The 144179-nt window shown below is 40.9% G+C and overlaps 4 protein-coding genes across 7 annotated transcripts; 1 reads left to right on the top strand and 3 right to left on the bottom strand.

Moving 5' to 3' along the window:
- Positions 1-24454: 24454 nt before the first annotated feature.
- Positions 24455-69107, bottom strand: SLC25A17 (solute carrier family 25 member 17). Of its 2 annotated transcripts, none has more exons than XM_045835079.1 (9): positions 68921-69107; positions 50369-50429; positions 48077-48143; positions 46574-46725; positions 35735-35851; positions 34645-34790; positions 34212-34307; positions 31360-31442; positions 24455-26475 (listed from the first exon to the last, which is right to left on the bottom strand). In XM_045835079.1, exons 1-9 carry the CDS (start codon positions 68972-68974, stop codon positions 26328-26330), a joined length of 924 nt encoding a protein of 307 aa, XP_045691035.1. In that variant the 5' UTR covers positions 68975-69107; the 3' UTR covers positions 24455-26327. The 2 variants fall into 2 exon arrangements, with proteins under 2 accessions (XP_045691035.1, XP_045691036.1); XM_045835080.1 differs by lacking the exon at positions 24455-26475 and adding an exon at positions 31019-31207.
- Positions 69108-73205: 4098 nt separating this feature from the next.
- Positions 73206-100127, bottom strand: ST13 (ST13 Hsp70 interacting protein). Of its 2 annotated transcripts, none has more exons than XM_045834868.1 (12): positions 99973-100127; positions 93620-93674; positions 91710-91785; positions 89886-89956; positions 87750-87816; positions 86109-86193; positions 85859-85969; positions 82325-82427; positions 81022-81138; positions 78981-79029; positions 76539-76651; positions 73206-75425 (listed from the first exon to the last, which is right to left on the bottom strand). In XM_045834868.1, exons 2-12 carry the CDS (start codon positions 93671-93673, stop codon positions 75297-75299), a joined length of 975 nt encoding a protein of 324 aa, XP_045690824.1. In that variant the 5' UTR covers position 93674; positions 99973-100127; the 3' UTR covers positions 73206-75296. The 2 variants fall into 2 exon arrangements, with proteins under 2 accessions (XP_045690824.1, XP_045690823.1); XM_045834867.1 differs by lacking the exon at positions 99973-100127 and adding an exon at positions 99688-99939.
- A 205-nt stretch (positions 100128-100332) lies between these two features.
- On the top strand, positions 100333-140939 carry XPNPEP3 (X-prolyl aminopeptidase 3). 2 transcript variants are annotated; one of them, XM_045835011.1, is made up of 11 exons: positions 100452-100474; positions 106839-106955; positions 108117-108264; positions 118333-118740; positions 120517-120719; positions 126325-126387; positions 127214-127327; positions 128998-129083; positions 131580-131760; positions 132813-132933; positions 137945-140939. In XM_045835011.1, the coding sequence occupies exons 4-11, from the start codon at positions 118389-118391 to the stop codon at positions 138109-138111; spliced, it is 1287 nt and encodes a 428-aa protein (XP_045690967.1). In that variant the 5' UTR covers positions 100452-100474; positions 106839-106955; positions 108117-108264; positions 118333-118388; the 3' UTR covers positions 138112-140939. The 2 variants fall into 2 exon arrangements, with proteins under 2 accessions (XP_045690966.1, XP_045690967.1); XM_045835010.1 differs by lacking the exon at positions 108117-108264 and having other exon boundaries at positions 100333-100474.
- DNAJB7 (DnaJ heat shock protein family (Hsp40) member B7) lies at positions 104036-104920 on the bottom strand. The gene is given in 9 exon segments (XM_045834747.1): positions 104036-104123; positions 104125-104233; positions 104236-104333; positions 104335-104387; positions 104390-104499; positions 104502-104542; positions 104544-104652; positions 104655-104794; positions 104796-104920. Coding segments are annotated over 9 exon segments (873 nt in total).
- Positions 140940-144179: the final 3240 nt, after the last annotated feature.

Raw genomic sequence — 144179 nt, 5'->3', positions numbered from 1 at the left:
ACACACGTATCACACGCATCACACACATCACAGGCACCCTGAAGGGGTGGTTTCATTCGGGCCTGCCTGGCTGATGTACAGATTGACAACAGGAGAGCTCTGGTGTGACCTGTTCAAAACACAGATAAAATTTTGCTGAGTCTCTATACACCTCCCCCCAGCCGTCCTGGCTCAAAAATTACGATGAGATTCACCAGTAATCGATGCAGAGTTCGAGGGATCAACGTAGAGCTCTAGCGACTCCAGGGGAGCCTGCTCTCTCTCTCCCCACCTTCTGACTCGGCTGCTCACTGCGCAAGCTCTAAATGTCTTCGCTGGAGAACTTCCCCCTTCAATGTCGTGCTCTGATGGACGTAAAAGAATGAAAGCCACCCCACCCCACCTTCAGAGAGTAACACCTCTATTAGCCCCACGCACCATAGCAGGAGTGAGCACGGAGAGGAGCCTGACTTCCAGTTTGGGCTGGCCACCAACCAGCAGTACCCAGGTAATCAGAGGCAAAGGCATGGGTGGGAGAGGAGGGGCTAAGGCAGGAGTCCTGCAGGATGAGCAGAGAGAGGGAGCTCAGAGAGCATCTTAAAAAAATTATTGATTGACTTTTACAGAGAGAGGAAGGGAGGGATGGGGGAGGGAAGGGGGGAAAGAGAGTAAGAGAGGGAGGGAGAGAAACATTGATTTGTTATTCATTTATTTATGCATCTATTGGTTGATTTTTGTATGTACCCTGACGGGGAATCAAACCCACAACCTTGGAATATCGGGATGATGCTCTAATCAACTGAGATGCACAGTCAGGGCCCTCGCAGAGCGTCTGGAGGGGTGTGCGAACTGCCGGCACTGTGAGGGAGGGGCAGGGGACGGTGCCAGCATCTCGTGGTTCGTCTGTGGTCAGCCCGTCCTTACTTGTGTTGTCGGGGAGACGAGAGCAGAAACCGGCCGGCTCCTGAGCGTGAAGGCAGCAGATAAAGTAGGCAAAATGGGATGAATAAGCAGGGACAAAGGGCCCAGCCAGCTCTGAAGAAGCCCCACAGTGGGACTCTGTAGGGTTCCAAAATCAGCCTCCCCAAGGGAATGTCCTGAGCCGTGGCCAGAAGCACGTCGCCTCTCCCAGTCTGCCACTGCGCCCCATCGTGCGGCTGCCACTAAAGGAAGGGTGTCAGCCCTCCACTGTGCCCTTGATGGCAGAACCAAGGAAGGCCTCATCTTGTGCGGTTCTACTTTTGAGGCGTAAGGATGGGGAAGGAGGAGGGCATCACGTCATTTCAGAGAGCCGACCATGTGCTCCCAGCACCCACCCCTGCCCCCCGACCCTCATGACTTAAGAAAACCTGCACTCATTAACTGCAAACTGTTTTCTTTTCAAGGTATTTTGACTTTTAGTCTAACTTCTGTTTAAATAAGGAGTCAAAGGCGGAGGAAGTCAAGGCTGAGTTGTTCTTGGCGCACTGACCATCAAACAATGAGGAGCTCTGCCAGCACCACCATTTTCCCCCTACGTCCCTTACTCCTCCAGAATCACAGCAGGGAGAAAGAGACCTTGACTGACTAACTCCTAGTTACTTTTTTCCTGCCTCCGGTGCTCCATCTCCTCCCACCGTTCCGTGAACACACACAGTGCAGACACAAGCAGCCCGAGCAGGGCCAGCGGGCGGAACGGCCAAGCTTGCTTTTACTACCACACCCCACACTGCTTGCTTCCCGAGGCAGGCCTGGCCCCAGCTGCTGCAGGTGCTGGCTGCTGATGCTCATACCTGTGCCCTGCTCAGAAGGCTTGCTCTTGGCAGAGGAGATGCCTGGGATGTTGTGGCCACGTCCCAGCCCCCTGCCTTTTAGGGAACGTGGCCTCTGTGGGGCGTGATCTGCTCCAGATCCCCCCATGGAGTTAGGCGGAGGCTGGACTTCTCCCCAGCATCTCCCCTGGGCCGTTTCTCTTGAGAGCTCTCCCTCAATAAATCCTGAGCACAAGGACCAGTCTCAGGTTCTGCTTCTCTGGGCCGACTCTGCTTCTCTGGGCCGACTCTCTCGTCTGCTTCCTCTTTATAAGGTCATGGGTTTAAGCCCTGGCTGGCGTAGCTCCGTGGATTGAGCGTGGGCTGCAAACCAAAGTGTCGCAGGTTTGATTCCCAGTCAGGGCACATGCCTGGGTTGCAAGCCATGACCCCCAGCAACCGAACATTGATATTTCTCTCTCTCTCTCTTTCTCCCTCCCTTCCCTCTCTAAAGATAAATAAATAAAATCTTTAAAAAAAATCATGGGTTTAAAGGGTCCCTCAGGCACGGGCTCGGGCCTCCACTTTTTGGCTGTCAACTCCACCTTGGAAGCCCCCCCGGCTGCAATGCCCCTTCTCCAGTGTGGCGACCATCTGACATGTGCACGGGACGGGTCTGGAAAGGGCACATGTGTGTGGACGCCAGTGATCTGAGCATCCTGCCTGCAGGGTAACGTCCATGGGACAACCATGCCCCCGTCTGCATTAGGGTCCCCGGGCTGCCGTTAACAAAGTACCACAAACTACGTGGCTTAAGACAATAAAAACTTGTTGCCTTATAGTTCTGGAGTCTAGAAGCAGATAGGGCAGGCTCCCTCTGAAACCTGTAGGGAAGCATCATTTTTTTCCTCACCCAGTTTCTGGTGTTTGCTGGCAATCCTAGACAATTGCTGCCTCCAATCTCTGCCTCCATTGTCACGTGGCCACCGTCTCCTGGGTCTCCTCTTCTTATGACACTAGTCATATTTGATTAAGGGGCCAACCCTATTCCAACAGGACCTCATCTTAACAACATCTGCAATAAACCAATTTCCAAGTATGGCCATATTCAGGACTGTTGGGGGCCTAGGACTTCGACATATCGTTTTTGCAGGGACACAATTCAACCCGTTCCAACTTTGCCACTGGTTAGCTGTGGGATGCCGCGAATCAGGTGGTGTCTCTCTGCTTCAGCTGTAGGGCTAAGAAAGCAGAGTGGTACACCTAGAGAGAAGAACGAATTGGGGGGTGTTTGTCCATTTTCTACCCAGATGCCTGGTATGTGGAGGTGGCTGCCCCACAAAAGACGCTGCTCCCCTCAGCGGGACTCTCTTGGGTACAAAAGGCTATTGTTACAGCCCCTGTCCTCCCCACCCTACCCCACCAAACAGCCTCCGCTAGGAGAGCTTAGATCTGCCCTGGAGATCTATTTTGCATCATTGAAAGATTACTGGAGCTTTTCAGGAAGTTAGACCTCAGGGCCCATTATTTAAGTGCCACTGTCAGTGACTGCTTGATGAGCAATAGGAGCGCTAAGAATATATCGGGTGGGGCAGGCTGGGTGAGTCAAACATGCACAAAAGGCTCAACACGCAGCCCTTTCAGGTCTCACAATGAGTCTGCATTATGCGCAAATCAGTCTTCCGAGGAAATTTCCCATTGCGTGGACAGAGCTGTCTCCTGTCTCAGCCTCCTGCTGCTGCGGTCCCCTTCCCTCCGGGCTCAGACAAAGGGCTGAGTGTTCAGCACTTCCCTGGATCGACGCCGTGACAGGTCCTTTTGCTGACAAATCCTGGCATGTGTCTGCCTTATTCAGGGCAGCACAACATCAACCTGAAAGTGGCGGCTGTTTGCAGAATAATCAGTTCTCTTCCTGATCTAAGTCTCCAAGCCTGCTGCCTTGACTCCCTTCAGTCTATGATTTGTGTACGCGTTTCAATAGGCTGTCTCCACCCCGCCCCTACCCACAGTTCACCAAACAAATGCAATGAAAAGACCAGCTTGAACCTTAGATTCTCTTGCCCTTTTTTTTTTTTTTTACCTTGCAAAAGCTTCTTATTAGTCACCAGTGCTTCTCAGATTTTAAGGTGCAAACGAATTAATTAGGATCTTATTCAATGCAAATTAAGATTCTGGTGGTCTGGGCGAGGCCTCAGATTCCGCTTTCCTAATGAACCCCTGTGTGATGCCAAAGCTGCTAGTCCACAGACCACACTTGGGACAGTGACACTTCCCCGTCCCCTGTCCACGAAGCCCACAGGTGTGTCAGGGACGTGACAGGTAATGCGACTAAGGTTTGCTCTGGGTGCTGGAGGAGGAGCCGCGGGGACAGAGCCCCTCTCTGCTGGGGGAGTTAGTGGACACCTCCTAGGAACTGTGAGCCAGGCTCAGGGGCCACCTGACCTGTGCCCCTGGGAGGACGGCTCTGGGAGTGGCCTGCTGTGCGGAGAACAGAAAGGAAGGGCCAAACTGAAGGCGGAGAGGCCGTGAGGAGGCTTGCAATAATCAGAACAAGACGTGGTAATGTCTGAGGCAGGACAGAGGTGGCTGGGTTGGAGAGGAGGGGAAGAGCACAGTGGGCTCTAGCAGTCTGTATATGGCTCTGTCTAGCGCCAATCCCCCACTCCCATATCCCAGGATGGGAAAGGGAAGGGCAGAGACTACCCTTGACCTCCTAGTGTGTCATACACACTACCCGGTCCACCGTAGGGCTCAGTGTATGTTTGCTGAGTGAATAAATAAATGACTATCTCTGTCCCACGTCACAGTGTACTGCTCTAGTGGCCACAGTGTTTTCACCCACAGATGTGGTGTCCCCCTCCCGTAGCTAGGGCTGGGTAATTACCTGATTTCTTTCTTCTTTGCAGTTGTTTTCCTAAGGTGTAAGTAGGGAAGCTCCTTCTGGACACATGGCCTTTCTTTAGCTTGCCAGGATCCCTCATTAGAGCCCAGCCTGCTTTCACAGCCTGTTCTGTTTTTCTGAGACAACACTCTTGCAACTGTGATGAATTTCAGCAAAGTCCTGCTTTGATTTAGAAGACGCCGTGTCCCCGAAGGAGTGAGTCTAATCTCATCCCATTAAGGAATGCTTTCACTAGTTCAAACGCTCACAGGGAAACTGGGCCTGTCTGTTCTAGGGTTGCTCCCCACCCCGGGGGAACGGCATGCCGCTGAGAGGAGCTGGCGCAGGCAGGGGAACGCTGTGAGTGAGGCTTGATTTCTTGGTCCCTCTCTCTTTCTAACTCAGTGCTGGCCGGCACTGGGTCAGGGGTCGTGTTGTCTTTTCTGTATCACCCAAGAGGGAGGCCGTGAGAAACAAAGTCACACTGCAGTGACAGACAAGGGAGGTTATGACAGCATCTTACAAAAGTGGTACTGGGGGGAGGGGGATGAGGGGACTAAATGGCAAAGGAAAAAAATACAATAAAGATTTAATCAAAAGAAAAGAAAAAGAGGTACTGTCATTTTGCAAAACCTAACAGATAAACAGAGCCAGGCAATTATCCTCAATGGCTGCTGACATCACAAAAAGAGAGACAGTCAAGCCTGAGAGAAGAACAGCACCACAAGTTTCACATAAACATCAAATCTGACTGTGATCGGGCCTCTATGTCCATGTAGCATTTTGCAGAAGATACAGGGGACAGAGGAACCCTTTCCAGTGCCATCACAGGGACACAATCAGCACAATCCGTGCTCTGGGAAACGCTATGGGACTAAGGAGCCTGTTTCTGAAATATCAGATGAGAGAGAATTAGACATAGCAACCTATCTCAATGTGTGGGTCTTACTGATTCTGATTTGAATAATTTTTAAACACTGGAGACAATAATGATGGAAACTGAACACTGACTAAATATTTGATATTAAGGAATGAATATTCATTGAGGGAGGTGAAGACAGTATTGTGGTTATTTTTCTAAAAAGAACCATTTTCTCTTAGACAAATAGCCTTAAATATTTGCAGATGAAACAATATGAGGCCTGAGATTTGCTTCACACTAATCAGGTGAGGGGGGGATGCCCACATCCAGTTGATCAGGAAGTCTTGTAGGTTTTACCTTTGAAGCTATTATTCAAGTTTATCTTTTCATTTCTCCTCGAGGCATCCTCTACCTGGGTTACTTGCTTCTAACCTCAAACCCCTAAGCCCCTCCTTTCTGAGCAACGACAGCATCTATCGAAAAGGACCGTGTCATTCTTCTCCTTAGGCCTCCCAGCAGTTCCCCACTGTCCACAGGATGAAGCCAGGCTACTTGCACAAGCCTCTCTGTCATGTGCTTGTCTGCCCCTCAGCCTCATCTCTCGCCGCTTGCTGTCCTACACACTACACAGATAACCCTGAGCTGCCTGTGCTTTCCACATACACCGAATCTTCCCCCAGCACCGTCCCCTTTCGCCTTGCTGGCTCCTGCCTTCTCCTCCTTCTCTTCAAGATTCAGTGTAGGCAGGTGTTACCTCCTTCAGGAACCATTCTCTTCTCCTCCCTCTTACGCTCACGTCCTACCCCAGGCTGGCTGGGGTACTCATCCTGTGTACATCTCTGTACTTTACCTTACTACATGATATTATAATTGTTTGTCTTTGTCTCTTCCTACATTCTTTGGACTGTGAACTCCTTGAGGTTAGGGGCAATGTCTTATTCATCTCTTATTCCCAGTACCTGTGTGGAGCTGGGTGCACAGGAGGCACTCAGTAACAGTCTGGGACAGGACAACACTTAGCACAGGTGAAGCAGCTTCTGAGGGCTGAACCTGAGACATTAACAAGAACAGCCGATGGGGGATGTCTTCCTGGCATCCTTCAAAATCCACAGGCTGCCACCACCCATGACCAAGCGCACAGCCTGCCCTGCGTCACTGGGACCAGGAGGCTCCAGGACTTGGTAACAGGAGGTTTAGTAAAAGGAGCAAGAAGGCGCTTCTCTTATCATTAGTTGAGGAAACAAACCATCTATGAGAGTTTGAGGATTTCCTTAAGCAGGTATCACTAAGTAACAAATGCAGTTTACAATCTATTTTGCTTTATGAACCCTTTTCCTTAACCTATCTCCCTGCTTCTACCCCTGCCCCCACATTCTGTTTTCCATGTTGGAACGAGAATGACTCTTTTCCATGTCAATCAGATCCTGAAAACATACAGGGTCTGGCACAGATAATGCCCCCTTTTGATGATAAAATCAAGCATGTAATCCTGTAACAAAACAGTATCACACTCAAGTACCCCCCATGACATTTTAGGTGCAATGTTCAAACTGCTGTCCATCTCCTGCGAGATATTCACATACCCGACCAACCACACTCAGGTAGGTGTTACTTTTGCCAGATCCCGTATTTATTACTTATGCCATCATAGAATCGAGACACAGAGTAAAGTCATTATAAATATATTTCACCATTTCACCGATGTTCTTTTGATATATAAAAAGTGGGGTAATTCAGAAGACCAAGTGTCAGTCTCACCTATTCCAACTGCCTCTCTGCTGGGTGACCTTGGACAGGAAACTTGGCCTCTCTGAGCATTACTTTCCTCAATGCTAAAATGAAGCTCTAATTTTGATAACCTTTTAGAGTGCTTCCAAGTCTAAAAATCTAAAGAGTTGATGGCTTTGATTAAAGTCCCACCCTTCCAGAGTACTAATTTGTGTGCTCCCAGTATGACTTTCCGTGTGGCGTGCAGCCGGCAACGCCGTGCCGGACAAGCACGGCCACGATCCAACGCAGGCTCTGAGGAAACAGGTTTGGGGGAGGTCAGAGCACCGGGAAGGCCTTCCAGAGAAGGTGACCTTTGAACTGAACTGGGATGGCAAGATGAAGACTTATTCAAATGGAAAAGATATGGAAGAATACCCCCCCCCACCTCCATGGGAGCAGCAGGTGCCAGAAGAAGGGGGTGGTGCGTGGAGCACACGCCTGGCAGGCTGGACCGTGGCTGGGCGCTCCCACAGAGCTCCGCCGCGTCCCTGGCCAGACCCTTCACTTGCGCCACGCCTGTCCTCCCCACGGAGTCAGGAGCACACAGGGGCACGTCCCGTTTATTTCCTACGCCCGGCACTTGGCACGTCGTCAGCAGAGACTTAATAGATGTTGATCAAACAACACTGGATTCAAGTGTGGGTTCACCCCGAACCCTGCCAGCCATCTGGCAGATCCTTGCAGTTTACAAGGACCTACCGGGCTTGTGAGAGGGAAAGGAACCCCAACTGCTCCCTCTTTATTGTGGAGAAACAGTGTATGTTCCACTGTTGGTGAAAGAGTAATACTAGTGAAGGACAGAGCCTGAAATCAGTTTTTGCAAATATTGGGATGTTATCAACGGGTTCACACTCATCTAAAAGCCGTTCGTTCCATGAATGTTTTTTGAACAAGTGAATAACCAAATCCCAGGCCCCGCTAGGTATGGTTCTGTGCTCAGTGGATCATTTTGGCGCAGGCGTATCAAAATGCGCAGCTCTCTGTGGACTACCTTCTTCAGGCTTACATCTAATGCAGCACAAGGACAAAAGACCCAGCTCTCGGTAATCCCACGATGTCCCCTGGGGATTTACATCCACAGCGAAGAAGAGAGAAATCAACAAAGTATGCACCACTGCTGCCTTAGGTTTCGGTTACTATAGCTACAAGACTGTCTCTCAGGGGGCACACCACACCGCACAGTGGGCTCCCTCAAAAGGCCAGGATGATCAAATGAGATACGGATCTCTGCCTAAGCAGAGATGTTTGCCCTTGGAACTTTTAATTAACGAAGTGACATTCAACAGTGGGAATGTGACAGAACAAGATATGATAAAATAATGGGTGTGCTTCCTGCAGACGGACATAAACAGGCTAGCCCAGGAGAGGAGCTGGGAGGAAACCCCAAGCTGGACCCTGTTCATTGTGACGACACATCTTCAGCTATTGGTCACGGCCTGCTTCCACAAGGGAGACGTGCTGGAGAATGAAAAAACAAAACCCCTTTCAGGTGGGGAGTCAGAGCAACAAGTTTACGTTAGTCCATCTCCTCAGAATGACATATCCATATGGTGCCTTTTAATTTCCACTACACTTTCTTGCATATGCTTCTTGAATTTAATCTACTCCTCTAACTTCCTTCCGAGGCTGCTGTGTACAATACCTATTCCCATTTAAAGAACAGAAAACCGAACTTCAGAGATATTGGGTGATTTGCCAAAAACCACCCACACGTGAAAGAACTAAAGCAGCAACTAGAACTTGAACCCAGGCCTCCCGGGCCTGTATCCAATGAGCTTGCTCCTGCACACAGTGGTGATTGGAAAAAAAAAACAACTCATTAGCCCGTCCGAATCCTTGTGAAAGCAACTTGGATGAAGTGATTTTCTAGAAGTAAACACCCTGGCAGGGATCCCAGAGCCCACAGAGAGGGCCATAGAAGAGGCTTTTGCAGACTGTTTATCACAGAACCCTAGGAAAGCTCTATGGCGCATTTAGCAACAGGAATCAGGCTTTTGACATTTTTGAGGAAAAAAATATGCTGTTTGTGAGAGGCTCCCCCAACCCTGAGTCTATTTCCCTTCCTTTGGAATTCAATTAAACTCTAATATTCATACTGAGGCAGCACATTTGTCCGTAAGTAAAATAAAGGAGCTTGTCTAAAGGCACACAGACTGTGAGCCGCAGTAGAGGCAGACCAGAGAAAAACATTACAGCCCCCGACCTCACTGCAGGACCTCTGTCCAGAGCAAAGAAAAATAGCCAACACTTGTAACACACAGGATCCGCCAGGCACTGTTCTCTTTACTTTACAAATATTAACCCATTGAATCTTCCCCACAATCCTACGAGTAAGGAATTATTATCCCCTCGACTCTGTGGATTTTCTAATCCTCAGTTTACCTGAGGTCACATAGCCAAGTCCAGGTCTGAACCATGAGCCAGAGTCTGAGATGCCTTTGACTCTTCTTCCTGAGGGGAGCGGTGTGCAGGAAGACTTCTGGGTTCTCTCCCCACCCCTCACTGGCTCCTAATATGTGAGGACTGGAGGTCCCCAGCACTCGTTGGGCTACATTGACAGTGGGACCAGTAAAAATTGTGTTTCCTAAATCATTTCATAACATGGGAAACTGTTAGTCTGATATAGAGTGACAAAAATAGGATGCAACTATGCCCATTACACTACGATTTAAACCTCTAATTATGTACCTCTCAATCCTAGCTTTGATACACACACAGGTGCGCAAATAAATGAGAAATACGTGAAATATTAACAATGATTGTTTGGGGTGGCAGAACTCAGGGTGATGTTTTTTTCATCCATTTATGCAACTGGCCCAAGTTTCCTTCCCGAGGAAATCTGTATAATGAAGGCATGGAATGTTAAACCACGTCACGATTAGAAGTAATTCTGGCAAAACCAGCCTGGGAATAAGGAGAGTGAACTAGAACAAAAAAAAGTCAAGTTCAGGTTGCTGTAACAGGATTGGTTCTGGAAGGTGGCATCAGAGCGGGGTGGGCCGGCTTGGGAAGAAAGCATCACGGGGGTCGCACGCAACCCTGCTGTCATCCAGTGGAGGGCACGTTTACCACGGTGGGTGGCGCCGCCAGGTGTCGTGTTGACCACAACCCTGCGTGAACCGGGGAACACCACCAGTCTTCTATTTTGTTCAGCGCTAAATGTGCTGAGAGGGGGTGGTTTCACGCAAGTCACTGACAGAGCGTATCTGTGGCTCTCCCGGCCAAATCCAAGTTTTCCTACTCCATTCTGCCCGTTTGGCTGGAGCCAGAGGGAAGGGAAGAGGAAGGACGAAGTCAGAGTCTATGCTGAGCTACTGATCCAGTTCTGCCAGTAACGCCTCCTGACAGAGCTCAGAGGTCGTCCGGCTATACCTCTGGCAACTCATGCTATTTCTTTTCCAGATAAGCTCCTCGTTCACTGCAGAGGCAGGCTGAAGCTCAGGCGCATCATCCGTATAACTCAGTGTCATCCTGAACCCAAACCAAGAGCCTCTGTGTTGGAATATGCAGTGAAACACAGGATATAGCCTCTGTTCTCATGGAACTTGCAATGTAGCTGCACTGAAATATTTACACATGAAGAAATAACAACATAGGAAGATTTATAGATACTAATTTTAAGTACATTAAAGTAAACAATCTTGTACTGCTGATTATCTTCCAAAATAAACTGCAAGCTTCCTGGGGCTAGGAGAGCTTTGCATTTCTTCATGCATCCTGTGGGTTCTATTCAATGCCTTGAACAGAGCAATGTTCTACATTGATACATGTTTTTGACTGCAAATGACATCACTCCTAAAACTATGATCCTGTTGCCTACTTAGCCAGCAGATGACTCTCTCCTAAGGGAGGTAAAGTGCTTCCTCTCTGAAGATGATACCATCAAGATGACGTAACTTTTAACCTGGTTACTAAGGACTATGGGAGAAAATTAGACTTTCACCACTCTGGAAAACAAGAATTAAACTCAGGAGAGACCTGGTTGAAGTTAGAAGAGCAGTGCATTCCATGAGACTCTTCTAACCTAAAGTTTCAGGATTTCTTTTCCTTAGGAAGGGATATTTTTTTTAAAATGTGCCTTGAAATCCCTCAATAAAAAAAGGCTGGATGGACCTGGTTGGTGTAGCTCAGTGAATTGAATGTGGGTCTGGGAACCAAAAGGTCGCAGGTTCGACTCCCCATCAGGGCACATGTGTGGGTTGTGGGCCAGGTCCCTAGTAGGAGGCATGTAAGAGGCAACCACACATCAATGTTTCTCTTCCTCCTTCCCCCTCTCTCTAAAAATAGACAAATAAAATCTTCTGAAAAAAGGCTAGATGAATATTATCTAAGAAACAAGGGATCAAAAACATTGGATGACTATGTATACAATAAACCAATTTAAATTCGTAGAAAGGCGTTGTTAGGTTATATACCAAGCTGTTGGTGGGTGGAGGGCAGGTAAAAGGTGTCTATTTGTATTGTTTGAAGCCTGTACAACCAGAGAGTATGTATTCATGTGTCCCTTTTGCCAATAAGGAAAGGGATAGGGAAAGAGGGGAAGGGGAGGATGGAGAGGAGGGGAAGAGGCCACCGCCACCTGTGAGGAATTTGGGAAATGTGTTACTATTTGCCTGGGTACATAGCCACCATTCAACGATACAGGGGTTCTGTTACTAACGAAAAAGAAGAAATGGCATTAGCAATTTCTAAGCAACTGAGCAGTCTTTTTGCTTCTGGGAAGCAAAAGCACACGCCGAGAAACAGAGTCACACACAGATGGTGTAGCTGGAAGGTCAGGTGACACAAAGGACCAAAGCTTAAAGAGGCAGGGAGGGGCTAGATGATAAAGGGCTTCGGGTTCATCACCCGAGCCAGCAAGTCCCTTGCACCTGCTGACCTGTCACTTTAGACCTAAGCCCAAGAGACTCTGAGTCTACAGGCCTCTGATAAGGCTTGGGGTATGACAAACCAACAAACAAAACACCCCAGGTGAATCGGATTTAGAGATTGGCTTGCTCTAGTCCAGCCATTCTCAACTGGATGGTTTCTACCCTTCAGGGGACATGAGGCTACGTATAGCTACATTTCTCATGTCACTGGGGGTGTGTACTACCAACACATAGTGGGGTAGAAAGAAGCCAGAGGGACTGTGAAACACTATACAATGCACAGGACAGTCTCCTCACAAGCAAGAATTATCCAGCCCAAAGCAACAGCGCTGAGGCTGAGACACCCTGCTCCAGGCAAGATACGAGGAGCCCTGGAAGATATTTAAACGGTGAAGTAATATTTGTGTCAATACTGACTAGGAATGGGCATGAGGTGAAGGGGATTAGAACACTCCTTTAAAAATAATTTGTGATACAGTAATAGCTCACGCACACCTGACAGAGGCTCGTTTAGAACGGATCTGAGAACCTAGGGAACAAGAGGCATTTAAGTAGCCAAAAAAAGATATTGGGTAATCCAGGTACTTTATTCACTGAAGAATTTCTTCTTCAGTTTATTTATTCATACTTTACATAAAATTCTAAATGCATTGGCTTTCTGGCAGCCTGGTCCTCAGCAAACTAGAAGTTGCCTATTAGGAGACAAATGTTCTCAGAGGCAGGCATATTAAGGTCAGAAAAAGTGCCAATTAATAAACTCAGGACAGGACAAACTGTATTTGTTAAAAAGCAGACACAGAAATGCAAAACACACAGCAGTTTAGAGTGATTCTTTGAAAGGTCAACCCAGCTAACGATCTCTCCCAAAGGCATCACCACATTGTTACTCAGCACAGTAACATACCATGATTATGTCCAAGTTTCTTTCTTTTATGATTTTACTTATTTATTTTTAGAGAGGTAGGGGAGGGAATGAGAAAGAGGAGAGAAACATCGCTGTACGAGAAAAACATCTATCGGCTGCCTCTCATATGCACCCTGACTGGTGACGGAACCTGCAACCTAGGCGTGTACCCTGACTGGGAATCAAACCAGCAACCCCCAGGATGCTTTGCAGGATGACACCCAACTAACTGAATCACACACTGGCCAGGGCAATTACGTCCAATGTTTGTAGTTCAATCATTTAAAGCAATGACTGAACTACATGTATTCTATTATGCTTCAAGAGGTCAGGGATGGTTAGCATTTGAGAAATCTGTACAAATAGTTAAAGCAATAAATGAAAACATTCTAGTGCATAAGGAAGTAGCATTGTAAAAACAATGCCAGAAAAAGTGTTGTTAGCGTATTACCAAAAACTCCTAAGAATGGCTAAAAGTGCTGAGTACAGAGTAGATGCTCAGTCCAAGCTATGTGACTGGTCGAGAGCAAAGAAACAACGGAGGGAATCCACAAAAACCCACAGCCAGCACCATACTAGTGGTGAGAGGCTGGACGCTTTCTTCTCAGGATCAAGAACAGGACACGGATACGAGCTCTCACCACTCCTACTCCACATTGTACTGGAAGTCCCAGCCAGGGCTGGGACTCAGGCAAGAAGAAGAAATAAAAGACATTCAGATTGGACAGGAAGAAGCAAAAAAGTTGTCTATGCTTAGACGACATAATCTTGTATGGAGAAAATTCTAAGGAATCCACTAAGAGTATTAGAACTAATAAGTTCACCAAGGTTGCAGGATACAAAGTCAACAGACAAGAGTTAGTTGTATTTCTACTTACTTGTGATGACAATCCAAAAATGAAATTAAGAAAACAATTCCACTTATAATAGCATCAAAAAGATAAAAAATACGTAGGAATACATTTAACAAAAAATTACAAAAATGAATCTCTTAAACTATAAAAAGGCCCTGGCTGGTGTGGCTCAGTTGGTTGGGTGTCATAGTGCAAAGTGAAAGGTCACCAATTTGATTCCCGGGCAAGGCACATGCCTGGGCTGCAGGTTCTGTCCCGGGCTGCGGGTGAGCAAGAGGCAGCTGATTGATGCTTCTCTTGCTCATCGATGTTTCTCTCCCTCCTTTTGTCTCTTCCTCCCCTCTCTCTAAAAATAAATTGAATCTTAAAAAAAAAACCTATAAAACATTGCTGAATATCAAAGAAGATATAAATAAATGGAAAAGATATTTTATGTTCATGGATACAAAAAGTTAATATTGTTAAGATAGCAGTAGTTACCAAACTGATCTAAAGATTCAATCTGGTCAATGGGATCCCTTTCAAAATCCCAGCTAGCTCCTTTGTATGAATTGACAAGCTGATGGAAGCAGCTTTTTAAAAAAAATTCAAAAGAAGTTTTTAAGGGACCCCAGATAACCATAACAATTACTATCTGTCTCTATTCCAATGCAAGTCTCATGAGAGCAGAGACCTCATCTGTCTTGTTCAAAACGTACCCTTATTGCTTAGCCAAGCCACTGGCACATGGCAGATGCTCACAAATTGTCACCTTCTTGGTTAGCAGACTATCTTTGGTACAAGGCAACAGGACTTATTAAGCACTATTATTTAGTCTCACTGTTAGGTACTGGAGACACAAAGATGAAACCTGCACTCCAGGAGCAGGAGTGACAGGTGAACAAATAATAACAGCATAATGAGGTAAAGGTGATGATACCAGCATTTTTGTTTCAATCATACACTATTTTTTTGCTAATAAGCTCCTAAGTTTATGAATTTATTTCTCAGTTTCCTCCTGCTCAGACACATCCCACCCTTTATTTCAGCTCAGAGTAAAGTGGGAGTACATGTCCCATATTGTATTCGATGTGGTGAAATTACTAAGGCACTAAATCTTAGGAAAGCCATGTCTTACTTTTCGTCAAAATACATATTATCTTAGCAATTGCAATTCTAGGTACTGTGGGTTAGAGAAATCTAAATTCATCATTTTATTCCACCTCACTCTCTCTCTATACTAATTGGACAAATATTTATAAGAATATTCATAACAATGCCTGGGACATAGTAATGGTGACGAGAATTCAGAGATCTTAATCTACTAAGGGAGGGAGGTAAGTAAACAGAGAAATAAAACTTAATGCAGGAGGCACTCAATAGTGCTGTACTAAGGGTATTATGTTCCAAAACTAAAGAAACAAAATGCACACCCAGACCCTTATGTTAGGAACATCCTCACCCCAGCTTCACACTTAAGCGATGACCTCATTCTTTTTAACGTGGGAACGACATGGGAACTCATAGACTTGAAAGAGGTAAAATTCTTACTACCTATGTCATCAAGTAGTAAAAAAAATCCATAAAAAAAAACTGCCTGCATACTAAATCTACCTTCCATTTTTCGAAGAGAGAGAGAGAAACGGTGGTAAGTTTTTAAACTTATTTTCTAAGTTGCTTATTAAACTAAAGAATCAAAATCACCAAATGACTATAGTAAATCTATTTCTAACCTTGGGTCCTTTGGCATATTATGTCACTCAAGTCCTCCCTTGAGAGAAACAGGCTCACTTTCTCTAGGAAGACAGCACGATGTTGTGGGGGAAGGGTAGGATTTGGTCCTAAGACCTGTGAGTCCTACTCTGTTACTGGCAGTGTAACTGCCAATGTGCCATTTAACTTTTCTGAACCTGTCTTCGCACCTAGAAAATGGAGACATTATTTGCCCAACTCACCTTAGAGGTATGTGAGTACCAAGTAAGGTAATAGGTGCTAGATTGTTTTATAAACTATAGAGCAATACAGAAAGGTTATTTATTACTCATACCTGTACACCAGTGCTTAGAAAGTGCTTGGTATGAATGTGCTCAACAAATACTTGTAAAATAAATTAATATCTCAATTGTTCCTGGAGCACAGATCAATGAGAGCACTGGTTGGCTACCATTTAGAAACCTCAATAAGATGCGGAAAGATTTACCTGGTTACATCAAAACCACTTGTTTGGTAAGGATTTGAACTGAGTTTTAAATTTGTGGGGTTGTCAAAATGCGTTCTACCTCTTCTGCCTCCTGCTCTGTCTCGTAATCATTCTTCTATTGGCACTTCCACCAGGTAGTAAACATAAATGAAGGAATTATTCAACTGTGGATCAGTCAATTTTGCCTTTTTAAAAAAATATATTTTATTTATTTATTTTTAGAGCGAGGGGAAGGAAAGGAGAAAGAAAGGGAGAGAAACATCAATGTGTGGTTGCCTCCTGCTCACCCCCACCTGGGGGCCTGACCTGGCCCGCAACCCAGGCATGTGCCCTGACTGGGAATAGAACCGATGACCCTTTGGCTCACAGGCCAGCACTCAATCCACTGAGCCACAGCAGCCAGGGATATCAGTAGCAATAAAGACCAGTGGAGAGATGGATGCTGCTGGCCAAGAATTGTGTTCTTTTGTTTCTTTGACTTTAATTTCTATCGATAGTGAGAGCTATTGGCTTTAGTATCTGGCTGGGAGAAGATTATAAATTATGGGTAGCAAATTAAAAGTCTAGGCATATGCTTGATGAAAGGAAAAGTAAAAATACAATTGCAGCAAAATACTACTTACTCCATTCTTTGCTTTTATAGACAAAGAGGGTGCTTTGAGGCAGCGGTCCACCCAATTCAAGCCATAGTTCCTATTCAGATTGCTCACTGAGTCTAAGAATCCTTCTTTTTTTTTTGGTTTAACTGGGAAAAAACTTCACTAAGCATCTCTAACAGTGGTGATTTATAATGAAGATGATATAGGAGGCCAAGTGCAATGCCCTCTGGTGGCGTAATGGTTTCTCCGCCTGCAATTGCAAACAAAACAAAACAAACCAACAACCATTTCCTATGAAATAGGGGCTTACTTATAAATGAAAAAGTCGGCAAAGATAAATTATGAAAGTCTTGATTCTTATAACCATCATAATCATAAAGGATTTCTACGGGGACACTGGCCCAAAGGAACCCCATGTTCATGGAGAGTCGAAAAATGATTAAAAGCAAGTCTCTGCCCTCTAGGAAGCAGGATACAGATTTGGAACCAAAGCTCAAAAGGGAAAATGCAAATGGTACATGGGCTTTGGAGCCTCTGTAGGAGAATTAAATAATATAGCATCCAGTATGGCAACAAGTACACAGTAGGTGCTCAATAAATGGTAGCCTTTATTATTATATTTTAGTATGTAACATTTATTGATCTTAGCTACCTATTGGAAGATATATAATTTTCAGCTCTAAATTCCTATAACATTTACTTTTTAAACACTTACTTTTGATATGCCTCATTTAACTCTAGTTCGTAGGATGGTTGTGAGAATGAAATAAAAAAGCACAGAAAGCCAGCCCCTGGCAAATAACAATGCTTCCTCCCTATCACACTGAGAATGGAATTTCTCTGGCCAACATAGATGTGAAGAAAGAAATAAAGTGTTTATGTAGTCCAAAGTGACAATGAACATAAATGCACAGAATGACATTTTAATTTATTGTTGATTTTTATTTTTAAAAAATTTTTATTTATTGACCTTAAAGAGAGTGGGGAGAAGGGCGAGGGAGAAAGAGAGAGAGAGAAAGAGAAATATCAATTTGTTGTTCCACTCATTTCCAAAATTCACTTGTTGATTCTTGTATGTGCCCTGACCAGGGATCAAACCTGCAACCTTCGGGGATCAAGATGACGCTCTAACTAACTGAGCTACCCAGCCAAGGCACATTTTATTTTATTTTTAAAAATATTTTATTTATTTATTTATTTTAGAGAGGGAAGGGAGGGAGAAAGAGAGAGAGAAACATCAATGTGCGGTTGCTGGGGGCCGTGGCCTGGCCACCCAGGTATGTGCCCTGACTGGGAATTGAACCTGCGATGCTTTGGTTTGCAGCCTGCGCTCAATCCACTGAGCTACGCCAGCCAGGGGTACATTTTAATTTAATAACAGTCACAGCAAATCATAACACCCAGTAACTGGATTCCAGGAAGTTTTTCTTAAAGAAATAATCAGAAAAATATAAAAAGATGTATATATTAAGGATTTTATTATCACATTTACAAAAGCAAAAAATTGGAGACATCCTAAAAGTCCGTCAATAGGAGTCTAAATAATGATACGCTCACACAATGCAATTTTATGGAGCAACTAAAATTCTGAGATATTTATTGACATTAAATTATATTTGAGATGAAAATTTACAAAATTAGGCATAGGTTGATCTTTTAAAAAACCCTATCTATAAATATATGTGTATGTAATATGTGTTTATATACATTTAAACATGTCTAAAAACAGATACACTGAAATATTAGCAGTGATTTCTAAGCAGCAGACATATAGGCATATATTTATAAAAATATATAGGAATATATCTTTATTTTCTTCATTCCTTTCTATATTTTCTTAAGTTTTTATAATGACTACATATTATAGGAAAAAACGAAAGCTGTAAGAAAAATTTTAAATAAAAATAAAAATATACAGCTATCTAAAAGCAGTACAAATGAGTGAAAGATTACGAAATAGAAGATCAGGAGGTCTAAATTCCTGTTTCCGACTCCCAGTCCTTTTCTGTAGGACCTGAGCCAGATCTGTGTCTCAATTTCCCCACCTATATGGTATAAGTTACTAAAATAAACCTCATAATAAAGGATAAAATGAGAATAAATGCTTCAGAAAGTCTGTAAACGTCATACGTATAAACTAACTGCAAATTAATAAAAGAGGACAGGACTTTCTCAATTTTTAAATTGCCCCTTACGTTTCCACTGCTTTTATAATTTAAAATCAACTTTTTAAATTTATTGATTTTAGAGAGGAAGGGAGAGAGAGAGAAAAAAAGAAGCATCACTTTGTTTTTCCACTTATTTATGCATTCATTGGTTGATTCTTGTATGTGCCCTGACCTGGGATCCAACCTGCAAACCTTGGTGTATCAGGATGATGCTTGAACCAACTGGGATACCTGGCCGGGGCATTTTATAATTTTTTAAAATATATTTTTGGAAGATTTTACTTATTTACCTTTAGAAAGAGGAGAAGGAAGGGAGAAAGAAAGGGAGAACACCAACATGCAAGAGAAATATCCACTGGCTACCTCTTGCAGGCCCCCAATAGGGGACCTGGTCTGCAACCCAGGCATGTACCCTGGCTGGGAATTGAACTGGTAACCCCTCAGTTCGCAGGCTGGTGCTCAGTCTACTGAGCCACACCAGATAGGGCTATAATTTTTACATAGATGACAAATGCATGATAAAGTACTCAGGGTTTTACCCTCAGCTAGGCTCTGAACTGTTTCCAGGTAAACATTTTCACACTGATCAAATAAGGTTAAAGTCCAGACCCTCACAGTCACAGCAATTCACAGTTCACCTAAACTACTCTTGCTGGCTTATCTTCAGAGGTAGAACTAAATGATTCATGTTATGTCTAATTGTCAAAATATGTTTAAAATTGTATTTTAAATTAATACAGCACAGGGAATATAGAGGGTGGGGCAAAAATAGGTTTACAGTTGTTTGTATGGAAAACAATACAATAATTAATAGATAATGGAGTGAACTGTTTCGTGCACTCACAACAATAAACCTACTTTTGCCCACCCTGTAGCTTCTCTCTTTGGACCGGAACCTAACTGTAGACAACTGTTAAGGAGGACAGCCGTCTGGATCACCTCCTCTCCCCTGCTGCATGCAGGCAAGCTCTTGATGCTCTTTCCCCTCCCCCATTCCAACATGTGCTCTACTCAGGGAATTCAAACCAATGTACAAATAAGAAAGTATTATTCTCTTTCTTCTTTGCAAATGCTATTTATTTCCTCTGCCAAAAAGGTCCTCTACCCACTACTTGGTGTGTTCCTAATTCAAATGTGGCTTTCCGATCGCACAGACCAAACAGCATTGGGTCGGCCTCCCCGTGCTCCCTAAAGCAACTCCTAAACATTCACAGTAAATTTCTCCTCAGAATTCATCAGTGATAGAATTCCAAACTGTTTTTTGTCTCACTCCCATGCTGAACACTGAGCTATGTAAGAGCAGAGACTAAGTATTATTCTTTTGGATAACCCCAGCAGTTGGCATAGTGGTAGGTACTGAAAATTGATTTCTTGAATGAATGAATGAATAAATGAATGAATGAATAAAATAGAATATTATTCCTAGAATAGAAATTTGCAGTTGTATGTAGTCCTCCATACAACACCCACATATAGGGAATCACCTATTTGGCTGCCCATCTACTCTGCCAATGGATTCCCCAGAAACTAAAGCAAAACAAGAATGATGTACAATTCAAAAAATTAGATAAGCAATACCACTGAGGTAGATAATTTTAGTGACTCCAATTAAAGTAAAAAAAAAAAAAGAATAATCTTTAAAGGCTAAAAAAGCCAAATAACTACCAAAATAAAATATACTTCAAAGAAATGAGAATTAATCTTAAAAAAAAAAGTGAAAAACTGATCATCACCAAGAAAACACCAGAGTTCAAGAATTCTAAAAACATGTAAAGTCTTAATTAACAGATCGATTTGACTGGAGAAAGGTCAACACTGTCTTAAGCCAAAAACACTGATGCAACAACTGTCTATAATGAGTGAGACACTCGTCACTTGACTCACCTCCTGCCCTGGAAGAACTTGGCATCTAGGGGAAGACAGATATCGGAGGGACTACTGCAATTCAAACTACAACGTAGTGGGTGCAATGACAGACATGGCACAAACTATTTGAAGAGTGGACAGGTCTCTAGGATTGGGGGGCGGTGGGAGGGAAGTGAAGTTCCAGAAAGGTTCCCAGGAAAAGTTGACGCCTATTATCAACAGGGCAGGAGTTCACCAGGAATAGCAGGAAGAGAGTCCCGATACACCAGAGAGCATAAAAAAGACACTGAGGCAAGGAACAGCATGGATTCCAGGAGCCACCTTGGATACAGAGGCCACAGGCTTCCCTTGAGCCTTGTGGCACTCACACTGGGGTACAGATAACTCATTACAGAAAGAATCACTCATCTTCAACCATATGCCCCTCTAGGCTGTAAATGGGAACCTACACACTGGCTTAGAAGGCTTACTTTTGAGGGCATCTGAGGGATGAAGAAAATTTTGGAGTCAGCCTAAATTTTAAATCCTGACCCCCATTAGGTATATGACGATAGATAAGCTACTCTTTACGCCTCAACCAGCTCCTCTGTTAATGGGAATGAAAGTCATGTATTCAGTTATTAACAGGACATCAAGAGGTGTGTGAACTAGTTGTGCCTGGTGTTTAGCAGGCACTCTATGCATGCAAGTGCCATTACCCATTCTCATGATTAGTTCCACACAGGGTTTTCCTTTCCTTTTTATGTCGTTACAGATTGGACCTCATCTGCTGGGTTCCACGGGGCACCGGTCCACGTACCTACCACACATTTTTTGAGCTTGTTTTCTTTAAGTCCTGCGCCCTAGCAGGACTCATCAGTGACATTGGACAAGGTACTGGTGCTTTGTCCATCCCTCCCCGATCCTCATATTCACCTAATTTCCTGTTTATTTTCTGTCTTTAAATAGTAACCTTCTTTCTTTTCTTCTCTCACCCAGCCCGTGATGTCCCACTGAACATACTTTTCAGGGGCTACCGGTATACCCCACAAAGATCAGCCCTAACCCAAAGCCCTTTCATTTCTATGGTGGTAAAAACCCTATAGAGTCACGGTCGGCTGTATTTATTACATACGCAAATAGCCTACGACCGAGTCTTCGTATGTACGTGGTATTCTGGTGACAACACTGCCGAGTAAGTAACTCACCTGCCCAGAGGGAGGGCTCTCCTTCGATATCTGGCGTTTGGCTCCATGAAGTCACTATTCTTCAGCTTTTCCAGAGCCAAGATGAGACACTAGCTCTGCCGATGACTTTCTGCTATTGAACCAGTCACATTTCCTGATTAACTGATAAATGTCGAGGGACTTAATATGAATACTGAATTTGGCTTCTTTTTTTTCAAAATCCTACCTGAAGATATGCTCATTGATTTCAGAGAGAGGGGGAGGAGGAGAGAGAGAGAAACACTGATTTGAGAGAGAAACACCAAGCAGTAGCAACCCACCCCCTACACATACCCCAATCAGGGACTGAACCTGCAACCCAGGCATGCATCCTGACTGGGACAACACTCAGCCAACTGAGCCACAGTGGCCAGGCCTGACTTCTCTCTCTCTTCTTAAAAAATTTTTTTTAGCCCTGGCTGGCGTAGCTCAGTGGATTGAGCGCGGACTGGGAACCAACGTGTACCAGGTTCGATTCCCAGCCAGGGTACATGCCTGGGTTGCAGGCCATAACCCCCAGCAACTGCACATTGATGTTTCTCTCTCTCTCTCTATCTCCCTCCCTTCCCTCTCTAAAAATAAAGACATAAAATCTTAAAAAAATTTTTTTTTTGATTTATTGATTTGAGAGAGAGACAGAAACATCAATTTGTTATTCCACTCATTGAGGTACTCATCGGCTGATTCTTATATGTGTCCTGACTGGGGACTAAACCCACAACCTTGGCATATTGGGACGATACTCTAACTTACTGAGCTTCCCAGCCAGGGCTGGCTTCTCTTTTGAGGAGATACACCGAAAGGCAATCAGAAAGGTTCACAATTAAAAAAATGAAAAGAGAAAATGCTGCCCCAAAGTAAAACCTAGTTGATTTTCTTGGTTCAAACAGTATTATCTGATGGGCATTTTAGTGATAGGTGTTAACTAGACTTATTGTGGTGATCGTTCTGCAATATGTAAATATTAAATCATTATGTTGTATACTTGAAACTAATATATATCAGTTATATCTCAATAAAGAAAAACAGCATTTACTAAATCCATATGCCACATACTGTGCCACATGCACAGATACACACACATATATATACATATATCCTCATATGTCCAATAGAAATGACCGCCTCACAAGGCTGTTCTGAGAATAGAGATTTACATACATAACGGCATTGCTATTGGACAGGTGAGGACATAGACTCAGAAAGGTAAAGAAGTGACTTGTCTGTGGCTCTGGTGCTATTAAGTGATAGAATGAAAATCTGATCTCAGGTCTGGCTCAAAATGCAGACTGTGTTCCACTGAACCATGCCTACCTAAATAGCCACATCCCTCATCCGTAATATGATAACAGTCGCTGCTTATTGGTCTAGCTCTTCTCATTTGGCAAGCACTGTACTAAACAATTTGGGTGTATGATGTTATTTAATCCTCATAATCACACTGTGAGGTAGTTTCATCAAGATTTCCATTTCACAGTTGAGGAAACTGAGTTTTATACAAGTTCAGTAACTGCTTTGTTCCCACAGCTGGTAAGGAACAGGACCAGAGCAGAACCTAGGTCTAATAGCAGAACCCACTCTTTTACTCACGACATTCGACTGTAGGAAACTCACTCTAGTCCTGGTTCCAACCAGGCAAGTCATTTGATGGTTCTATCTCAATTTGCTTGTTAATTAAATGGGGTTATTGTTGCTTGTCCCTACCTATTTCACAGAGATATTGGGATTACAAATGAAAATGTGTGTAAGCTTTTAAGAAGGAAAATTGCTGTATAAATCTAGACACTGTCACAAGTTTCACTCAGATCTTCCCTCTTCCATGATCATAAAGGGATTTAACTGACATCATTAGCTCTCAAACATCCTCTGGAGTGGGTAGTATTATTATCTCCACTTATCAAAAGCTGAAGCACAAGGAGATGATGTAATTTGCTAGTCAGTGGCAGAGCTGAGAATAAAACCCAAAGATTCTAACTCCCACTGCTTATGCTCTTATGGTAAACCCTGTTTCTGTGTTTCAAATGTCACTGTAAAATTGACATGGGTTAAAATATTAGTGTCCACTTCAAAACACAGATTAAATACTTACAGAAATTAAATTTCCTAGTACAGCAACATTAATATAATCTCTAAGGGTCTTAATCCCCACATTCTAGAGGAACTGTATAAGGAATCAAAAAGAAAAATTTCAATTTCCCAACTGTTTAGTCTTCTCAAATAACTTATTAATCAAAGACTATAAAACTGGGAGAGTCATTATCTAGTTTCAATGAGTGAGTCTATTCACTTCCACAGGGAACACAAAACCTCAACATTAAATTGTTCCCTCACAAAATCAGAACAAAGTATCAAATACATTTTCACATCATAAACACTTAATATTATATAATTTGACTTGGAAATTATTCTAACATACCAGTCCACAATACCCTGAGCTCAAAATTCAAGTTCCAAAGCAAACTGTGTAATTAAAACAAAACCAAAAGTACTCATGGCAGCTTTATGACCATTCTTCTCCCGTATAAAAATCAAAATCAGTCTTGTGCTTCCCACCCAAGCCCCACCACAGACACTCACAAAACTTAAAAGCAGTAATGGGCCAATTCTGCCTACCATCCTGTCTTAAATAGGGAAGCAGTATTCAGTCTAGTCCCCGGATTATTAGCTCTTCCTAACTCCTGTTTTCTGGAACAAAACAATGATCTTTCAATTACCACCAGTTTGATAATCATATATTTTGAAATTATCACAGTGGCCAGAGAGAAAATAAGAGGAAGAAATTTCTACTCTCCAACAGAACTAAGTACCAGAGGCCACAGACATGTTATCATTGCTCTCTGGCTCTGACTGCATTGTATTTATAAATTAAAAACCTGTCATTTTGTTACAGGGACAAAACACAATTCACAGGAGCCTAAAAAGCTGTTCCACTAATGTCAAGAGTTTGCTTCTTGAGTGGCTTCAGATGTCTAAATTCACTCCTAGCTACACAGTACAAGTCCTACTACCTGTGCTGTAAAGAAAAGTAAAGGATGACATAGGACTCTAGTTTTTTTCAGAGGTTGCTTTAATACATTAGTCCATCTTTCCTTTGAGAAAAATCTTTGTCTTGATTTCTATAATTGAAAACAATTTTATTTTCTGTTGGGTCAGGTGCACTAAGGTCTCTCAAACTTTATTTTATTTTTAAAGATTTTATTTATTTATTTTTAGAGAGGGGGAAGAGAAGGAGGGAGAGAAACATCAATGTGTGGTTGCCTCTTGCCCACCCCCTACTGGGGGCATGAATTGGCTTGCAACCCAGGCATGTGCCCTGACTGGGAATCAAACAGGTGACCCTTTGGTTCGCAGGCTGGTGCTCAAACTTTTATCATGTAGATCTTGTTAAAATGCAGAATATAATTCAAAAGGTCTGGGACTGCATGTCCAACCAACTCTCAGGTGATGTCTATGCTACTGCTTGATGCACCACACTCTTGAGTAGCAGGACTCTAAGAAATGTTTCCAAATAGAAATAACCTTAATCAGATGTTCACTGAAAAAAATAAAAAAACAAAAACAAACAAACAAAAAAACCAGCTTCCTCCAACAGTTTGCAAAGGGAGATAATATTCCAGAGCCTAAACAAGATATTTGCTTCCTTCCCCTTTTTTTGTGATTTTTACCAGCTAGTTGAAAACCCAATGTAACAGCTTAAAAAAAGGGCATGTCCTTGGTGCTGACAATTTATTGGGGCTTATATGGCTGAACATAAAACTTCAAGCCTTTTGTTATAAAAGAGTTGACTCAAAATAAATATTTTAAAATTGTCATATACTAATGAATAAGTAATGTTTACAAAGAGCTTATAAGAGAATCACGTGGGATTAATAATTTTCACTTCTCTCCCCAAATAAATAGCTCATATACTAAAGAAGACACGTTTCTTTAAGCAGGGGGAAAAAAGCCCAACAAAAATAAAACCATGCTCCCCTGGCATAGTCATAATATTATTTTTGGTGAGGAAAATACCAAGATTAAGACATAAAAGGTATATGGGGAGAATTTCATAGTATTAAATTTGTCCTAGAACCTGGGGCAGGGTTCAGGGAAAGAGAACAGCTGGTAAACTTAAGAAAGATTTTTAACAGGAAAAAGATTGCACGTGACAGCAACAGTCCTTTCTCCTTGTGGAAAACCAACCTCCCCCGCACTTACAATTTTAGGTTGTCAGTAATGCTTTCTCTTCAGATGACCATTAGCCCAACCCCCCCAGAGAATTCAACCAACCATCATAAAAATTAAGTTGGTCAACAGGTTCAGCGGGCTGTACTCCATGTTACCCTTAAATGCTTTTGAAGCCAGTGAGGGTGAACATTCACGGTGGAAAGAGCAAGAGTAAAAAAAGAAATCACTTCTCTTCTCACGGAAGGAAGCTCCCATCCTGAGCACCTTTCCTCACTCTGTAGGGGAAGGTGTCTCAGTGCTTGTGTGCACTCTTCAGCCCCATAACCGTGAAGGTCGCAGCTGTCAGCTTCTCGTACACAAGGAACATGAGAGCAGCAGTGAGGACTGTCTGCAGCAGTTTGGCTTCAAGGCCTTTGTAGAGTCCCATCATTCCAAACCGCCTAAAAGGAAAGAAGTTTGAAAAACATTAAAGGCTTTCTTTATAAAAGTCAACTCCTGCACCAAAGAAACAGGCCACTGCTCTAACTGGTGTGGCTCAGTGGGTTGAGCTCAGGCTCTGAACCAAAAGGGTCGCTGGTTCAATTCCCAGTCAGGGCACGTGCCTGGGTTTCAGGCTGGGTCCCCAGTTGGGGGCACGCAAGAGGCAACCAGTGGATTTTTTCCCCCTCTCCTCTTGCTCACTGATGTTTCTTTCCCTCTCCCCACTCTTCCTCTCTCTAAAAATAAATAAATAAAATCTTAAAAAAAAAAAGAAAAAGGCCACTTTGACAGCTACTTCATAAAGGCGTATCCTTCAGAATCAAAACAAGCAATGGAAGTTTTAGATGTTAACAGACTTCTGTTGTCAAAGTACTTATTATCTTTAATGGTATTTGAAGACTGATTAAAGTTTAGTATCCATGAGCCACCAATCCTTTGTCTTTAAAATAACCATTAATTAGTGGAATGCTGACACTATCCCAGATAGGATGGAGATCATAAAACCATCTTAATGACAAGATCTCAGATCTAACTAAGAACTTTTAGATCTTTAACACTCTGCGAACTCAGTTACTTCACCATAACAGTCCTTAAATGGTAAGAAAGCTGCAAACTGGTTTGGGTCACTTTAGCCTCAACAGAACTAGGCAAAGTGACAGAAATGAAAGCTACCCCATTTTCAGGCTTCCCATACATTCGATCTTCTAAGCCAGTGGTTCTCAAACTCAGCATACATCAGAATCACCTGAAGGGCTTGTTAAGCCACAGATTATTGGGTCACATCCCCAGAGTTTCTGATTTACTAAGCCTGGGATGGGACTCAAGAATTTGCATTTCTACTAAGTTCCCAGGTGGAGATCACCCCTTTGGTACCAATCCTCCAACCACAGAGAAGAACGCTTGGAGCCAGCAGTTCGGAGTAAATGTTTCTCCACAGCTATTTGTTGAGAGCGAGCTCGTCTCATATGCCAGCTCACCTGCACCTCCAGGGCTATACTCAGCACGAACACGGATAGTACAGCTAATCAAGTGCTCCGTGCGCAAGCTATTCTGTATTTTATGTATCTGCTATGTGTGAAAACCTATTATTTGGGACAAATCATGTGATAAATAGGAATGAAGAGCCTTGACCCATATATTTCTAGTTCATTAATTAACATGAATTATGTTGCCCTCAGAAAAGTCTGCTCCAGTGTTTCTCAACATGAGGTCTGCTGTGGAAAAGAGAAAAGATATATATTGGTCTCTGTTTCTGGTTCCTGGCACAGAGCTCCCCAAACCCTTGTAATTACTTGAGCAGTAAGAACACTAGGAGCATCTCTTGTTCTACTGGTTGGTCTCTGACCACAGTTCCTGACAGAGCTCCTAAATCCCTTGGAATATCCTGGGTAACTGCAGTGTCTTTTATTGTAATGAGGTGACCCCTGGGTGGGCAACTCGATGGTGGGGGGTGGTCATCAAAAGGACCAAGCTTGGAATTTTCAGCCCCACCCCATCCTCCAGAGAGGGGAGAGAGCCAGACAGGGAGGTGATGGATCTGCCCACACGATGAAGCCTCCGTAAAAGCCAGCAGTACGCAGTTTGAAGAGCCCCCAGGTAGGTGAACACATCCGTGCACCAGAAGGTTAATGCACCCCAACTCCAAGGGCACAGAAGCTCCTGTGCTCAGGACCCTCCCAGGCCTCACCCTATGCACCTCTTCATCTGGCTGTTCATCTGTATTATCATGTACTTTAATAAACACACGTGTTTCCTTGAGATCTGTGAGACACTCTAGCAAAGAATCAAATCTCAAGGGAGAAGGGTCTTAGGAACCTCCAGTATATGGCCAAGTGAGACAGAAGTTTATGGATAATCCAGGGACCTATGACATGCAACAGGTATCTGAAGTCTGGTGGGACTGAAGTTGTGCCAGCCTTCGAATCAAAGGGTCGCTGGTTCGATTCCTGGTCAGGGCACATGCCTGGGTTGCAGGCCATGTTCCCCAATGTGAGGCGCACAAGAGGCAGCCACACATTGATATTTCTTTCCCTCTCTTCTTCCCTCCCTTCCCCATCTAAAAAAAAATAAAATCTTTTAAAAAATTAAATTTTAAAAATTCAGTTTCTCAGGTGTACTTTCCATATTTCAAGTGCTCAATAGCCACATGTGGTTAGTGGCAACCCTACTGGACAGCAAAGGTGTTTCCATCATTGTAGATGGAATGCTCTTCATTCACCCAACAGTTCTTGAGTGCACACTGAGCCTCTGAGGTCGAATATCTTTCTCTGCTTCCATCTCTCTGGTGTTGGGCAAGTCACCTTCTTTCTCCAACCCTGTTTCCTAATCTGCAACAATGGAAATATAGTCCCCTTCCACACATAAAAGACTGAGGGAGAACCAAACAAGACAAAAGATGTAAAAACATACTAGATTTGAAAACTGTATAATGCTACAGATTTCTAGTTAACACTACCTCCTTGAAGTTCTTGTTAACTACATTGTTTTTAACTCCCACAATGCTGGTAAAGATAGAATTTGTTATCACTTCTTAAGATAAATTTGGCTATGTTTATCAAAATTTGATATGTTCAAACTCTCTGTTTTAAAAAAATTTTTATTTATTTATTTTTAGAGAGAGAGGAAGGGTGGGAGAAAAAAAGGCAGAGAAACATTAATGTGTGGTTGCCTCTCACATGCTCCCACTGGGGACCTGGCCAGCAACCCAGGCATGTGCCCTGAATGGGAATTGAACCAGTGACCCTTTTGGTTCACAGCCCGCAGTCAATCCATTGAGCTACACCAGCCAGGGCTGTTCAAACTCTTTAACCAGGTAATTCCACTTTAAGGAATTTTCTCTACAATTACAATCACTCAGGTGTAGAAAGCTAAATGTATGAGCAATTCGTTCAGCAATGTTTGTAAAGGTAAAAACCTGGAAAAAAACTATCCATCAATAAGTGTATTGGTCAATAAATTATGGTATATAACAGAAAACTAATCACTATAAAAAGTTAGATACTTAAAAAAATAAGATAATTTATAGATACTTATATTCAGGGTTGTTTGTGATACTAAGTTTATATAAAGGCAAGTTGCAAAGCAGTATTACCATAGGATCCCATTTACATAAAAATGAATACCCAAGATATAGGTCTTATATAATTTTCTGGAAATACAAAGGGGGACCCACCAAAACATTGGAATTATCTTCTGGAGGGCAGGCCCCTCATAATACAGGCTTCCCCCATTAGTTGAGTGTTCTAGGAACCCATCTGTATCAGTGCACTAGCTGACATTGTTGTGAGAGGCTGCATTCAGCTTCAGTGAATTATTCTTTTTAAGACTCTTTCGATGCGTTTGCCCATTTCATGATGGGTGACTTACGACTGCACCTGACCACACCAATGTGCAGCAGCTTTTGACCAAAAAATACCCCAGCATGACCCCTGTGCCCCACCCTCCTTATTCACCCAATCTCGCCCTGAGCAACTTTGTTTTGTTTCCCTAGATGAAAAAAGTTCTTAAAGGGAAATCTTTTGACAATGTGGAGGGGGTGAAACAAAAAACGGCAGAAGCACTAACAGGTATCAAAATCAGCGAGTTCAAAAACTGTTTTGAGCAGTGGGAAAAACATCTCGATAGGTGTACTGCACAAGTGAGGAGTATTTTGAAGGTGACAGAAGGTTAAACATATAAGAATAAATACACAATTAAAAAAAAATAAATTCCGTTTTTTGGGGGGGTCCTCCCTAGTATATATCTTACATACTCAACTGTCAACAGTGACTGCCTCTTGGAAAAGAGAGAGGCAAGAGAGAAAAAGAGTAAATAAACATGTATTTATAGCTTTATTGAAGTTTACATGATTTCTTTTTTCTTTTTTTTTAAAGATTTTATTTATTTATTTTTAGAGAGGGAAGGGAGGGAGATAGGGAGATAGATAGATAGATAGAGAGAGAGAGAGAGAGAGAGAGAGAAACATCAATGTGCGGTTGCTGGGGGTTATGGTCTGCAACCCAGGCATGTGCCCTGACTGGGAATCGAACCTGGGACACTTTGGTTCCCAGCCCGCGCTCAATCCACTGAGCTACACCAGCCAGGGTGAAGTTTACATGATTTCAATCTGATGAGTTTTGACCGAGGTACACACTCACAAAATCACCACCACATTCAGGACAGTGGCTACCTCCGTCCCCTCCAGAACAGCCTCCAGAACAGCCTCACATCCCTCTGCGACCGTTCCCCCCTCTCCTCTCTCGGCCCCAGGTGAACACCGATGTGCTTTCTGTCACTGCAGATATTTGCATTTTCTCAGTTTGATATGCCCGTATTTTGCCTGATATAACATGCACTCTTTTGCCCAAATTTTTGAGGGAAAAATAAGGATCCCATATATGTATAATAATTCTGCATATAAATGTGCACAAAAACGTCGGTGTGCATTATACACGGCAAATGTGGTAAGTAGAATCATGCCGTATGAATTCTTTTATGACTGACTTTCACTTGGCATCACTTTTTTGAGATTCATCTGTGTTGTTGCATGAATCAATCATTTTTTCTTTTTTTATTTCTAAGTAGTATTCCATTATACAGAGATACCACAACTCATGTATCTGTTCACCTGATGATGAACACTTGAGATGTTTCCAGTTGCCGACTTACGCACAGAGCTGCTATTAACAAGTGCTGTCACACTGCACCAAGCCCCTAAAATGAGAAATGTCTGAGCGCAGCATCCAAGGGAGAGGTTTCCAGGCCGCACCCATCAAGCCAGGGCGCGAGTGAGACAGCGCCAACCGCCCCTGAGGGGGGGGGGGCTGCTGAAAGAGGACAGGGCGTGAAACCCCCACAAAGCTCACCTTACTCGCTGGTGAAGAAGATAGAGAACATTGCGAAGGCTCCCCAGTGTTCTGTTTTCTGGGTTGAGTCTGTGACGTCCAAACTGGGGAGGGAGAAGAAAGAAAGACTGCTCAGTACTGCTTTCTTTGCCTCAGTTTCTACCTGTAGAGGAAATTCCGTTGGGAGTGGTATCTTACGTCATACACCAATCAAAATATCCAACAGGTATGTAGATTTCATTGATCCTCTATTTTTCACTGAAATAGATGAACTATTTGTATGATATAAATGAAAATACGAAATATGTTTCAATGAAGTGAGCATGAGAATTTTGACTTTACAGAAAATTATGAGGAAAATTCTACCTCAAAAGAAAAAGAAAGATGCTCACGAAGATCTATAGATACTGCCGGTACGGCTTAACTTCCAGTCTTCTAAGAAGTTCTGATAAACATTATACTAATTAATTAGAACCATTACCGTCCAAGCTGTTCACATTATATATTTACATTATAAAAGTGTCAAAATAATTATCTGAATGCTACTGAATTCCCTTGTATTAAGTACTAGTTTTTATTTATTTTTTTAAAGATGTTATTTATTTATTTTTAGAGAGAGGGGAAGGGAGGGGGAGAGGGGGAAAGAGAGGGAGGGAAACATTGATGTACAAGAGGTACATCGACAGGTTGCCTCTTATATGCCCCCAACTGGGGACCTGGCTTGCAACCCAGGCATGTCCCCTGACTGAGAATTGAACTGGTGACCTTTTGGTTCTCAGGCTAGCACTCAATCCACTGAGCCACGCCAGCCAGGGCTTAAGTACCAATTTTTAAATAGTACGTTAGAAAAATACTTTGAACAGAAAGTAGTAATTTTTTGAACTGAAATACTCTCACTGCTACCCTCATTTTATTCCTCAGTAAGTCCTTTCGATTCTTTTCCCCAAAACAGATCATGACTCTTTCCCTGTCTCACCTCTGCTCTCCACTGCTACCACTTCAGTCCAGGCCACCATCACCTCTCACCTGTGTTCCTGAAACAGCCTCCTACCTGACTGTCCCCCCTTTCCCTTAGCCTCTGACCAATACATCACCATAGCCACACTAATCTTCTAGAATTGTACTGAGCTGCCCAAAAAGCTCATTTGGTTTTTTGCTGTAAGATAGCTCTAATAGAAGCTTAGTTGTCTTTAACATCATTTGAAACAATTTTGTTGACTGTATTGTGACAGCTGTCATATCAGTGTGCATTTAAAAAAACACATCAAAATCGGTGAATGTTTGTGTAGACATTTTAATACTGAAGATGGAAGAAAATACACATTTTCAGCATATTTATTTATTTTTAACTGTTACTCAAGTACAGATTTCTGTCTTTTGCTTTTCCCCACATATTATGCTTTATTATTTCAATAAAGATAAAAGCACAACAGAAATGCAAAAAAAGATTTGTGCAGTGTATGGAGAAGGTGCTGTGACTGATCGAATGTGTTAAAAATGGTTTTCAGTTTTGTGCTGGAGATTTCTCACTAAATGATAGTCCCTGGTTGGGGAGACCAGGTGAAGTTGATAGAGATCAAATCGAGACATTAATTGAGAACAATCAACATTCTACCACACAGGAGACACACAAATATGCAAATCAATAAAGCTACCTGTGAAAATGAAAAATGTGTCTTTTATTTTATGGAAAAAAGCACAGACTTTTTGGCCAACCCAATAAATCAATCACATTACTCCCCAGTGTCAAACCCTTCAAAGGCTTCCCACAAACGGAAGATAAACTCTAGACCTTCCCTGCTACTTTTCCAACCTCATCCTGAGCCACACTCCAGCCAGAGTGGTCTCCTTTTGGTACTTAGCATTCACCAGGCTCTTAGCACATCATGTTCCCTCTACCTAGAATGCTGTTTGCATAGCTGGGTCCTTATCATCATGTAATTTTTTTTCTTCAATTAAAAAAAATTATGTATTGAATTTTAGAGATAGAGAAAGGAAGGGGGAGGGAGAGAGGGAAGGAGGAGCGGGGGAGAGAAAGAAACAGTAATTTGTGGTTGACCTTGCATGTGCCCCGACTAGAGATCAAACCCACAACCTTGGGGCATCTAGATGATGCTCTAAACAACTGAGCTACTCGGCCAGGGCTTCCCTGTAAGTCTTGATTTACATATGCCTCCTCTGAGGAGCCCATCCCCAATCATCCCAGGTATCTAAGAAGAGCCCCACCATGCCCCTTTCCACTAAGGCACAGAAAGCTGCTTACTTTCTTTGTAGCTCTCTTCTCAATTTGTAATTACCTATTTATTTTGCTTATTTACCCATTAATTCTCTCCTCAATTACCTCCATAAAGGCAGGGATTATGAGTATTTTATTTAACATATGTACCTAATTTTTCACACAGAGTGGGCACTTAATAAACATTTCAATAAATAACTTAATAAGTAATCCAGAAATCTAAAAGTGTTCCAAAATAACAAAGCAAAATCATTAATTGCTCTTGAATAAACTAAGGGAATCAACCTCAGGTTTTGTAAAGGATAATCTGCCCTAGGGTACCAAGGAAATCAATCTGAATGAGAAGGAGCAAACTTACACTTTTCTGAGTCTTTTAAGAACGTTTTGCCACAAATTGGGTTTTCTGAGACACTAAAAACTGCAAATGTAAACTTCCTTCCAAACCAAACAGGAAACCAACTGATAGCCAGCCTGGTTAGCAGAATATAACATAAACAAACAAAAAAAAAAGAATGAGGAATGCTCTGGCCTACCAACTGACTACTCTATTGCTTTACTAATATTAACACTGCTTTAGAGAAACCACGCATTTTAGAATGTCATTCGACTAAATGCAGGAAAAACCCCCGGCACTCACCCTTAGAATGGACTGTACCGTCTGCAAGGGATAGGTGACTGTGGTGGCAATTGCTTTGGCTACTGCACCAATGATGAACACATCCAAAGAAGAAAGCTGGAAAGCAAAGAAAGACAAACCATGTCATTCCAAACAACAAGAACAAGAGATTACTATTTGCTGCTTTCAAAATCAGGGACTACCTTCACCCTGGCTGGTGTGGCTCAGTGGATTGAGCGCTGGCCTGCAAACCGAAAGGTTGCTGGTTCGATTCCCAGTCAGGGCACAGGCCTGTGTGGCAGGCCAGGTCCCCAGTGGGGGGCGTGTGAGAGACAACTGCTTCTCTCTCACATGACAACGTTTCTCGCCCCCTCTTTGTCCCTCCCTTCACTTCTCTCTAAAAATAAACAAATAAAATCTTTTAATAAAAACATTTTAAAAAATCAGGGATTACCTTTGTTCGTTTCTTTAAAAGCTGCCGTTTTAAGCCTTCATAGAACATGAACTGGATGGCAGGATTGAAGACCAACAGCAAGGAGGGAAACGTGCCGTTCCATAAAGACAAGAACCCTTCATCTCGAATGATCTGGTGAAAAGCATCTAAGCAAGAAATCAAGGATATGTGACGACAGTCCCTTGACTAGAGAAGACAAGGCGAATTCTGTTCAAATGTATCCGGAATAGAAACCACACGGTTTCCTATCTTGTAATGATATTTTAGGGGCAAGTTCATCAGTTAACTACTTTTTAATAATTATCAGACACTGATAGTCACCAAGTTATTGAGAGACAACTTCAATCATAGGGAACTCCTTCGGAAAGTCTGGGGTCAGAATGTCAAGTTTTCCTAAGTAATTACAGCACCACTGCGCACTCTGTATTATAGAAACTTGTGAACTGACAGCCCGTGTGTCCCACAACAAAGGCCAGTGAAACAAAAAGTACCAGAGTTACTTGGAGTCTGTTCTATCAGACTGGCTTATAAGAAAACCACTGTTCTCATCACGAACATGGGAAAGAAGCAGCTGGCAGTGTGATCCTATTAAAAAGCAGAAGCTCATAGATACCAGACATTAATCTGGTTTCTTTATCCAAAGATAACACTAGAAAGAAAGTACAGTATATTATTCTTCAGCTATATCACCCTTCCCACCCACACTCACGGTAGCAGTTACGTCTCTACCCCTTGTCTTTGGGCTTAGCCATGTGCTATGCTTTGGACAAGAGGATGTTATCAGACAAGTTGCAAACAGGGGCTTGAAATATGTTTGCATGACTGGGTGTGTCTCTTGTGCATCACCATCAGTAAGAAAAGAATATGCTCAAGCTGGTCCCAGAAAGATGACGAGACACATGGAGCCGAGACTCCCAGGCTGAGAACGGCCTAGATGAGCCAAATCCCTATCAATCCGCAGACACTTGAGCTAAAGAAATGCTTACTATGAGATTTGAGGTTATCTTTATACAGCCTTATCTTACCAATAAATTCCAGATACAAAGAATAAAGAAAACCCTTAAACAGAAACTCACCAAGAAACACTTACCAATAATACCTTTATAGTTGGTTGGTACAATGTCTTCATTCCTAAACTTTGCCCCTTGCAGCTTCAGTCTGGTATTTACCACCCAGAGTGGCGTTGTCAGCAACACATTCACCACTCCTTTAAAAAGAAAGAGGGAGAGACAAAGGAAAAGCAAAATGTAACCTTTTAAGCTTTGTTGTCTGTATAAAAGCTACAATCCCATGTTCCACTTATACTTCTGCCCAGACCTACTAGGAGACCTAAGGTAAGGTGTCTCTTTGGACCAGGGAACAACACAAGCCACTATTGTTAGAAGCAATTCGGAAGCCTTGCTGATAGTAGAATGCCTAGCAGTAGTATCTTTCCACATGAGAAGAGTAGTAAGTTTCCTCATTTGTATAACAGGAGGTGATCTATTATATAGCATCCAAAGTAGCAATTCTGATAAAGTTTTAAATACAATTTTTCAAAAACACCTTTAAGAGATGTGGCTTACTGATCACATGCTAAGTCCATGGCAACATCAGATGAAACATACAATTTACAACTATCCTGTAAGGAGCTCACATGGTTTTAAGTGAGTATGGGCCTGGCATAATGGGTGACAAGTGGGAGAAAGTGGTGACATTGGAAAGTGCTTCCACAGGGACTAGACTAGAGGACTGTAGAAGAGTTCCTTGTCACTTAAGGAATTAGGACAGGCAGGCAGCAAGCAGCAGTTATGAACTGTCACAAAACACCTGAAACAGCTTTACAAGCATCATGATCCTTACAAGCTTAAGGATGGGGATCTCGGCCCCCCAAGGTTGACTCAGAGTGGAACAAAATGAGCCAGGTGCTTCTTTTTTGAAAACACATGTTCCCAATTTAACACCATCTTGGGATACTAACACATTCCTCATCAGTCCTGAAAGGATTAAAACAAACAAACCAGAGAGAGTTGTAACAAAGTACCTGACACATAGTATATACTTTATAAATATTTGTTAAATAAATACTGAACACATGAACCAATGAACAAACTCAGTCAACAACCATACATGGAGTTATCTGGTGCTAACCGCGCTGTGAAGAACCAAGAGGTGCAGTCCTAAGGAAGAGAAATCTCTTTTACTAAAAGTCATTGAAACACAACGTGAGAAAGACTGTTTTGATTTAAGGAATCTCAAAATACACCATGCAAAAAACACAGCCTAACCAAGAACAAGATTGTGCAACAGCCAAGAGATTAAAATTGTTTTCATTTGTTGCATACAGTTGCAAAAGTACAATGTTTTGCTACCTCTCTCTTAGGAGGATTATGAGGATACATTTCTCAAAATAAAAGGCATTATTAAGTAATTTTATGAGTGTGCCTGTCATATTTTTATAGTCACATAACACCAAGGAGTCATCTTTAGCTATGACTCAATATATTCATACATTGTCACTTGAGGCACTGACCAGAATCTGAGTAAGTCTTACTGAGAGATTCTCGCTGGTCTCATTTTTAAAAAGCACTAGTGCCCAAGAAGCCAAGGCAGAATAGCAATACACGCCCATCTGCCCGGACTTTGTAGTGCATTCCTATTCAGTGCAAGGCACACATCACTTAACAGAAAAATCAACAGCCAGAAAAACCAGACTAAAAAGTGCTACTGAGTAGACTACCTTAAAAAAAAAAAAAAGATGACAACAGGAGAGCTCAGAGCCAGAGATCACAAGCATCAATGGATACTGTAGACAGAGACAGGGTACATACCTTTCTAAACAAATGAAACAAATTGCCCATTAAATAAATTCTTTAGAAATCAAAATTTCCTTCATGTTCGATTCAAGAAGTAGGTACACACAAAACATGTCAGGTAATGCAGCCAAGATTAAGATTTCACCGTTATATAAAATTCTGCTTTCATATCCCCTTTATTGACTGAGCTGAAAGATTGAGAGGATACTATGCACAATCTGAAGTACAAAAATGCACTACATCATTTCAAGAGAATATAGAGTCCTTGTAAGAACATTTTGTATTTCAAAGCTTTTTATCTGAGAAGTTCAAGTACTCTGTTTGTCACCTGAGCCAAAACAGATACAGATTTTTTAAACACTATAACTTTATGAGTTCTGGGAAAAGACACTCAAAATACTTGAGGATCCAAAACTTTGCTAGAAACTTACAACCTTTGTTATCAAGCAAAGGACAGCATTTCGTTTTGGAAAAACAACTATAAATGGTCATGATGAGCGATTCCAAGTCTTACTAACTGAATGATAAGACTGAAGGATAAAAAATGTTACTTGCTTATTTATGAGGCTATGTAGAAAATTATTTTTCTAATTCCAGGATGCGGCTATTACTTCAGCTCTAAGATGGGAATACTAATACTTTACCTACTTAATGACAGGAGATTGATTTCCTTACAATTTGAATGATTCTATTTATTTTTTAGAAAAAAAATCATTTCTGGGAAAACAGAACCAAAATTAAGAGATGAAGAACAGTAACTGAACCCACTCACTAAAATTATTCACTGATTCAAGGAATAATTGGAACACAGCTATCTACTTCTGAAATCTTCAAAACAAATAGTTTTATTAGCAGCGAATCTTCCTTGGTAAGGAGAGAAAACAAAAATGAAGTATGTTAACTGGCTGTGTGCTTCTGGGAAATGTACGCAATAACCACTGATATAAGAAAGTGGCAGATGAAGGCCACAAATCTAACCATCTGTCTCCCTACGAAAGAATGCAACTAGATACAAAAAAGGAACACATCTGCCTTACCAGAATTAACACTGGAGGACAGGAAATGAATATGAACTGTCAAAACAATGATAACATCATTGTCATTCAAAAAGTTATTTGTAAAAATCCCAGTTTAATAAAAATGGTATTTTCTTCATTTAAGTTATCTGCAAGGTTCTTTTCCCAAATTCTTCCCCAGGGTATCAAGCCATATGGGCTTACTTCTGTGAAAATAAATAATTAAAATAAATTTCTAAGTTTCAAGTAGAATTTGAAAACAGAGGGGTGGGCAAAAGTAGGTTTACAGTTGTTACATGGAAAAAGACATGCAGTTATAATACTATAAGAATAAACACTGCTCTGTGGACTCACAACTGCAAACCTACTTTTGCCCACCCCTGTACTGTTCCTAGTTTTCCCGGGAAATAATGAAACTCATTTCTATAGTGACTATAATACACTGATAGGGCTCACAGCAGGAAGGAAAAAAGCTATTCTATTATTGTAAGAAGGCATAGGTATTAAGATACAAAAACGTATTATAAGAAGTTTAAAACTCATAAAAGTTCCAAGGAAATGCCTACCTTCAGAAATTCATTTGACCAAGGGTCTCAACTGTGACACTACTGACATTCTGGTCTAGACAATTCTTTATTTGGGGGTGTATGGGGGGACTAGTGCTGTTGCGTAGGATGGTTAGCAGCACCCTTGCCCTCTGCCCACTAGGTGTCAGCAGCACCCCCCAGTTGTGACAACCGGAGGTGTCTCCAGAGATTTGCCAAACGTTCCCTGTGGGCCAAATCAGCCTCCGTTGAGAACCACTGTCCTAATTCAATCACCAGGTGATTTATTCACTTTATTTTTGAAAGTTTCAAAAGACAGAAATTCACTCTCACCCCAATAATCTGTTTTTATAAGAGCTTAGAAATTTTATTTTTATTGATATTAAACCTATCTTCTTAAACAACTGGAAACATATATGAAATTAGCTAGGAAATTATCTTTACCTGAGGTATGAATTAGCAATTCTGAAATAACTGTGTGTGTATTGTGATCCTGGCCCAAATCCTTTAGGTAGCATAGATCAAGTACAGCCAAGTCCCTTCCCACAAGTCCTCCGTTCACGGTCTGCTCATCAAATATATATTGTATGTCTAGTACGTGATCAACCCTGTTCTAGGTGCTGACAACACAGCAGTTAATAAAAATAAAGTCCCTGTTCTCATGAGACTTACATTCTAATGGTATAATAAGACAAGATAAATAAGTAAAATATGTAGAATGTTAAGAGGACAGGCTTAAGAAGAAAAAAAATTTTTAAAGATTTTACTTATTTACTTTTAAAGAGAGGGAGAGGGAGAGAGAAAGGGAGGGAGAGAAACATCGATGTGACAAAGAAACCTCAGTCAGCTGCTTCTCACGCACGCCCTGACTGGGAACGAACCTGCAGCCCAGGCATGCGTCCTGACCGGGAACCGAACGGGTGGCCTTTCACTTTGCAGGATGACACCTAACCAACTGAGCCACGCCAGTCAAGGCTTAAGGAGAAAATTTAAGTACATTATTGGGCTGTCTATTTCAGAAATTATGTCCACTTAGGGGAAAGACGTTAGAGGAGGTGAGGGAGTGAACCAGGGAGTTACCAGGCAGAGGAAGCAGCAGGTACGTGGCCCCGAGGCTGAAGCATGCCAGGGGTGTTCAGGGAGCAGAGGCCAGTGTGGCTGCAGGGGCGTGAGGGGAGAGAACACGAGGAGGGCCGGGTCATACAGCGCTTTATAGGACAAGGTAAGGACTCTGGCTTTTATAGGCTGAGCAAGACGGGAAGCAACTGGAAGGCTTTGAACAGAGAAATAACATGCTCTTGCTTATGTTTTAACACAGTCACATCGGCTGTTGTGTGGAATACAGACTGAAGGGGACAAAAGAGTCAGCAGGGCATCAGTTGGGAGGCTCTGAAGATAATCCAGTCAACAGTTTATTGTGGTTTGGACTAAGGTCATAGTGGAGACAAGTGGCTGAGGTGAATACCATATGAAGAAAGAGGCAACAGGATTTGCTCATAGATTGGAAGCGGGGTTAGAGAGAGAGATGAAAAATTCAAGATTTTTCTTTTTTTCATTTTAATCATTGTTCAAATACAGTTTTCTCCTTTTTACTCCCAATCCAGTCCCCCCTCCCACCCGAGATTTTTCTTAGGGCAATGATAAGACTAGAGTTGCCACTTAGGAAAATGTAGATGATGAGAGAAGCAGTCCTTTAAATTTAATTCATTCATTCAACAATTAATCAGTACCTTCCCTGTACTGGGCACTGTGTTAAAACACTGAGGATGGCCCTGGCTGGCGTAGCTCAGTGGATTGAGCGCGGGCTGCGAACCAAAGTGTCGCAGGTTCGATTCCCAGTCAGGGCACATGCCTGGGTTGCAGGCCATGACCCCCAGCAACCGCACATTGATGTTTCTCTCTCTCTCCCTTTCTCCCTCCCTTCTCTCTCTAAAAATAAATAAATAAATAAAAATATTAAAAAAAAACACTGAGGATGTAGAGATAACAAAAATGTAGTATCTGCCTTGAAGGGGTTCACTGTCTAGTAAAATATAAAGACACGATGCAGACTATTATCACACGGTACAGTAAGCACTGAGACAGAGGTATACACTACGGTGGTGCACAAAGGATGGGCAGCTAACCCAGAATGAAACCTGAGGGTGGTGAAGAAGCCTTCAGAGAAGGCTTTCTGAGAAGTAGCTTCATTGAGAATAAAAGGATGAGTAAACAGGAGTTAATACAACGAAAAAGGCAGGAAGACTGTATCAGACAGACAATGAAGTATACTGTACAAAAAGAATGTTTCAGACAGGTAACAGCAGCGAGAGAGGAATGGAGTTACTAAACAGTTTGGCGTGAAGATGGGAATGGCTAGAGAGGCAAACCATATCACAGCAGATCTTACATGTTAGGCCCTTATCCCAGGTATGGTGGGGGCCTCGTACATTGAGGGTGCCATGTCTTTCTTTGCTCTGTATGCAAGCGACAGGCATTGAGGGTTTTGAAGCTGGGGACAACACAATCAGACCTGGGCTTCAGAAAGGCAGTTCTTAACCATCTCTCTGACAAGTCATGTAACGGAGGATGCTCAGAGCTGGCAAAAGACGCATCAGCTCTCCCTGCACGCCAAGCATGACTCCACCCTTCTTCTCAAGTACTCAAGAAAACATTTCAGAATCTAAGTAAATTAGAGTAACAGTATTACAATGGGATCTCCTTTAACCAGCTCTACATAATGGACTCCCCAGAGAAACCAGTGTTTCTCTTTTCCTTTATCAGATACTGACAGACATCCACAGCACGGCCAGTCTCTGGTACGCCCATGCTCGCCTACTTCCCTCTCACTGGGCTGTGTGCTTACCAACTGTGAACTACGCCTCTTTTCAAACCTGCTTATGTCAGTTGTGTCGGTTACTGTAGGCAAAACATGACAGGTATAGGTTATGTAAGAAAAAAAAAAGCAAAAACTCCCATCAGTGAACCAATATGCCTTGGCAATACATTTAAAAAATTGAAATAATATATTCATACACCTTAAGTTAAAATACCTGAGGTCAGTAGGCTATTTACAATATTCTCCACATCAAGTGACTTTTTAAAACTGACTGCCCCACTATACCGATCTAGTTGTGTTAGGTATGGAGGAATCTACTGTAATCATAAATTGTGAAAGAATTAGGAAATAAGCAGAGCACAGTGAGAGAGAATAACAGGGGGTGGGGTTTACTTTGTAGATAAGAGGATGCCAGATAGAGCAAATGAACAGCTTTCAACAATCAAAAAGGAAAAGATTTCGTCATATACTTCATGAATTACTAGTTTTACCAGAAGTTGTGAGTTAGTACTGGACAGTCAATCATAACCTTTTAAATGTCAATACATATAAACTACAGTAATCTAAAATGCATTAAAATCAAGATAAAAAAAACTTGGTCTCAAGTATAAAAATCAGACTAGATTGCCATTTGTTGCAATTATGTAAAACAGATTCCCTCTGTACAGGATCTATTCTGATATTTTTTTCTGATATTTTTTGAGATATGTGAACATATCTCAAACTTGAGTTCTTTGAGTTCTGACACTGTTTGAGAACTAGTGAGAAGACTTCTGGTCAAGATGGAGGCACAAGTAGACAGACACACTTTGCCTCCTCGCACAACCGCAGAGAGAATTACAACTAGTGAGGAGGACCTAAGAGACAAGGAAATCAGAACAGGAATAGTCCAGATAAGAGATGACACCTGATTTGGGGAAATGGCTATGTGTACGGAGAAGAAATGGATTCTGAAGATACTTGGAAGACAGACTGATGGTTCTTAATGATCAAGTGCATGTGGAGGGTGAGACAGCACCCTCGGGGATAACTCCCAGATTCTACCCTGACCCACTTACCAACAACTATCTGTTCATTTTCTCAGATAATGAAACCTTGTTATACTCTGTGTGAAAGTGAGTCTGGTAGGGGGTGAAGGTGGTTGAAGTACACACATCCAGTTGTAAAATAAATAAGCAATGGAGATATATAGTATATAACATAATTACTATAGTTAATAATACCTTACTGTATATTTGAAAGTTGCTGAAGGAATAGATTTGATAGTTCTCTCCAAAAGGAAAAAAAACTTCTAATTATGAGTGGTGATGATGTTAACTAAAAACTTACTGTGGTGATCATTTCTCAATGTATACACATATTGAACCATAATCCTGTATGCCTGAAACTAATGTTACAATTATATTTCAGTTTTAAAAAAGCTGGCCCAAGTGTAAGTTAATTAGATCAAAATCAACCTAAGACTAAAATGAGAATATTAAGCAGGAGAAAAGCTCAGAGGCCGGACCAAAAAGCAGCAGTAGTCTCACACAGCTCTGCAGGAGAACTAGGGGCCCATGACTACTCCTGGCCTGGTAACTGCTTTTCAACCAAATAATTTTGATTTCAAGTGGACATTTATATTATTCAATTTTGTGGATCCCAAATTAGTAATTTTCCAAAGAATATATGAAAAATTATTTCACAAATACTAACACTAAACATGCAACATTCAAATCAGTTACAGACTAAAATGGATAAACACAAAAAACAAAGGAAGTAGATATACTTTCTTCCCACCTTTTAAATTAAAATCCTGACTAATCCAACAAATATTCTGTTCATTCAGAAAACATTTACTGAGCATGCTAGGAATTGTTCTTACTGGGAATATAGCAAGGGATACAGACACACTCCATTAAGCAGGTACTATCTGTAAAAAATCTTTTTTTTTTTAATTTTAATCATTGTTCAAGTACAGTTTTCTCCCTTTTACTCCCATTCCAGCCCACCACCCAACCCTCCCCACTTCCCTCCCATTACCACGCTCCCCCTAGTTTTTGTCCATGTGTCCTTTAAATTTGTTCCTGTAAACCCTTCCCATTCTCCCCTGAAATTCCCTCTTCTCTCCCCTCTGGGCACTGTCAGTCTGTCCTCTATTTCATTGTCTTTGGTTATATTTTGCTTGTTTCTTTGTTTTGTTGTTTAGGTTCCTGTTAAAGGTGAGATCATATGGTATTTGTCTTTCACTGCCTGGCTTGTTTCGCTTAGCATAATTTATCTGTAAAAAATCTTACATATATGTGCATATATAATTGTCATATATCTCATATATAATATATATAAGGTACCATCTCTGCATTTTATATATTTCTTTGATGTATCACATATAAATGGAGCTCGAATTCCACTAAGCAGAGACAGATAGTAAATAAATACTCATAATACCAGGCTAATGACTACCTAGCACTTCTGGAGTCTCAGATGACAAGGATCCAACGCCTTCTAAAATCTGGCTCCTACTCACCTCTACAACCTTATTGCTCGTGTTCCTACACTCATTAACTAAGTCAGAGAACTCAGTGTTCCAAACATAGTCCCGGATTTTCTCAATCCCCTGTCATTCCCTTCACCAGGAAACTGTCAGCACTCATCCGTAAACGTTACCCATCCTAGCAAAGCTCAGCGGAAGAGCCACTGCTTTCGGTGGGCAGCTATCCCGCCACCCCAGCCGAAAGTGACCTCTGTTCTTGCTATGAACCCTTTCAAGCATTAACAACTATCATGACACAAACTACACTGGGCTGTGCACTAAATACCTCTGTCGTATTTGGCTACAGGCCTTCATACTCGGGGTGGAATTCATGGGTGTGCAACCTGTCCAATGTTTTGGTGTCAGCTGTCTTGAAAAGCTTAATACATTGTGCACAAGGAGTTCCCCACATCATTTTTGTACTGGACCCTGTAAATTAAGTAGCCAGTCCCATTCGTGTTAAACACCTCATGTGAACCCCTCAAAGAAAAAAAATCATGGAAAAGCAGGGAATTTATTGTAATCTCTCTCTTTTTTTAGAATAAAGACCTTAATTTCCATAAACTCTGGGTAGAGGCTGCTAAACAGGGACTAATGATCTTTATCCCTGGATCGAGAAGGTAAAAATAAGCCAAGTCAGCGCAGAAATAAATCTTTGTGCATATGGTCAAAGGATCTTCCACAAGGGTGCCAAGGGCTTCCACAATGGGGAAAGGACAGCATTATCACTGAATGGTGTGAGGAAGACACAAAAGAATGAAGTTGGATCCTTTTATTATACCACATACAAAAACGGACTCTAAGTAGATTAAAACCTAAAAAGACCTAAAACCGTAAAACACCTAGTAGAAAACACAGAAAAAAAGTTTTCGTAACATTAGACATTAGACTAAGCAATGATTTCTAGGGCATGACACCATAAGCACAGGCAAAAAAGCAAGAATTAGACAAATTGGACAAACTTAAAATTCAAATTAAAAACTTTTCAGCACCGAAGGACATGATCATCAGAGTGCAAGGCAGTCTATAGGATGGGAGAAAATATTTGCAAATCATGTATCTGACAAGGGTCTAATATCCAAAATATATAAAGAATGCCTACAGCACAATAAGAAAATCATATAACTCGCATTACACAAGGCCAACAAGCAAATGCAAAGACCCTCAACATCGCTAATTGTCAGAGAAATGCACATCAAAACCACAGTCAAGTGTCATCTTATATTCATTAGGATGGCTACTATCAAAAAAAACAACAACAACAGAAAATAGCCTTGTCTGGTGTGGCTCAGTTGATTGGAGCATTGTCCCATAGACCAAAAGGTCACAGGTTCAATTCCCCATCAGGGAAAATACCATGTTGTGTGGGTTTGACCCCTAGTTGGGGCGCATACTTGAAGGCAACCAATGGATGCTTCCCTCTCACATCGATCAATGTCTCTAAAAAATCAATGAAAAAACGTGCTGGCGAGGATGTGGAGAAACTGGAACCCCTGTGCACTGCTGGTGGGATTATAAAATGCCACAACCGCTGTGGAAAACAGACTAGTGATTCCCCACAAAATTTAAAAAAGAGCTACCACATGATGCAGCAATCTCACTTTTGGGTATATATCCACAAGAATCGAAAACAGGGACTCAGAGAGATATGTGCACCATCCGTGTCCATATCAACAACTATTCACAGCAGCCAACAGGAAGAAATAGCCTGAATGGCCATCAATAGATGAATGGATGTTTAAGTGGCATATACATACAATGAAATATTATTCAGCCTTAAAAAGAAAGGGAATCTTGTTAAATCCTACAAAATGAATGAACCTTGACAATATTATGCTGAGTGAAATCAGCCAGTCACAAAAACACAAATACTGTATGATGCCATTTACATGAAGCATCTAAAGTAGTCAAATTCATAGAAACAGAAAGTACAATGGTGGTTACCAGGGGTTAAAGGGAGGGGGGAAAGGAAGTTGTTATTTAATGGGTCTAGTGTTTAACTTTTATAAGATGACAATGTTCTGGCGATCTGTTTCACACCAAAGTGCACAAACTTACTACTCAAGTATACACTTAAAAATTGTTAAGATAGTAAATTTTATGTTATGTGCTTTTAACACGCACATATAAGTCAAAAACTATGTTCTTTGTAGCATAACTTTGTGCTAAAATAACCTCTTAGAAGATATATAAACAAGATAAATGTTAAAATATAAAAATATTTACTCAGAAAACTTTGTTACCTGCAACAAATCCAATTACCAGATCTTTTCCAGTAGTAGAATGTTGACCTTTGACCCAGACTGCTTTGAGGCTATTAAAAGTGTAGAAATAGACAAAATTGGAGCAGCAGAGACTGGAGATAACTGGAAACCACCCTCGATATGGGGCCAAGCTAGAGGAAAAAACATAATAAGCAAAGTAAAGATGCTGGACAAAAGCCACCAGAAATGGGCAAAGTCCCAGGAAAGGGTGAACGTCATTCACATCTTCTCCAAGTTCACTCCCGGACTACAATAGACTCCACACTGTACATACTCTTACATTCTGAGGGATGTCCAAGCCAAGAAATCTTTTCTAGTGCTAATGACAACAAAAAAACAATACACATTCAATAGCTGATTTACTGCTTTCCTTTAGTAAATTACTACGTAAAATTAAAGACAATTTCCTCATGGTTATTGGTAAATATATCATAATTCACACAGGGCAAGGACATTTAAAATGAAGTAAATATAGAAAATAAGTGCAAAAAAAATGATGGGGCATATTATAAGGACACAGGAACCAGACTAAGAGGTTCCCACTGGCCAAACCTAGAGTAATTTTAGCACTAAAATAATGAAGTATAGTAATTGATTATAAATCACTGGTAAAACAGAAATTTCTGAATCTACACTGATATTAAGTACTATTTCTCCTCATTGACTGCTTATATTACAACAAAAGAAAAATAAAATTTTTCAGTGGCTAACTCAAATTTCAAAAAATCATGATTAATCAGTGAAGGGCAGGTGGACAATAGGTGACTCCAGAAATGATATCCTGCAAAGGACACATCACCTGTGCATTATTCTGGACCAGAATGCATAGGCTCAGTCTAATTATGAAGAAATATGAGGAAAACTTAACATGAGAAGCATTTTATTTTTTAAAAAGCGGAAGGACTGACTACACCCTTTGAAAATGTCAGTGTCACAGAGGTAAAGGGCTTTGATGTACGGTATAAAACTTATTCTCAAATACTTCAGAAAAAATTGTGTGTGGTGTGTATATAATAAAGAGAGAAGGGGAGGGAGAGAGGAAGGAAAGAAGAACGGCAAAACAAATGAAAAAGTGTTAACAATAGCTGAATCTGGGTAACGCACATACTGGTATTCATTGTACTCTTTTTTGTTTTGCAGTTTTTTTATAAATTTGAAATTATTTACAAATAAAGAGTTAAAAGAAAGTAAAAGAAGTACATAATCTGAATGCATGGGACAGGAGTGAACTAAGTAACTGTTACCTTCTTTGCCTTACCACACATAAAACAAAATTTTGGTTTCACGGAAGGCTTGACAATAAAGAACCAAAGTAACAAACTACACAATCTGAAGGAAATGGAAATAACTAAGTACTCACGAGTCAGGCAATTGCAAGCCCACAGCACTCTAAGGCTAGGAGAGTGGGCAGAAAGGGGTGTAGGCCTGTGACCCTCCTGTGGAGCTTCTCTGTCTAACAAAGACAAAAGCAGTGGTACTCACAGGCCTTCTTCTTTAACGATCTCCAGAAGCACCATGTGTGTAGTTTTGGACTTTCTTTTCTCATCAACTACAACACAAAAGAGTATCAGTTATTCATGAACCATCGCATTTTATTTCAATACCTAATATCCAAAGTAAAAATGTGACCAGCGAAATTTCTTTGATATTTTATTTATGTGTTCATTTATTATTTTTAGAGAGAGGTGAGATCGGTTGCCTCTCACACACCCCAACTGGGAACCTGGCCCATTACTCAGGCATGTGCCCTGACTGGGAATCGAAGCCGCAACCTTTTGGTTCGCAGTTCAGCGCTCAATCCACTGAGGCACATCAGCCAGGGCTATTTATTTATTTTTAAGAGAGAGGGGAAGGGAGAGGAAAAGAGAGGGAGAAAAACATTGATATGAGAGAGAAACATCAATTGGTTGCCTCTGCTTACATGCCCCATCCAGGGATCAAACCCACATATACCCTGACCAGGAATCAAATCGGCAACCTTTTGCCTTGTGGAAAGATGCCCAACTACCTGAGCTACACCAGTCAGGGCGTGGAATTTATTTCTCATATTCATAAGGCTCTCTTGTTTTCCCCCCCAAAGTTATATACTCTCATTTTTATCTTAACATCTTACAGTGCAGAGAGGAAATAAACTATCATCTCTTTCAGAGAAGAGGCTGCAGACACAAAAGCTGTGAAGGACACATAGTTGGCAGCAAAGTCAGGATGAAAACTCAAGTTGCTAAAGTTTTAGCCTTGTATTCTATTTCCTAATTTAAAAATATAAAAGGTCTCAAAAGGATGAGAATTCTGCTTTTCTTGGCATTCTTACTGAAAATAAAACCTATCTCAATTAACTTCAAATTTCATACCTACATTTGAAGAATATTTTAAAAGCATAAGAATGTGGAAATGAACCAATTTCTTAAGAATTAAACTGGTACCTATATGGCTTGTAGGGTGTCAAAATTCATGATGCCTATATAGAAGGAAATCCATCAATATCTATCAAGCACATTTACCCTTTGATCCAGCAATCCCACTTCTGGGAATTTATCCCACAGAACTTATAGAAATAAAGTAGCACATGAACAAGTCTATACTACAAGAGAGAAGAAACAACCCAAGAATCTCCAATGGGGGCGCCGTGTGCATTCATACCATGGAACACTCTACAGCTAGAAGGAAGGATGGAGAGGCTCTCAGTGCACTGATTTAGAAGGCTTCCCAAACAGGATGTCAAGTGAAAAATGCAAGGTTATGGAACAGTGTGAAGAGAATGTTTTTGTTAAGAGAGAAAAGGATATATATTCTTATTTGCTTGTTACTCCATAAAGAAACTCTGCAAAGCCATTTGAGAAACTAGTAAGGACATTATCTGCAGGGAAGAGAGAAAGGAAAAAGGGACAGACTGGAGTGGGCTGTTTCACTGTACTGTATATTTAAAAAATCTATTTTGTTTTTTGAGTGGAGTCATATGAAATTATTACCTGTCTTAAAACTCTAAAATTAATTTAAAATACTAGTTAAGAGGGTTTTAACACAGCAATTAATTTATTCAAAGCTCATCTTACTCTTACCTCTTTTTTTTTTTAAACTTCTTAAAATTTATTTTTAGACAGAGGGGAATGGAGGGAGAAATAGAGGGAGAGAAACATCAGTGTGTGGTCCCCTACTGGCGACCTGGCCTGCAACCCAGGCATGTGCCCTGACTGGGAATGGAACCGGCAACCCTTTGGTCCGAAAGAGAGTGCTCAATCCACTGAGCTACACCAGCCAAGGCTTACTCTTACCTCTTCATGTACATTTTGGCATAGGCTTATTATTTCAAGTTGAAAAATACTGACAAAAAAAACAAGCAGGAGTTAGAGTTATACAGTCCTACAAAGCAAAAGAGGCAAACTCGGACTACACACCCTAGATGAGCAAACACGGTGGGCATTTAGCTCCACTATGTGTCCTATTCTCTCTTCTCAATGGAGAAAATCTACCTCCAGCAAAAACTGTCCACTGTACCTTTAAAAAGTTATATTATCTATTAAGATTGTAAAGATTCAAAACTGTTCATGTAAGCCCACTCAAGTTATCTCAGAATAGAAAAAGGCTAAGGCTATGACTCATCCATGAACGCCTCTCTGTTAATTAGGAAATAGGAACGATAACGAGTATTTAAAGTCAGTGAAAATGGACAACAGAACTCTAATGAAACAAGTATCCTTATGTTAGTTTGGAACTTCCTGGAGAAATATGTTTGCTTCCTGACACCAAGTGAACAGAAAGATAAAAGATACTCACCTTGGAGCCGAAGCCGAGCTGTATCCAAAGGAAAGAACACTGTCATTGCTGTCATGCTGCCCTGCAAAGTTTGAAAAGCCGTTAGCCATTACGCTTCACAAGACAATGAGCCACAACTTTCTGTAAATGAACAAAAGTTCATTATTAATGATGGGTCCAATCATGTTTTCAGTGAATACACACAAATATTTTAACCTATTGGGATTATTATCCTTTAAATCTCTATAGTTATGTACTTAAACAGAAGTATTAAATTTTCTAGGAGAAATATCTTTCTTTCTCTCTGATATTTAAAAAAAAAAAAATAGTCCTGGCTGGTGTGGCTCAGTGGATTGAGTGCCAGCCTACAAACTGAAAGGTCAATGGTTCGATTCCCAGTCAGAGCAAATGCTTGGGTTGTGGGCCAGGTCCCCAGTTGGAGGCATGTGAGAGGCAACTGATCTATGTATGTCTCACACAGATGTTTCTCTCCCAATCTTCCCTCTCTCTAAAAATAAATAATATATATATATATATTTTTTTTTAAAAAGTAGTGGGTCCCTAGAAATGAGAACCTTAGGGTTTTGCAACCTAGGACACACATCAAGGATAGCAGATGAATAGATTTTTAACCTTTCACAGGTCAGTTGCTGCTCCTATGCTCTGAAACCAAAATATCCAGTGATCAGATATATCTGTTCTCCATGCTTAATCAAGATATTCACCACAAAGTATAAGAAGTGTAAGTATCACATTGTTCTTTATAATGGTTTTGTTTGCCATGCTTTAAATAAAGCAGGGACATTCTGTTTGCTAAAAATTCTATTACTCATCCAAGGCAGCGCAATGACAAAAATGATCAAGGAAGAACATGTCACAAGCTCCTACATTCTAACTATTCCTTCTTCCAGCACTATCTACTTCTTTTGCTGGCAGAATGCCTGCTTTTCCTTGTTTCTCTCTCTTGATATATGCACCACTGACATTTCTGATCTTTTCTGGTGTCCTGTGTCTGCTTTTATTTTGTGTAGTTTTTCTTTTCTGTATTATTATCCACTATTTTCTGTGGGTAAAAAGGACTAGTGTTACCAACCCACAACCAGTCCTTCCAGTCACAAGATCCTACACATAAAAACCACAAGCACACAGTCGGGGATGAAATTATACACATGAAATCCTTCATGGGTTTATGGTTCTCAACCCAGATGCAGGCCCACTGGTGGTATATAATCTCAGGGAGAAGATCAAGTTTTAGACTACTGATCCAACTATAGTTATGCACAATTTTTTAAATCATGACAACGACTGGACACTAGGTCAACTTTATAGATACAAACAAAAAATTGCTAGATCTCTTATCTATTTAAATAGGTCAGCCAGCATGATGGGGAGAACACTGTATTATCCTATTAGTATTTTTCAAAACTCAGGTGAAATGTTTCCACGCCCTGCCCATTAGGTTACAAATGGCAGATAGTTCATTCCTCTATGTTCCCCTAGCACTCGTTTATGACTCACACAGCACTTACCTTCCAGTGAATATTACAGTAGGATCTAACTTTTCCACCAGATAGTAAGAACATTATATCTCTTCAATGTAACAGATTCTTAATAAATGTTTATTAAAGTCAGTCTACTTACAGTTATTTATGCTTTGATGGCTCCAACATAAGTGTTCTTTTCTAGCAAGGACTAGATAATACTTAATGTCTCAAGAAACACTGGACTCACAAAGGTTTATCATTTATAAATCTAAGCTTTTGGCACCCTTGCTCAATTTATAGGCGATTTCCAAGAAAAAATGGAATTGGAAAGCTAGAGAACGCTGATTAAGGTTACTAAAGCTGCAGCATTTATTTCCTAGTTCATGGTACTACATCTCTGCTTCAGCTATTGTGTAGACAGGGCCTCTCCAGGCAGAAAAGTCCTGCCTGGGAACTACTTTTTCAAACAAGTGGGCTACCTCCATCTCTCTTCCCTGCCAGCTTTAAACAGATACCTGAAAGTTTCTAACTTAGAAGCCCCTGCCTATCTACCTCAAATTCTTAAAGCGATATACAGTACACCTTATACCAAGATACAGAGAACAGTCAGCCCAAAAAGGTCAATGGTCTGTTACCTCCTCAAGGACTAGCATAAAAGATTCACACCATTAAAACTAAGCAATACTTTAAAAATTTACTAGCATTATTAGAAAGACTACATCAAGATAGTGAATTGAAAATCCACCACCGCCTCCTCCCCATTCCATCACTAATGATGAAAAAGACATACTAAAAAGTGTTATGCAGAAAAACAAAAAGGGGTCTGGTTGGTGGAGCAGAAATTTAAAGAACGGCAGAGTGAGGCTGTTCTGAAAGAGGAAATCATAGGCCCAAATGCACAGAAGGTGTGGCAGGGGGCAGAACAACGCCCCTCGGAAACGTGGCATGTCCTACTCCCCAGCAACTGTGAACGCGGTACATGGCACAGCAGGCGGCTAATCCCCAACCTTAAGATAAAGAGATTATTATTGTATGTCTATAGTAATTGAAAACTAAAAAAAAGAGATCATTCTGGATGATCTGAGAAGGCCCAGAGTACTCACAAGGGTCCTTAAATGTAAAAGAGGGAGGTGAAAAAGCAGGTGGGAATGAGGCAACATCAGGATTCACCCATCGCTGCCGGACTACGGGGTCACTAGGCACGCAATGTGGGTGGCCTCCAGAAGCTCTGAAAGGCAAGCAAACAGATCCTCCCCTGGAGCCTCCAGAAGGAATATAACGCTGCTGGCACCTTGATTTTAGCTCAGTGAGACTTGCATCAGACTTCTGACCTACAGATACTAAATGTGTGTTGTTTTAAGCCACTCAATCTGTGGTAATTTGTTACAGCACCAACAGAAAAGGCTAATACAAGATTACTGTAAGAGGTGGAGGCAAGCATTGGAAAGCAGAAGGAAGCTCTGGGGTGAATTTCTTTTCTTTTTATCCTCACCGGAGGATATTTTTCCATTGCTTCTAGAGAGAAACATCGATGTGAGAGAGGACCATCAACTGGTTGTCTCCATACAGGCCCCAACGGCAGACCAAACCCGCAACCTACATGGGGCGAATTTCTGCTTGACTAGCTGGGTATGACAACCATAGACAGGTAATGCCAGTCCTAGCCAGTAATCGTGAATGTGGGAACCTGGACTTGGCTAAGGTAAGTAAAAACACTGGTCGGAACAGGAGACTCCGCATCCAGAAAGCTAACCACTGCCACACCTTGCCAGAAGCCCCTGTCACCTTCTTACTGCAATCCCTGGCAAGGGGGAGGGGGTGTGGAGTGGCATTAGAAGTGGAGATCTTAACAGTTTTACCCTATTTAAGATACACACACATACACTTATTCTAGGCTTTGTTAGAAAACCTAAGCTTAAATAGGAGAGTTAAAATTTTAAGGGTGAAATGGGGGCTTCCATTACTAACAATATGGTAATCTAAACAATGTGCTGCAAAATATCTACAACTGTTAAATAAAATATTGAAAATGTACATAATAAAATATAACAAACACCACTTAAATGTTTAGCTTAACTCATGGGAAAGAAAGGGAAAGCCACTGGGGCCTAAGCAAGTAGAAACTGACAGGCTCTTGGGCTCTGGTTGCGCGAGGATCTAGGTAGAGGTAGACACACTGTGCCTCCTCGCACAACCAAGATAGGGACAATTTAGAAACAGAATAACAACCAGAACTGACAGAAAATTGAACTATATGGAAGTCGGACAACCAAGGAGTTCAAGTAGACACGTTCATCCAGACTGCAGGAGGGGCGAAGTTGGGCAACTGGGCACGGGTCTTGGCACAAAGAGCGTTGGGACTGGGCACATAAGGCACTGGGGGCATGCAAGACTGCATTGTGCAGACCCCAGCCGAGGGGTGGCAACCAGCAGACCCAGCCAGGTGGCAATTGTGAAGCAAGGCACTGCGCGCAACCCAGGATCCCAGCGCTGGGAAATAGAGCCTTGGGGCACTCATTGAAAACACCTGTGGGGGTTAAGGCGCAGGGAGAGACTCCCAGCCTGACAGGAGAGAGGTTGTTGGAAAGTCCATGGGGTGCACAAGCCCACCCACACAGAAATTGGCACCAGAGGGGCCCAGGGAGAAGTGGCAAAAGGGACTGAGGTCCAACGGAGAAAGGAGTAAGCACCATTGTTCCCTCTCAGACCCCACCCCCACATACAGCGTCACAACCCAGCAACTGGGATACCCCACTCTGGTGAACACCTAAGGCTCCACCCCTCATATGTAACAGGTGCGACCAGACCAAAGGGGGGGGGAAGATGGCTCAAACAGAAGAACAAATGAAAGCCCCAGAACCGGTACTTTTAAGCGACCGAAAGATAGCCAACCTATTAGATGCACAGTTCAAAGCACTGGTGATCAGGATGCTCACAGAATTGGTTGATTTTGGTAGAAAATTAGATGAAAAAATTAAGGCTACAATAAGTGAAATGAAGAAAAATGCATAGGGAACCAACAGTGATGGAATGAAAGCGGGGTCTCACATCAGTGGAGTGGACCAGAAGGAAAAAAGAAACAACCAAACAGAAAAGAATGAAGAAATAAGAATTCAAAAAAATGAGGAGAGGCTTAGGAATCTCCAGGACATCTTTAAACAATCCAACATCCGAATTATAGGGGTACCAGAAGGAGAAGAGGAAGAGCAACAAGTGGAAAAGTTATATGAACAAATAATAAAGGAGAACTTCCCCAATCTGGCAAAGGAAATAGACTTCTAGGAACTCCAGGAAGCTCAGAGTCCCAAAGAACTTGGACCCAAGGAGGGACACACCAAGGCAGGTCATAATTACATTAGCCAAGGTAAAAATGAAGGAGAGAATCCTAGAAGCAGCAAGAGATAAGGAGAGAGTTACCTACAAAGGAGTTCCCATCAGACTGTCAGCTGATTTCTCAAAAGAGACCTTACAGGGAAGAAGGGGCTGGAAAGAAGTATTCCAAGTCATGAAAGGCAAGGACCTACATCCAAGATTGCTCTATCCAGCAAAGCTTTCATTTAGAATGGAAGGGCAGATCAAGTGCTTCTCAGATAAGGTCAAGTTAAAGGAGTTCACCAAGCCCTTATTCTGTGAAATGTTAAAGGGACTTATCTAAGAAAAAGAAGATAAAAAACAAGTATAGTAAAATGACAGCAAACTCACAATTATTAACAACCACACCTAAAACAAACACCCCCCCCAGAAATAGGCAAACAACTAGAACAGGAACAGAACCACAGAGATGGAGATCACATGGAGGGTTAGCAACAGGGGAGTGGGAGGAGGAGAGAAAGGGAAAAGGTAAAGAGAATAAGTAGCATAGATGGTAGGTAGAAAATAGACAGGGGGAGGGCAGGAATAGTATGGGAAATGTAGAAGCTAAAGAACTATGACACATGGACATGAACTAAAGGGGGGGAATGTGGGTGGGAGAGGGTGTGCAGGGTGGGGGAGGGTGAAGGGGGGAATAGGACAACTGTAATAGCATAATCAATAAAATATATTAAAAAACAGTAAAAAAATTAATGATAAAGAAAAACTAGTAAAAAAAGTTACTAATATGGGGCTTATTTTATGTGTCAAATATTTCTTTCATGGACTAGTCTGAAAACCCAGCAAAGCCTGACAGCATACTCCCTGAACTTGTTAATGAATAGTGTGACTATGTGTACCTACAAGTAAACTTAATAGCCACCAGAAAATGTATCCCAAATGCTGAAGGTATATTCAAAGCATAACTATTTTGTACAATGGCGACTTGCTATATCAGTCTCCTTGTCAAGCAAACACTGATGACTTTTCATAAGTAGCTTGTTACTGGAAGGAAAATATTTATTATATATGAGAGCATGTGAGTCTTATGTTAAGCTATATAAGTACATGATTCTTCAGAATTTGAATTAAATTCCCCTTTTCATAAATGTTTTTCACTCTTCAGACTCTATGTTCACTTTCATAAAATTAAAAGGTACAAAATACCAAGAAGATATAACAACAGTGTACAATACAGCTGTGCCACAGAGGCATAAAAACAAGTCCATTGTTTTGAGTCCCACAGAATTCTAATCATCTGAGTGGGAGTTCTACTGCTGACAATAATTAAAATTTAAAAGGATCCATTTCCAAAGGAAAATCTCCTTCTATTTCACCAAGACAAACATTTTTAGACATTATATTTTACCACCCTGCTCTGGCATTTAACCATTTGGTGTTGGAAAAGTGTATTAACTCCTACACTGCATTGGTACCTGGAGCTGGAAAAGCCTTTAGAGATCACCTGGCAGTGGAGTCCCTTTGCCTGAGAACCGAGGAGTCTGGGCCAGGGAAGTTAAGGTCTGCCTGACGCTGGAGTGGCAGAGCCTGAGTTAAAATTAAGATCCCTCAGGCTTCTGTTCAGTGGTCTACCTCAGTTCTCAATCAAGGCATAAATGACTTTTAACCTTCACTGCTTTCTCCCACTTATAAAAGTGCACACGACACAAACACAAATACACAAATCTGGAAAAATCCAACAATAAATACTTAACAGTGATTATACCAGGAGGAAAAAAATTAAGTGTGGCTTCCATTTCCCTCATTATGCAGCTCTAATTTTTTTGTAACAATAAGAATGTGTTAGTTTTAGTTTGAAGTGGAGAAAAAGCAAGTATTTTTTTTTTAAAAGACATCTGAATACTAGAGAATAATATAGCCCAGGGATTCTCAAAGTATGGTCTGGAGATCCTTGAAAGTCCCCGAACCCTTTCCAGGAGTCTGCAGAATCAAAACTATTTTCATAAAAACGCTATGGCATTATTTGCCTTTTTCTTTCTCGTTTTCTCAGTGTGTAGTCAAGTTTTCCAGAGGCTACATGACATGTAATATTCTAAGAATGAATACAGAAGCAGATAAAAGGATCCAGCTATCTTCTATTATGTCAAACATTAGAGGGGTTTACAAAAATATAAAACAATGCCACTCTTCTATTTTTTGGAAAATAACAGTTAAAATGTTACATGTTAATATGTAATGGGTTTAATATTTTTAATGACTATCTTAATGATTTCTTGGTTTTAATTTCTAATTCAATAAATATTGAGTTATAATCACAAAAACAAAGCTGTTCAGAGTCCACAATAATTTTTAAGAGATCCTGATAGCAAAAGGTTTGAGAACTGCTATTATAAACATGTCATTAAATATGAAAAATAGTACATTATTAACACTATTTTACACATCACTTCTAATACCCCTTTCAGCTGATAATACCAGTGTGACACACACTGTTGAAAACATCACACCACCTTTGGGTTGGCAAATGTCCTCTCCTGGAAACTCTTTAAAAGTAACTCCCTAAAGAATAAGTATAGCCTATAATTGACACTTTAGAGAGAATCATTAGAGGCATTTTTTTTAAATAACAAGGATACTACATAGCTGATAAAGACCATCTAGCCCAGGGTGGTGTGGCTCAGTGGACTGGGCGCCAGCCTGCAAACTAAAAGGTCACTGGTTCAATTCCTGATCAAAGCACATGGCTGGGTTGTGGGCCAGCTCCCCAGTTGGGGGCATGTGAGAGGCAACGAATCGATGTTTCTCTCCCTCTCTCTCACACTTCCCCTACCTCTGAAAATAAATTTAAAAAAGAACAAATAATAGGATGCTAAAAGGGCAGGCAAGTGCAAGTCTGAAAGTGAACTGAACATCATGGAAATTCAGAAGCTGGTATCATCAGAATACAGAGTGTAAAATCAAAAATGGAATGAAAGCCTCTAGGGGTAAGCAGGGGTCAAGTCAAAGGCTTCTGCTAAGTATATTAAGGAGCATTCTAGTGACCAATTTGAACAGATTCGGGAAGAAGAGAAACTTCAAGGACCACAGGTTTCCAGCTTAAAGAACCAGGATAACAGTGTTGTCATTAATTGAGCTGGTAAACGCTGCTGGGGGAGCAATTTTGGGGCAAGAGATACTGAATTTGGGTTTGAATTAGCTAAAGTTTAAGTGTCTCAAAGACTTCTATTTGAATATGTCCAGGAGGTGGCCAGATATCCACCGGAGTCTGGAGTTCCAGAGATTCTAGGGTAAATATTCAGATTTGAAAGTCATTAGAATGCAGCACATTTCCTTTCCTTTAAGACAAGAATGATTCCACCATGATGTCACAGATTCTATTTGTTAGGGATGGTGGGGTGATTATTTTACTAAAAATGTGTGAATGTATATTGTTTTCTTCATTTCCATAGTCAAATTTTCATTCTCAACAATTATGAACACACATTACATGCCAGGGTATTTTGTGTTTATATTTTTTATTTCATGAATCTCTTCTCTTTACTACCTTCCATTTTTCCCTTCTTTGGGTTTATTTTGATATTCTTATCTAACTTCTTGAGATGGTTGCTTAACTCATTACTTTTTTTTTTAAAGCTCGTTCTTTTTTTTAAGATTTTGTTTATTTATTTTTAGAGAGGGAAGGGAGGGAGATAGAGAGAGAGAGAGAAACATCAATGTGCGGTTGCTGGGGGTCATGGCCTGCAACCCAGGCATGTACCCTGACTGGGAATCGAACCTGCGACACTTTGGTTCACAGCCCGCGCTCAATCCACTGAGCTACGCCAGCCAGGTCTAACTCATTACTTTTAAGTCTGTCTTATTTTCCAAATTTGATTAAAGGCAACTCATTTTCCTTTAGGTATTTTAGCTGTATCTGAAAAGTTTTTCTTTTCTTTACAACTCAGTAGTTTTTAATATATACACAAGTTGTGTGGCTATCACAACTTAATTCCAGAACATTTTTATTACCCTAAAAGGAAACCAATACCCATTAGTAGTCACTCTCCAATCTCTCCTCCTCCCACACTCTGGGAAACACATTTATTTTCTATTTTGCCTACTCTGAACATTTCATATAAATGAAATCAAATACATGAAATTTTGTGACTGGCTTCTTTCAAGGCTCACCCCTATTGTAGAATCATAACTTCATTCTATATTATGGTTGAAAAAATATTCTGCCCTAACAGGTGTGGCTCAGTTGGTTGGGCATCGCCCCACAAAGAGAAAGGTCCCCAGTTCAATTCCCAGTCAGGGCACATGCCTGGGTTGCAGGTTCAGGCCCCAGTTGGAGTGCATGAGCGACAACCAATGGATGTTTCTCTCCCTCTCTTCCCCTCTCTCTACAAATAAACAAAATCTTTTAAAAATATTCTATTGTATGGATACATCACATTTTGTTTATCCATTCATCAATTGAAGGACAAGTTGTTTCCACTTTTTGGCTTTGTGAATAACGCTGCTATGAATATCTGTATCAAAGTTTGAGTATGGATGTTTTCAGTTCTCTCACAGTGTAACTGCTGAGTTATATTGGTAGCATTTTGAAGAAGAACCAAACTGTTTTCCACAGTGGCTGCACAATTCTATATTCTCCTGAGAAAATATGAGGGTCCCAATTTCTCCACATCCTTACAATACCTATTATCTGTTCTTTTGCTTATAGCCATCCCAGTGGGCGTGAAGTGCTACTTCACTGCAATTTTGATTTGATTTCCCTTCATGACTCATGTTGTCAGGCATCTTTTCATGTATTTATTGGCTACTTGTATACAGTCATTGAATGTATATTCAAAACCTTTGTTCAGTTTTTAATTGAGTTATTTGCCTTTCTATTACTGAGGCTGTGAACATTCTTTATATATTCTGAACACTAGGCTTTATCAGATATTTAATTTATAAATATTTTCTTCCATTCTGTTGTCTTCACTTTCTTGAAAGTGTCTTTGAAGTACAAAGTTTTTCATTCAGAAGAAGTGCATTTACATATTTTTATTTTACTACTTGTGTTTTTGGTGTCGTATCTAAGAAACCATTTCCGGCTCTGACTGGTGTGGCTCATTTAGTAAGGCGTCATACGGCAAAGCTCAAGGTCACCAGTCTGATTCCCGGTCAGGTCACATGCCTGGGTTGCAGGTTCAATCCCCAGTCAGGGAGTGTATGAGAGGCAACCAATTCATATTTCTCTCTCACATCAATGTTTTCCTGTTTCTCCCTCCCCCTCTCTCTAAAAAATAAATAAATAAAATCTTGAAAATAATAACAAGAAAAAACATTGCCTAACCCAAGGTCCTGGGAGCACATAAGTCCTGGCCAGCTGGCTCAGCTGGTTAGAGCATCATCTCCTTCGCTAAAAGGTTGTGCATTTGATCCTGGGTCAGGGCACATCCCTAGGTTGAAGGTTTGATCCCTGGTCGAGAGCTTATGGGAGACAACCAATTGATGTTTCTCTCTCACATCAGTATTTCTCTCTCTTCTTCTCTTTCTAAAAATCAATAAAAACATATTCTTGGGTGAAGATTAAAAAACGATTGTGGTAGAAAACTCCCTTTTATGATAGTTGCTGTTGACTATGTTTTTTATTCACAACGCCTTACTTCTCTGTGAGTTGTTAGTTGGATTGAGTTGCTCATTTCCCTTAAAATTTTCTTTCTGGGCATTCCTTTAGACCTCATAATGATAGCTACTGCTGGAATGGATACCTGCCAGGCACTCTGGGGCTTCACCGCCTGCACTCTAAGTTAAATTGCTGGCTTTAAGTTTTCAAATCCTGCAAGTAGTGGGAATTTGGGTACAACCTCGTGGTTTAAAAATCTCAGTGATGATCCCCCCAACTCCCCATTTAGTGCAAAACTTGGAAATAGCTCATTTTTATGGGTAGAATTAAGATTATTTCCTATTTATTTTTATAGCATATTCTTCTGGAATTCCAGGTTTATTGGGTGATCCCCTACTAGTTGTCTTATCTTGGACAGACTGGGCTGTTTCTCACTTTCCCTGTATCCCTGGAAGCTACAATTCTAAAGTTCATGTTTACCTGGTTAAGCAATTTCTGCAGGGCAAAAGCTGCTCTCCTTGCCCCTGGGTCCTGTCTTTGCTCATTCTCTAGTCTGAGAGTTTATTATAAAGGGAAATTTTCAAGAGGTTTGATTAGCTCCTTAATTAGAAACAGAAGTCACATTATAAGTATTTTACAATGTAAACATTAAAATATTAATTATTAAATTATTTAAAGTATTAAAAATTTGAGAATGTATTTATCCATTACTGTTTTTTATTGCATGATAAACCTGTATAAAGGCAAGTTGGTAACATATCATATTTTGAATCTATTACCCCATAACATTTAACACTACTCTTCTGTATTCCTTATATATTTAATTATATTTCTAACCTAATCCCCTGCTTCCCAAAAGTTTATAAAATTTAACAGAGTTACAAATACTAAACAAAAGCAATTCAAAACAAACATAAAACAGCATCCATTTTACATTTAGAAAAATGACAAAATCAGGGAAGAGAAAATCCCCAGAAATCTGTTCACAGGGGTATCTGTTCACAGGTATCTGATTAAGAGACACACCAAAGGTGCCCTGTCTGGGTGGCTCAGTTGGTTGGAGCATTGTCGTGTACACGAAAAGTTGCAGGGTCAATCCCTGGTTGAGGCACGTACAGGAGGCAGCCTATCAATCAATGCCTGTCTGTCTCTCTCTCTTAAATCAGTAAGGATATCCTCAGGAGAAGATTAAAATAAATTTTTTTAAACACACAAAGGGACATTCAGGGAGTTATCCAAGTAACCTTGAAAGCTTCCTGTCCTGGCTGGTGTGGCTCAATGGATTGAATGACAGCCTGCAAACCAAAGGGTCACCAGTTTGATTCCCAGTCATGGCACATGCCTAGGTTGAGAGCCCCAATAGGGAGCATGCAAGAGGCAACCACACATTGACGTTCCTCTCCCTCCCTTCCCCTCTCTAAAAATAAATTAAAACCTAAAAAAAAAAAAAAGCTTCCAACCAGACAGATCAAAACACAAATACAAACACTGCTCTAGCAAAATACATCTGATTTAAGAGTAAGGCCTTGAATCAGTTTGAGTCGTGGCTAGAAAGACGAAAAAGGGATATCTGCCAGAAGAACTGTAACAGGGAGAATTAATATTCTTTGCTGATTTACTAAATGGGGAATAAGAGAGACAAGAGTCACAAGAATAAAGATACCACTGACAGAAATAGGAAAATCAAGGCCCTGCCCGGACAGCTAAGTTGGTTAGAGCATTGTCCCGATACAACAGGGTTGCAGGTTTAATCCCTGGTCAGGGCACATACAAGAACCAACCAGTGACTACCGTATTTCTTTGGACTATAAGATGCCCCCCTACCCATTTGGGAGGGAATGGGGGATGTGTCTTATAGTCCGAATGTAGCTTACCTGGCTCACTGGGGGGGCGGGGGGAGGCAGTAGAGTGGGGTCACAGGTTAGTAAATATTTTACCACATTTTTTGCTTCAAAAATTTTTTTCCTATTTTCTTCCTCTAAAACCTAGGTGCACTTTATAGTCCTAAAAATACAGTACATAAGTAAATAGAACAATAAATCGGTGTTGTTCTCTTTCTCTCTAAAAAACCAATAAACAAAAATTTTAAAAAATGAGTGTTAAGTACTTAATACCACAGACAGTCAGAATGCAACAGTGAGGTAAGCCTGGTCAACACCTGGTCCCCTAAACATGTGCAATACAATGGGAATAATAGACAGACACATAAATAGTTTTTAAGTACAAATAATGGTGTTTGGGTTAGCCTACCAACCACGTCACCAAATTCGACCTTCTCCAAAATGCATATTCACCCTCGAGCATGAAAAAGTTAAAAAAAAAACACCAAAAAACAAAAAACACAAAAACCTGTGCCAGTTCGTGTCAATTTCTGAGAGGAGTCCAAAACTGTCTGAGTCACAGAATCACCACTGAAATCAGTGGACAGCATCTCCTGATGGAGTACATGGCATTACTGGACAGAAGAATTATTTTTAAAAGAAAGAAAAACAATTAAAATAAATTTTTAGTGGTAGATCTTAAGCTAATGAAATTCCAAGATTGAAAGTCATTTATTGTGGTTTTCATATTCAAAAATGTTATCCACCTAACCGGAGTTACTGTAAGTCTTTCCCCTGATACAATAATCAAGCTAACTCTCATACCTCTACAGAGACAGATACATGAGTTAAACAAAAGGCCTAATGGATCAACATCAACACATCAAGTGTCTAATGGAAAGAGCATGGGCTTTGGACTAAAACAAACCAAGCGTCAGGTCCCAGCTGTAACACATATTGTATAATAAGTAACTGGAAATCTCCATGTCTCAATTTCCTCATTTTTAATTTTGGGATCAACACCTAACTGTTGATATTGCTGTGAGGAGTGAGAAATAACTTATGGAAAGCACCTAGCATTGTACCAAGCACACAGTTGCCATTCAACAAATGTTGGTTTCCTGTATATCCTTTCTAAAGCATCTTTTAGCAATAGAACTCAATATTAACTGGGGCCCTAAAATTAGTAATGGTTACTTAAGTTCCTTCCAAAAGAGTAACTGTTATTTAGTCAAACATAAAGAATAACTGCTCTTTCAGAAAGAGCTTCAAGAAAGTAGGAGGGTCATCAGTGTAACCTTCTATAAAGAAGTTGACTCAAGTAAGAATGAAAAATGTGTCGAGTTGGTAGACTAAGCCATTAGGAAGTCAGTAATGGCTTCTAATGAGCAGTTCCAGTGGTCAGAGTAGAATCTGGAAGAGAGGTAGTAAGTACAGAATATTCTTTAAATAAACTTAACATGAAGGGAAGGGGAATAAGCAGCAGCTAAGAAAGACAGTTTCCAGAACATATTGGTATGGTTTTATGACAAGACAAGTTGAGTGTGTTTGAGGGTGAAAAGGAAGCTAATACTGGAGAAAGATTAAAGTTACAGGAAAGAGGTAAAAATTAATGGAGATGGGGTGATAGAGTAGGATCCAGATCAAAGGTAGCAGAGATGTATACATCTCCATTTTTCTGAGACAAGCAGAATGTAGGAAAATATGCATACATATAATTGTAGTTGATTGTATAATCAGAAAAAACAGAAAAGTGAGAAAGCTCATCTCATGTAGCCTGTATTTTATCTAGAAAGTAAAAGGTGAGCTGTGCTATAAGTGAAGGGAGTGGGTAGAGTTGGCCAGATGAGATGTGAGAAAACTTCAATTCCACTGGATTTCTAAAACTGGGTACAAGTGCTGTGTTTGCAAGAATATATCTGAAAAAAGAAATGAACAGTATGGCCTAATTATACTATTTCAGGCACTGTGCTAGGTGTTCTACAAGTGTTAGCACATTTACTTCTCAGGAGAACCCAGTAAATGAAGTGTTACTGTCCCTGTTTTATAAAAAGTTAGAAAAATAATTACAATAAAGACTGCAATACTAGACTTAGCATAGTGAACAATACAATAAACAGATAATATATTATAATACAACATACAGATAATATATTATAAAATTGTACACTCGAAATCTATATAACTATTAACCAATGTAACCCCAATACAAAAAATAAATAAATAAAGGCTAAAAAAAAAAGACTGCATAAAACCCTTAAGATTGATTTTTGAAGTTTTGTTAGTGGTATGATATAGTAGATATCTAATCTCTTGGGCCATACAGCACCATTCCCTTTTCCTAAGTGTGCGCTGATTACTTTACTTCTTCCCACTGCATACAAACTTGTAGGGTGGTAAATCCAGGTGCCCGCCCTCCGCCTCTTACAGTCAAGGGGTGAACACCTGACCATGAACATAGCTGAGAGGTGCTCTCCCTAGACTTTGAATCTTGACTAATAAAATCTCTTTTACTAATGAAATCTACAATTAAATCTACCTTTCAAAGCTAATCTAATGAGAACCCGAAATTTATAATTATAAATCTAATTATATTCAAATTTTGAGGATTGTTTACATATGAGACCATTAATATATAGTAGTTATCAATTAGAAATATACCATTACCCTAAACAACACAATTCTGGTTTTCAAACACTTGAGATTATCTGCAATTATCCCACGGTGTGCCACAAGACTCAAAATCATTCATTTCTTTATTTTAATTTTTAAAATGTGTGTGTATCCGTAATACCACACTTGATCTGAGTGAATATAGAACTTGGAAAGAAGTGAAAAAGCAAACATGAAACTTTGCCTCAAAAAGGTTGTAAGTCAACATCTTAAACAATGATCCAACAATCCTTTGGGGAGAAGCAGCAACTACTCCAGGCAGCCTTGGAGTTTATACCAAAGTCACATAGTTGGGGAGGGGCACAGCCGAGATTCCAACCCAGGCTGCCTGGCCCAAGTGCTCTTAACCACTACACTAAACTGACTCTCCATCAACTCAAAGCTCCAGTTGAACATCATGCTCAGGACATTTAAGTAACATGAGCTATCACCACAATAATATACCATTAAAAGCAATGCCACCCTGACTGGTGGATTGAGTGCTGACCTGTAAATCAAAGGGTCTCTGGTTCGATTCCCTGTCAGGGCACATGCCTGAGTTGCAGGCCAGGTCCCCAGCTGGTGTGAGAGGCAACCAGTCGATGTCTCTCTCACACACTGACATTTCTCGCTCCCCCATCCCTTTCCCTCTCTCTAAAAAAAAAAAAAAAAAGAAAAAGAAAATAAAGGCATGCCAATTTTCTTATAAAATATACTGATATGTTTTATGGTGAAATTTTTTCCTTTTGGTAGCAACCAGAAAAAACAGGGCACATGTTGTGTGATTTAACCTTACTTAATACAGAGGTTTGCAAAAAGAGTTGAGAACCGTTCTAGAGCACAACAGCTAAAAAAAAATAAGACACAATTCGAATTCTCACTCAGATTATGTGCTAGAAACAGTACTGCCCCAAGGGGAAGGAAGAGAAAAAAATTATTCTTACCAGTCTATCTATCGGACACTCTAACAGAGCTTATAGGAGAAGAAAAACCATAACAATTTGGGGTGCATAATTTTAAGCAGAACTTTTAACAAGAGAAAAATAGGCCATAAAAAGAGGAAAAAATGGAAATGTCTTTGTTGGTTAGATAGAAATAGATCCTCTCTCTCCACAGTCACTCTCTATAGCAAGGGTCAGAAAACTATGGCCTAAGGGCCAAGTCTAATCCACTGCCTGGTTCCGTAAATATGATTTTATTGGAACACAGCTCTGCCCATTTATTTACCTGTTGTCAGGGGCTGCTCTCACACTATCATGGCAATGATGAGCAGCTGCACTACAGAGTTCATACAAAGTCTGAAATATTTACCACCTGCCTCTCTACAGAAAGGTTGCCAACCATTCTTTTGTTTCTTTTATAACACTTAACACTTTCTAAAATTATTTTATTTTGTTTATCAACTACTGTCTGACTTCCCCATTGGAATGCAAACTTCATGAAGAAAAACACCTTGTTCTCCCCGCTACCTTTAGCACCTAGAACTGTGCATGGCACAAAGAAAGCACTCAATAAAAGTGTTCAATAAACGGCATTTATTGAAAGATAAAAGGACAGCAAGTATTTCTCAATTTCTCTTGGATGTACTCCAACTATTCATCCTACCATTCCATCAAAATTGGTCTTCTCATGTAACCATTGGATTTTTCTTGTTGATACACATGTTGATAAATTCAATGGTTAAGTCTTAGTCCTCGTCTTATTTGACCCATCAGTGGTCTATATTCTTCTCCATGTGACTTCCTGACCACCACATTCTCTTAGTTTTCCTACTACCCTACCAGCCTCTCTTTAGTTTCCTTTGCTGGTGCTATCTCATTTTCCTAACCTCTTAATGTTGGTGCTCTGGGGCTCAGTCTCCGAGATTTTTCTCTCAGGTCACACTCATTTTCTTAGTGAACTCAAGTCTCATCACTCCACTTAGGCATTTAAAATGTAAGTAGTCCAGCCCCGACTGGTGTGGCTCAGTGGACTGCATGTCAGCCTGTGAACCAAAGGGTCACTGGCTCAATTCCCAGTCAAGGCACATGCCTGGGTTGCAGGTTAGGTGCCCAACTGGGGGCATGTGAAAGGCAACTGCACATTGACGTTTCTCTCCCCCTCTTTCTCCCTCCCTCTAAAAGTAAGCAAATATTTAAATTGTAACTAGTCCAAAACCAAACTCATTGCCGTCCCAAACCTTCCCTGTCACAACCTTCACCCCCTCAGTAAAAGGGAACGTCGTCATCCTTCCAGTTGCTGAAGGCAAAAACTACTGGGAGTCAACCACCCCTCGTTCTGGCACACCCTATATCCACACCATCAAACTCTGGTGGCTCTCTCTTACAAACATATTCCAAGTTGACGATCACTTTTCACAGCCTCCACTGTTACCATCCTGGTCCGAGCCATCATCCTCTGTTGCCTGAGATGATATAATAGCTCCCGACAGCGTCCCTGCTTCCACCCTTGCAGCCAGAGTGATCGAGTTTAAAACACAACCCATCAATTATGTTTAAAAACTGTAAATCGGCAAGTTGCTGCATGCTCTAAACCTCCAATGGCTAGCTAGCTCTCTTTCCTCCTCGGAGAGTTCGAGTCTCCCACGGTTTGGTCCCCTGCAACCTGTCTGCCTCTTTGTTCCCTCCCCTTCAGGAACACGGGCCTCCACGCCATCCTACAGCGTGTCAAGCAAGCTGCCAACTCAGTGTCTTAACACTGGCAGAAAGCCTCTTTTGGCTTAATGAACAAACCGAGACTGCCATGAACGACTGTGTCAACTAATTCGCCTAACAACCCTGCAAGGTAAGCATCACGAACTCCAGTTTACAAACTGGGAAAGTGGAGTTTACAGGCCACCTGTCTGCCAAACAGTGGAGCTGGGGTTCAGGCCTGACCAGTCTTCACAGAACACGGGCTGTCCGTGAGTTTGGGAGGCTAAAAGGGGAGGGGTCCGTGATGCTCCTCTGGAGCGACACCGACTCCAGCCACTACAGGTGCACGCTGACAGCTCGAGGGGACGAGAAAGGGCGGCCAGAGAAACGGGATGAGGACCAGAAGAGGAAGTTCCCCAAGTCAAGAGGGGGAAGTTTCCAGGAAAAGGGATGGGTGTCAAATGGACGTGGGACATCCACAAGCCCAAGAGCCCAGCACACACCTCCTAGTAAATCGTACCTGTAGTAGACGGCAACTCTGACCCTGACTTTTTAAAAAAATGTATTTCCTACCAATAACACGGGCCAAAGATAAGCCTATTAGGTAGGCACTTCCACAGGCCCACAGCAACTGGGTGACAGTACGTTGCAGTGAAGCATCTGACACCTAAGTTTTCCCCTGACCCAGGCAAGACGAAGTGTGTGCGTGCGGCGGGCGTGGGGTAAGAGGAAGAGTGGCCTTTAACTTTCAGAAGCCCCCCCACGCCGCCCCCAGCAATCATCTTCTGCCCGACTCCCTGTGGGTACGGGGGCCGCCACTGTCTCCATCCCAGATCGTCTCGAGGAGCCCCGAGCGGCAGCCGGGGGCGGAGAAGGAGTGTCGGCCCTTACTCCCAATTTTTCCAGCAACTTCTAAGCCCTCTTCCTTTCCGCCCCACAGTCACGACAGGACACCCTATACCCTGACCCTCACGTTCTGCCTCTCATCCCCATCCCCTGCCTAGACCTATCCCAAAAAGCGACCCCTGAGAAACCCCACACCCCGCAGCGGTCCGGGCGTGAAGACCCCGCCTCACCACGGCCCCGGCAACAGCGTGGACCAAGCTTTCGTAGGACAGCACGGAAGTCATTGCTGCGGTTCCCCTGACAATCAGCTACACTCTTCCCGCAGGACCCGCGGGCAGACCAGTGGGAAGAGCCAGAATCCTAGGCGAAGCGTCACGAGTTCCACCCCGTCAGGGCCGCCTCCTCCCGAGCAACCACTTCCGGGTCGTAGGGTGCCCAGTCTCCCAGGCCGACGCTACCCGGGCGGGAAGGCAAAAGGGCGGGCCTGGAAACACCCCCTTGGCTCCGATTGGCTCCCGGGGCGGGGCGGGACGTGCGCGGGGCGGGGCGGGGCAGCGAGGCGCGGAGCGACGCGGCAGCCTCCTGGGTTTCCCAAACCCGCCAGTGGTGCTTCATAGGCACTCCCAGAACAGTAGGCGCTTCAGAAAGCCTAGATGCCCGCCTTTCTCTCCACCTCCCTCCATAATACAAACGGATGAGTGTCCAAGTGGGGGACCCACTTCCCTGTTTCTCTGGGACTTGGCCGGCATTTTCTCTTACTAGAACTGTTTAATTGATTTTCGAGAGACAGTTTAAAGAAACATTTCTGCATTCATTGGTTAGTTCTTGTATGTGCTCTGACCAAGGATGGCACCTGCGAAGGTGGCGCATCTGGTGATGCTCTAACAAACTGAGCTATAGGTTTAGGGATCTCAATCAAGTTCCATTTTGGACAAAAGGAAATAAAATGTACGTTGGTCAGGGTTCCCCCCTCTAAAAAACCCTGAGGTGTGGTGGGAAGAGAACTTAAGCTTCAAGAAGTGAAAATAAATTAGACACAGGTGGGGACATTTTTTTTTAAAGATTTCACTTATTTCTTTTTAGAGAGGGAGGGGAGGGAGAGAATCATCAACGTGCGGTTGCCGGGGGCCGTGGCCTGCAAACCAGGCATGCACCCTGACTGGGAATCGAACCTGCGATGCTTTGGTTCACAGCCCACACCCAATCCTGAGCTACGCCAGCCAGGGTTGGAAACATTCTTTAACCTCTAGGTTTCCTACTCTGTGAAATGAGTGTTAATACAGTGCTAAACAACTTGATTTGCTGTGAGGATTACAAAGGTTAATTTATGTAGCTACGCTTTACAAAATACTTAACATTTTCCCCACTCACGTTACAAAGTGAAGAACCAACCTACACGGAATTGGAGAAAGCATTTCTAACACTAAGTTATATGGTGAGACACAATGTTTCAGACTCCCATTTCACTTCTTCACCGGGGTACCTTTCATAGTTTTGTAATGCCGTCCCTGATCACTGAACGCTTACTACAATGCCAGGGTCAGTACTTCATGCCCCCTATCACATTTGCTCCTCAGGAGAAGGCCTTAATTTACCTGGTCAGGTTTTCACAAAATTTTCAGAAAATATTTTGCCATTAGTTAAGATCTCTTTCCACTTAAGCTCCCCTTCATTTAGGGTGGTACTACAGTGACAGTGACCACAAGCTAAGTGAAAGATTAGTTGGGAAAACAAGTAGTTGGATTTAGTGGTATCTACGTGTATGGTCAAGTTACTGATAGGCACCCCTGTTGGAAGAGTGGCTTCCAGGAATAATCCCAGCACTCCCTTGGGTCAGGACACTGAGGCACAGATCCAAAAGGCCAAGGAAGACAGAATTCTGGCACTGAAACAGAACCAAGCTGGCCCGTTGTGAAAGTTGAGCAGAAGGCAAGTTCTAATGGATTCCTAATCAAACTGGGAGCTCTCATGAAGAACACAGGGTGGGGCAAAAGCAGTTTACACAGCCGTTCCTATGGAAAATAATACAACGAAAAATAAATGGTTTCATATATTCGCAAATGTAAACCTACTTCTATCCCACCCTGTATACTGCAATATATAGATATTTATACCCATTTATAAACACTTTTTGAGCACTTTCCCTTTATGATGGTAACTGAACGAGTTTTCCCAAATTCCCATTTGTAGGGCATGAACACAGCAGATATTAGGCCCAGCTATCAAAAAATAATTTGATCAAGATGGAATTACCTCCTACTGAAAGCACTATAAAATCCTAAAAGTATGCAATGAAAAATGTAGCAATTACATAGGCACCACATACTAAATGAAACTTAGTAGTTGTGGTACAGGCACATCACTTATTAAATGGAACTTTGTGCAATAGTTGTGTTTATTTCCAATTTTTAGAAATCATTTTTGTTTTAAACATTTCTACATCTAATTTAGTATTCACAATTACATATTTTCTTTAGAGGGCTTCCTAAATTATAGCAACATTAAGAAATTCAGTATCATTCTGTTTATACCCAAGCCATCAAGACAAAATGAGCTAAGGGAAACTAGCCAGAACTGATCATTTTCATGTATGTAGCTACTGTCTGGTTATGTGTTTTCACAAAAATTTGTAGAAAATACTTTAATCACATTGGTTAAGATCTCCATACTGCAACCCAAAATATCCTAGTAATCTGGATGAGTGAACTTTAAGGACATCCTAGTTGATACACCAGGTACCTAGATTTTAAGAGCACCAATTATATTATTTACCTACTTGCTACTCTGGCTCCGCCTAATACTTGAAATCCATGTATTTTATTGTTAGACGTCATAGGAAACTATGAATTTACATGGGAGCATCAGCACTAGACAAAAGGTCTCAACTGAATTGCCAAGACATTTAAAAGTTTTCCAACTCGATATGCCATACTCAGTTTAAATTGATCCTTTTTAAAGTTGTACAGCTACTGTTAACTAACTGTACTTGTTGCTTATTTACTTTAGGAAATCTTCTTCCCTACACTCATATTAAGTACACTACATTGGTTCATGTTGATACAGATTGAACTTTAAAAAATTACTGCACCATAATTTTTAAAACTGACTTTCTTGTTCCTGCTAATGGGTCCCTGCCACAAGTGGATGAAGTACTTCAATTGTTACATCCCTAAAAGGAGAGCACCTATTGGATATGCACATCAGCACACTCCACGACTTGATGTTCCTTTTCAAGCATATATTTTAGTTTTGAATTTCTCAAAGTAATAAACAATTTTGCAAGAAGGAACCTCAAACAGAGAGGAGCAGTAGAGCACAGAATTTAAGAAGACTTTGAAACCATAAGTTTGGTGAAAATATCACTTCCACAACAAAATCAGGGGTGTTATCCTGGCCAATTTGAGTGTTTCAGTTTCTTCATCTGTATAAAATGCAATACTCACCTTCTGGTCATCAGAAATTGAGTCAATACTTGAAACTGATTACAAAGTGTTTGACACAAAGACTACTTACTTGATATATGTGCCTGCCTGGGTGCATTAATTTCAGCTATGATCAAATCTCTGCAGTTGTTTCTCCCTATAGCCCATTAGGTCAGTATTTCCCAGTGTGGCAGACTGCTAGATGTTACCCCAAATCTTTTCTCTACTTTTTTTTCTGTAGTAATATAATAATTCTTTTGTTGGGCATGTGACCACATCACCATGGACCATTATAATATGGCCTCAAGACCAAGAAGCAGCTGGCCAACAGGATGAGAATAAAACACTAACTCCATGTATTAGCCTCAGTATTACACCATCTGCTCCCCTAGGGCCCTCTCGTGTTTCCTCAGGATAAAAAATACGCATGAGAGCAAGCGCCTTTGGACCCAGAAACGGAATCTACCAGAGTACGGTGGAACTGCTCACCTCTGGACTGCCACCTGAAAAAAAAACTCAAACTGTTTTACTTAACTTAGGCCAGCAATTTTTAACCGATGTGCCTCAAGAATTTTTAAAACATGTAATACGTGACTATTTATTCAAGGGCACTGACCTCTTTTCCCCTAGACTGTCAAATAAAAAAGTGACAACAGTCAACACAATAGCTGTCCAGTATGAATGCCCTGCCTTGAACCATAAGTATGTATGTCATGTAACAGAGTTGCATCTTATTGGCCATGCCACATCAGGTTGGACCTGATTTTTTTAAAAAGTCAGTTTGGAGCAAAAAGGGTCAGTAACTACTTTATTTTTTGTAAATCAGTAAAATTATACCTATTTTTTGGTGTCAGATCAGCAAAAATATATTTTTTGCTGTGCTGTAGAATTTTAGTAATTAGTTTATGTGTGCCATGAGATCAATAAGGTTGAAAATCACTGACTTAGGCTAATGTATTTTGTGCGGGGTCATTGTTAACAGCACTTTATAATTAATCTTAAGCCTACTATGCCCAATCACTTAAGATTAGTGCTAGAGACAAAAGAAACAGAACATGTGCTGGGCAAAATAAGGGGGGGTGGGGAGTCAATATCCAGTTTAAAACCATAGTTTATTTTAATGTAGCTAGAAATATCCAGTAACTATATATTTTTAAGCAGAAAAAAACTCCTTCACTTTTCCATCTTATAGCATTATTAGCACAAGAAAAGGAACATTTTGTTTATAAATGATACTTTCTATGAAAATGAAAGCATTTTTTAATTTGTGGAACTTAAAAGTCTAAAAGCACAGAACACATTTTCCAGAAGACCAATTTTACTTTTACCCATTTATGGTAGTATTTGCAATGTTAAAATGTACTTAGATAATATATAGTTAAGCAAATCAAATCAAATAAGGAATTCAAAAGTAACTCGTCTTGAATTACTCACAGTGTACATTAGAAATTATGAGAACACACATTAACAAAAGGAACACTGGCAAGCTCAAACGCTAGGTTATATGCTGAGTATTTTTAAAGGTTTAAAAATCATGCTTCATTAGCATACAGCTTTTTTCTCTTATATAACAGATGCATTTCTATCTGCTTGTGTACAGCAAAGGGCCAGAATCTGAAAACCAACTTATGACTTCAGATATGTGCTATTGCAAAAATGTATTCCATAAAATTTACTTCACTGCTCCTCGCACTGATTCTTCAAATGAGCAAGTACAGAGGGCCTCATCCCTTAAAACTGCTTTCAGGTAGAAACCTCGAAATTCCTGGTACAGTGCTGGTACTTAGTCTTATATAACACAGGAATTGGATATATAACAAAAAATTTATCATTTTCTTTACGCTGGAGAGGAAGGAGGGGTGGAAATATGGTTGCAGTATTTAAGAGCTGAAAAGAACAATGAGTGTTTCACAATACCAACAACACTATAATTGAAGAACCACCATGGATCTCATCAATTTTATAATTCATGCTCGATCAAAAAACTTAGGTTCCCATCTACTATCTCAATTCAAACCTCGTACTCTCTCCAAATACAAACTCTATTGGTATTTCCTAAATAGACGACCAAACATCAAAGGAAATCACTCCTTTCAACATCTTTTGATATGGTAAAATTTCCCCGGAAGTAGAAATCTAGTATTTAAATATGAAATCTCTTAGCCAAGTAGAAAACTACAGCTGTTATGGGTATTACCCTACATAGTCATTATATGCATTATACATTAAACCCAGCATTAAATATGCTTGCACAATTATACTGTGAATGATAGCAGTGATGATGCCAGTGAAATAGGACTATCTTTAGGCCAAAGAGTAAGGGTGGGAAATGTAAAAACAAGTAGAAAGCTGACAAAGAGTTGGGTTATTTTCTGACCAGAAAAAGTAATTTTAAACACAGAAGTATAAAAAGAAAAGTATTTCCTTATTTCCCCTTTGTGGAAATAATATGAAACATTTATTACTTATTTTATGTAATCAGACAAGAACAGAGCTAAGTAATACAACTCTACTGCAGCATTGTAAAAATCATCCCTTCACCACAGTGTAAGATTTAAATGCATCTGCACAAGGGTACGTGTTATTTAAAATGTAGTAAGACTGCTGCCGCCCTACCAGGTACTTCCAGTCCCTACCCAGGTCCTACTGCAATACTGGTGGTCCCAGTAGTTTTATTGAAATAAATCATTTTTTAAAAAATAAAGCATTTAAAAAGAAATCAAAATGCCTCAGTAACTATAATATTCAACTCAAACTACCTATTTAAATGTTATATTTACCTTCCACTAATAAATCTTTATTTTACTCAAACTGGGCAGTATATCTTCCACAGTGAAGTATCTTTTGCACAATTAATTAAAAGGAAAACACCAAAATGATTAGTAAAGAAAAGTGTAGGGTTTAACACACCCTTTTAATTTGTTTTTAAATATTTTTAAGATTTAAAAGTGTTTGAACTTTGTAATTCCCAGTAGGAAAACATTATCTGAAAGAATACCATAATGGCAAAGCCACGGTCACATGTTACAGCTGCATGTGGGGCGGAGGGGTAGGGATTCTCTCCAACGCACCCCAGCTTTCTTCACGAGAAGGTCAGAGGTACACCGGTTTGTATTATTGCGACATCCATCGAGTGATCCAAGTTCCTTTTCCTTCAGCAAGGGCTGTTTCTGTCAGAAGGGCATTACGCTTGACCTCCAAATTTGGCTGACAATTTACTGATTAGATTCATAACCTTTGGGTTGCTCTGATATTTTGACATATTTGCTGGGTTCTGAGCCACATCCTGGAAGGCCACCATAACTTCTGGATCCTGCAAAGAAAGGTGTGGGTTTTTGTTGTTGTTTTTTAAGTATTTAAAAATTCTATGGGTCAACAAGTTTGTTATCTTAAATCCTATAATTTTGTCAGAGACAAGTTATTTGGGGTTTGGACAAGTCCTTGAAGTATAAATGTTACTAATGTGCACTTCCAAGTCAAACTCAATTATATCACTTTGAAAAAAAAAAACCATAATTTTGATTCAAAGAAAAACACAACTGGTGCCACAGCCGGTGTGGCTCAGTGGATTAAGCACTGGTCTGCAAACCAAAGGTGACCAGTTCAATTCCCAGTTTGGGCATGTGCCTGGGTTACAGGCCAGGAACCCAGGTTTCTCTCACATGTCGATATTTCTCTGCTAGTCTTTCTCCCTTCCTTCCACTCTCTCTGAAAAGAAATAAAATCTAAAAAAAGAAAAGCACAACGGGATATAATTACCACCCATTGCAAAGAATTTCCTATAAAACCAATTCTTATTTTTATTTTTTAATAATTAAAAAAAAGATTTTTATTTATTTATTTTTAGGGAGAGGGGGAAGAGAGGGAGAGAAATATCAATGTGTGGTTGACTCTCACGTGGCCCCCACTGGGGACCTGGCCTGCAATCCAGGCATGAGCCCTGACTGGGAATCCAAAGCGTGACCCTTTGGTTAGCAGCCTATGCTAAATCCACTGACCTACAGCAGTCAGGGTTTATAAACCAATTTTCAGAAACTTAAGCTACTCTCCTGGTCAGTGTGGCCCACTTAATTGGAGCTTTGTCCTGTAAACCGAAAGGTCACTAGTACGATCTCCGGTAAGAGCACATGCCTAGGTTGCAGTTGAGGTGCTTATGGGAAGCAGCCTATGGATGTTTCTCTCTTACACAGATGTTTCTTTCCCTTTCTGTCCTCTCTAATAAAATCAGTAAGTGTGTCCTCAGGTGAGGATAAAAAAAAAGCTTTAGCTACCCATTCTGAAAGAAAATGAATGTTAAAAGTGCATAGTTAGTTATTTGGTAATTCAGATCAATAAAATCTGGCTAACAGAGTAACCTTCGTCTCCACACAGAGTTATGAAAGAAATGCGTATTGACACAAAGTTCCACAATGTTTGTCTGTCTTACCTGCATGGCTGCAAGAACCTCTGGATCACTGAGAATTTCATTGAGCCCAGGCATTCCTGCCATTCCAGGCATTCCTCCAGGAAAATTACCAGGCATTCCCCCAGGAAAGCCACCTACAAAAATAAATGGGGGGGTGGGGGGGGAGACTGTACAGACAGCAGCCAAATTCTCAAGTAATCTAATAGTACACTATTTTCTACTGTGGATGAAAAAGGAGTTTTGTAAAAGTAACTGCACAGGGTGATCCAATCCTAAATTCCTAACAGGGCAGGTCATAATGGGTAGTTAGGCCTGAGGCATAAAAGGCATATAACTTCTTTAGTAAAAGGTTTATTTTAGCCTTAAGCCAGTCCTGTCCATTGTTTTTGTCAATCTAACACACTTTTGAAATAAGTAGCAACCACCCTCAAGAGAGCACATAATTCTGTAATCCAATCCCCACCTCCTTTCTACCAACTTCATGTAATGTTCTGTATGTTCCCTCCCTAATTTAGAATGCCTAAAAGAAACTGCAAAACTGTCATTATCTGGAGTATTTGAGACCTTGCTTCCGAGCAACTGTCATTAGTTTTGGCTCAAATAAACTAAAAAAATTCTCTACAGGGTTGGATGTTTCTTATGTTGACACTATTGCTTAAAATAACAGACAGGCATAAAGAAAAAGGATGCTAATAAACACAAAGAGGGCAGAATATTCTAACTGGATGTAACAAGATACAATTTTTAACCTTCAAATTACATCTTAAAAATAAGGCTGTAAATCAGACTTTGCTACCTCCAGATTCATTTATTTCCCTAGCAATACAATTAAAAAAAAAAAAAAACTAATCTTACTTTAAAATAAGAAGAAGACTAAGTTCCTTGGAATTACAAAATTTCTTTAGCATTTTCTGTTTCAATTTAAACTCGTAAGAGTTTTGTTGTTCTTTCAAAAAACAAACACACCCCCGCCCCCCAAAGCAGTTATGCCTTCAAGGACCACACTGAATGCTTGTTATAAAAAGCTATGGACTTTTATCTCCACGCCAGACAGAATCAAAATTTCTGAAAGTAAAACTGAAAATCTGCATTTTTAACAAGCACTCCTGGTGTTTCTTCTTTGCTAGAACAATGCTCTAGCAAAAAGGATTTAATTCTCCCAGAACATTTTTAGATTATATGCCCAAATTATTTTGTACTAATTTTTTTTTAAAATTATCTTTACATCTACTAAAGTATCCTGAAATAACCATTATACCAATACAGGGGCATTCTTGAGGGAAATCCAAGTAACATTAATGTATTCTACACAAGGGTGACTGTAATAAAGCCATCAAAAAGCAAAAGCATGGATTACAAAGTCATTAGCACCTGCCCCAGTAAGTTAAACATACCCATAAATAACAAACAACCACAGATAAAGAGATCCAAGGGGTCTACAGACTTGTAGTTTCTCTTGCTGATCCTGAGAAACTAGTTTCTACCCATAAAAAAATTACTGGCCTTATGCAGGAATAGTTAACCAGTCTGCTTGTAAAATCTAGGTATTAACAACTACGTAACAAAAAACTGGCCTACATTAGTGGTCATTTTCTAAAACAAGGTACCCTACATAAAACTGTATTTTAAACAGAAAGTAAACTATGAGCTAAAATTTCCTTGCCTTTTCTTCAAATGGCAAGTCACCCCCAATATGTTTTTTTTTTTTTTTAGTTGCTTTGCACATGACCTTTCAGAATATTGGCTACCTTTTTTAGCCAGTGGCATAAAAACCCAAGTGGTGCGTAGCTAGCTGCCTCTATAAACATTTCTTGAGGGAAAGCTGGTTACTTTTGAACAGCTGATTCCCCATGAAAATTATAAACTTTAAAAAATCTCTTATTTTTTATATAAATTTCATATGGCCTTATACAGGAAGTATTCATTCATTCTGAGTGCCTTTTAAACTGCTCTTCTACCCGTATTATGTAGGACTATGGTATCATGCAAGGCTTTGCCTAATAATTTCTGATCACTTGACATTTACAAGAAAAAAGTGTGTATTATTTTACACTGGACTTAAAATATTTTTTGTGCTTAATAATTAATTACATACAGTGCTTTTACCTACTATCTCATGAATAGCAATGGACAAAATTCCATTATAGCTATTTAGAAATATTTGGAATCCATCATAATCAATTATTATAATCTTTTAAAATAAAGGTACAATGCTTGGGCCCCAATAAATGTTAGCTATTTTTAAAAACAATACTGCTCAAAGTGTGGGAAAAATAATATACTCCATTGCTACTAACACAAAATTTTTATTAGAATGAAACTTTCTAGAACTAACATTCTAAAGATTCTTCAGTGTCCTAAGGACTAATAGTATTAAATATAATAGACATATCAGAGCACCCAAATCAGAATATTCTCTAGTTATTTACAATACTAATGGGTTCACTTTTTCTTTAAAAATACCTGGAAAAGAGCCATACTGAGCTCCTGATTGTCGTCTGGCTTCTTCTTCCTTTAACGGGAAAAAGAAGAAACAAATTATGTAACGGGGAGGAAAAGAGTCCTGCTATGTACCTCTACCCTATCCATGCAAAAATCACGAAAAATACTCTAAAATAAGATAGTTATATAGGACTTACAAGAATAACCAATTTCAAATGGAAATATGGACTAAAGGATATACCCCACCTCAAACTCCCCAAAATGTCCAATTACATTCTCAATGAACATTACTTCCGATAATGATTCCAAATAGTGTTTTTCACTTCTACTTTGGGGGGGGGGGACCCTGGAAAGTAACTTACAATACTGATATGTCTGTCCATGCTTACAAAACCTACATTCTTACTGTTTTAAATTCCAAAATAAAAGCATATGGTTAGATTACTAAAACTACCATGACTTTTGTTTCCCGGGTTCATGTTTTCCATACTCTCCCTACATAACTCAACAACAAATACAACTAGATTTACTGGCTTTGGCTGTTTTCTTAAACACAAACTGAAAGCGAACATAAATTTTTCTCAAAACCAGTTATAAAGTCATGAAGGATATATAAAGGTAAAAATTACTTTTGAAGCTAATATACCATAATCCCCCAAATTAAGCATGATACTTGAAAATATGAAATGACAAAAAATTATAGTGTAATGTTATATAACTGTAAATACAGCTTTATGTCCTTTTGTTCAATGTTAAAAATAAATAGGTGACAACTAATAGCATCAATGCAAAAGGATAATATAGAAAAAAACTAGGAGAAACCTTAAGAACATCAACAACAGTACTGTATATAAATTATGGATAAATTTTTTTCTCAGTTTCATATAATACGACTTTATAACTAAATAGCTAGAGAGGAATTTTAAATAGCTATGACTAAACTACTGGAATGATGGAATCACAAAATTTAACACACCAGGGTAAGCACCTTTAAGAAAACATAATTATTGCCAAGTTTTTATTACTCGACAGAGAAAAATCTGACTTTAGGATAAAACAAGATTATAAACTGGAGAAATATATAAACTCAGTTAAGAATTCAAAGATTAAGTTTCCAGTCAAAATGGAGGCACAAGTAGACATGCTTTGCCTCATTGTACAACCATAAGAAGGAAGCACACAGCCCTGGCTTCCATGGCTCAGAGATTGAGCACAGGCCTGCGAACCAAAAGGTTACCAGTTCGATTCCCAGGCAAGGCACATGCCTGGGTTGCTGGCCAGACCCTAAGTAGGGTGCATATGAGAGGCAACCACACATTGATGTTTCTCGACCTCTCGTTCTCCCTCACCTTCCCTTCTCTCTAAAAATAAATAAAACCTAAGAAAATAATGATTAAAAGAAGAAAAATGAAAACAAAAACAAAAAACAGAGGAAACCAACAGTGAAGGGAAGGAAGCCAGGATTCAAATCAATGATTTGGAACATAAGAAAGAAAGAAAGAAACATTCAATCAGAACAAAAGATATTTAAAAAATGAGCAGAGTTTAAAACTCTGGGACATCTACACAAAGGCCAACATCCAAATCATACTGGTGCCAGGAGGAGAGGAAGAACAAGAAACTGAAAACTTATTTGAAAAAAATAATGGAAGAAAACTTCCCTAATTTGGCAAAGGAAACAGACATGGAAACAGAAAGTCCCAAACAAGTTGGATCCAAAGAGGTCCACACCAAGACATATCATAATTAAAATGCCAAAGGTTAAAGACAAAGAGAGAATCTTACAGGCAGCAAGAGAAAGGCAGTTACCTACAAAGGAGTTCCCGTAAAAGACTATCAGCTGATTTCTCAGAAAGAACAAGAAGGGACTGGCAAGAACTGTACAGAATGATGAAAAGCAAGGACCTGCAACCAAGATTACTCTACCCAGCAAAGCTATTACTTAGAATCATTCTACAAAACTGGAGGCAGCATTAAATAAGAACCTGGAATTAGAGTAATATCCTAAAAGCTCTAACCTACTGTATTTCTCCCTTTCATGGTTTAACTATAGAAACTTTACCCTCTGGGCTCTCTCATGTTCTTCCCGAGCCTTCTTAACCCTTTCCATTCTTTCTTTGATCTCTCGCTCTTCACGTTTCCGCTCATACTTTCTCCGATGTTCTGCAATTTTCTGGGCCTAGAAAAAGAGCCACAGAAAAACGTTCTGAAAAATGAAATAAAGCCAACACGCATCTACAGTTCTGTCAAAGAATTACTTTTCTTTGTGCAGAGGTGTTTAAGACATAGTTCTGAATAATGACAGATTTTTCTGACAGAAAACGACTTGATGTAACTCAAGCTTTAACAAGTCCACTGTGAAAGAGAAGAATGAGGCTAGAATTTGAAGTCAGAAATGTTATAAATTTCAAACAATTAACTGGGGCAAGGATGGCAATTAAGTTTCAAACTGCACAATTCTTGTCTGAAAACTGCCATGGGAAGGCAGAATCTGGGAGCACATGTACCAGCTGTTCACCAGTCTAACCATACTTACTTTCCTCATCCGTAAAATGAGGGGTATGGGAGGAGAAACATGTGAGTCTACAGAAATGCTGTAAGGGTTAAGAGAAAAATATATGTCCCAGGCACTGGTGCATCATCCATGACAAACATGTGGAATCTATTATTTACTGAAGAATAAAGTAAATATGATTCGTATTCAGCCTTTACATTAGCTTCATGCATTTAAGAAGCTTATTTTCTAGAATATCTCATACAATAAATAACCTGAGTTAGCCCTGTAATGAGAAGGAAAAAGAAATAAAACAGTCTCTAAAAGTAATAGCCAATTTAAATTAAATTTGCATTACCTTAAAAACTTTATAAATTCTTGGTACTGTAACTTCCCACAAAGCTGAAGGATTTACCATGTAAATGTATTAACATGAACCGACAATTTTAGACAGAAATTATCTTATAACAGAGTACTCTAGCTTTTGGATTCATTACCATCATTTCTGAAAGGCTGAAACTTGTTAACTACCACAGGGTCCTCATGTTCGATACCGTGCCTATATACGCCTGTAAGTAAGGACAGACTAAACTCAACCTCGGCTCACATTTTACAAATTTTCTATTTGCCCCCACTTCATTTCTCTTTGGTTATAATTCTATTTTAGGCTTGCAAATAAAGTAATAGAGCTCGCTGTAATACAGCATAAAAAATGAAAGCATGAAAACCTAATGGTATTTCCTGAGCTGAGCACAAACTTCAGTGATTACAGATAACTTCCAAGTGTTTGTTTCTTTGTGTGTTTTGCAGGTAAGTACTAAAGCCATGGAGCATTACAGTAATGACTTTCCCTTTCTCTACTTTAACATACCCTTGGCTGAACTTCTTTCAGCATTGCACTAGCATCATCATCATAATCCAATTTACATGCCAGGGCAAGATCATGGGCAGCTTCTTCCCAATGGCCCAGAAGTCTGAAACAGAGTTAAACTCATTTTAGGAATTGCTCTCCATATTCACTTATGTAGCATGGTGTCTTTCTTCCTTATTATAAAAAAGAATTATTACAGAAAAAATTTAAGTTAAATATTGAACTATAAATTTTCATGAACCATTTTTTAAAAAACAGCTTTTTGAAATACATTTCACATACCATAAAATCCACCTATTTTATTGTTTTAGAAACTTTTATTTAATTTTAGAGAAAGGGGAATGGAGGGAGAAAGAGAAGGAAAGAAACACTGAGGTGTGAGAGAAACAGAGGTTGCCTCTTGCACCTCCAACTAGGGACCTAGCCCGCAACCCACGCATGTGCCCTAACTGGGAATCAAACCAGCAACCTTTCGGTTCATAGGCCAGTGCTCAATCCACTGAACTACACCAGTCAGGACTCATGAACCAATTTAATTATCACGTTTCACCTAACAAAAGTTTGAAAGAGTTTAAATTTCCTTTATGATTAACTTTAAACCTATTCTTTCTACTAAAAAATGCTTAAAAAGTTAAGAATACCGTTTTCTTAATTCAGATTATGAAGCTTTAAAAAATTATGTAGAGCCACAACTTTCAGTTAATCAAAAACAGAACTGACATGTATGTTCAACATGCTACCTACCTTCTATATAAAACAGAAAACAATGTGTGCGCACACATTTTATTGAAAAAGGAGGGAAAGGATAAAGCAGAAACTAAAGGTTGGTGGGAATAGCTAAGAATAAAGTAGGAGGATAGCAATGGAAATCAGACTTCTCTGGTTATACCTGTGAACTCAACCTCAGTTTTGACTCTTTAAAAAACATGAAAATGCTTTATTCACATAAAGATGAAAACTGAACCAGAGAGGATGGAAATAGAGCAAACCTTAAACCCAACTGAAAACAGAGAAGAGGCTAATCGCATTGACAACATAAACCACAGTGGGAGACTATATCCCACAGTGTATCTTTCAGTGGGACATAGGTAAGAACTGCAACAAAAAAACTTTAAACCCTACTTAGAGATATTATCTCCAAGGTATGATTTTAAAACAGTTTTTTGTATAAGGTAGGATAACACAAGTAGGTAAATATATTAAGGATGAAGATTTTGACTTCAGGATAATAGTGTCAAAAATACAAAATATATTTAATGTTGAACTTTAATTAAAAGTATAAACTAAAAAAATCTTTTTCCTCCAAAATCATTATTTAATAAATGTTTTTTTCTGACTCTGTCTATTAAAATGACAGAAGGCAGGCTATCCTGGAAGCAATGAGCACATTTACTCGCCAAACTTCTGTTACTATAAATATAACCCCAACTAAAATAAACTATGGTTTCTTGGAAAAATGACTTATTCCAAATCTGGGACAAGCAACGTATAAGGTGAGCTCACATTCTGTGTTCTATCAGAAGGCAAGGAAATGCCCAAATACTACTGGGGTCTCAAGAGGATCAACAGCAATGCATGAGCTTTCCTGTACTGACAGGACGTTAACAATTTGTATTCTGATCTTTTACCCGTATCTTTGATATGTGTCGTAATAATAACTGAAGCTGCTTTTTGAGTCACCTTAGTGCAGGTTGTCTCAGCATATCCATCTTCATCTCCACCCACCCTTGAAGTACACAGCACTTTTTCATTCCATGTAAGATGTCGGTATCATCAAACATTTTATCCCCAACCCACAGAATACCTATTTATAATAACATTGTTTTGCTTCCAGGAATGATTACCAATCTGGGTTAAATTCACTTTTTATTTGCCCCCTTTTCTGATTTTTCAGGTGACTTAGCATGGACTGAGGTAGTTGGAGGCTAGCAAATGCTTTCTATAATTTATTGGTTGTCAAGGCTAAGCTGCAAAGAGAAGTCTGAAAATAAGAAAATTTGTAAGGACAATGATACAAGGTGGGAAACAGAGTGAAGAAATGGTCACTGTGGCCCTGGCTGGTGTAGCTCACTGGACTGAGCGCTGACCTGCAAACCACAGGGTCACCGGTTCGATTCCCAGTCAGGGCACATGCCTGGGTTGTGGGCCAGGTCCCCAGTGGGGACCATGTGAGAGGCAACCATACATTGATATTTCTCTCCCTCTCTCCTCCTACCCCCTTTCTCCTCTCTAAAAAGAAATACATAGAATTGTTTAAAAATTTTTTAATTAAAAAAAAAAAAGAAAGAAATAGTCACTGTAGTCAAGCTTCTTAGTAGGCTGAGGCATAAGGAGATGATTATTCTTGACTCCAGGAACTTAAAACTTTTGAACTTTCCAGTCTCCTGCCAATACCTGGATGTACACCAGCCCCTGGACACACATCGAACCTTCAGAATGACCTCAAGGAGAAAATGTTTCATTGTATAGACAACAGGTCATCTGATGATTACCGTCTTGGGTGAATCCAGGGGCTATGAATGCAGAACTGATTAAGAATATACTTTTTACTGTTAAGAACCTCAGCTTTAGGTATTGCTTAGTTGTGTTTCTAGTTTGCAAACCCCCTAAAACCCTTGAATAAAACTTTGTTATTCAGTTCTAGAAAAAGTCTTCACTGTTTTTGAACTTGCCTGACAAAGGCCACTCTTTTCTTGGAGATAATTTGGAGAAAAATCCTTACCTTAAACTTGGTTCTATAATACGGTCAAAAACTGTTAACAGTGGTTTTCTTTGAATAAAAGACATGAAGAATTTTTATTTTATTTGTTCTTTATGATATTTTCTCAATTTTTCATATTGGATACATATACGAGGGGGGACCTCCTCCCAAAATGGAATTTGTTTATAAAAAATTATGTATTTATTACATGTTTAAACATCAGTCACCTGCAAAGTTCTCTCCATTTGATGTAGTACACCTACTGAGACTTTTTTCCACTGCTCAAAACAGTTTTTGAATTCGTCAATTTGGATGCCTTTTAGTGCTTTTGCCATTTTTTGTTTTACCTGTTCCACGTTGGCCAAATGTTTCCCTTTGAGGACTTTTTATATACAGGAAAACAAAAAAGAGGTCACTCAGGGCAAGATCAGCTGAACAGGGAGGGTGGGGTATGGGGATCATGCTGTTTGCAGTCAAAAACTGAACATTCTAGCGAGGCATAGGTAGGTGCACTCATACAGCACCCATTATGAAATGGGCAAACAAGGTGAAAAAGTCTTCAAAAACAATTCACTGAAGCCGAATGCAGCCTCTCACAACAATGCCAGCTGGTGCACTGATACAGATGAGTTCCTAGAACACTCACCAAACAGGAGAAGCCTGTACTACAAAGCGCCCACCCTCCAGAAGATAATTCCAGTTTTGGGGGGTACACCTCATAATTATTGCTTTAAAATTAAATCCTTAGGCAATTTTGGGTTATTTTAGAAAGCATATTAAAAATATCAGATTTAAATAAAGAGTTCTGAAAATAAATAAGTTCCATTATTTACCTGTGTGCTTTCCCTCGCCATTTATAAGGCTGAGCTGAATCAGGGTTTATTTCAATAGCTCTGTCACAGTCTCGGATGGCAGCATTTGGCTTCTGTAATTTGATGAAGACACTAAAAAATAAGTGTGATATTAAAAAGTATTCATTTAAAACAATAATATCTTTGGGACTGCTACAGAAGCAAGTCTATTAAAATAAGTGATCAGAAATTATTCACTAGAGGATACTACTTCTTTGCTCGGAGCTCCCACCTGGCTCTCTTGGCATACAGGATGGCCAAGCGAGGATTCAGCTTGATGGCATCTGTGAACAAGTCAATGGCTTTCTGTAGCTCACCTAAAGTGAAACAAAAGTTATTGAGAAATAGCCAGAGAATAAAAATATTAAGAAAAAGTCTTGATCTTTTCCAATTAGTCTTTTACATTCTTTATTCAGACCAGAAAAAAAAGACTAGTCTCTAAATTAATACACAAAACTGGCTCTTCAAAGCAAAACTTTATCAAGCTTCTACCGTAAATCACTCAAGACAGAGACAATGCTATACTCTTAGGACTCACGTTAACTTTAATTGAGAAAAAGTAAATGGATAAAATTTAAAGAATCAATCAATTTTATTCCATTAATTTTTCTTTTATCCAATTAAGTTATAAGGATAAAATTAAATTTAACGAAAGAAGCATTCCTACTTAATTCACAGGGCTTATGAAAAAAATTTATCATCTGAATTCACAGAAACTATAAAAATTCAAAAAAACAAAAACAAAACAAAACAAAACAAAAAAACAAATCCCCAGCCCTGGCTGGTATGGGTCAGTGGATTGAGTACTGGCCTGCAAACCAAAGAGTCACTGGTTCAATTCCCAGTCAGGGTACATGCCTGGGGACCAGGCATCTTTTTTAAAGATTTTATTGATTTACTTTTAGAGAGGGGGAAAGGAGGGAGAAAGAGAGTGAGAGAAACAGCAGTGTGTGAGAGATATAGGGATCAGTTGCCTCTCACACACCCCTAACTGGGGACCTGGCCTGCAACCCAGGCATGTGCCCTGACCGGGAATCAAACCCACGACCCTCTGGTTTGCAGGCCGGCACTCAATCCACTGAGCCACACCAGCCAGGGCAAAAGGGAAAGGTTTTAAATTTGAAAAAATGTTTACTGATTTTAGAAAGAGGAAGGGTGCCGGGGGTGGTGGTGGGTGGAGAAAAACATCAATTGGTTGCCTCTCATACATGCCCCAACTGGGAATTAAATCCACAACCTCAGCTCCAACTTTGGTTGGAGCCACACCAGGGAGCTACACTAGAGAGCACTTTATGTGATTTTTATTCTCTAGAGAAAATGAGGCTTCCTGGAATATTAACAGATGATCAGAACAAGAGAGGATTTTTTAAAAAGGTAAACAATAATGTCCCCAAACTGAGTCAATGACATACAGTCATTCATTCATTCATTCGAGCTTCTTGTGGTGACATACAGGTTTCAAGTGCACAACTCAACAAAACATCATCTGAATAATCATCATGCACCCACTGGCCAAAGTCAAGTCTCTTTCTGGCTCCATTTTTCCCTGACCTGCTTTGGCCTCTTCCTCCTCTCCCCACCCCCTACTTTGCACATTTTTAAAGACCCCTTAGTGGAGAAAGATTCAAGGAAAGTAGAGTTACATCAGGATACGTCTGTTGTCCCAAGGCAAGGTAACTGATACCTGAGTGATTTCAGCCTCTTTATAAATGGGGAAGGGTTGGGTGGAAAATAAGATCCTTAGTACTCCAGTATAAAGCATTCAATAAATTTAAGTTCCCTTTCCCTTTCCCACTATTTTAACAGTTACTGTAGTAGAGAAGAGAATATCCAGAATCTCACAGAAATGTAGCAAAGAGTAAAAACCACTCACCATCATTTAGGGCATCAATGGCAGCCACTTTTTTATCGTTTGCCTGATCCATCATCTCCTCAGTTATCTAGAGGAAAAAATGAAGGCAGAGTCAGAATAGTAGAGAGAGCAAACAGAAGAAAGCAATTTCGACTTTTTAGGAATGAGGTAGTCACAAATACCACTTTTGTTCATTTTTTTTCTAGTTTCCAGGAGCCAAGAGAATAATTATAACAACTGAATAGTAAGAAATTATACAGGATGAGTTTTAATTATTTACATGAAACAACAAACTTTCGTCCCTACGCTCTGCCTTAAACATCACCTTTGCCCCCCTCCACCCCAACCTAAGCATGCTGCTCTGCTCTCCTTACCAACCCCTTTCCGGTTATTCACAAACACTGAAACTCCATCTCCTCACAAGAACTATACAGCTAGTTGCTCTTAGGCTTTAATCTTCAGAAAAACAGTTATCTCATTTATTTGTTCCAGCAAACATCTACTGAGTATCTACACTAGACAGAACAAACACAAAAGATGCAGACAGTAAAAGACTATTGTAACGAAAACAAAGAAGTGGAAAGCTAAAAGGTTTCTTGAACAAGCAGCAAACAAAGAAACCTACTCTGTCACCATCACTGCAAAATATTACTAGAGGTGCTGGTTAGTTCATTAAGACAATGATTTGACAGGTGTAAGAACCGGAAGTACCCAGTTGTCTTTATTTGTATTCACCTAGAAAAACCAAAGGAAGCAGAAATTTAAGTTTTTAAAAAATAGTGAAGATCATTGTGGAGAAAATGTTATTGAATGATGCCCCAAAAGATCTAAAAATTAGATAACACACTCACAGATAATCTCAATAGTGAAATGTCCCTTCTCCCTAACTTTAGATTTAATGCAATTTTAATAGAGAAAAAATCCTATTTTTTAGAAGAAATTGACAATCTTATTCTAAAATTTATATGGAAGAAAAAAGGGCCAAGAACAGCCAAAATACTCCTGAAGTTTTCTGGGGGGACAGGGGAAGTCTGTGCCCTACCAGATAACAAGACAGCATAAAGCCATGCATGACAAAGTATCATCAGTACAGGGAAACAAGGAGACAAACAGAACAAATGATCACCAAACAGACCCACACATCCAGGAAAACATTACTGAGGCAAGGGATTCAATAATGGTGCTGACAGGCAACTAAAGGTAGAAAGGCAAATGTATCAAACTCTCAAGAAGGAAAAAACAATGTTACATTTATTACCTTGAGGCAATAAAACATAATGTATTAAAATTATTAATTTAATTGTACTAAAAGACTTTGTTTATTAGGACAACATAAAATGAAGACAAGCCACAACTAGTACAAAATATGCTGAACACAAATAGATAACAAATTGCTAGTATCCAGAAAATAAAACTATAAATCAGTAAGAAACAAAAACGCCAAAAGAAACATGGGAGAAGGCAGAACAGGCCTTCACAAATACCTGTGAATGAACAATAACCATCAAAACATGTTCAAATTCATTAGAAATCAAGAAAATTCAAATTAAAAGCCACAAGGCATAGCACTTCACACAAGAGTGGCAAAGATGAAATCCGACAGTATCAAGAGTTGGTGAGGATATGGGCTAGCCCTTTAAGCTGCGATTACTACATTACAGTGTTTCTCAAACTTTTTTACATCGATCACCAGAGAGCTCTTTTAGACACTTTTTCTTAATTCTCACCCCCTCCATTTTAATACCACCGATATATAAAACATGTTAATGTGTTACTGTAATATCTGAGTTTTTTTCAATCCCCCTTCCCAAGAACCATTTCCACCACCCTAAGCACGTTACCGTAACTGTAGCGACAAAACCATTTGGAAGCAATTTGGCATTAGATATCTCCTTAACACACAATTTCACAGTCAAATCAGATGCAAATGGAAAAAACAGGTACAAAGAAAACAACGATTTCAGAAATTATCAGAGAGTATGACTTAAAAGTAACAAGAATTTTTACAAATATTTTCAGTAAAATAAAATGCTTTCCTAAATTCTTTAAGTCAGAGAAAGATTTCATATGTGCTTCTCCTGGAAGAATTGTCATAAAATCATTGCAATAGGTGGGACCTTGACGTTCCTCGTAAAAAGCAGCAAGTAAGCCTCTTACCTCTACGTTTTCATCCCCCATTTCCTGGGGGGCATCTGTGTCTGCTTCAATCACGCCCTCATTATCAATTTCTGCCCGAGAAAACGGAACTACAATTAGTGCAACTGGTTAACTGAATATTTTCTTGTTAATTTTACTTAAACTAATGCACTGTAAAACATTTCTCCACCTAATACAACTTTGGTGTTTAGTGTAGTGTAAGACTACATTTCATTTTAATTGTTGCATTTTGTAAGGTACTTATGATTGCGCTGTAGTGGGAATATGGGCTAGTGCAGTTTCTAGTATCACACACTGACACACCACTGATTAGTCAGTTTCAACAAATGGATTCAAATGTCTTGTTCTACACATCAGTGTTTTAAAAAATACTTTACACAGATAGCACAAGTTACAGTGGTATTTTGATGTAAATGATGGTAAAATACTTAATTTTAATAGAATTTTTTAAGCTTGGATAAAGATTATTCTAAAATAAAGGTATAATACTGATGCAGAATCAAACCGCAAAGCTAGCACACTATAATGAAAATAATGAAGAAAGAGTGTAAAGAGAGATGTTGTAAATTTCATGATAAACAACTGTAATTTGCTACAGCAAACCTAGCAATGTATTTTTAATTAAAAAAAATATTAGATATTTTTAGCAGTGAATTTTATGAGTTTACTTTTAACATTTAAAAAAAATTAAAATTAGCTACCTGAATTCAGAACATCCAACCAAGAAAAGTTTTAAATCAATTTTTAACAGGAACTGAACTTACAGCTTTGTCTAATTATGAAAGTTTGAATTCATGAACAAAAAATAAAATGCTTTCAGAGAGAGTTGGTAAAAAAAATTATAGTTATGGAAACTGTTAGAAAATTAAGTGACTAAAAAAAGTTATCTTGCCCTTTCTAAAAATAACAAAGGTCAACTGATTAAAAATTTGAAAAATTCCAAGTAAAGTTGAATTTAAATAGGGTCCATAAATTAAGAGATTGTCCAGTTAGCTCTGGCTGGTGTAGCTCAGTGGATTGAGTGCGAGCCTGAAAACCAAAGAGTTGACAACGGTTCGACTCCCAGTCAGGGCATATGCGAGGGTTACAGGCCAGGTAGGTCCCCAGTAGAGGGTGTGCACAAGAGGAAACCACACATTACTCTTTCTCTCCCTTTCTCCTTCCCTTCTCTCTAAAAATAAATAAAATCCAAAAAAAAAGAGAGAGAGAGAGAGAGATTGCCCAGATAATAATTGGAGTATATATTTGTAGTCTCAAAGCACTTCAAAACTTACAGAAAGACTTACCAGTTTTGTAGTCTTAAAAACCAACTACAGAAACCCCACCAAACTCATGTGTCATAGATAACAACTCTTCTGCAACGAACCAGTTTTATCAACATGGATTCAAGTACCAGAAGAAAATATTTGGTTCAATGCCATTAGTGGAAAACTTTTACCTATGTTTAGAACAACCCTGGTACAAAACCCAACTTCTCAACCACAAATTTTATGAACTCTGAATACAAATCAATTACTTCCAACAAAAACGTAACATCTGCATTGAGATATACTAAAGTATAAAATATACTCTGGATTTTGAAGACTTCATATGAAAAAAGATCTCTAACAGTTTTTCCATATTGACTACCTGTTAAATATGTTAATATTTGAGGTATATTAATTTAAGTGTTATTCAAGTTAATTTCACCTGTTTAATTTTCTAAATATGGTTACTAGAAAATTTTACACTTCATATGTAGCTCAAATCATATTTCTAATAAATAACACTGATTTAGTCAGTAAAAATCAACATAGGATCTTATCCCGAGGGTTATCTCCTCACCTAGGTCACTTTCCTCACTTGATGGTTCATCTGTCTTTATGTCTTCCTCCACCTTCTTACTATCTGTTTTTTCTTCCTAGCAAAGGGGAGACAATACTATTAGTATTTAATAGCATACCCTATACATACTTATTTATACAATTTTATGTATAAACTATTCACATGCATTGTATTTCATTCATGCTTCCTTTCTCGTTTTGGTAAATGAATTTTAGTTTTCTGTTTTCATGTCTTTTAAAGGTATATAAATCCAGTTCCCTCATCTAAACCTTTTGTATGTTGAGTTTTAGGTTTTAAAATATTCTGGATTTCAGAAAGCTAGTATGATGTGTATACTATATAATATCTTCAATGGGCATTGGAGTCTACAACTCCTCATAATCAGACACGTTACTTGTGCAAAGTAAAGTTTGAGCATTCACAGTAAGTGGGATTAAAATTATAAATAGCCTCATGTTTACTCAGATGTTTTATTGTCAAACAAATCTACTAAAGAGTTTTATATTTTCATGAGTTTTTGAGATTTGGAATTGCCAATAAAGAACTACGGAACTGTAATGCACAAATGACGAAATTTCAAAGAAGTCAAGGAGTATACCCAAATTCCCTTCCCACCCTACCAGTAACCAGTGTGGTTTGTATATCCGTTTGTTGAGTCCCTACCATGTGCAAGGTGCAAGATGCTTTAGCATACACTGAGAAACAGACCATGTTTTCTAAATTAGAATGTTTTCATTACAATTTTTTAGCAGAACAGAGATATAGGTTAAATATAATTTTGCCTTAATACATCTTTATCACATGGCAAAATATCCTACATAGGGCTCAAAAACTACCAAACTCTGACCATGAGTTATCTTAAAAAAAAAAAAAACACACACACACACACACACAAAAACCTACTTTTGGGCTTTAGTTTAACTGCTTTCATTTCACTTGTTCAAAGATGTACAGTAACTTCTGCCCTGGCTGGTGTGGCTCAGTAGATTGAGTACCAGCCTGCGAAGCCCAGGGGTTGCAGGTTCGATTCCCAGCTAGGGCAGGTAAATGGATTGCTGGCACGGGTTCCCATTTTGGGGTGTGTGAGAGGCGATTAGTCTGTTTCTCTGGCACACTGATGTTTCTCTCCCTCTCTTTCTCCCTTCCTTCCCCTCTAAGAATAAAAACAAACTTAAACAAAAACAAAACAACGATATAACCCTGGTTGGTATGGCTCAGTGGATTGAGTGCCAGCAGGTGAACCAAAAGTTCACAGGTTAGACTCCCAGTCAGGGCACAGGCCTGGGTTGCAGGCCAGATCCCCAGCAGGGCGCACACAAAAGACAACCACACACTGACGTTTCTCTCCCTCTTTCTGTGTCCCTTCCCCTCTCTCTAAAAATAAATAAATAAAATCTTTAAAATAAAGATATAACTTCTAGTTTCACATCCAGACACATAAATCTTGTTTAGGATTCTAAATAAATGGCAACACCATGAATCACACTCAAAAACATCCCTCAGGTGGCAGCACAGAAAAAATTGAGAATTACTGATTTGGGCTATTTGTTAATTTACTTTGCAAATATTATTAAAGTACCTACAATGCAAAAACACTGTGCTACATACTAAAGATACAACAAGATTGCAAAAGCACTCAATCACAAAACCTACCACCTACAGGTCATGCACAAAGAGAGTATTTACTCTCATTTATCCTAAAACATACTGAACATTATTCAACCCAAAACTCTCAGTTATAAATCAATTTCCAGGGATTTGATGTCAGAACAGAAATTTTACAAAGATCTTATTTCCAAGTGATCTGGGGGAAATCAGGAGTGGTAATCTGAGAGCAGCAGTTGAAAAACATCCTTAAGAAACCTTGTAGTACTTTATTACTAAACACACAGATAAAACTCGTAATTTACCTTATTTTCTTCTGATTTGGCTTTATGAGTAGCAGGTGGTATTTTACCTCCCATGCTTGAGGAAGATGAAAAGAAAAAAAAAAAGATTCATTTAGAAAAGCAAAAATCACTAAGCCAACCAGTATTTACTTATGCTGGGGAAAAAGTTAAGACATTTAGATGATTACCTTTTCAAACCTTAAAGAGTAAACTCAATTAATTTTAATTTAGTGTACTATGAGTTTTTCAGCTTCAAATTTCACTTATTTTTTAGTGTACCGATCAATGAAAATCTACCCATTCCTTACCTCAATAAGCCCAGTCAACAAAATCATATAGTGTCTCTGTGCTCATTTAGAATTCAGTAGATATATTAAAATCCAGTAAAAACTCAAATTAAAAAAGGCAGTTTAGGAAATAATTACAAAGTCATCATATAATTAATTCAAAATGTTTGTTTTGATTAGGACCTATATTCTTCTTGCTGCCCTGGCCAGTGGGGCTCAGTTGGCTGGAGCGGTTGCAGGTTCAGTTCACAGTCAGGGCACGTGCCTAGGTTGTGGGTTTGCTCCCCAGTCCCTCTGGACATACATGGTCCCTAGTCTGGCCCGGTGGGAGGTAAGATGTTTCTCTCTCTCCTATCAATGTTTCTTTCTCCCCCATTCTCCCTTCCTCTTTCTCTCTGAAAGAAATGGAAAAAGAGTCCTCGGGTAAAGAAAAAAAAAGTTTCTTCTTGCTTACATTCACATGATCCTCACATTAGATTTTCAATTTATCCTCTGAACTTCACCCATCAGTACTTCGTCTTAGCACTGGCAAGCCCTTCACACCCAATATTCCAGGGCAACACCATGAATTACATACAGCAAGTCTTCATATAACGTTGTTGTAACACTGATCTGATGCCGTAGTAACTTAACTCTTGTCCGTGTCAATTAGCCTGTAGTAAAAACGGTTTCACTACACATCATTTCACTTGAAGTCACAGAGCCTATCAATAATGTTAAGTGAGGATGTACTGTACATCTAACTTTAAAACAAGGAGAAACAAAGACTACAAAAATTTAGTGCTACAAGCTCCATTTGAGACAGACTCTAAAGCACATGGGCTACCTGCAACAGTGCAATGACTAAAATGTTCATTGGATTAAGGACACTCCATAATAGTAAAGATGGCGCTCAAAAGGACAATAAAAATCTAAGGAAAAAAGCCATTACCTTTTATGTGAAACAGGTATTAACTTGGAAAACAGAAACAAACCTACTCCAAACACCCTTACGTGTCTATTCTTTATATCTAGAATTATATTCACACTTCCATTTTAGTTGGTTAGAATTTCTGGACATAGGGTATATATGTATGTTGGGTTTAAATGAATATTGGTTTTCCAGCCCTGGGTGGTGTGGCTCAGTGGACTGAGTGCTGGCCTGCAAACTAAAGGGTTACCGGTTCGATTCCCAGTCAGGGCACACGCCTGGCTTGCAGGCCAGGTCCCCAGCTGGGGGCATGTAAGAGGCAACCACACATTGATGTTTTTCTCCCTCTCTTCCCCTCTCTCTAAAAATAAATAAATAAAATCTTAAAAAAGAAAAAAGGAATACTGATTTTCCTAAGTTCTTTAACCAACTTACACATATATAAGCAGTGAGAATTCCAGTTGTTCCACACACTGGCTAACACAAAGCTATCGTCCATTAAATTTTATCGTCTTTTAAATTTTTAGCCATTTTGATAGGCATATAGTGGTATTTCATTGCAGTTGAGCCCTTTTTCTTGTATTTACTGGCCATTTGAATAGACACTTTTGTCAGGTTCAACTCTCATCCAGCTTTCTATTAGGTTGTCTGTCACACTTACTTATATGTAAGTGTTCTTTGTACACCTGCATACTAGCCCTGTCAGTTTTACACATTGCAAATATCTTCTTCCACCCTGTGACTTGCCTTCTTACTCTCAATGTTATCTTTTGATGAAGCCAACACAATGAAAAAGTAGGCAATAAAATAGTATATTTATTTAGCAAATGTAATAAAATAGTAAATGTAATAAAAAACAAAACTTAGGCCGTGGCTGGTGTGGCTGAGTGGACTGAGTGCCAGCCTGTGAACCGAAAGGTTGCGGTTCTATTCCCAGTCAGGCACGTGCCTGGGACGTTGCAGGCCACGTCCCTCTTTGGGGGAGGGTGTGGGAAAAGCAACCAATCAATGGATCTTTCACACATTAACGTTTCTCTCCCTTCCTTCCCCTATCTCTGAAAGTAAATAAATAAAATCTTAAAAAAAAAAAAACCCACGAAATTTAAAATTTCTTAGAACACCATTCAATCATGAAGAAGTGCATTCTCCCCATACTTTTTAATGTTAGTTACAAAAATTTTCTCAGTTACTTAGTGTTAGTGCCCTTAACAAGGAAAAATGGCTCCCATATGCCAGTAAATGAGTCATTACATGATCCAAAACATCTTAGCTTCCACTGAGCAAAGCATAATTGATTCAATGATAAAGAACAGGCCTATAAACATGTCAAAATTCTTTAAAAATCCGCTCTACAGAAGTCTAGTTTTCAAAGGAACACAGGACTCAAAAGTAGTTCTTTGCAGTTAAAATTTAAATAAAAATATTAGGATTCTTTCTTTTTAAAGATTTATTTATTGACAGAGGGGAAGGGAGGGAGAAAGAGAGAGAGGGAAACATCAATTGGTTGCCTCTCACATGCCCCCGACCAGGGACCTGGCCTGCAACCCAGGCATGTGCCCTGACTGGGAATTGAACTAGTGACTCCTTGGTTCGCAGGCCGGCACTCAATCCACTGAGCCACACCAGCCAGGGCAAAATCCCAGGATTCTTATGCTGTGTTTTGCCCAAGTTTCAAAATGTAGCATCCAGGAATGTATTTAGAGTGACACTCAAACACCAGTCACAACAGTCTAACTTTATGTTAAAGCTTCAGAAAATGATAGTCCTGTCAAGAAATGTGTTTAGCTAAATCGAATCCTAAGGAAAAAAATCAGACAATCCCAAGTTGAGGAAACTCTACAAAATAACTGGCCAGTAGTATTCCAAACTGCCATGGTCATGAAAACCAAAGAAAGGCAGAGGAACTGTTTCAGAATGAAGATGACTAAGAGACATGACAATGAAATGCAGCAATTCGTTTCCTGAGTGTGATGGTTGTATTTTTGAGGAAATACACACTTAATGGTATCGGGGGCACAATGTTAAAAGAAATCCTTTGCACTGTACTTGCAATTTTTCTGCAAGCTAGAAACTGTTTCCAAAAAAAAAAAAAAAAAATTAACAAGTTAAAACTTGGGAGGAAAACAAGTTTCCTCATAAGCTAGATTTCGAGTTTCTCACATTTCAAATTTTAGTCAACTTCCGAAAATAGTGCCAATTTATAGACACGTAAATTTTATTTAAAATTGACAAAACTTGCAAAATGGCCTTTGCCAGTTTAGGGTTTTTTACGCTTTCAAACAGGGCTGGTGCAGAGATCTTCTTCATATGACATCACACAAAACCAGTCATAATTCTTTTAATTCGATAACATTCCATCAACTTTTTGTGCGCTAGTTACTTACGCACTCATACAAAAAACTGGGTGCTATATCCTAAATCCGTTGCGGGTAGAAAGGCTTTCTGTTCACTTCTTTTACAGTATTTCCTGCAAAGCCCTGGCCAGGTGGCTCAGCTGTTTGGAGTGTCATCCCACACACTGGCAGGTTATGCGCTCGATCTCCGTCAGGCCACAGGTTCAGTCCCTGGTGGAGGGTTGGGGGGGATATACCGCAGACAACCGACCCACGTTTCTCACGCTGATGCTTTTCTTTCCCTCCCCCTCTCTAAAATCAATAGATAAAATCTCCTGTGAGGATGTTTTTTAAAAATTTACTGAAAAGCACACAAAAGATACAAAGTAAACAAGTTGTTAAGTGAGAGAAAATAGTGCCAGACAGTGCTCCTCTCTCTAGAAAAACAAAAATACCCCAACACATATTTGTTGAAGAGAATGTCGTCCCCTTGGACCCCCACTGTCTATTGGGCCAAATATTCTTTTCTTCGTATTTCTTTTTGTCCAATTTAAAAGGTTAGACTAATAAATTCTCAGCATCTAATAAAATTTGAAGCTATAAACAATGGTAGAAACTATAGCAAATAAGCAAATGTCCTTTGCTGTCTAAGCCTGGGAATCTATGACTAACTTGGTATGGAAAGAATTCTGAAATGCTTTCAACTTGAGAAATATTCCTGGCCCTGGAAGTCTCTACATTCAGCCAGATCTCCTGTAATCTTGGACTGCTTGAAGAAGACTGATATGAAGGCAGACAAGAGAAGAACTGATAACTCTCAAATGTCTCAGATAAGACAAAACTCAAATTTAGATTAAAACAGAAATCGCAAAACCATCTATGTTAATAACTCAACTGAAGTTCAGATAAGGCCTCTACACATGCCAAGATGCTTAATCCCATACTTAAACCAGTAATTTAAGATGACAAAATAAAAATAGAACCAGAAAGAAAAACTGGAATTACCTATTGAAAACATTAAAACAAAAAACATGGCTAATTTTTGGGAATAATGTCTGACAATACTTTTTGGAACTTACTGGAATTCTCTACATAGTCAATAATCACTCCAGCACCAGTTATAACACTGTTCTCACATACGTTTTAACATTTTCTTCAGTGTCTCCTTTTTCTCCCTAGGAGTGGAACATTCTATCTACTCAGTGTAATGTTCACTCTTGATGCCAGCTATTTCTTTCTGTGGTATACGTCCTCTTTACTTGGAATTTTAACAAGTTTATTTGTAGGCACTTCCCTCCAATGAGCAGACATTAAAGGACAAAAGCATACAAATATCTTAAGTGATGCTTTCATTAAGTTATTACTAACAGTAGTTAAGTTGCTGCAATAATTTTAAGTGTTCTCAGATTTTATACTATATATAGAACACATGAGCAAAAGTCTTACTAGAACTTACTAGCTAGAAATTTAGTAGCTGTAAAACTGGTGAGAGGAAATAAGGACTTAAGAAACTTCTTAAAGGAAAAAAGTTATACCCTCATAGACGACATTGATAGATTTTTAACTTAAGTTTCTTCCTGAGAACAAGTTCGTTAGCAGAAAGTGTTTCAAATGCATGTTAATCGTGGATAAGTACACAGAGCAAGGTTTAGGTAATATTACCTCCCAGAAGTCACACTGCCTTGTCCTGTCGCTATTTACCACTATGAGGTGCAATTTGTATGTCATCTCTTCAATTACCCACCAGTAGCAGTGATTTTTAAAAATCACTCCGGGAAAGATCTCATTTCTCCCTTAATTCCCCTTCAATGTATAGAACAGTAATTTCTATTATATGCTAAGTATCAAAACGAATTCCTGTATTTTTCTGTATCTCTAGGCTCTACTTAATACTGTTTCCTAGCATCTGGCTCAATGCCTATTCAATTAATTCCGTGCACGTGGCGAAGTACTCTCAAGCTAAGAAAAACCGACCGTGGAAACACACCAGTTTTGGAAAATCACTCTTTTTTAGTGTTCGGAGTGACGGCACTGCTACTACGGAGGTAGAAGCGATTCCCAAATCACGTAATTCTAGGCAGTCAGATTCGCAATAATTTTAAAGGGAATTAAATATACCTATCACTTTATAACTTGTTAAATAAGTAATTACTACAACACCGTTTAAAGGCATATCCCTTAAAGCAGCTGTTGTATGACATTGCAACTAAGCAGGACACCAGGAAATCGAAGTCCCGAAGCTCTTACCCCTTCCCTCCCGAGTGTAGTACCCAAACACCCGCAGTCGTCTGCATTTACGTTACGCTCAAGACACACCCCTCGCGATTTCAGGGTGCAGCGATCCAGCTCTGTCTCGTCCTTCCCCGCCTCTGTACTACGCTACCCGACTCTCCATTAGCCCCACGGAAGTCGCCTCCTTTTCCCGGCCAAAGAGCAAGCCCAAAGGAGGCGGCCGACTCGCGGAGTTGCCTGCTTCTCCGCCCCGCGCCAGCTACGGCCCAGCTCCCACTCCGGTCGTCCCTCTTCCCACCCCCAACGGTCCACAGGCCCGGGTCTCACCTCTCCACCCACTCCCTCAGGAAGCGCATTTCCTCAGTGTGCAGAATGCTCGGATCCTGCCTACACATTTTCACGAAGGCCCGAAGCTCGCTCACTTTGCGGGGATCCATGCCGGGAAGTGGCGGGACGCAGCACGCGCGGCTAAGATTGCTAACTCGGCGTGACCGTGTGGAAGGGGGCGGCTGCCGCGAGGCAGAACAGACTAGAACCTCCCCGGCCGCTGGCTCCGCCCACCAACGGTCTCGTGACCCCGGGTCCTGGGCCTGTTCATTTCCACTCTCTCACCTCTATTTCTGCGCATTAGTTAGAACCTTCTAGAAGTGTGGCTGTTCATGCTGTTGCCTGCCTCTGCGTGTACGCTTTCTTACATTCTCAATTCCGAGCCAGTTCTCTGGACGGCTCAACCCCCTACATGGTGCTTTCCAGAAGGCGGAAGGCATCGCCCCTGCAGAGAGTCACTTAGAATCGGACACACTGTGAGTGTAAGCATCAAGTGGGGTACGACACGCAGACGCCCTAAAGGGCCGTCTGGCCAGTGCCGTGGTCACCCAGTGCTCTGGGGTGACGTCAGTGCCTGCGCCGCGTGGGAGGAAAGCCCGGCGAGCAGCGCTGGCCGGAAGGGGAGGGGCGTTTGGCTCGGTTTCCTGGCGACGGAGGCCTGCAGGCTGCCGCTTCTCCGGCTGCTTTTCCGCCTTTCCCTCCCGACGCGTGTGCGAGGCCGGCATGCCTTGGTTACTCTCATCAACCAAGCTGGTTCCCGCTATCGCGAGCGCCCGCAGCCTCTCAGGTTAGACTCGCTCCCACTGTGTCCCCTGAGGCGCCCCAGAGCGATCCAAGTTTCTCAGGCGATCGCTGGTTCGGCGGACCCTCCTAAGGGGCCTCCAGTCCGAAGCCCTCTGTGCGCCCCCCCGGATTTCTTTACCTGCTGCTCCTGGAAAAGGGTGGGCTGTGTGTTCTCTCTTGCATTGAGGTGTCCTGGGAAGCGGAGGTGACTGCGGAGAGAAAAGCGTGGCCGTACCCTAGAGGGACTGTCTTGAAAGTTACTCGGACCTACAGAAGTAGTGTCAGCTCTCACAGTTGCCTGAGTGAAACAGTGTCTGGCATCAAGTAGCCCTTCATTCTGTGAGGTTAATCTAAAATCCTGTTTTCGTGTTTTCAAAGAGTTGACTTGAGAACCGGGTCCAGCATGTTCAAGAAACATGTTCACTGATATAAATCTTTTGAACAGTTTCTCTCGGAAGAGGTAATGTTTGGAAAGCCTTTTTATGTCGGAAAGCTCGACGAGATGGAACCCAGGCACAAGGGGGCCCATGGCGGGGGGGGTGTCTTTTATCACGAGCAGTTGGTCTCATGAACATAAAACCTGGTCAGGGAAAGCTGGATTACGTATCTTTCAGGTGGATCTTCCATTGGGTCATATTTCAGGTTTTTGGGACCATGTGTGAACAATGACTAAACCAGTGCGAATGGTATTTGACATCAAGGCTATGTCTTGGCATGTTTCTGATGCTGGCATACTTGAATTTATCAAATATGGAATGGTGATGAAATCAAGAGTTACTCTAAAAAATAAAAGGTAACCATTGTCCATTGCACAGACCTTGCTCAGCTGCAGAAAGCTGTCCCTTTCCATGAGAGTGGGTGAATGGGTGTGCAATTAGTTGTTCTTTTTTAAAAAATTTATTGGGACATGGGTTAATAAATTATATAGGTTTCAGGTGTACAATTATATAATGAATTATCTTTATATTGTATTGTGAGTTCGCCACCTCAAGTCACAATTAGTCTTAATCACACAGGCTGCAGCATATGATTTAGAGCTGGAACCATCCTTTGCTTGTGACTTTTTTTTTTTATTTGTTAAGGATTTGTGTAAAACCCGATTAGTCAAGGTTTAGGACTAGATGCTATTATACACAGCAAGATCTTTGAAAGATACTCATTAATGCTTCGTTTTGCCTCAATGGAATAAGTGAATTTAATCACCTCTTACATGATCATTTTATGTACCATATACATACTGCTTTTGGAATAAAAATTATCTACTTGGATCTTCACAAGTCCAGTAAGGGCAGATATCCTCATTTTACTGATGGGGAACTGAAACTCACACAGGATCACAGGTAGCAACTCAGGAATTTTAGTTGTATTGACATCTAGTCCTTTTTCTCTTATACACTAGGTCTTGCTGTGGCTTAGTAGGGTCCTTTTGGAACTTTTTACTGAGTCACAATGACTAGTAACTCAAAGGTTATTGAATCTCCACTTCCCTGGAGTTAACTCAGAATTTAGCCAGGGTGATAGATGACACCATAGCAAAGAATGGTGACAGAGTCTTGACTCAAGTGACACGGGAGCCCAAGAAAGGCAGTGATGGGTTGTAAATCTTATGTTGTTCTGGAATTTTATTAAGTTTTAGAATTTGAAAACTCCATCAGCTTGAGGTGCTCATACATATTTAAAACTTTTATTGTCTGTGGTGCTCTTAGTTGCCCTTTTTTAGAAAGGCTGTGACTACAGAGTGCCGTAGGAAACTTTCTCATCTATGAAAGTCGTGCAGCTAAGATTTTGTTGGTAGGCATATGCAGATATTAACATGATCTAGTCATTTGAGAAAAAAACAAAGTAAAGCACTAATGATGTGTAAGTTATATTTTAAAAGACTGTATCACTTAAGACAGATGAGGAAGGGAAATATTGAGAATATTAAAGAATAGAGAATATTTTTTAAAAACCTCTTTGCAGTTAATTCATTCAATAAACATTGAGTACCACATAATGAGCACAGAACACAAAAAAGGTTCTGCGCTCAAAAGAGACCTCCAAAAAGCAAGTAATTGTGATGTAACATACTGAATTTAGTGATAGAGGTCCAGGGGTGGGGAGGAGGAAAACATGATAGATATTTGGGGGGAACAGGGAGGGGCAAAGTGGAAATGGGATCATGCCTTTGAAGACTGGGAGACACTGACTTGAGGCCTGGAAGAGGGCTATCACCAAGCAGACTAGAGTGATGGAGCTCTCCGCAGAGGGAACGCGCAAAGGCGCGGAACTCTGAAACAGTAGCTGTTGCAAAACTTTGCAGTTAATAAGCCTGGAAAAGGCCTTTTTGAAATATGTTCCCAGGCACATTAATAGGTGTCACAACAAAATGGTTCTGTGGTTTAATAAGTAAGGAGAATGCTGCATTTCATAGTGCCGTGGTAAACTATTTCAAAGTCTCTGAGAGGGGAACGTATTTGGCAGTAATTTCCAAACTGTATTTGACCATGGAGTCCTTTTTCTGTGATGAGTCTTGAACTGTGATGAGTCCTATCCCTCGGAACACATTTTGGAGAAATTTGGGCTCAAGAATAAGATGTGTAGGAAGAGGTGGTAGAAAATCAATTTGGAAAGGAAGCCAAGTTGGGAAGGAAGCTGGTGGCTGGTTCATGGATGTCATGTTAAGAAACAATGAGCTTTTTCCTCTAAGCAGTGGGAAACCGTTGAGTAATTTTAAGCTAATGAGTGAGATTATATAAAATTTTTAGTTATCTGTTTAGAGTGGGAAAATGGACTGGAAGGCACATCATTGCATCCTTAAATTTTCAGACACTGATTTTCCCATTTGTTGGAAAATTATATATTTTTCTGCTCTGATTAGTCCCACAGTGTAATAGATAAACTCTACTAAATATCACATTTTATATAAGTACCATTTAAGGTACCCTAGGCTTTTATTATTTTATTTTCTGAAAATGAGCTTTAAGTGTTAATTGTCCCCAATACCTGCTATAGAATAAATTACTTTTTCTCCCCACCCACTTACCAACTTAAAAATCAAACATAACAAAACAAAAATCTCACTTCATTTGGGTTGGTTCAACCTCTTGGCTATTGTGAATAAGGGTATGCAAATATGAGTCTGGCTATTTTAACAAAAGAAAGTACCTTAAATGATAATGGAAAAAATATAGTAAAGATTAAAAGTACTTTATACTTCAATTTTAAATTTATAATGTCTTTATGTGTCATATGCTCTGTCTCTATTGGAAAAAAGTCATTTCATGAATAACTATATAGTTTGAACCTGTACATTTCAATACATTTCTAGTTTCGAAGGCTATACATATTTCAGAAGTCTGCATAGTAGTTTTAATTAGAAGAAATGAAAATGACCATAAACTTTACCAAAAAAACCAATATGTAAACATTTAGCTTAAAAACAAAAGGAAAATACTATAGAACTTTTCCATTCTTCACAGTAAAATATGGTAATCTTTGCAATTATCTACAAAACTCTGATTAATCAAAACACAAAGCGTTGTGTTCAAATATTATATAAACATAATGTTTCTTCAGAGTTCATTTAATGATTCCTTTTGGTTGACTTCTGCACCTCTTCATGCTTTTTTTCCCTCTTACCACCTTCTTCGAGTCCTGCTGAGAAAACAGGGAATCCTGTTGCTGGTGACCCAAGGTACACCTTGCTCATCATTTCCCACACAAGCATATTGAAATACGTGCTTGGGGCTGTGGGACTTTGGTGAGTAATTGTTGAATGGCTAGAGAAGACCTCTGCAAAGCCCTCTTTATCTGCCACACAACTTAGAGGAAAGACTTCAACTTGCCACCATCCTCATCTTTTTTTATCATTCTCAGTAATTGTTTGTATTAGTATTTCTGCCATTAACAGTTTTATGTGAAATTGTAAAAAAAATATGTAGTTGACCATCCCACTGTCATCAAATGCCAGGGGAAAGAAAGAATTAATGCCCTCATGGCCCAGTGAACCATATGGTATATATCTTATATCATAGGAGAAAAATCTCCAAACACTGGATATTCACTGGAGACAGAGAAAAGGCATCTTGCACCTGTTTCTGCTTCCATAGGAACTTATTGGACTATTTAAAAGGTCTTCAACTGAGTCTTCGAAGAAATGAAATGAAAACGAGTCCCTTTTATGAAATAGTTTTTTAAGACGTCTGGCTTACAGAATATGAAGCCATACTCAAAAGAATCATCAAAATTACTTCTGCCTTCATCATTTAATCCTTCTTTGCCATATTTATTTTAAATGTCCCATTTTTCATCACTTGATAATACCTTATATGCTTCAGCTACTTTTGAATTTTCTCTCGGCTTCTTTATTATCTGGGTTTTTATCAGGGTGCCCTTTAAGTGACACTTTATGATAAGCCTTTTTAATGTCCTCACGTGAAGGATATCTCCATACTTTTAATGTCCTCATGTGAAGGATATCTCCATAGTCCTAGGACTCCAATCCAGCATGTTTAACAAGTTGTTGGCAGGGGGTGCTCTGGGTGGTGAGAACCGTGTTTTCCTCTGCTCGTGCTCTGCCACTGCCGTGGCGCTGGTAGAGTGACTGCAGATAGGCACATTTTTCCATTGAAGACAGTGTCATTACTGTGGGCCGCTGCTAGGAGAGGAGAGGATACTGACTGTGTGGCAGAGTTACAAGCGTATGTCAGAGAGGGCTGCTTTGTGGCATCGTTCTGGGGTTGGGGTAGGGACCAGACCTTCCAAAGGGAGCTTGTCCAGAGTCGTTCCAGACCACCCTGAACAACCCTCAGGACTATTTCCCCTGTATTTCTCTGGGAGCCTCAAACAGCACCTCGTAAATCAGTGGGCCTGTTGTTCATGGCCACAGCATGCCACTTGCTTGATATGATCTCTAGGTTACTGAGCCTTAATAACTTACTTCCCAGTGGTTTCATGTTTTGGTTTGGAAAAGCGAAGAATTTGTGAACTACGTGAAGACAGTATCCAAGCAGTTGACATATTGTTTATTTCAGTCAAGAGATAAAAACAAACAACCCAGTTACAATACAATAGAGACTGATGGGGGGAGCGCCGGATGCTAAGCGATCATACGAGAGGCACCTGCCCCAGCACTGGGGTGTCAGGGAAGGCTCCCTGGGGAAGTAGCCTCCTGTAGTGGTAGCTTTCTGCGTGCCACTGGGGAGTCCTTGAGACGATGGTATCTTTGCCCACTTAAAGGTTACTACTAAAGAACGTGTATTTAAAGATTTTGGGAATTGTGTGTTTATAATGTGTATTCAGTATACAATTATTGAATGCCTACTTTGTGCAAGGCACAGTTTTAGCCACTGGTGGTGATAAGAGTATTGGACAAAACAATCCGGTTTTCATGGTGTTTACATGATCAAACAATTAAATAATTGGAGGTAATATAAAATAATTGGAGATAATATGATATGTGCTCCAAAAAAAGTGTGAAGGCAGAGAGTTACCTTAGATTCCGAGATTTAATGAGATAGCATGTGCATATTTTTCATACTTCACGTAATTCTCAATAAAAATGTTAATTTTTCTTTTTCTAAACTTGAGGACATAGCATTGCACTACCTCTGTGAAATAGTTTCTGACCTCTCCCCTGCTTTTGTTTGTTGCCTTCCTTCTCTTCCTGTGGCTCCTTATTTATACCTTAGTCGTACTATAGGCCTGTAGCATGCTGTAGAGCAGGGGTCCCCAGCCCCCAGGCCACAGTCAGTGGCCTGTTAGGAACCCAGCTGCACAGCAAGAGGTGAGCTTGGATGTAATGCACTTGAGTCATCCCCAAACCATCCCCTCCCGCCCCACTTCTGTGGAAAAATTGTCTTCCGTGGAACTGGTCACCAGTCCCTGGTGCCAAAAAGGAGCTACTCCTTTCGTAGACTAAAGTCACTAAGGGTAAAAACAAGATCATTTATGTATTCCTTGGGCATAGCATATGCTCCGGCTTTCACAGAGGAAGGGCCTTGTACCATAAATATTGAAGGTGATACTAATTTATATTTTTCTAAGGCATCCAAATACTGGATATAGATAAATGTACATATGCTGAGGACCTTCTTGATTCCTTGTTCCATTTCATCCTCTTTACTTTTTTTTTTTTAATTTTACTTTTGATTTTAGAGAGAAAGCAAGGGAGGGAGAAAGAGAGAGAGACATTAATGGGTTGCCTTCTGTATGCTCCCACCAGTGGACCAGACCTGCAACCAAGGCAGCCTTGCAGTTTGCAGGACGATGCCCAAGCACCTGAGCGACAGTGGCTGGGGCTCCTCGTCCTCTTTACTTTTAGATAAATGTACTGCGAAGACTTCTCAGTTCCTCATTCTATTTCATCCTCTCTGCTTTTCCTTCAGGATGCGTGTCCTGTTCACGACGAAGGTACTCCCTCCAGCCCGTCCCGAAGAGGAGGATTCCAAACCGATACCTGGGCCAGCCCAGCCCCTTTACACACCCTCACCTCCTCAGACCAGGTGAGGCCTTTGAACAGAAACTCTCCCTCTCCGGAAGCTTTACCCAGAGCTGCGATCTCCAGCAGAGTTTTTTGCAGCAGTGGAAATGCTCCAGATCTGTGCTGTTCAATACGGGAGCCACTAGCCACAAGTGACTGTTGTATACTTACTACATTGCTACACTTCATGTTGCTAGTGTAACAGAGGAGCTGAATTTGAAATTTTACTTTAAATGATTTAATAGCTACATGTGGCTACTGGTACTCTACTGACAGTACCATTTATAGTGATAAACACTATAAGCCTTACAATTCAGTACTTAGTACTTAGGAAAATTACGCACTTAGGATTTTTTCAGGAAAATTTCTATTAACTTTCTAAGACATAGTTTCTTCAGTTGTGTTCTAACTGCTGATTCCTTGTGAACTGAGTTAAAGACATTTTAGAAAACATGTTTTTCTTGAAAGTGTTAAATATTTACTTCACAGTTTTGTTGAACGAAATATTCCTATATAGATAATGCAAATTTCTAGAACTGATTGTCACAGCTTTGAGAAGTGATAGCAATGACAAAGGTGATGTAAAAATTGATGTTTAATTACCTCACCAATTTTTATACTTGATAAAACTGTACCTTCCTAATACTATTCTCTGCTGTAAGACTCCTGTGTTGCTGCTAGATGTGTCATCACTGTCCCCCAAATTCATGCCTAAAGATTTCTATTTTCATTTTGTTTTGTTAAAAAGGCAGTTAAGGGCCCTGACTGGGGTGGCTCAGTGGGTTGGGCGTCGTCCTATAGACTGAAAGGTCACCAGTTCGATTCCCAGTCAGCGCACATGCCTGGGTTGCGGGCCAGGTCCTCGGTTGGGGGCGTCTGAGAGGAAACCAGTCAATGTTTTCCTCCCTCTCTTTTCCCTGCCTTCTCCTGATTCTAAAAATAAATAAATAAAAGCTTTCCCAAAAAAAGACAGTTAAGGGGTGAACTATAGTGAATGATGAGTATCATCCCAAAGAGGTAGGTAGAGTAAAACCAAACGCTTTGTAGAAAAAGCAGCCAAGTTTTCAAGTGAAATTAATCATTGCTTCCGCCATGAGAAGTTAAATCTGTATTTCTGTGTAAGCATATATTATCATCTAGACTGCCACTAGAAATATGTTACTCTTTCACTGTCTCCACTCAGTGAACGATACCCATGTGTCTCTCAGTGAGGGCTTCCTTTGCTGATTCTTCATCAGACTGGAATTCCTGCTGGAAAGTCGGCTGAGACGCAGGAAATGCAGCTCACCGCTGAAACACACAAGAATATCAGAGTTTTTCAAAGCTGTAAGGTAAGCTTTATAGCAACCCAGTTGATACAAATTTAAGTATTTCTCTACCCTGTCAACCTACCTGTAGTTTCCATCTTTTTTTTTTTTAAGTAGAATTGATATTTTTACCAGCTTTGAAAATTATTGATCTCTTGTGATGAGATGCTTTTACACGGTGAGCTGCATTTTCCAGGCCTTGAAACTAATAATCGTATTGTCAAAATGGTGGCCGCTGGATGTAGACTGTTTGCTGTGTATGTTATGTACATGTTAGTAATATTAAAAATGAATGTAACTTAATATACACAAATACATGTTCATACACATACATGCGTTCATGTCTGCTATGGGGGATAAGGATGCCTGTCCTGATTTTTACTCTCCTGCATGTTGGATTTGGACACTGGAGTAGGTGAGAAGGGAACGAAGAAGATAAAGTCTTAAAACAGAATTTTCAGTGTTAAAGAAACTACCAGGTATACAGTTTTTGGAAACAAATTAATCATTTGTCTTTCTCCATGTAGAGGTGCAAAACATACGCAAGTATTGAAATGTAGGGTGAAGGAAGAGTAAATTATTAAGAAAAATTAAAAGCCATGTAATAAAAGTTCTGGGTATATTATAGAAAAATTAGAGACTAGAGATAAGCATACTTTTTTTTTAATCCTCACCTGAGAATATGTTTATTGACCTGGGTGGGGGGGGAGGGGAGAGGGAGAGAGAAATCGATGTGAGAGAGAAATATCAGTCAGTTGCTTCCTGTACACATCCCAACTGGGGGTCAGTCCCGCAACCTGGGTATCTGCCCTGACCAGGAATTGAACTTGTAACCTTCTGGTGTACAGGACGATGCTCCAACTGTTGAGCCACACAGTCAGGAAGATAAGCATAAATTTTCTTTAAATTACTCATAATCCACCCACTCAGAGAATACCACTATTGAGATTTTTGTATATGTATCTTTCTAGACATTTCTTATATAAGAAGTGTGTGTGTGTGTGTGTGTGTACACACAGAATGTCCACGTCCCCATACACTTGGTACTTAAATCCATTCACATCTTCATCATCACCACCATCAAACATGGCCTGAATGATGACTTGACATTTATTTAGCCATTTCCAAACACTTTTTTATAGATTACACTTAATAGGCAGACAAGTAGCCTAAAAAGGTTTTGTATTCTACAGTTTTTAAATTTAACATCAAGGCCTGCCTGTTTTTATAAATTAATGTATCTTTTTTTCTCACTCCCTGTGTATCGATGGAATTTAAAAAATAACTATATATTCATGTGTTTTTTAAATTTTTTTAATTTTAATTGTTGTTCAAGTACAGTTTTCTGCCTTTTACTCCCATCCCAGCCCACCCCCCATATATTCATGTTGTTTATACATTTTTCTCATCTTTATCTTCTGAATTAGATTTTAATGCAGAGTAAAGACTGAAGCCTTTATGTATATAAGTTGATAGGTGACTAAACCTGTATATTTAACCTGTATGTGTGATACATGTTGACTACTCATTTCAAAGCACCATCATACTGATGACTAGCTTATAGAACATCCATAAACTGTTGTCCATCTAGTACAGAGTTATAGTGTATTCTTTTCTTTTTCTTTTTTTTCTTTTTTCTTGTATTCTTTTATTTTTTAGTACTGGGAGAATAAGAACATTTTGCAGTATAATAAATTTCATAGAGGTGATATGTTACAGAATTGTACACCTGAAACCTATATAATTTTATTAACCAATGTCAGCTCAATAAATTCAGTTTTTAAAAAAGGAAATGAAAAGTGATAACACTGAAAATAAAAGTCAAGTTGAATTAAACAGTTTTCATGTGGTTTAAATACTGGTACATTAAAAATAAATGACTCTTCTATTTTTCTCTTTAACCTTTGTGCATATTTCTCGTTCATATTGCCAAATTCTCTGAGGTAAAGGTTAACCCCAGACAAGAATCAGGAATCTTCTAAAGAATTGACTGTTAAGGCTCCTGAATCACTTGGAACTCATGTGTTGTGTGGAGAAGCCAAGGACGTCAGGACGTCTGTGTAAATAGTTACTCTGATAGGAATAGCGGTTGTCCCTGTACATTTGACCCTTCCAAGGACCTACCGGGCTTTAGATTACCAGGATGACCACCTCCTCAAGTGCAAATATTTGGTAATGGTTATAACTGATAACTATATTGTCATTATTTTTCTAAACATTTTATTGTTAATTTATTTAATCCTCCTGACAACTTTGTGAAGCAGGTGCTATTATTGCCTCCAGTTTAAAGGTGAGGAAACTGGGGCACAGAGCAGATTGGCGGCTCTCCCCAAGTCAGTTGTCAGGCCAGGATTTCAGCTCACCGAGTTCTGGCTCGGAGTCCACGTTTAACCACAAAACCATATAGAACACCTGTGCCAAAGAATAGTATCCGGAAACATTTTAAAAGTCTCTTTTTGTTATAGTATTTTTTTACATACTAATTTTATTTATTTTCTTTTTCTTTTTTTAATATAGTTTATTGATTATGCTGTTACAGTTGTCCCATTTCCCCCCTTCACTCCCTGCACACCCTCTCCCACGCACATTCCCCCCCTTTAGTACTTGTAAGTTCTTTAGCCTCTGCATTTCCCATACTGTTCTTACCCTCCCCCTATTTGCTGCCTACCATCTGTGCTACTTATTCTCTGTACCTTTTCCCCCTCTCTCCTCCTCCCACTCCCCCGTTGCTAACCCTCCATGTGATCTCCATTTCTATGGTTCTGTTCCTATTCTAGTTGTTTGCCTGTTTGTGGGGTTTTTTGTTTGTTTTAGGTATGGTTGTTAATAATTGTGAGTTTGCTGTCATTTTACTATACATGTTTTTTATCTTCTTTTTCTTAGATAAGTCCCTTTAACATTTCATGTAATAAGGGCTTGGTGATGCTGAACTCCTTTAACTTGACCTTATCTGAGAAGCACTTGATCTGCCCTTCCATTCTAAATGAAAGCTTTGCTGGATAGAGCAATCTTGGATGGAGGTCCTTGCCTTTCATGACTTGGAATCCTTCTTTCCAGCCCCTTCTTTCCTACAAGGTCTCTTTTGAGAAATTAGCTGACAGTCTGATGGGAACTCCTTTTTGTAGGTAACTCTCTCCTTATCTCTTGCTGCTTCTAGGATTCTCTCCTTCATTTTAATCTTGGCTAATGTAATTATGATGTGCCTTGGTGTGTTCCTCCTTGGGTCCAACTTCTTTGGGACTCTCTGAGCTTCTTGGACTCCTGGAAGTCTATTTCCTTTGCCAGATTGGGGAAGTTCTCCTTTATTATTTGTTCACATAACTTTTCCACTTGTTGCTCCTCCTCTTCTCCTTGGTACCCCTATAATTCAGATGTTGGAATGTTTGAAGATGTCCTGGAGATTCCTAGGCTTCTCCTCATTTTTTTGAATTCTTGTTTCTGCCATCTTCTGTTTGGTTGTTTCTTTCTTCCTTCTGGTCCACTCTATTGATTCGAGTTCCAATTTCCTTCCCATCACTATGGGTTCCCTGTGCATTTTCCTTCATTTCACTTAGTGTAGCCTTCATTTTTTCATCTAATTTGCAAACAAATTCAACCAATTCTGTGAGCATCCTGATCACCAGTGCTTTGATAGGTTGAACTGTGCATCTGATAGGTTGGCTATCTCTTGGTCACTTAGTTGTATTATTTCTGGGGCTTTGATCTGTTCTTTCGTTTGGGCCTTTTTTTTTTTTTTTTTTTGACTTTATGCGCTGGTTGTGTAGTGAGGGGCGGAGCCTTAGGTGTTCACCAGGGCAGGGTAGCCCACATCACTGGGTTGTGACACTGTATGTAGGGGAGGGGTCCGTGGTGCTTGCTTCGCTCTCTGTTGGATTTCCATCCCTTCACTTCCCCCAAGCAAACTGGGCCCTTCTGGTGCTGATTCCGAGGTGGGTGAGCTTGTGTACGTTCTGGGACCCTGTGGGTCTCTCCAGCGAACTCTCCCGTGAGGCTGGGAGTCTCTCCCGGCACCTCAGCCCCCACAGGTGTTCTCAATCAGTGTTTCAAGGCCTTATTTCCCTGTGCTGGGACCCTGGGTTGCAAGGTCTGTCTTGCTCCCCAGTTTCGCCTGTTTTATCTGCATGTGAATGTGGGACCACCCGGTCTGCCCGCCGCCTTGTGCGCTTCGCCCCTCCACAGTCCGCCACCTCACTGGGTCTGCCCGCCGCCACCCCACGCCCGGGGTCCACCAGCCAGCTTGCTGCCACCCCTCTTCACCCCTCTCCACCCTGCCGCCCGACTCCGCCCCTCCTACCCATCTGGATGAATGTGTCTTCTTTAACTCCTTGGTTGTCGGACTTTCATACAGTTCAATTTTCTGTCAATACTGGTTGGTTTTTTGTTTCTAAATTTTTGTCCTTATTTTGGTTGTGCGAAGAGGTACAGTGTGTCTACCGACGCCTCCATCTTGGCCAGAGTGTTATAGTATTTTTGATAAAAATTTCAACTGAGAGAAATCTTAATGTAAAAGTTCTTCAAAGTTTAGAAAGTGATATACTTTGTTTTGATGTGGTAAAATTTATATACAGTGAAGTACACAGACCTTTTACACCAATATAACCCACACCCAGTCAAGACATAGAACATTTTCATCACCCCATAAAGCTCCCTCATGCCCCCTCCCTCCGTTCAGTCCCCACTTCCACCCTCAACCCCTGCTTTGGTTTTTACCAACGTGGATCGTTTTGCTTGTACTTAAATTTCATGTAAGTGGAATCATATAATATGTACCCTTCCTGTCTTGCTTGTTTTTCTCAACATATTCAAATAAAACCTATTTAGATTATTTTTAATTATCTATTTGGTTATTTGATATTTTCAGAGAGGTCTGTGCTTTATTTCATTAAGGAAATCTTTATTGGCTTTTTCTTTACCCCCATTCTCCAGCTATACAGTAGGTTAGTTTATGAACTATTTCTTTATATATAATAAAAACTACCTAATATTAAAAATAATTATTTTCAAGAATGCTGCTTCAGAATCAGACCATGTTCAAATCCTCATCCAGTTAGTTTCAGGAGATAATTAAAACATATACCTAGATTATACCAAAGACCTGCATCTTTCCATCCATTTTCAGTCTTTATAAAACTTTCTTCTCTGACTTTTCTGCTTGGCTGATAAAATATGAAGAACGTTTTTCTTACTGTCTTGTGAGGCTCAATCCTTAAATGTCCCCGGAGAGCTTTTCTTCTTGGCTGCAGAATCTCAGAATTATGACACTTGGCTGTTTGTACAGCCCAGCTCCCAGTGTCTAGGCATTTGATTGCTTAAGCCAACTTGTTAGAATAGCCCCTCTATCTTTAATTGATTCCACATGATAAAATACTAACTTTGTTTCTTAATACTTTCCAATTTGACAGTGTTGCCAGAATGTCTGTGCAGTACAGTTTAATCAGAAGAAATTAGCACAGATTTAATGCGATAGTACTATGATCAAAGGCCATAACAACTGCCAAGTTTACTTCTAGGATTAAAGTTCATCACTTCACCTTTTTCCCCCCCCTTGAATGATAAGAAAAGGTGTCTTTTTGCTTGGGTATTTTTTCTATCATCATCAAGAGTTCTTTGTCACTTTGGGACTTCAGAAACTTGGAAGCATTTAATTAATGATGCACCCCATGGTGTTACTAATTAGTAAGTTTGAGAAAATACAGCCAGTGTTTAAATATTTCTTATGTAGTCAATGGTAAGAAATTGGATTAAGCAAAGAGAGGAATGCTTTGAAGGATATAGAAGATGGATTTCCAATCCTGCTTTGATTTGATTTCTTAAAGCTATTTTATTTATTTGCTTGTTTGCTTGTTTAATTTATTTATTTATAGAAAGGGGAAGGAAGGGAGAAAGAGAAGGAGAGAAAATTAATGTATGAGACAAACAGTGATCGGCTGCCTCTCACACACCCGCAGCCACAGACCTGGCCCAAAGCCCAGGCATGTGCCCCGACCGGTAATTGAACCAGTGACCATTCAGTCTGCAGGATGACACACAACCCATTGAGCTATACCAATGTGGGCTGCTTTGCTTTGATTTTGAAGACAAAATAATTATATCTTTTTTCAAAAATTACTTCCTGGTGTATAAATAAATGTATACTGTTATTAGTGAAAGTGAGAGCTAACACATAGATTAAAGTCATTAAAATCGTGAATATCTTTACCTTCCAAAGTTAAAAGAAAAACACAAAATGAATTTATTTTTTATTTTGTTTTATTACATGGACTTTAGCTGCGACGTAACCAAATGCAAAGCATAGGAAAAGGAGAAAGTAAAAAGATAAAAAGGGAAGGTTGGGTAACCCACCAATTAAAACCAGCCTCTGCTTTTATAAGAGTATTTACTGCTTGGGTAGATTGAGAAATTTCCAATGTTGAGTAACTGTGGCAGACTTAACATGAATCATTATCAGGGGGACAAACAGTTAAGCTGTTCTTTGGCCCTTCGGTGCGAGGTTCAGTATTCTGCCCAGGAGCTCCGGGGACTCGCGGCCAGCTCGGGCCTGAAAGGGAGAAATGTGACGTGAGCTCTTTCAGGCCCGGCTCCGTTGTTTTCGCCTCATTCAAACTGACCCAAAAGGCTGTCTCTTATTTCTCTTCTATTTCTTACCAACTTTATCAATAAAAATGTAACTTTTTATGTACATAAATAAATTTTAAATAAAAATTGATATGCAGACTATAGAATTTGCTGGAGAGGTTCGCTATACGTAGGTAAAACAAAGCTAGTTCATCATTAAACAACTGAGTTACATGTGCTGAACATGAATACTAAGAAAATTCAAAGGTCTTCAGTCCAGCAATTTCTTTCCTGGGGACTATCCCGTAGAAGTAAAAGCACCAGCATGCAGGACATGAGAGTACCAGGATACATGCACAAATGTGTTTGTGATAGCAGCAGAAAGCTGAAAACCGTATGAATGCTTGCCAGTGTGGAAATGGCTCACTAAGTGATGGTACATCACCCCAAGAAATACTACGTAGACATTAAGCAGAGTGAATTGAAGCTATGCCAGTTGACTTGGTGGGAGAGATTTTCATATGGTATTCTGTTGGAAAAGCAAGATACAGAAAAGAATGTATAGTATCCCATTTTTGTAAAACACTGGTGACCAAAAATTCCTAAATGCGGGTATACGATATATACATGTGTGTGACTTTATGAGTGTTGAGAGAATAGGAAAGGTTGCGTATGAGATGGCAAGCATGGGCGTGGTGCTGATGTAGGAGGAGGAAAGGGGGAGGAGTCAAACACCGAAAAGGGGGAATGTTTATTAAGAGTTCGGAGTGATGTGATTGTATTTATATACAAACACAGGTGTGTATGTAGAAGGACATGAAATAACTAACTTTAAAAAATTCAAAGAGACAAATCAGTCTGGGCTAATCAGGAAAACCTTTTGAATGAGGAGAGTCTAAAAACAAACATGTATTGCGCCTAGGATCTTGGAGCAGAACTGTTAGGAGGGAGAAGAAATTTCGGAAGGGAGACACATTGCAAGCAAGGTAGTAGGGAAAGAGCAGTGGGACTTATATAAGACATTAGAAGGAATTAATGTCAGAATAATTGGAGGAATGATAAGAAGAAAGTTGGCCAAGCCACTGAAGACCACATATTGTGTGAGTTCGTTATATGAAATCTCTGCAATGGACAAATCCACAGAGACAAAATAGGTTAGTGGTTACTGGGGTTGGGGGAGTTACATCTCAATAAAGCTGTTTTAAAAAAAAAGTTGGTTAGGTAAATTGGGGTCACCTAGTGGAGGACTTTAACATCCAGGCTTTATGGTTTGAATTTGATTTAATGGACTACAAAGAGTTACAGGTATATGAATATGGACTGGACTTTTCCTTTTTCAGTCTCTTTTTCTCCTTATTTGGGATTTTAATTATATATACTCACTTAAAAATTCAAATAATATAATAAAGCATGTTAAATAGGAAATATCAGTCTTGACTTACTGCCCATAGATTACCACTATAAAAGTTGTGATTACTTTCTAATTTTTTTTTCCTTTTTTTTTTTAACATGATGAGGATCATGTCATCCATCTAGTTCTGAAATTTTTTCATACAGCGGTCCTTCATGGCTATTTTCCATACTTGCATATGGAGACTGGCTACCACAGGGAATAACAGTAGTAACTCATAGTGTCATTGTAAAGATTAAATGAGTTGATATATGTAAATAATAGCACAAGACACGCAGTAAGCACTTGATAAGGATGAGATGTAGTTTTACTATTATTATTACTAAGTATAAGCTGAGGGATACAGGTGGTTTTTTTTTTTTAAGATTTTATTTATTTATTTTAGAGAGCTAAGGAAGGGAGGGAGAAAGAGAAGGAGTGAAACATCAATGTGTGGTTGCCTCTAGCACACCCTGTCCTGGCAATAATATGTCCTGCAACCCAGGCATGTGCCCTGACTGGGAATCAAACCAGTGATGCTTTGGTTCATAGGCCTGGGCTAGATCCAGCTTTTGTGAGTGATTATTTTAGGAGTTCTTTTGCTTTGGGAACATTAAGTGAAAGCAGGCATTATTTCCATTTCAGAAAAGAAGCGTTCATTCAGTTATCACTGGGATAGCAGCCAGGCTAGGTGACTAACAGCGCTAAAAGTAACAACTAACACATAACACCTCACAACAGAGGTTGTTATTGTCGGTTTGGGGGAGCTAAGTGTAAGGGACTCTCAGCCTCTTGAAATTGTATGTCAGCAGTTTGTACGTGCCTGTGTGCAGCTCAGTAAGCAGGATGAATACGTGGTCTTCAAAAAATTCTCCTTATGAACCACATGCTCTACCAGACTTGAGTCTCATGATAGCCCCAAGAGGTAGAGAATGCCACAGGGTTTTTAGTGGGCACCAAGGTGGCCCTGACCCATAGGAGGTTATGTATATCCAGCACACTGTTAATGCAGGTAGAGCATGAAAAGTCCCATTAGAAAGTCATCATTATTATGCCCTGAGAATTCAGAAGTTTATTGTAGCTCTTGATTCGGGGAAAGCTTTTTGGCCTTTAATCCATTATGTTAAAAAGTGTATATCATTTAACAAATGTTTATCAAATGCCCACTATATTCCACCTGTTATTCTAGCTGTTGGGAATATAACATCGATAGGCAAGAATCTATGTCCTCGTGAAGCTTGCATTCTTTTGGGGAAGTCATACCCAGACAATGTGACCCTTCTCCTCACCATTTTACTTTTTTTAAAAGATTGTATTTATGTTTAGAGAGAGGGGAAGGAAGGGGAAAAGAGAGGGAGAGAAACATCAATGTGTGGTTGCATCTCACACACCCCCAGCTGGGGACCTGGCCTGCAACCCAGGCATGTGCCCTGACTGGGAATTGAACTAGCGTCCCTTTGGTTCACAGGCCAGCACTTAGTCCACTGAGCCCCAGCAGCCAGGTCTCCTCACCTTTTATACTGAAACTTCAGGACACCTTTGATTAAATGCTTCATCTTATATATTGACACTTCAGGGCAGCGTTGATTATATGCCCAAAAATGCCTTCCACATAGTAATGCTAATAAGTATTTGATTAAGTAAGAGAATGAACCAAAGAGGTGGAAGAGATCTAAAGGCATCAGGATCTGTTTTTAGGCAGAACCACGTTTAACTATCTTTTTTCTTTTTCTTCAAGTTTTTACAATGGAGTAGAAACTTTATTTTATTTTTTAAAGATTTTATTTATTTATTTATTGTTAAAGGAAAATGGAAGGAGGAAGAGAGAGAGAGAAATATTGATTAGTTGCCTCTCGCACTCCCCCAACCGGGGACCTGGCCCACAAACCAGACGCGTGCCCTGACTGGGAATCGAGCCAGCAGCCTTTCAACTGGCTCACAGGCCAGTGCTCAATCGGCCGAGCCACACCAGCCAGGGCTGCAGTAGGAATTTTAAACCTGGGTATCTCCATCGTTCTCCATGTGCAGTGAGGAGATTTAACATATATTGAAGAAATAAAGTTTGGTGTCTCCATCTAACATCAAGCTACCTTAAGCACTTTGGCGCTATAAAAATGCGAAGCATCACTGTTGTTTGTCATTTCTAGGGGAAGTGACTCCGGGACTATCGCAAGTGGAATATGCACTTCGCAGACACAAATTAATGTCTCTGATCCACAAGGAGGCGCAGGGGCAGAGCGGGACAGACCAGACGGTGGTTCTGCTATCCAACCCTACATACTATATGAGCAATGATATCCCCTACACTTTCCACCAAGACAACAACTTCCTGTACCTTTGTGGATTCCAAGAGCCTGACAGCATTCTGGTCCTTCAGAGCCTCCCTGGCAAGCAGTTACCAGCACACAAGGCCATGCTTTTCGTGCCTCGGAGAGACCCCAGCCGAGAACTTTGGGATGGCCCACGGTCTGGCACTGATGGAGCGATAGCTCTAACTGGCGTGGACGAAGCCTATACGCTGGAAGAATTTCAGCATCTAGTACCAAAACTGAAAGGTAACAGACGGGAGCAGAAGTCAAATGGTGGGCCCGGTTGGGGTTAAGACTTTCCTTGCCTGTTTAGACAGAGTTCTTCATGTTCTAAAATGATTATCCATAGCGGTGTTTTCCTTAAGCACCAAGAAAGGAGCATAAAATATTTTCCACAAGACTGGACTACTTTAAGGACTTCATTTATTCATTTGCTAAATCTTACTAGATTATTCATTCGCATAGACTGTTAGAATGTCCTTAAACAGTTAAGGACGGGCATAGGCCACCCTTCGGGATTGCTGACCGGTCTGTTGACTCTCTTCTAGCTGCTTTTGCCCACTCTTCGAAAGGAGGCGGTGTTCTCAAAGAATGATCCCTGCGTCACCAGCATCAGAATGACCTGGTGATGCATGTTAAAATTGTAAATGTGTAGTAGATACGGGAAATGTAAAATCTTAGGCCCCCACTCCATGCTGACCAAATCGGAATCTGCATTTTAACGAGATTCTTAGGTGATTCGTATACACAGTTCATACCCTTCCAAACAGTCACTTTCTCTACCTTCATTCTAGGGAAAAGTGTCAAAAAGCCACTTACACCCAAGTGTGTGAAATAATATAGATGATGAAGTTGGGAAATACTTATTTTAAACAAAATGTTGGATTGTAAATGTTTAGTGTTTCTTGTGTGGTTTATAAACTATTTCTGATGTCACTTTCTAAAACAGAATTTCAAAATTGTTTCCAACAATCATGGAATTTACTGTACTTGTTTCCTACAAAGATTCCTTGAGAGAAAATATTTACTTGAATATGCACGGTTAATATGTTTGAATTCTTTTTATTTGTAAACTGTTGTCTATTTTACAGATTTAATTACCCAGCTGAGCTAGTGGAACTTTCTTCCTCTTCAAAGTCTTCATCAGTGTGGGGCACAGAATCGTTTTCTTTGTAGCTCATGATTTCTTGAATTAATTGCAGGCTGTCATGTTCCAAATTACTTTGTATAAAATGTACAACCCTGTAGACTTCAATTATTGGGATTGCTGTTCATTGGCTACTGTCAGTGAAAAAAAACGAAAGGGAAGGGAGACTTGGTGTAAGTGGGAATTATTTTCACCATGATCCCACTTATTTTATCTCAGGCCAATGTAGGCCATTTCCTTGAGTCTCTATAATTAAAAAGTAAGCTGTGCTTGTCTGTAATGAGAATACATAGCAAATAGGAAAGGATTTCCTCAATAAGAGTGGATTAACACCTATTATCTACTGTAGTGTTTCCATAGCCATAAATAATTGCTCCAAAAGAACTTCCTTTCATCGATACTGAGATTGTTGGTAAAGGGGTGAAATGCTTTTAACCACAAGGTAATGATCTGAGCACATTTTTCTGTCCTTTGTGTTCAATTATTCAACAGTGCCCCCAGCTCAATGGTGGTGTGGAGAACAATTGCAATTGTTCTGTTAATGAATAATAAATACATAAAATCAAAGCTTAAATAAAAGCTTAGTTCCCTCTAGGTAGTTCCAATCCCTGTCTTTAGGAACACTGAAGTTCGGGGATAGAAAAGCTGTCTGTTCAGTCTCAAAATATCTTGCCGTTTTCAGGGAATGGCCTTTCCAATGATTTATGATCAAACCCTTCAATTACTTGAGTCCTGAGAGAGTCTGTGCTCAACTCCCTGGAGTTTCACACTACAAGTTTTATAGTTTTGACTCTTATTTAAGTCATGATGGCAGTTGGTATTTGTTGGTGCTGTTAGTTTTATTTTGAATTTGCTTTTTCGGATCTCATTTTAAGCCGAGACAAACACACTTTGGTATGACTGGATGCGGCCCGCCCACGCACAGCTTCACTCGGACTATATGCAGCTTGTGACTGAGGTCAAAACCAGGAGCAAGAACCGAGTTCGCACTGTCCAGCAGCTGGTACAGCGCCTCCGCCTGGTCAAATCTCCTGCTGAGATTGAACGGATGCAGATTGCTGGGAAGCTCACATCACAGGTGGGTTCCTACTGAAAAAGCTGTTTTCAAATTAAAAAAAACCTAAGCTCGTAGGGTTCAGTGGGCACCTTGAGGTTGTGTACTTACTGCAGTCATTTCCTGGCTGGTGGACATCTAGCTTCTACTCTGACATTTAGTGAACACGTATAGACACGTGCTCAGCACCTTGCAAGGCAGAGTAAGTCTGCCTCCTTATGTCTTTCACCCATGGTCTTAGTTGTTTCTCCTTGGAACAATGCAAATTAATTTTTGATTTCCTTGCAATAACTATAATAATACTAGTAGCAGTAAAACAGTTTGATAAAGAAGAATCATAGGGCCCAAAGTGACAATGCTTGCAAGTCTACAATTCCGGGGAAAGGGTACACTATGGCAACAACATTAACTAGCATGAACGCAAGAATACCTGTCACCCAGTGGCCGTCTCACAGCCAGGGGCCAGAGAAGCCGGTGCAGGCTTCTCTCGTACTCCCTCAGTAAGAGCTGCATTTTCTCTCCTGAATCAGGAGCCACAGGTGCGTACATGGAACACCTAGAAACCAGGGAGTCCAAAATCGAATCTCAACTAGAGGTTTTTCTCGTTTTGGTTATATTGGCAGGTGCCTGCTCTGTAACAAAGACCTTCGGAGTTCTTGTGGAAACCAAGTACAGACCAGTGCTGACAAACTGATACAAACTGCTTTGAAACTCCCACTAGCACTCTTTCTCCATCAGTGTCTTTCAGGCCTTGACCAGGAGCAGTTGCATACAGGAACTGTAACAAAACAGTTCAGGCTAATTCCAGGCCTGCTGAATCAACCTCATAGAACAATAGCACACATGCACTTGAAGCCCACTTTTCTGGGTTCTACCTATCGTCTTCCCAAAGTTAAACACTGTTTTCCTTAACTGTTCCCTCTTTTGTAACCCTCCTCGGTATGTGCTCTGGTTTGTCAGGGTCTTTCTCCAGGTACACTGTCCAGGGTTCTGGCTACAGCCAGACCAGCAAGGACTACTTACAACTAATTACAGATGTGATAAACATATGTCTTTGTTTTTCTTCAAATCACTGATCTTTAAAATAAGGAAGAGAAGAAGCTAAGAATAGATCTGTGGGATAATGTTCAGGGCTCCAGAGAAGTGATCAGCGCAGTGATCAGATGTCTCTGCATGCAGTGTAAAATCAGGTACAAATCTGCCCAGGCATGTCCGATCCACACTTCTGTCACTTGCCCACACTGTAATCCCGAGAGACTATTTTAAGTGTTGTGCCAAAATTCAGAAGCTGAGCTATCGTTCCCTTTACGTACCAACCCAGTAAAGACGTCAGACAGGGAGATGGAGTTTGCGTTACTTTTTTTTAATGAACAACTTCTGCCAGTGACCGTTCTTTAAGTATTCCCAGCCTGGTCTGGGATTATGCTGTAAGATTTTGAGGGACTTGTGGTCTAGATGGCGGCATAGGTAAACACAGGTCACCTCCTTGCCCAACCACACCAAAATGACAACTGAATTATAGAACAGCCGTCACTGAGAACTGGCAGAAATCAAGTTGAACGGAAATCTGACAACTACGGGATTAGAGAAACCACATCCACCCAGACTGGTAGAAGGGACGTGGATGACGGAACCAGATGGTCCCACACCCACGTGTGGTGGATAATAATTCGGGAGGGATGGCTCAGGTGCAAGGAGTGCCAGCCCCACACCAAGCCTGCCAGCCCAAGTTACCAATGCCAGGAAGATGATTCCCCTTAGCTTCTGGCTGCAAAACCCAGCAGGGATTGAGCCGTTGGAAGAAACTTCTAGAGTCCCAAGCAGTTCCTCTTAAAGGACCCACACATGGACTCACCTACTCAGACTCTGTCCTCCGAGCTCTGGAGCCAGGGTAGCAGTTTGAAAGACACCAGTGGCATATAGGGAGGAACTGAAGTGGCTGGCTTCAAGGCAAGAGCTGGAGGACAGCTTTCTCCCAGACGGAAAGGCGGGCAGAGCCACAGGGCAAGCAGGTGCCATATGTGAGACTCCATCAACCTCGCTAACACTCTTTGCCCCACCCTGGAGATCCCCTGAGGCTCCATCCCACCGATTTACCGCTCGTAACAGTAGCTTTTCCGTATGAATGGCTGGTCTTGGCTCCTGCTTCAGAACTTCCTAAATCTTCTCAAACAAGGAACATCTGGCCTCAGTGAGCCCCCAGCCTCTGTAGCTCTTGCTAAGGGGCCCCAGGCCCAGCACTAGCAGCAGCCAGCCTAGATGCACAACTTGGCTTTTCCTGGGAATCTCCACACCCAGCACAAGTAGCAGCCACCTCAGATTGCTTTATAGCACAGGCAGGGTGGCCCTGAGCAAAACAGGTGAGGGCTGACCTTGGCCTCCACCACCCGGGAACCCCCAGGGCCTGCACAACCAGTGGACAGCTACAGACCTTGCTGGAGCACCATCACCCTGGCCCTGCACAGCTTGTCCTCCATGGAAGGTAGAGGTTGGTGGTCAGTGGTCACAGCCAATCCTTCAACCGACTGGCCTGGAAAATCCTTCCCATTGACCTGTCAACAGCAACCAAAGCTCAACGACAAGAGAAGGGTGTACTCAGCCCACACAAGGGGCACACCTCAAGTACCCAGCTTGGGTGATAGGCGCTGTGCCACTAGACCCTACAGGACACCTACTACATTAGACCATAATACCAACACAGAGTTATAGCAGCTCTACCTAATCCATAGAAGCAAACACAGGGAGGCTGCCAAAACAAGGAGACAAAGAAACACGGCCCATGTGAAAGAACAGATCAAAACTCCATAAAAAGAACTAAACAAAGTGGAGATAAGCAATGTATCAGATGCAGCGTTCAAAACACTTGTTACAAGGATGCTCAAGGAACTTAGTGTGGACCTCAACAGCATAAGAAAGATCTGGTCAGAAACAAAGAAACATCCCTTCTTTTGGGCTATAAGCCAATATAATTTATGCCTATGTGATAACTGAAAAGTTAGATTTTCTTGCAGTCTAATTTGTTTTAAAATAAGTAAGGGGCCTTGCCATTAGAGTTCAGTAACCTTTACAGAACGGAGAGTTGGTACCATTTATGGGAGAAGCAAAACTGGGATGAGGTGAACGTACATCCTGCCTCCTGCACGTCTCTCCCTGAATCTCCTGTAAATACCTAAATGTGTGCTCTGCCAGCTGTACCAAACCTGACTCTTGGATTCTTTTTCATGGTTAATAATATGAAACTTATCTATATAATAGTTCTCCCCAACCCTTATTCTAATTAACTAGTCCTCAAGTTCACCCCCAAGGAGGCACAATAGTGTAGTGGGAAACAGAGACACCTGGGTTTAAAGACCAAGATGTGTTATTTTGACCTGTGCCTCGTGCACAGTGGGACACCTGGTAACGCTTTGCTGTCCGTCTGCTTGCCTCTCTTAGTGCCTACTTCTAACTCTGCCCCGGCCAGAGTGATCTTTATAAATCAGACTGTTCCTCTCCTACTTAAAGTCCTTCAGTGCCTCGCTGTTGTTTTTAGGGTTCAAATTTCAACGTGCCCACGCAGGGCCATTGGTGGCCTGGCCCCCTCTGCCTTCCCTTCCAGCTTTATGGCTCATTCTTCCACACGTGCTTGACACTCTCGCCATGCCGAACATTCTCGAATGTCACAGTGTCCCTACTTTCACATCACCCACACGTGGACGCACAGCCAACACCTTCATGAAATGAGCCACACTAGCCAGGGCTTTTTTTTTTTCTCTTTCATTTTAGCTTCATACTAAATGTATAGTGCTAACTAGTTATTTATCAACATTTGTGTGTGTTGATAACTACTTTAACTGATTTTAATTGCTAATTCATTCAGCAAATTTTTTTAAATATTTTATTTATTTATTTTTTAGACAGAGGGGAAGGGAGGGAGGAAGAGATGGAGAGAAACATCAGAGTTGGGTTGCCTCTTGCACACCCCACACCGGGGAACCTGCCTAACAACGTAGGCATGTACCCCAACCAAGAATTGAACCGATGACCCTTTGGTTTGGAGCCCAGCACTCAGTCCACCGAGCCACACCAGCTGGGGCTCATTCAGCAAATACTTATAGTAAGGTAGCTAGCTACTGTGGTACCAGGTACTGCTCTAGGTTTTGAGAATATACAGTGGTGAGCAAAATGGATAATCCGTGTGTCCCTGTCCTTACATTCTAGTTGAGGCAAGACAGGAAACAAACACACGATAAATAGTCAGCTGGAGTGAAATGCTGTGAAGTAAAATGAAGCAACAGAGGGGGAGAGCACGATGGAAAGTGCTCATTTAGATAGGGGCTTCTAGAAGGACAAAACACGGGGGGGAGGTCAGAATGAGAAAAGGGGGCAAGCCATGCAGATACTCCCACGGCCATCCCACTCGCTTTCCCTGGCGGGCTCGACGGTGTCGTCGTTTCCTTGTATGTTGAAAAGTGTTACTCAAACGTTCCTTCCCACGTTGCATTCACTTGGAGTCTAACAACTCGAGAGAAATTCCTTTCTACTTGCAGTGGCATATAGCTATGTCCCTGTGCAGCTGATTTGTTTTGTCCCACAGACATTGGAAATTATACAACTGACGGAGTTTTTCTCTTTACGTTGGCTGCTAGAAAACTCCGAGGTAAATCTGTGGCCCATCTGTGGTAGCCATAGTGATAACAGTGTGCATTGTTTTTTAGGGTTTTTTTGTTTGTTTGTTTTTTGTTTTTTGTTTTTTGTTTTGAGCTTCATCCCACTAAGCCTTGCCTTTCTTTAACTCTACCCAGAATTTATGCTGTTTTGTATTTTATGTATTCATGTAAGCTTATCAAAATCCTACGTGGGCCCTGACTGGTGTGACTCGGTTGGTTGAGCATCGTCCCACAAAGTGAAAGGTCGCTGGTTCAATTCCTGGTCAGGGCACATGTTTGAGTTATGGGCTCACTCCCGGTTGGGGCATGTGTGAGGGGCAACCAGTTGATGTTTCTCTCCCTCTCTTTCTCCCTGCCTTCCCCTCTCTCTCTGAAAATTAATAATAACTCTTTCCCAAAAATCCCTGCTTGGAATAAGGTACCACAGTGAGTTATAAGCAAGTATGTTTATAAAAATAGAAAAACACAACAAAGATGTAGTGTAGCTATCGCAAAGAACTAATTGCCAAGGGACATTTGGCAATAATTGATTATCACTGGGAAGTGCTACCGGTATCTGCATTGAATAGGACAGCCTCTGCAGCCAAGAATTATCTAACCCAAAATGTCGATAGTGCTGAGGTTGGGAAACCCTACTGTAGACTGGACTTTTCAGCCCATAATCTCATTCATTCCCGGGCCACAGAAGCATTTGGTTCCATAAATGACAAGTGTGTTTCCTTGTAGCTTATTCTGGCGGACAGGATATATTCTAACTGGGAAGGTTGGGTGCCCTCCCCCTAAACCTGCGATCAGTCAAATATTTCTGAATGCAGTATTTTCCCCTTCAGAAGTTTATGTTGTCGTGCCCACAGAGTCACGGCTTCAGGTTCACAAAATTGGGGGAAGGGTGCTTTTCACTTGAATTCCAGTATTTTAAATACTTGAATAAGCAAAATAGTTAAAGTAAGATTTTTTTTCATCCTCCATTCCCTTCACAGGCTTTCATAGAGACCATGTTCGCCAGCAAAGCCCCTGTGGAGGAGAGCTTTCTTTACGCTAAGGTGAGCTTTAAACTATTAGAAAGCTTTTCGGGGGGGGGGGGGGCAAATGTACAATAATTTCATTGGTCTGCAGATGGCATCTGTTTGGCTTCCATGGAAGTGACCAGGATATCAGTGGAGAGCATTTCATTCCTAAGTGGCACTGGTGATTTATTAGATGAGTCTGAAGTGTGCGGAGCTACAGTAAAGGAAGAGGATTTCAGAGGAGAACCCCTGAGGAAGGAAAGGCTCACACAAACGTGTGATGTGAACACTGTTTAAGTCCATGTGAAGGCAGAGAGTGGGAGGTCAGGCTGGACGTAGTCGCAGGTGGTTGTCGGTCTTGAGCTCCGTCCTAGGACATAGCGAAATGCATAGAATTTCCCATTTACCTGCCGTCTGTTTGAAATTTTCCAGAGCTTGAAGGTTAATAGCCACTTGAAAGGTTGATGTGAGTCACTTAGAGCTGTTGTTAAAATGCAAGCTGTATTCCAGTGTTCAGGAATAAACAAACTGTAATGTAACATGACTGTATCACTTTACTCAGCCTTGATCGCAGGTTTTCTGGGTCCTCTTCTGGACTTAATTTGAAAAATCACAGGAAAGTTAGAGTACTCAGAAGAACAGAACAGATTTGATAATAGGGTTGAGTAACAGGATCGGGATAAGAATAAGAAGGGGCCTGAAATTACAGCGTAAGAAGTGTTGTTAGATGGGATGGGAAGTTTCCCAGTGATGACCTCAGGGAACAGGATGTACAGGGAGGCGTGGGCTGCTGAGGAGAGCCTTGGCTGGGACGGCCCTAAGGGAATCCTTTCTTCAGTCACACTTTGCTGCTGTTTTTCAGTTTGAATTTGAATGCCGGGCCCGGGGAGCAGACATCTTAGCCTACCCACCTGTGGTTGCTGGAGGTAATCGGTCCAACACTTTGCACTATGTCAAGAACAATCAGCTCATCAAGGTACGCGGATGCCCATCGGCACTGCTTCCTCTGGGTCCAGGCGCCCTAGCAGAAAACTCGCTGTCCTCGGGACCCCCCCGCCTGCAGCCTGCACAAAATAACTGCCCTTTATATCAAGTACTTCATGATTTATGAAGTGCTTTTCCACACATTGTCTCGTTTGATCCTCACACGGCCCTGTGAGATAGGAGCAGTTACTGACATGCCACTTAATAGGTGAGGAAAATGAACTTAAAAAAAAATTAGGTAACGTGGTAGTGCAGAGGCAAGTATTCTACCCTAGAGCCTCGGCTCACTTTCTTTTATAACACCCCTTCTCTAAGGGCTGGTAGCTACAGTGGGCCAAGCACGTGGGAGCAGGCAGCTTTAAGAATATATTATTAGCGCCCCAGCTGGTGTGGCTCAGTGGGTTGAGTGCCGACCTATGAACCAAAAGGTCACTGGTTCAGCCCGCAGCATATGCCTGCTGGTGGGGGCATGTGCCTGGGTTCCAGGCCCGGTGGCCCTGTTGGGGGTTGGGGGTGGGGGTGTGTGAGAGGCAACTGATTGCAGGTTGCATCAGTGTTTCTCTCCCTCTCTCTAAAATAAATACATTTTTTTAAAAAAGAATACTTTATTGGCTATGAAAGAATTTATCTTTTATGGTTCTCTCCATATGACTATACAAGTAATGAATTGTGTGTTCCTCTAAATCCACTTTTAATTATTTTAATATTCAGTAAATTCAAAATATCAATATAGCAAACAAATTATACGGGGTGTTATTTAAATGAATACCCATGAACCACTCAGGCTACTCAAGAGTCAGACCATTACCAATGCCTTGATCTCTGGGGCACCCTTCCTTCTGCCTCGCTCCCCAGGCGCTCACCGGTGGCCCGCATCTTTCAGTTTGTCATTCCCCTGATTTTTTCTTAATACTTCTATCACATACGGTATGCTTGCTTATGAGATATATAAACATATATGTAGTTTTCGGGTACTTTTGTTTTACTCGTTAACTGTGATAATATTAGTTGTTTTCTAACAGAAAATGTATCATTTTGCCAGAAACAAAAATCACATCTATTCCTCAAAGTTACTGTTCCTATAGACGCACTATTGGATCATTACTCTGGTGTGCCAAGTTCTGTGCGTATTTAGAGATAAATAAGGTATGGCTTGTTTCAAGGGCACAAGTAGGTCATTTTATTGCAACATGACAAGTAGCAAGATAGAGATATACCCAAAGTTTTCTTCTTCCCCCACTTGCGTTTTGACAGGGAGCAGAAAGGGAAGTGATATCCTAAAGTTAAATGGTTAAGAGTAATTGTATATGAGTAAGTCCCTAGGTAAAATCCTTACCTAGGATTTTGTTAATTAAAGGTGATAGTGGTAATGGTGACATTTATGATGGGCTGATGTTTACACCTAGAAATTCACACCCAGGTATCCTGGTCCAGAGCCAGTGCACTTACCACTACACAGTGGCCCCTTTCTTAAGCCACTGAATTCATTTGAAAAATTTAGATGCCGTTTCTTGTGAGAAGGAACCAGAGACAATTAGTCTTCTTTAAATTAGAGCTTTTTAAATTGATGTAGCATGACAGGCACAAGGAGTTTAAATTCAAAGAAGGAACAGCCGACGATCCAGGGGGCACCTGCTCTGACCCGTCTTACTTTCGTTCCAGGACGGGGAGATGGTGCTGCTGGATGGAGGGTGCGAGTCTTCCTGCTATGTGAGTGACATCACCCGTACCTGGCCTGTCAATGGCAAGTAAGGCTTCTGCAGATCCCACTGCTTCTTGGACTATGGTTATGTTTAGGAGAAATGGCTAAAAAAATAGACGGTCCTCTCTAGCTCGGGTTAACTGCCTTTGCAAAGCTCCTGATTATTGGCTAAGACTGTTTCATTCATCATATCACAGAATTGGGCACCTGGAAACACCTAATTAACATCCACACACACACATATGTATACGTGTGTGTGTGTAAGTTGGTAAGTAGATTGATAATAATTGATTCATTTAAGGAATTGACTCACACATTTGCAGGGCAGGCTAGAAACTTGAAGCAACTGTTGATGTTGCAATCTTGAGGCAGAACTCACTCTCCAGTATAGCAAGGCAGTTCTAGCATTTGAACTCATTTAGTATAGGATACGTTTTGGCCCACGTTTCAGCCAACCAAGCAAATAACCTATTAGAGCCTTTCTGACCCCGTAAGCTGTAACAGTGACTCCAGAATACCTGCTTAGTGGACTCATATCGATAAATTCAGCCTGACCCACCTTTATGTTCCTCCCGCCGTTATCCCACACGTCGCTGTCCTTTCCCACACGTTCTAGAATTTTTGTCTGGATAAATAGGAAAAATTACGTAGTTCTTTTTGGTTATTGGGTCACACTGGATACCTAGCCTTCCAGGACCTGCTAGGTGGGAGTACAGTGTAGTTAAAGGTGCAGAAGCAAGTACCAAGGCAACTGCCCGTGGGCTCTCGGCCGGAACAAGGTTCATCTCAGACGGTGGTAGAAGGACCGCTTCTACCAGCAGAGATGCCTCAGCAGAATTTAGGGGCTCGGTGTCCCCAGCTTCATCAGAGTCGGTCAGAATTGCGCAGCTCAGATTTGTGCGTTCCAGTGCATGTAAATTTCACATTTAAAAAACTTCTGAAATATTTAGTGGTACTGTGGTGGCATGGAGTGTGGATACAAACATAACAATGTCGATAGTGCAGCCTGAGAGCTGGGTGTGTAGGTGTTCATGGTACCATTTTATTGTTATATTTAAATATTTCTCTATTAGGAACATTTACATAATATCTATAATTATAAAACACATCACAGTGACCATTTTTGTACATTCAGCTTTTTTTGAATTTCAGATTTTTTTTTTTAGGATGGTTACTTACAACAGAATTACAGGCTTAGTTTATATGAGCATCTTTGAAGACCTTTGATTTAATTGGCTGTACTAATTTACACTCCTAGCAACAGTACACAAAAATACATATCACATACCACCCCACTGTGGTTATTTTATCATTTTTCCCCATGATTACTAAAGACATTATTATTCTGAAGACACCTATGAGTTACTAGTTACCAGAGTATTGACTGGTTTATCCCATGACACATTTTGCTCATAAGGAGTGGATCCCTAAGCTGCTTTTTTTTTTTTTTTATGATAAAAATTGGAAAGGATCACGAGTGACCTGGTACGGCCCTCTGACAGCATTCACAACTGGGTGCACCTTCTGGCTCAGCTCGTGTGTGTCTGCTGAATGGGGGACTGTTTGTGCTGCGGTGTGAAGGGTTATTGCGCTTCCTGTCGAACATCTAGGCTGTGATTAAGGTCCTGTCAGTAATGATATGTTGGTACTAATTAAACACCCACAGTGCCCCATCATCATCACCTTGGAGTTTTTCTCACCAAACGTACAAGTAAATATTAAGCAAAACATAATTCCACAGCTGAAAGGTTTTTGGTTTTGTGTTAAAGAAAGGATTTATTGGGGCCATCCTCTAGCCAGCAAAGGACCAGGTCGTGGGACATGCCGTCCAAACCACCAGCAGCAGGGCCTGGGGGGACGCAACGTGTGCGCTGTCCTGGAGTTGATGGGCACTTTTATGCTTTGTGTTTAGGGAAAGAAAGGTGGTAAGTTGTTTTGAAAGAACTAACATTGGCTACAGTTTAAGGAGAGGTGGTGAAGGCAGCACAGTTCTAGGAGCTCAGTCCAGAGGAAGAAATATTTATTACTTTTTTTAAAGATTTTATTTATTTATTTTTAGAGAGAGAAAGAGAGGAAGAGAAACATTGATGTGTAAGAGAAACATCAGTTGGCTGCCTCTTGCAGGCTCCCAACCAGGGACCTGGCCTGCCACCCAGGCATGTGCCCTGACTGGGAATCAAACCGGTGACCTCTCATTTCACAGGATGGCGCTCAACCCACTGAGCCACACCAGCCAGGGCGAAATATTTACTGGTTTTGATTGGTTACAGGTAACAGTCCTGAAAGTTCATGTACAACATGCTGGACGTGGTAGTGGCTGGTGCTTGGCTCATAGATGCCTGGAAGTTGACTCACAGCTCCAACATACATTCAGATATGAGCAGTCTTTTGTTCGTTGGCACAAAGCAATTAACTGGTTTTCTATTCCTGTCTCTTCCTCTCACTCTCCATAATTTGATTTGTAACATATCAGAATTTTTCTCTTGTCACAAACTCCCTGCATTATCAGTTAATTCAAGTTCTTTGGTTTTCCTGTCCCCAGGTTTACAGCACCACAGGCAGAACTTTACGAAGCTGTTCTAGAGATCCAGAGAGATTGTCTGACCCTCTGCTCCCCTGGAACAAGCTTGGAGAACATCTACAGCATGATGCTGACCCTGATGGGACAGAAGCTGAAAGAGTTGGGGATCATAAAGAACGTTAAGGAAAATAATGCCTTCAAGGTACCTCACTTCTTTTGGCTTCACTTCTCAAAAACACCTTGCATGCTGCTCGGTTTTTATGGAAAGCTAATCAGATTTAGAAATGGCCTTGGTGATCTCCATCTGTAAAAGGAACTTGGATTGAACGTGCATTACAACAAAGCGAGTCAGTACTTATTCCTCCCAGAAGGTGGCAGCACATTCTGCTTCATTGCATACTGTGTAACTAGCTCAGTCATCAGAGGACAGAAAATGAAGTCTAGCGCAAACGTGGAAAGGACACAAAAAGGAAGAGAGATTAACTCTTAATTCTTTTGTGGTGATTTTGAAAAGGTAGCGGTTGGAGGGGATGGTGTTTGTTGCTTCAGTGACATTGTTGAGACTTTAATAGTATCCTCAAGGGCATGTCTTTAGTGAATTTCATCTGTGTCCAAAATGTAATGGTGTTCCATGAAAATGTAAAGCCTCAGCTTTAAATTAAAATGTAGGATGGTCAGTCCAGACAGACCATTAAGGTGTTTCCTATTTCCACAGTTAGGGTGCCAGGGGTTTTTTATCAATAGGAAAGAAACTATGAATCCCTCTTGTGCAGGCCAGCAAATCTTTAACAGATAGAACTATCCGGGCCAATAAAGGCCTGATAATTACTGTGTTATCTGCTGTTTCATCCTGTTCCACAAGATGGTAAGAGATACTTAGGGTCCCCAGAGTAGACTTTCTAAGAGGGGTGTGTGAACATTGAAATTAGAACTATTCTAGCACAGTCATTCTCCCGTTCCCTGAGAAAAGAGATTTCCATTTGCCATTGTTGCTACCGGGGTTACCCAAGTCCGCATGCGTGTATATGTTGATAGTGGGAGTGAAAATGTGTGTTAGTTCATCTGCACCGGCAGGATTTCATACAAGAGGTGGCAGTTGATCAGGCCTCTTAAGCAGGAGCCCAAGGACGGGTTCCATGAAAGCAACAGAACTGTGGGGAAGGTATTAACGTGTATCTCACTGATCCATACATGCCCAACTCTCCCCTTAAGGGGTCACGGCTCTCATAACACTGTGGCAATTATCTTTCCCAGGCTGCTCGAAAATACTGCCCTCACCATGTCGGCCATTACCTCGGGATGGATGTCCACGACACTCCAGACATGCCCCGCTCCCTCCCTCTGCAGCCCGGCATGGTGATCACAGTGGAGCCAGGTAAAGGGGTGGGTAGCAGCTCCTGACCCCTTGGGACAGGTGCTGGCAGTGTCAGATAAAAAGGAAAACATCATTTATTCTCACCTAAACTAACATAATTAAATTAGGAGTGGGGGCAGGGAACGACTCCGTGTAGAAGGGAACTTTATTTTAGATTTTTCTTGAGCTTTCTTATTTAACATCACACAGTTAGTTTAATTTGACTTCTCCAGCAAACACTACAAGGGGACAACTCTCTATAAGAAGATATGAAGAAATAAATCTTGCCCTGGGTGGTGTGGCTCAGTGGATTGAGTGCTGGCCTGCCAACCGAGGGGTCACTGGTTCGATTCCCAGTCAGGGCACATGCCTGGGTTGCGGACCGGGTTCCCCAGTGTGGGGCACACTGGAGGCAACCACACATTGATGTTTCTCCCTCCCTCACCTCTGTCCAAAAATGAATGGATAAAATCTTTAACAGCCATGCCTTTGCCAGGGCCAGTTGGTGCTGGTTTCTGGGCAGTAGCGGCGGGCCGCTCATACTGCTGAAGCTCCCGGTGCTTCTCCTGCAGAAAGACCCTCAGGCTCACCGTGTTCTTGGCTGCGCCTGCTCTGCAAACTGCACTGAGCTGCCCACAGTACCCTACTTCCTAGTATCCGTATTCTTCCTGCTGAGCTTCAGAGAAAGCTGGCAGTTTCGTGGTTCCTGGTTTGCATGATGCTACGCGTTGGGCACATTTCAAGAGAGGTGCGGTAGCCATGACAAAGTGTGAAGAGTGATATTACAAGAGTCAGTTTTTAAATACTGATGCTGTTTTTGTTGTGAAAACAGATTTTATTCTTAGGTTTCAAGTGTTTCCATCTCTAAAGTATGTAATTATAGTTGGGCATGGCTTTTTTATTCATTCTGGAATGTGAACCTCTTTAATTAAGGTATACTTGATATACAGTGTTATATTAAAGGTGTATAACAGTGAGATTTCACATTTATGCACCTCACAAAGTGATCACCAAAAAAAGTCCCTTATCCATCCGTCACCAAAGTCATTGTGGTGTTATTGAACTGTATTCCCTGTGCTGTACTTGACCCCCTCTCTGACTTACATGATAACTCTAACTTTGTACCTCTGTTCCCCTTATTTCCCTTCACTTTTTCTCCTACACCCCGCTGCTCAACCCTCTGGCAACCATCAGTTTTTCTGAATCTGAGTCTGTTTTGTTTGTTCGTTTGTTTCATTTTTTAGATTTAACATATGTGTGAAATGATACAATATTTGTCTTTCTATGACTGACTTCACTTAGCACAATACCTTCTATGGTCTATCCATGTTGTCACAAATGGCAAGATTTCATTCTTTTTCATGTCTGAGTAATGTGTAAATACACATTCAATTTTCCTTTATCCATTTATGGACACTTCTTGTGTCCATATCTTGGCTACTGTAAATAATGCTGCAGTGAACTTAGGGGCGCACATATCTTTTCAAATACTGAATTAGTGGGGTTTTTTCCTTCAGATAAGCACCCAGAAATGGAATTGGCGGGTCCTTCTTTGTCTCAAGTTATAGCCTGTGTTTTAAAGTCTGTTTTGTCTGATACGAGTATTGCTATCCCAGCTTCTTGTTTTGTTTTGTTTCCATTTCCATGAAATATCTCTTCCATCCCTTTACTTTCAGTTCATGTGTGTCTTTCAGTCCGGAGTCTCATGTAGGCAGCATATGCAAGGGTCTTGTTTTTCTGTCCATTCAGTCACCTTTGTTTTTCAATGGAGCACTTAGTTTACATTTAACGTAATTTTTGATAGATATGTACTTATTGCCATTTTAATTGTTTTCATACTAGATTTATAAGTAGTTGGTCTATTTATGTTGCCTTTACTAGTGAGAACTTTTTCTCTTTCATATATTTTCTTATTTCTAGTTGTGGCCTTTTCTTCTCCACTTAAAGAATTCCCTTTAACATTTCTGGTAATGTTCGTTTAGTGGTGGTGAACCACTTTAGCTTTTGCTTGTCTCAGAAAATCTTGATCTCTCCTGCAGTTCTGAATAATACCCTTGCTGGGTAGAGTGTTCCTGGCTGCGGCTACTTCCCCTTCCGTCATGTTGTGTGTGTTGTGCCCCTCCTTCCTGGCCTGCAAAGGCTCTGCTGAAAAGTCAGCTGACAGTCTCATGGGCATTCCCTTGTGTGAAACTAGTTGTCTTTCTCTTTCTGCTTTCAAGATTCTCTTTGTATTTTGAACAGTTTAATTAAAATCTGTCTTGGCGTGGGTCTCTTTGGGTTCATCTTGTTTGGGACTCTGTGCTTCCTGGACTTGGATGTCTGTTTCCTTGGCCAGATTAGGGAAGTTTTCACCCATTATGTCTTCAGATAGGTTTCCCATCCCTTTCTCTCTCTTCTCCTTCTGGGACCCCTGCGATTCAAATGTTAGTACCCTTGATGTTGTCCTAAGCATTGCTTATGCTACCTTTATCCTTCTCCGTTCTTTTTTATTTTTGATCTTCCAGTTGGGTGATTTTCACTGTCCTGTCTTCTTGATCGCTGCCCATTCTTCTGAGTCTTCTGGTCTGCTGTTGATTCCCTCCAGTGTGTTTCTCACTTGAGTTGTTGTATTCTTCAGTTCTGATAGGTCTTTTTTGTCATTTTTATGTCTTTGTTGAAGTTCTCACTGAGTTTATCCACTTGTCTGTAGGGTTTGGTGAGCATCTTTATTACTTTGAACTCTATCTAGTGACAGCTTAGCTCAGTTTCATTTAGTTCTTTTTCCACAGTTTTATCCTGTTGTTTGTTTGTTTGTTTGTTTGTTTGTTTGGAACATGCTCTTCTTTTAAAGACTTTATTTTTAGAGAGAGGGGAAAGGAAAGAGAGAGAGGGGAAGACAAACATCAATGGTTGCCTTACCTGGGGACCAGGCTGCACCCAGGCATGTGCCTTGGCCAGGAATTAAACCAGCGACCTTCTGCTTTGCATTATGACCCTGACCAACTCAGCCACATAGGTCACAGCTAGAACATAATCTCCTCTCTCCTTATTTTGTCTGTTGTTTCTATGTATTAGGTAGGTGAGCTAAATCTCTTGGTGTTAAAAAATGGCATTATTTAGGTGTCCTTTGGGGTCCATTGATGGAATCCTTCTTGTCACCAGAGCCAGGTACTCTGGAGGTATTATTCCCTAGGTGGACTAGTGTGGCCTCCTGTTGTGGCAGGGCGACAACTTCAGTGGACACACTGGCAGGTGAGGCTGGTCCCTGGCCCGCTGGCTGTGGGGGCCTGGCCACTGCTGTTGCAGGCTCACTGGTGAACAGGACAAGCCTACAGTGTGGTTGGCTACACAGCCCAGCTACACTGTTGCAGACACTCTGCTGTGTGCTGGTGCCGACTGAGGCCACCCACTGGGTGTGGCGGAGCAAGAGCATATTTGGAGGGGTGCTAGCCTCGGTGGGTCTCAGGGATATGCCGGGATGGGGTGAGCAGTGTTAGCAAGATTAACAGAGAGTGTCAGATACCATGCCTGCCAGTGTCAGACCAGCTACGTTAAAGAAAGGGGGGAAATGACACCCACCAGCACCTCTGACTCAGGAGAGAATTCCAACAGATTCCCGTTCCTGCGGCACACACCCTAAAATCAGTCAGTGCGTCACCCTCACATATGACTTAGGTGCTTTTCAAACTGCTGCCTCTGTGCCAGGGCTCAGAGCACGGCTTGGGTCTCCTTCAGCCGTTTGGCTCTCCCAGACATAAGCCCCACTGGTTTTCAAAGCCACATGTTATGGCTGCTCCTCTTCCTGGGGCAGGCCCCCCAGGCGAGGGCTTGGCCCCCTCGCTCTTCGACAATGACCTCCACAGCCGTGACATCCCTCCCACTTGTGAGTCACCGCGTAGGGAATGGGGGAGAGGGTGGGTGTTGACCAGACTTTCAGTGTGGCTTTGTCTGCATATCCGCAGTTGCAGGACATCTGTCCTGCTGGTCTTCGGTCCTCCTCCGAGACAGCTGCTCTGTGCGCAGTTGTAGTTCAGGTGTCGGTGAGAGGAGGTGAGCGCAGGATATTTCTGCTTTGCCGCCTTGAACTCAAAACCAGGAGGCTTGTTCTTGACTGCCAGTTTAGCTTGTCCGTGAAGTGTCATTCCTTGTGGTTGGTGCACGACCCCCGCAACAGACACGTCTCCGGATGGGATCACTGAGTTGGGACGCGTCTCTCACAGCGCCCTTTGAACCCGGTCACACGTCGCTGCCTGTGGCCTCACATTTCCCGTTAGTCCCATCGAGTCGGTACACGGGCGCTCCCTAGACTTTCACTGCATCTTTCTTTGATGATCTTTTCTTCTTATCACAGAGCAGCAACCAACTGCGGGCATAGGTGGGGAAGTTTACGGTTTCTTTACTGAGAAATGGCTGTCATCTGTCTGACTTCGTGATTAGGAAGGGTACCTTGGGGCTCTTAGAATTTTCCAAATGTTCATTAAAATCTCCCTGTTTCTCTTACTTTACAGCATGTATGTCCGTTACGTTTATGGCTTATTGAGAGGGTTTATTTGAATATTTCTGCACATTCTGGTTGTTCAGTCTTATAATCTCTAAATAAGTGCCTTTAAAATCTATTTTAAAACATCTTATGTCTTTATTTTAGCAAAGCTCCCTTTTCTCACAGGACCGTTAGGCAAAGAAAGAATTCATTTCTGCTCTCTACCAGTTCCCAGCATACATGGACATACTCGTGGGTTAAGCAGCTTTAGTGGCCTGATTGGACCTCTGAAATATGACAGAATCATGATCGGCGTTACTGCAGTTCTATGGAGCCTGCGGTCTGGGCCAGAAACTAGCTATAGTAACAGTTTTAGTAACGGCAGTCAACATCTACTGACCATTATGTACCAGACGCTTTTATATGTATTGTCTCATTTCATCTCCATGACTCCGAGGTAGACACCGTTAAGATCCCAGTTTTACACATGAATTTTAACAGGTGAATTTCCCTACCCCAAATCACCCAGTGACTGCCTGCTATAAACAGCACATTCTTTTTTCCACCTCTCAGGCATTTATATTCCGGAGGATGACAGAGACGCCCCGGAGAAGTTCCGAGGTCTTGGTGTACGGATCGAGGACGATGTAGTGGTGACTCAGGGCTCACCTCTCGTCCTTTCTGCCGATTGTCCCAAAGAGATCAGTGACATCGAACACATCTGCAGCAGGGCCTCTTGACCCTCGTTGCGGCCCACGTGCGTCTCAGGTTCAAGGGCTGTGCACTGGCGCCTGTGCACATGAGCTTTCTGAGCGTTGTCTGTGTGTGCACCTCCGTGTGCGAGTTTCATGTGGGAGTGTGGGGACTGGATGACTGTATGTAGTTGTGTGTGTGGTCTTTTTTTGTTTTGAATAGCTAGAAATCAGGAAAGTTGAATTTTTGGACTGTATGTTACTGCAACTTTAGAAAAACATTAATTCAGTAGAATTAAGGACCCAGGCAAGTTTAATTTTTAAATATAAAGATAGTTCTCGGTTATATCTGTTCATGCATTCCAGTTAACGCATTTAAAGACACAGAAAATTTCTCCTCTCCGGGTCTTTTCCTTTCAGAGCTTTTGCTAAGATCCACCTAACAGCGTTAAGATACGTGTGTGACGCATGTGTTTGGAGCATATCACCAAGGCCCGCACTAGAAGCCACGCATCGGTGATTGCGTGTGGCGAATACATGCCTTTCACACAGGTGCCAGCCTGTTCCAGAGCCTGCACACCTCCTGGAGCCGCGTGGGCCCTCCTGGCACTGGTGTCCTGCGGTCCCACCGCATAGCCACCGTCCAGGTTCCAGCAACACTAGCTATCAAACGAAACGGCTTTGAGCCTTCTCACTCTTTGGTTGTCTGGGGCCTGGAAAGTGTTTAGATTCTCAAAAAGGAAGGAATGAAAGAGAAAAAAAGGTATATGGGTGTCTGCTACAGATCCAACCCTCCGTCTGTTCTCAGTCTACAGAAGACTCCTTTCCCAGACACCCACGCTCCCTTTCTACATTCTGAACGCACCGCCTCATAGCACACCCTGGAAGCTGCTCCTCTGGCCAAGGGCAGGCCCTCTACTTACCTAAAGTGAGAGGAATGGCGCCTAGTTTCCAGGGAGATGCCCCTGTTAGCATTCTGTGATGTCCTCTAGTGCTAACAAAAACAAAATATGAAACCCACCAAGTGCCTATAAACAGCCTGAGATCCTCTTTCTCTGCTGACAGCACAGGAAGAAATCTCTCTCTCAGCACACCATTGGACACAATTACACAAGAACTCAGTTTGCAAAGTGAACAGGGCTAGATTTTTGCAGATGGTTTATTTGGGAGCTTCTGTCAAAAAGAGAAGCTTTGAAAACTAGTGTGTCGTCGTGTTTTAAAACTGGATACGAACCTAAGATACATAAAACATGCTGATTACTAGAGCATCAATCTGAGGGTTTTTACGACAACTCATTTTTGCTGAGCACCAGCTAGGGGATTAACACTCACTGCAGCGTTACAGGCTTGCCCACCTTACCCGGAAAACCCAGGGTACGGAGCCCAAAGCGGACAGGCAGGGACTTCATCAGGAGACATAATACAATGAACCAAAGTGATACAAATCGTGTCCTCACAGCGTTTGCCCACAATGCCTGGCTTTGCTAACCTGATCTAAGCAGCTGTGGGGATGGATGGCTGCACAGCTGGAGTCATCCTCTCTGTGCCTGCCTTCCCTCCAGCTTCTCAGTCCCGTGCTGCCTTCCAAAAGTGTGGGACTGAAAATAAATGCACAACTCGGGCTTCTCACCCGTGGGCCCCTGTGGCCCTAACGGCCCTTAGATTGGGTTTCCTTTGTTCATTCACAGTCCTGGAATAAGGAATTTCCCTTCTCCCTAAAAATTTTCGGTGGTCGTCAGTGTTTCGGCTAAACGTTTAGGCAGGTTTTTTTGTATAGCAGCATAAAACAGATTCCTGAAACAGACTCCTTCCAGTTAGATTCCAGTCGAGTTGTACAGGCGTTGCAAGTACTAGTTCGAAAGGCTTCTGTGGAGCTTTGGGCTGATTTGTATTCCCTGACCCAGGTACATTGCCCTTGGAGCCCCAGATGGACCGTTGCCACTAAGCATTGGAGTCAGACTGTCAGAACCATCACAAGATGACCTAGTGCGCATCTCAGAGTGGTGCTGGGGGCTGTGCGTTAGATCCAGGCGCGTGAGCGGCCGGCCGTGCACAGTGCGGGCATCTCATCCATTCTTCGCTGCACCGCGGGCGTGCCCCACATTTCCCCCCGTGTCTCAGCGTGATGAGTGCTTCATGCACATATCAGGCTCTCCCAGAACAAAAACCGTACTTTTCAGAAGCCTTTCAGATGTTCCACTGGAAGTTTTCTCCTTGAATTGAGTCGATGAGCTTGAACCATTAACAGTGCCATCTAAGTGGAGGAAGCGTTACATCTAGATAGCCGCCGCCACATACTTTTCTATGTTTATTTCAGGAACTGCTGTTCCCCTCCGCCCCCCATAATCAGGAAACGGACTGGACAGTAAAAACTCTCCTCTTCCCACAGCCCTAGAATCCACGTTAGGAAGCTACTGCTAGTGGTGGTGTCAGGGTGTCTGTGTGGGTTTTAAGTCTGGGCAGATACACTTCGAGCTGCCGTGTTCGATGCTCCTAGTAGAATGAGAAGATGAACACATGAAGAAGCCCTAACGCTGGGGCAGAATTCCATGGTCACAAAGCACGTGGGTCCTCCGGGCCGCTCTTCTGACCTCAGCCCCTGTGTCACGGGAGCTTGGGGTGAGCATCAGTGTTATTTGGGTCGGGGGTCCCCATGAAAACAAGGCATCTTGGGGTGTGTTCATGAAGATCTAAGAGAACTAGTTTTCTTAGCATTTCTTAATGCTTTGTATGACTTTCGTGCAATTATATAAATTTGGACAAAATGCTGTTACTTTTAAGGCCCTTTCCACTGAATATAGTTGTCATTCCCCAATAAGGGAAAAACATTTGTTATTGTCATTTTAAAAATAAATTACAAAACAATAAAAGTGTAACCCATGTGTGTGTTATTTTCAAATCTAGAATCTACAGCTTTAAGAACATTTTGATTTACAGTTTTTTTAACCCTCACCCTTGTATATACATTGCTTTTAGAGAGAGGGAGACATCGATCAGTTGCCTCCCATATGCACCCTAACTCGGGGTCAGACCCACAACCTACGTATGTGCCCTGGCTGGGAATTGAACTCACAATCTCTTGGTGTACAGGACAACACTCCAACCAACTGAGCCACTGGGCAGGGCTGATTTACAAAAACATTTTATTTTACAGAGTGTCCATTCATTGCTGTCACAAAATCATGGTAGCAAACTCGACATGTCTTACTAGTCACAGACGGGGGAGAAAACAATGGGTTAGATGCAGCCCATCCAAAGATTGACTCAAGGATCCAGTGTATAACACGGTGCCTGGGCTCGGTAACACTGTATCGTATAAATGGAATTTGTGAGTAAGAGTAGAGCTTAAAATGTTCTCACACAAAAACGAAACAAATATGTGAGTTGATCAGGGCATTAATTAACTAGATGAGGAGCATCCTTTCACAATATCTTAAACATTTTGTCAATTATGCTGCAAGAAAGCTAGGGGCAAAAATGGTTTACTCTCCACAAAACTAACCCATGGGTCTTCAGGCAGCCCCTATAGAACTTGAATCTAAACTAGAGCATTTTATAAAGGTTGGTTTTTGTGGGGAAGTAGGGTCAATTTGCAAAATTGTGAATATGTGAACTTTTGGTTCCGGCTTTCGGCTCGGAGGAGGCGAAGCTGCAGCTCTGGCCGACCCAAATCCGGGTTCACTCGACACCAGCCACCTCCACCGTGCTGTCGAAGTTCAACCCCGAAAAGATCAGTCGTACACCTGAAATGCAATAGTGGGGAAGTCAGTGCCACATCTGCCCTGGCCCCCAAGCTCGAAGAGGCTGGTGATGACATTGCCCAAGTGACTGGTGAATGGAAGGGCCTGAGGATTACCGTGAAACTGACTATTCAGCAGAGACAGGCCCAGACTGAGGTAGTGCCTTCTGCCTCTGCCCTGATCATCAAAGCACTGGAACCACCAAAAAACAAAGAAGCAAAAACACACTAAGCGCAATGGAAATACCACTTTTGACCAGATTGTCAAGGTTGCCTGACAGATGCAACTGATCGGCTGGAGAACTCTGGAACTGTTGAAGAGATCCTGGTGACTGCCCAGTCTGCAGGCTGTGATGTTGATGACTGCCACCCTCCGGACATCACAGATGACAACAGTAGTGTAGCAGAATGCAGGGTAGTTACCTACAAAAGAATATTTCAATTAACCATTTGACAATCAAAAATAAACATGTGCACTTTCTCAGTGAGCCATATCAAGGATTCTATGTGACGCTGGCTGGTGTGGCTCAGTGGATTAAGCACCAGACTGCAATCCAAAGCACCACTGGTTCGATTCCCAGTCAGGCCACATGTCTGGGTTGCGGGCCAGGTCCCCAGGATGGGCAACCACACATTGATGTTTCTCTCTCTCTCTCCCTTCCCATCTCTCTAAAAATCTTTTTTTTTTTTTTTAAGAATCCTATGTGTAGCTTTCTCTCCCTATTAGGAATCCTATTTAAAATCGGAGGCATTCTGTAAGGCAGGCTTTCCAACATTTTTCACTCCTGGCACATAAAAAGATATTTTTTGTACAGCACAACACTTGGGATTTAGGAATATGTACATGTGATTTGGATTAAAAATTCATTACATATCTACATAAGAAAATTCAAAGTAAATGTTTTGTTGAAAAATTTTAATTCATGAAATACTTCTAAAAATAATTTTTTAAATATCAATAAGCGATATAGCTTACTTTTGGGAACGTGACCTTTTATGGTTCAAGTACAGTTGTCTCCACTTTGCCACCACTTTCCCTGGCCCCACCCACCCCCACCTCCCACCCTCAACCCTTCCCCTCTGTGGCTTTGTACGTGGGTCCTTTGTACATGTTCCTTGACGGCCCTTTCATGACTTTTTTGATAACAGGCTAAAATGCCTACACATCATTCCTGATGCAGGCTTTTTAGTAATAATGTCTTCATCATAAAAACCATCAACAATAAACTTGCACAAAAAAAGCTGAAAAAAAGCTGAAAATTTTTATTATTCAAAAATTTCCCGCCCTGGTTGGTGTAGCTCAGTGGATTGAGTGCAGGCTGCGAACCAAAGCATCACAGGTTCGATTCCCAGCCAGGGCACATGCCTGGGTTGCAGGCCACAGCCCCCAGCAACCGCACATTGATGTTTCTCTCTCTCTTTCTCCCTCCCTTCCCTCTCTAAAAATAAATAAAATAAATCTTAAAAAAAAATTTCCCCTGCCTGATGTTGCTCAGTGGATTGAGCACTGGCCTGTGAACCAAAAGGTTGCTGGTTTGATTCCTGGTCAGGGCACCTGTCTGGGTTGTGGGCCAGGTCCCCAGTTGGGGGTGTACAAGAGGCAACCGTTTCTTTCATATCAGTGTTTCTCTTCCTATCTTTCTCCCTCCTTTCCCATCTCTCTAAAAATAAATAAAATCTTCTTTAAAAATGTTATCATTGAACTCATGAATGGATAAAACAAGTGACCTATCCATACAATGAAATGTTATGCAGCCATAAAAAGGAATGAAATACTTACACATGCTACAACATAAAGAAACTTAAAAAATATTATGCCTAGTGAAAGAAGCCAGACAGAAGAGGCACATATTATATAACTCTAATTTTTGTATGATTCCATTTATGTAAAATATCCAGAACAGGTAAACTTGTGGAGACAGAAAGTAGATTAGTGGCTGTCAGGGGCTCAGAATAGGGGGAAATGGAGAGAGAATGCTAACAGGTACAAAGTTTCTTTTTTAGGTGGTGGAAATGGTCTGGAATTAGTGGTGGTAGCTCCCCAACTCTGTGACTATACTAAAAACCATTGAATTGTATACTATTAAGGGAATTTTATGGTATCTGAATTAAATCTTAATTTACCATTGATATTTAAAAGGCATCTAGTAACTTTCTTTTATTTCTAAAGATTTTATTTACTCTCTAGAGAGAAGGGAATGGAGGGAGAAAGAGGGAGAGAAACATCAATGTGTGAGAGACCCATCAACTGGTTGCCTCTCACATGCCCCCAGCAGGGGAACCAGGGCCCCAACCCAGGCATGTGCCCTGACTCAGAATCAAACCAGTGACCTTTTAGTTTTCAGGCTGGCACTCAATCCACTGAGCCACACCAGCC

The sequence above is a fragment of the Phyllostomus hastatus genome, unplaced genomic scaffold (genome assembly GCF_019186645.2).
Source record: "Phyllostomus hastatus isolate PE091 unplaced genomic scaffold, TTU_PhHast_1.1 phas_contig_198, whole genome shotgun sequence".
NCBI lineage: Eukaryota > Metazoa > Chordata > Mammalia > Chiroptera > Phyllostomidae > Phyllostomus > Phyllostomus hastatus.
Note: the sequence above shows the minus strand (reverse complement) of the source record. Positions and strands in the feature narration are given on the sequence as shown.

Excerpts from the sequence above, each read along its gene's own strand:
- SLC25A17 (XM_045835079.1), bottom strand. The coding sequence starts at position 68,974 with ATGACTTCCGTGCTGTCCTACGAAAGCTTGGTCCACGCTGTTGCCGGG. Across the intron at positions 35,852-46,573 it reads GGTAATTGGATTTGTTGCAG|GAGTGGTGAATGTGTTGCTG; the intron begins GTAACAAAGTTT and ends TTCTTTTTAAAG. Across the intron at positions 34,791-35,734 it reads CAACTATAAAGGTATTATTG|ATGCTTTTCACCAGATCATT; the intron begins GTAAGTGTTTCT and ends TTTCTTGCTTAG.
- ST13 (XM_045834867.1), bottom strand. The coding sequence starts at position 99,797 with ATGGATCCCCGCAAAGTGAGCGAGCTTCGGGCCTTCGTGAAAATGTGT. Across the intron at positions 87,817-89,885 it reads TGGGGGATGAAAACGTAGAG|ATAACTGAGGAGATGATGGA; the intron begins GTAAGAGGCTTA and ends TTTTTCCTCTAG. Across the intron at positions 75,426-76,538 it reads AGGTTCTTGCAGCCATGCAG|GATCCAGAAGTTATGGTGGC; the intron begins GTAAGACAGACA and ends CTTTCTTTGCAG.
- XPNPEP3 (XM_045835010.1), top strand. The coding sequence starts at position 100,411 with ATGCCTTGGTTACTCTCATCAACCAAGCTGGTTCCCGCTATCGCGAGC. Across the intron at positions 100,475-106,838 it reads GAGCGCCCGCAGCCTCTCAG|GATGCGTGTCCTGTTCACGA; the intron begins GTTAGACTCGCT and ends CTTTTCCTTCAG. Across the intron at positions 120,720-126,324 it reads CTGGGAAGCTCACATCACAG|GCTTTCATAGAGACCATGTT; the intron begins GTGGGTTCCTAC and ends TTCCCTTCACAG.